The sequence below is a fragment of the Kogia breviceps genome, chromosome 6 (genome assembly GCF_026419965.1).
Source record: "Kogia breviceps isolate mKogBre1 chromosome 6, mKogBre1 haplotype 1, whole genome shotgun sequence".
NCBI lineage: Eukaryota > Metazoa > Chordata > Mammalia > Artiodactyla > Physeteridae > Kogia > Kogia breviceps.
The window spans coordinates 105,221,019-105,339,489 of record NC_081315.1 but is presented as its reverse complement, the minus strand read 5'-3'; the positions used below and the strand labels follow the sequence as shown (position 1 = coordinate 105,339,489).

The following is a 118,471-nucleotide window of genomic DNA, read 5'->3' as shown; positions in this document are numbered from 1 at the left end:
TGGACGTTGTTAATTTGGGTGTGGTTTCAGGTTTCATAGTCTGGAAGTTTCATTCCCTGACTCTCCTGGAGATTCTATGAGTGCTTTCTGCTTACACTGGCTGGAGTGGATTCTGTTGTTTGCAACTGGTAAGCTCCTGACTCTAACTGAAGCCCTTCCCAGCCCAAGGTGAAGGTTAGAGATGACTTGATCAGCCATGTCTCCACATTTTGGGAGCTTATGAGGTTTTTCACTGATGAAGAGGAGCATCCCTATGTGAAATGGCAGTGTTTGCCAGTGTGGACAGAGCTGGATGGACTGGCTTGTCTGGGCTTGCCAATTTCCTGTGGTTTCTGGTGCCCTTGTGGTATACTTTCTTTCCAATCTTCAGTGGTGGACAGAAGTGCTGAGTGTCCATCACTTTACACTTCAGCTTCTGAGGTTTGAGCCACCATCTCTTCTTGTATGAATCTCAACAACACCCCTGCTGCACCGCCCCCCACCCCCAAAAAAAGGATACTGTCTTAGTCCACTTGGACTGCTGCTATAACAAAATACTACAGACTGAGTAGCCTAAAAACAGTAGAAATATATTTGTCACAGTTCTGAAGGCTGAGAAGTCCAAGATCAAGTTACCAGCGAGGTCATGTTCTGGTGAGGACCCTCCTCCTGATACATAAACCAGAGCATTCTTGCTGTGTCCTTACATGGAAGAATGAACTAGGCATCTCTCTGGAGCCTCTTTTTAAAGTCACTCATCTCATTCATGAGGGCTCCACCTTCAATGCTTAAGCACCTCCCCAAACCATCACTTCAGGCATTAGGATTTCAACATTTTGGGGATGAGTTTTGGGAGGAACACAAACATTTAGACCATAACAAGCACCGATGCCCAAGCCAACTCAGAACTCTTCACAGCTTATCCATCTTGCACTCCACCCCTTCACCTTAGAGGGTTCAACCAAACTCTATCCACAAAGCCATCTGGCTCTCCCTATGTACTCAGAATGCTCTAACCTTCTGTTCCAACCCCTACATCTCTGCCAGTTCTCTCCTGCTCATCATTTGGATCTCAGCTCAAGGGTCTCTTCCTCCATGAAGCTTTCCCTGACCACCATTCCCACTCTGGGTCAGATTCAAAGTTCTTTTCCTTATTTCAGTTTGTAATTGTACATCTGTTAATATGAATATTGATTAACATCTGTACCTGCCCACTAACAACAAGGCCAGGGACCAGAGGTAACATTAAAAATAATTAACCATCACTGTGGCACAGGCCTGACCAATCAGAGCAGACACTAAATGTCCTAATCGGGAAGGCCACTAGCTTTAACAACTGGCCAGCCATGGTGAGGGTACCAGTAGCAGCCACAGCAGGGATGGGATTAACTTTCCTCATTGTATCTTCAGCCCCTGGCCCAATGCATGGCACATAAAAAAATGCTCAATACATATCCCTGTGAATAAATGATTGTTCTCTGTTGGTGATCCTAGATTTGCTCCAAAGCAATTCTCGGACCTAATGTGTTGGACCTTTTGTGACTTCCTAGCCTGCCCTTACTCAGGACGTGGACACCAGTGAGCCCTGCTCCCTGAAGCTACTGGTCATGCTTTCCAGCTTCCATATAGAGCAGACACTCAGGTACCTGGTAGAAGAGTGGATTCCTCCCTCCAAGCCAGGACACTCTGGGGACCACAGTGTGGTAGGACACTGGCTACACAGGGAGTGGATGGGGCTGGGAACCAGGTCAAGCTCAGAATGGGCTAAGTAAACAGAGTATGGGAAGAAAGATGGTAGAGGAACGAAATCCAAGAAGAACTGGCATGATGTAGAATGTTCATTGGTGTGGCTACTGCTATGAACTGTGAGTGGTGTCAGCATCTTAGAGAGGCTGTACCCAGCTGGGCACTATCAAACCAAGTAGCTTGCCATAACCCAGATGTGTCCTGCTTTCTCACTCCTTGGGGTCTTGAATGTGCTGGTCTCTCTGCACTGATTTCCCTTTCTGTTGTTCCATCCATTTGTCAGATTTTAAGGCCCATCTTAAGCATCACCTTGTAGGGGAGCAAAATTTTCCACCCCAAAATATCTCTTTGGCATGTGGATTATCTTGAGCTGAAAATAACCAAGGCCCAAAAGACTCAGGAAGAAACTTTGAAATTCCCCCTAACTGCCTAAAAGAATTAAGAAAGAGGACCAGTTCCGTAGAATAGAGCTACCACCAGAGATACCTGCAAAGATATGGGCTCAGTGTGGAGGGGGAAACTCAGCAGGGCTTACAGATCAGACAGTGGGTCCACTCTGTGACCCATTGTCTCTGCATGACCCAGCAAACATTTATTTACCAGACATTTGCTTTACTATCTTCATGTGAATTGCATTTCTACCCTTTGAAGTCCCCAACCACTACCCTCAACATCCTCTTTCATCTTTAGTATTTAAGGTGAAGGCTTCAGTCATTTTGGTGAGTTACTCAGTTTATCTGGGTCTCTCCCATGTATACGTTATTAAACTCCTTTTTGATTTCTCCTGCTAATCCATCTCATGTCAATTCAATTCTTAGACAGGCCAGAAGCACCTAGAAGGGTAGAGGAAAATTTCTTCCTCCCCGACAGCCTCCTGAGTCCTCTGGTAGCTCTACCACCAGAGCCTTGGTTGTTCTTTGCTCCTTTGCTGCCTCAGCCCCTGTGCATTCCCCTAAGTTGGCCCCATCTTCACTGTCTTGTCATCGTTGGGACTGTGGTTTTTTGAAGACTTACTCATCATTTCCTCCCTGGCCTGACCTTGCCTGGATAAAGTTCCACATGTGGCTTTAATGAGAGAATGGATATGTGAATGAACTGGGTTTCAGAGAAGAAAACACAGGGTGGGTGATTCTTTAATTTTCTTTTATTGTAAGTTTTGTTGAAGGAGGTCAGGGATGGTACAAGGGAAGATTAAAAGCATCACATGTCATACTTTTCTGTATTTATGCTATACTTCAATAAAACATGTAAAATATGTGATATATTCTAGTGTGGGTGAGGGGAGTAGAGGGAGGATGACAAGTGACATAAGAACTTGGGGTTCCTAGAAAGGACGAGAAAGGCCCCTACTGACTTCCAATTCAGCTTGTCTCAGGGTCAGCTGGCTCCTTAGGCTAATGCCATGGAAGCCCCAGCCAAGGGCATCTCTCAGGCCAGGCTTGTAGAACACAGTGTCCACTGCCTTTGGGTTGCCTGGGTTACCGGTGGATTTACACAGTCACTCACAGCACACCGGCCTGTGACTTAATTAGATGCTGTCATTTGGAGCTCCGTGGAAAAGAAAGTGTTCTATTTTATTTATTTATTTATTTATTTGCAGTACGCGGGCCTCTCACTGTTGTGGCCTCTCCCATTGCGGAGCACAGGCTCCGGACGTGCAGGCTCAGCAGCCCTGGCCCACGGGCCCAGCCTCTCCGCGGCATGTGGGACCCTCCCGGACCGGGGCACGAAGCCGCGTCCCCTGCATTGGCAGGCGGACTCTCAACCACTGCGCCACTAGGGAAGCCCGAATGGGTTAATATTTGTAAAGCCTGGCATGATGTTTGTCTCCTCGATGTTTTCACTTGGGCATGTGATGGGCATCTCAAATTTAACACTCTCCAAATGAATTCTTCTTTCATTGTCTTCTGCAGCTCAGTGAATGACATCTCCAGCTTTCCTGCTGCTCAAGCCAAGAATCCTTGGAGTTGTCTTTGACCTCTCTCTTTTTCCCTCTCTCTCTCTTTTTCTTTTCCTGCTGAGCTGCACGGCATGTGGGATCTTAGTTCCCTGACCAGGGATCAAACCTGTGACCCCTGCAGTGGAAGTGCAGAGTCTTAACCACTGGACTGCCAAGAAAGTCCCTCTCTTCGTCTCTTTACTCCATAAACAACTCTCAGTTCTGCCTTCAAAATATATCCACAATTCAGACAACATCCGCTGAAGTCAACGTGGCTCAAGGCAGCATCATCTCCTGTCTGGATTACGGCACCAAAGCCTCCCTCTGCTGGGACCCTGTTTCCCCCCATATCATGTGGCTACTCCACCTTTGTCAGATCCTTACTCAAATGTCATCTTCTCAGTGAGACTCTCCTTAGTCCTCATTCCAGTGTTGCAATCCTCCTTCCCACCTCCCTTGTCCTTATCTCATTCCCTGATTATTTTGTTTCCTAGCTCTCATCGTTACCTCACGTGCCCTATGGTTTACTTACATATTTTGTCCATTATATTTCTGCCCCCTCCCATTAGAATATAAGTTCCATAAGGATTGAATTTTTTAAACTGCTGTATACCCAGTACCTCAAACAGTTCGTGGAAATGCCTTCAACGTATACAGTGATGTATGTCAATTATTTCTCAATAAAACTGGTGAAAAGAGGTTAAAGAAAATAAAACAGTTCATGGAACATAGTAGGTGCTTGGTGAATATTTAATGCATGAATGGATGACTATATGAATGAACGAAGAAAGATTTGCATTGAAGTGTGATATTCATGAACACGCAGTTTTGTAGTGTCTACTAGGTGTCAGAGTCTTGCTAGTCATTGGGATCATACCTGAGAAAAAGACTGCTTCCAATTAAAGTCTAGTGTAGGGCAGAGGAATGAGGAAAGTGACCAAAAACAAACAAATGAACAGAAAGAACAACCAGGAAGTATAGGGTGCATATGGAAACTCATGACAGGAATGAGAGAGCTTGTAAAAGATTCTAGACATGGGGTGTGTAAGCTGTCATCTGAAAGTTCAGGAAAGAGCAAGGACCTAGATGAAGGAGGTGGAGTGTGGGGAGAGCTGAGAAGTTGCCGAATCTGTTAGGCTAAGGTTAGCCTTACTAACCTTAGTAAGGTTAGTGACTGAGGACGTTACTAACTGAGGAAGTGGCTGTGTTTATTTATCATAACAAGCAAGCCAGGGCACTACGAGAAGAGCAGGCAGCTCAAGTGAATTAACAGCAATCCAAGGCATTCTGCCAAGTCCTTTTCAATGGGTTTCACTGAAAATGCAGAATAAAGAGTGAATGACGTGGCCTTGTTATGTTTCAAGGTATGGGAGGAGAAATCCTGCCGCTTTCCTTTTCACAAGACTACCAGAAGAAAAAAACCCAGATGACAAGCTGTGCTGTGTTTGACATCAATGAGTGGGCGTTTCTGTTGTTTTTGATATTCAGCATCTATTCACCCTTCCTCTGATTTGAAAACACGTTAGGGAGACAAACGCTTTCCTAGGAAAACAAGTCCACCCTGAGCTTCCCGGTGATGCTCAGAGCCTCCTGGCTGCCATGGCTGCATGCCCAAGAACATGTTTCCAGAAGTTCTCACGCTGGACCACAAATCCTCTGTGAGAACAAGTTGAGTCTGTCAACTCGGCCAGCACAGAGTGGGAACCCATTAACTATCTGCTGCCTGAGGACGTAGAGGTAGGGTTGGTAGGACAGGCTTGAAATGAGATTGTCTCAGTTCAAAACCCTTCTTTGGCCAAACTGCTTACCTTTCTAAGCCTCCGATTCCTCATCTGCAATATGGGAATAAGAAAATATTTACATGATGACAATATTGTAGGCTATTGTACACAAAGTATTCGACACTAATTGATGTTAGTAATTAATTATTACTGAAGGAGGAAAAAGAAGAATGATGTAATTAATCATAGCCTCTCCCCTCCCCTCCCTTCAACACTGCACTTTACTTCTCAGATGAACAACAGATGCCCACTGATGGGTGGGTTTTAGCTGGTGAATCTGATGGAGAGGGAGTTGTTCATTCTGCAGGCATTGCTTGAGTGCCAACTGCATACTAGGCATCGTCCTGGTGCTAGAACAAAACATGAGCTCTTGTGGAGCTGGGCTTCTGGTGAGAGTCATGGGGAGAGGAGGAAGCCCCTTTTCTAGAGGCTGTACTGCACGGAAGTTGGCTGTTCTTTGCTTTATGCGTACACTCGCAGGTTCTTACAGCCAGCCTGAACACTGCGAGAGTACTGGATAAGATGCTCAGCTCAAAGAGCTACCTAGGGATGGAGAGTTGGGATTTGAGCCTGGGCTTAGTGTTTTGGGGAAGGATATATGGCCTGGCAGGGACCACATTTGCACAGTGAGGAGGAAAGAGCAGAAATTTAAATATATATATATATATATATATATATATATATATAATATTATATATTATAACTACTTTTAAAGCTGTCAGAGATTAGAAAAAAAAGGCTGGAAGGAGAAATACCAAAATGCTAATGGTAGTTGGGTTAGGGTTTTGGAATGGGAGTAGAGGCAATGTTCTTCTTTTCTCTATTTCCAATTTTTTAAATGTGATTGTATTACTTGCATGATTTAAAAATGACCAATGAAGCTGACCAAGGAAAAAAAGAGCTTGAAACCCACATTCTAGGACCAGCACTTCCACTAACCAGGTGTGTGGCCTGGGGGTGGTCACTCCTCTGGTGCCCCAGACATCCCAATGTCTGCCCCCAGTTCGCCCTACAGTTCTGTTTCCATGTCTCTCTCCTTTTTGCAAACCTTCCTTGCCCTTCCACAGCCTCATCTAGCGTCATTGTCTCTCCAAAGCCTTCTGAAAATCTACTCTGATTCACCGCCATCCTTCCTGTTCTCACGCAGCTCCCCCATTATTAGTGCTTCTTTGTTGAATACTTGCTAAGGGGTCACTCAGCTATTCTCTCTCTATGTTACCTGATTCAATGTTCAAAATAATTCAGTGATGCCCGCAGATATTTTTAAGCCAACTCTACAGAAGAGGAACTTGTCCTTCAGAGAAGATTTGTTACTTGTCCATGTGGCAGGGATCACTCAGGTCTACCGGATCAGAGAGACTGTGTTCTTTTTTTCTTTTTTTTAAATTAACTTTTTCATCATTATTTCTATTGTTATAACATTATGGTTGAAGAATATGAGCAATTAAATTTCCACTTCGGGAAATATGTTGAGGCTTTTTTTTTTTTAATTGAAATACAGTTGATTTACAATTTTGTGTTAGTTTCAGGTATATAGCAAAGTGATTCGGTTATATATATGTATTTTTTTCAGATTATTTTACATTCTAGGTTATTACAAGGTATTGAATATTGTTCCCTGTGTTAATGGTTAATCCTCATTGCTTATCTATTTTATATATATGTAAGTATGTATCTGTTAATCTGTAACAGCATGTATCTCTTAATTCCATACTCCTAATTTAGCTCTCCCCCCTCCCTTTCCCCTTTGGTAACCATAAGTTTTGTTTTCTATGTCTTAATTCCTGCAGATCTAGTCTCAAGCAAATCCTTGTCTAGTTGGAGAGGACACCTTGAAGAAATTCTCTGGTCTGGGTGATCCACACCAGAGCTTTGGGGTTCTGTATTGTCCCAGGAGATTCACTGGCATCTGTGTTCTTCTGCTAGGAAAGTGTACAACTTGGAGACCTAACTCAGTTTGGGAGCTCAGTGGGGTCAGGAAAGGCTTTCTGAGGAAGTCACATTGAAGGAGATCAGCAGGGGTTGGGTAGGGGTGGGGAGGAGTTGAGGAGGTAATGGCATCTGTGAAGGCCCAGCATCAGGGAAGAGCTTGGGTTGGCTGGAGACAGAGAGAAGGACCCCAGGACTTGAGTGCCATAGGGGCTGTGGGGCGAGGTACCCCTGGAGGCTGGAGGCTTCCATGCCTGCTTTCTGTGTCTAGAGCAAGTGGGGAATTGGGGTGGGTAAAGTAACCAGAGTTAGGTTTCAAAAGCTACATCTCCCACAATTTATTCTCAATGCAGAAGCCAGATTGAGCCTTTAAAATGTCATGCCTGATCAAGTCACTCAGTGACCTTGAATAGGTTAAAAATAAAATTCACAGTCCAAAAAGTCCTATCTTGTCTTACAGGGCTATGGATGACCTGGCCTCCTCCTACCCTCTGAACTTCTCTCCTGCTCTGCCTCCCTCACTCTTGCATCCCAGCTCCAATGGCATCCTTGCTGCTCCTGGAACAGGCCAAGGGCTTTTCTTCCTCAGGGTATTTGCACCTGCTCTCCCCTCTGTCTGGAAATTGTTTGCCCCAGTAAGTCTCTTGGCTTGATCTTCCACTTGCCTTAGGTGTCTGCTGAAATGTCCCAGATGCTCCTACTTCTAGGAAACCTTGGGAGAGGCGATGCAGGGGGCATCTGGGAAAAGCTACTGGATTATTTATTGAACCACTACTTTGAGTACTTACTGCCTGCCAGACACTTGCAAACAACACCTCATGGATTACAAAACTGCATCCCCTCCACAGTCTCAGGGAGCAGGTAGGAATAGCTAACACTTAGTGAGTGCTTACCATGTGCCAGGCTAAACACTTCGTAAATATGAGCTCATTTAATCCTCATAACAGCCCCATGAAGTGAGTACTGCTATGGTGTCCACTTTACATCTGAAGCACAGAGAGGTCAAGTAACTTACCCCACATCACCCAGCCAGAGCTCAGTTTGAACCCATAGCTTAATCTGATGCCGATGGACAGAAAGCATTGCATGTACACAGGTACCGAGGCAGACAGTCGCCTTGACACTGTCCAGGAAGCAGGTGTGGGTAAAGTGTAAAGTGCGGCTTGACGCATAGCACAGGGAGATCACCTCTGTGCTTTGTGACCACCTAGACGGGTGGGATAGGGAGGGTGGGAGAGAGGGTGATGCAAGAGGGAAGAGATATGGGAACATATGTATATGTATAACTGATTCACTTTGTTGTAAAGGAAAAACTAACACACTATTGTAAAACAGTTATACTCCAATAAAGATGTTTAAAAAAAAAATAAAGTGCGGCTTGATAAAGGGAGACAACTGAGGAGTTTAAGGCTGTACTCTCTCTGTTCTTTGAGTGCCTGCCAAGTAAGGTCAAAGTGGTGGCTCTCTGCTCAGGATTCGGGAAGTGAACGGCTGTAGTATGTGCTGAAGGCTTTTTAAGAACTTGAAATCCTTTTTGGTTGAGCGACCCCGATGGAAGAATTTTGAAGGAGGGGATGGGAGTGGGAAAGGAAGCTGAGAAAAGGCAAGTGAGACTTGAGGATATGGGGAGGGGGAAGGGTAAGCTGTGACGATGTGAGAGAGTGGCAGGGACATATACACACTACCAAAGGTAAATGAGATAGCTAGTGGGAAGCTGCAGCATAGCACAGGGAGTTCACCTCTGTGCTTTGTGACCACCTAGAGGGGTGGGATAGGGAGGGTTGGAGGGAGGGTGACACAAGAGGGAAGAGTTATGGGAACATATGTATATGTATAACTGATTCACTTTGTTGTAAAGGAGAAACTATCACACTATTGTAAAACAGTTATACTCAAATAAAGATGTTAAAAAAAAAAAAAAAAAAAAAAAGCAAGTGAGAGATAAAGGGGAAGTGCAGTTTCAGAACCGGGCTGACTAGCTCTCTCCTCCCTGCCTGCCCATCCTCCAGCAGCCTCTTCTCCAACTTCGCTCGGGCGACCCGCGTTGGACCCCATGGCCGACCCCAGACCCAAGAAAGCCAAGATCAGTCTCTGCATGTTTCTATGTCTTCTGGTGGGGGGGGTCATCGCGGCGGTGGTCGGAATCTGGAGGTGGCGCCACTCTTCCGAGCACATGAAGTGGAAAGGGGCGGGCAGCACTGCCCATTTTCAAGAAATCGTCCTGGAGCGATGCTACAACTACACGCAGCTGGTGCAGCCGGAGCTCAGGTGAGTTGGCGGCTTTGGCGCATGGCGGGGCACCGCGCGCGGTGGTGGCGAGGCACAGCTGGGCACAGCCGGACAGTGCGCTCCGGTAGCCGTCTGGATTGCCTGACAAAGCATCGACTGTTCCGAGTCAGCTCAGAGCCCGCGGGGCAGTGCTGAGTAGGGAGTCCGGGCTCGCGAGTCCGCGCGCCAGTCCCCAGAGGTGCAGGCGGGCGGTGGCGAGCGCGCCGCTTCTTGGCCCTTCCGCTCAACTGGCGGATTCTTGTCAGAGACGCCCGGAGCCCGGCCCCATCTGGGACCGCAGCCCCACTCGGCCAGGAAGCCGGGGAGTTGCTGGCGTTTCCTACCTTTCATGGGCTTTGCGTTCGCCATCTCTGACCCACAAGTGCCCGGGACAGTTACAGACACCTGGTGAAGTGGCTTGCGGGGCCTGAGGTGGGAGGATGGTGTCTGAAGGGCCCGATCCCTGAAGTTAGTTTCATTCGTTACTGTAAAACAGCATCTCGATTCTTGTGCGCCCTGAAATGAATGTGACCACAGTATCCGATAACAAAGCGGTAACAGCTTAAACAATTTTTAAAGATAAAACACACGGTAAAGCGCATCTGCTTAATGAATCCGTTCAGACCCTAGAAACACCACCCACATCAGTCTACGGAACCTTTTCAGAAGGTTCCTCGAGCCCTCTGCCAGCTAGCTTCTAATCTCTCCCCACAGTGAACCGCTTCTTGACTTCCATTCTCAGGGCTTGGTTTCACCCGGAAAACTCATTTTTCGAAGTTGTACATAAAGCAGAATAAGCTGGGAAGTAAAAAGTGGCTTTTCAGGCTGCCAAAGGCGGGCAGGGGAGCCGCGATTTTCATCTGTGTGCCTGAGATCGGTTCCGCCTCCAAACACCCGCGATCCCAGGGGACGAGTCCCGAGACGCACCAGGAAATTCCTAAATTTTATGTTTGTATCTCTTTTCTCTGACACCAAAAAGCTTGGTTCCTAATAACATTAATATAATTATGTATTCGCTTTCATACATACAAATAATTGTATGTATGCATTTATTATTATTACTAACAAAATATCTAAATGTCTTTATGGTTCTTTTTGTCCTTAGGATATAGGATACATCCACTAGTGATGAATGAATGGTGATGTATAGAGCATGTACCACTGTCTGACACCTTATTAAAGGGATCCTTCTGGCTGCTGGGTTGAAAATAGATGGTAGTGGGGCAAGGACAGAAGCATGGAGGCCATTTAGAGTTCTTGTAGCAGTTCAGGTGAGAGGTGATTGCGATTTGGATAGTGATGGATGGTGATGAGAAGGGGAAATATTCTGGATACATTTTGAAAGTAGATTCCATGTGATTTGCTACGGACTTGTGTATGGGATGTTAGAGAAAAAGAAGAAGCAACAAAAACTCCAAGATTTGTGGGCTGAGTTACCAGAAAATGAATTTCCATTTATTGGAAAAGGAAAGACTGGGTTGAAACAAGTTGGGAAAGAAACCACCTGTTTGGCCTTGTACATATTAGTTTTGCAATGTCCACTGTCATTCAAGTGCAGATATTGAATAGGAATCTGGCTTCTATGAGTCTAGGGTACTAGGGAGAGGTCTGGGCTGGAGATATAAATGTGGAAGTCAACTGTGCATAGAAATTCAAGCAGATGTTTCATAAGGAGGAAGTGTTAATTGTCTTACTCAAGTGATTCCGACTGGTTAAGTGAGATGAAAACTGAAAATTGACCAATGGATTGATGATGTTGACAAGATCAGTTTTATAAGAGTGGTCATGGTGAAAGTCTGTCTGGAATGGATTCAAGAAAAAGATGGGAAGAGAGGAATTGGAGACTGTACATAGACAGCTCTCGCCAGGGGTCTTGCTGGAAAGGAGAGCAGAAATAGTGTGCTGGTTGGATGGATAAGGAGGGATTCAAGATGGAAGAAATTGGGGCTTGAGAGCCAGCTTCTTTTTTTTTTTTTTTTTTTTGCAGTACGCGGGCCTCTCACTGTTGTGGCCTCTCCTGTTGCGGAGCACAGGCTCCGGACGCGCAGGCTCAGCGGCCATGGGTAACGGGCCCAGCTGCTCCGTGGCATGTGGGATCTTCCCGGACCAGGGCATGACCCCCCGTCCCCTGCATCGGCAGGCGGACTCTCAACCACTGCACCACCAGGGAAGCCCGAGAGCCAGCTTCTTTAAAGTCAACTGACAAGTTGTGTAAGTAAAGAACACTTCCTGGGCTTCCCTGGTGGTGCAGTGGTTAGGAATCTGCCTGCCAGGGCAGCGGACATGGGTTTGATCCCTGGTCCTGGAAGATCCCACATGCTGTGGAGCAACTAAGCCCGTGCGCCACAACTACTGAGTCTGCGCTCTAGAGCCCGTGAGCCACAACTATTAAGCCTGCGAGCCACAACTACTGAAGCCCGCGCCTAGAGCCCTTGCTCCTCAAAAAGGGAAGCCACCGTGACGAGAAGCTCGCGCACCACAACGAAGAGTAACCCCCACTCGCAGCAACTAGAGAAAGCCCAACTAGAGAAAGCCTGAATGTGACAATGAAGACACAACGCAGCCAAAAATAAAATAAATAAATTTATATATATATAAAAAAGAATGCTTCTAGATTTCTACAGTTTCCTAAGGTCTTTGACATTGTCCTACCAATATCAAATTCAGCAACATTTTTTTTTTTTGCAGTACGTGGGCCTCTCACTGTTGTGGCCTCTCCCGTTGCGGAGCACAGGCTCTGGACGCACAGGCTCAGCGGCCGTGGCTCACGGGCCCAGCCGCTCCGCGGCATGTGGGATCCTCCCGGACTGGGGCACGAACCCGTGTCCCCTGCATCGGCAGGTGGACTCTCAACCACTGCGCCACCAGGGAAGCCCAAATTCAGCAACATTTTTAAAGTGACTCACCTGGGTCATTTTTACCAAAAAATTCAACTTAGTTTTCATAGAAAACATGTTTTTTTTTCTTTTTCCACTTAACCAATTTATTTATGAACAATTTAATGAAAGCATATAATTAAAGCAAAAACAATAAGCATAACCATATTCAAGAATAGGTAAATAAACAACCAAGTGAGTGAAAATGAAAGTTCTGGGGGATACTAGAGAGTAGCCTATTAATCGTGTAGAAAATAGGCAACTTGTACAGAGAGAACGGAAAGTGGTTCAGTTAAATACTGGTCAGTTAAGAAATTTTTTGCAATAAATGAATTTAGAAGTGGTCATGCTTTTTTTTCTTGCTGTTAAAGATCTATTTCTTGCCTTAGACCTAGATCAGGTTAGAAAACAACCAGGACAAAATTTTCTTTAAATAGCTGTGGTGGAAAGGACAGATGCAAGATGGTGAGAACAAAACAGGAAACTGAATGAGAAATGAATCAAGAATTGTTTTCCTGTGTGTTTGTGTGTGTGTTTCAAAGACTAAGGGCTTGGAAGGGAAGGATTGATTATATTCACGAGTTTTCATAGTTGATATGAGTGGGTAATGGGGGCTCATCTTTTTAAAAAAAATATCACCAGTAAATACCTACTCTGGAAGTGGGGGGATGATGAGAATCTTGTTTTTAAAGACAAAAAAGAAAGTGAAAACTGAGGTCAGAAACTTGAAGAATAAATAGAGCATGAGAATGACATTCTTTTTTCTTCCAATGACATTTTTTTCTAATTATAAATGTAAAACATGCCCATTTTAGAATACTTGGGAAAATATTTTTAAAATATAGCAGAGAATACAAAATCACTTACCCCCCCAAGTGGAATTCTAAATAGTGGGGCATACCACAATTTAAAAAAAAAAAGTAAGGAGCTTCACAAAAGGCAGCTATATACCTGCTTAAATGAATGGCTTCAGCTTAGTAGTTTTACAGACATAATTCAAATTTCTTCTATAATGAGGCATTTCAAGAATTGCTAAATTTAGTTCTCCACTTCTTACCTGCTGTATCAACCATGACATATCCACATAGCAGAAAGCTACCTACATCTTTAGTCTTTGGATGTTTTGAAGCAATTAGTAAAGCTTGATTTGAAGAGGTATTAACAATTCCTCCAGCGCAGTTACTTGGCCAAGGTCCATATTTGTCTTGATATAGTTCAAAGGTTTGTTTTCTCTTATTATGACTAACAAGCAAATGTTATAAAGTCATTTCTGGTTTTGGTACCTCATGGTGTAAATATTGTGAAATTCATAATAAAATTGCTTCCTGCATTATCTTGGTTTCTAGGAGTAAACGTCTGTTTATGAATTAAGCTGTCTAGAGCAGTTATGAAATCTCCTTGGGGATTCTTTAAGAGTAAAGAAAGACGGAAGACATACAGTTGAAACTAGGAGAGATTTAAAACTACAAAGGAATATGTGAGACTTAGATGAAAGACAATTAATCACATTTTTGGGATCTGATTTCATGTTTTAATACTTTTTGGTAAAAATTTTAAAAGGTGCTTTGGAAACCAAGGTTATGAACATATCCCTTTACAGCTAAAAATTGTACTTTTTGTATTTGACAGGTCTGGTTTTCTTCATTCTTCCCATTCAAGGGACCACTTTCTCCTTCTTCAATATTCCTTATTCCCCAGTTCATATCTCCTCTCCATTCTTTTCTTTAAAAAAATTAAACATGTTAAATTATGAAAATGTTAAATGCACTGAAATATTCATGAACAATGTTACAACTAGCCATTTACACATCGTGAAGAATTAACAGACAATAAAACTTTTGTCATATTTCTGTCAGATCTTTTATTCCCTAGTTTTTAAAGAAATAACGTGCTATAGATAAAAATAAAAATACCTCTCCCCTCAATTATCTTTTCTTCTTTCTCAGAGGCAAATACTACTTGTTTCACTTGTATCTTTCTAGAAATGTTCTCTGACTGTATAAGCGTATATTCATATATTCTTTTTTTCTATACACATCCTCTCTTCTCTGTCTCACTTTTTTTTCAGTTAACAGTTTATCTTGATTATCAGTGTAGTTCTGTCTCATTCTAATAATATTCCCCTGTATAGATTTACCATATTCTAGACTTGTACTGAAGGACATTTAGGTTGTTTTAAAACTTTTGCAATATATTGCAAACCATGCTGCAATAAAATACTTGGAGATGTTAAGATAGAATCCTAGAAGCAGAATCACTAAGTCAAAAAATATACCATTTTACATTTTGAAAACATAGCCAGATTTCTCTTTATGAGGCATTTCTTTTCATGAGGTAATGAGAGTTTATTTCCTCATATGTTCACTACACAGGATGTTTACAAACTTTCTGATTTTTGCCAATCTGGTAAGGGAAGATGTTACTGAATTTTAATTTTAATTTGTATTTATTTTGTGTTTTTGCCCTGTAGAATAAACTTTGTTTTTTTCCACTTACCAATATGTTTTGGTGATTTCTATTACATTATTTTAGAGATTTATTCATGTTGCTATATGAGCACTAGATCATTAATTTTAACTGCTGTATAGTACCCTGCTGAAAGACCGTATCCTACACTTATTAATAGAGTCCCTTATTCTCAGTATTTGCTGATATAAACAATGCAAAACGTACATGTCTACTTGTGCTTATGATTTTTTTCTAAGATGTTTACCTAGAGGCAGAATTCCTAATTCATAGAGTATGTCATTTTCACCTTTACTGGGTGTATTAATTTGCTAGAGCTTCCATAACAAAGTACCACAAACTGGGTGGCTTAAACAGTGGGAATTTATTGTCTCACAGTTCTGGAGGCCAGAAGTCTGAAATCAAGGTGTCAGAAGTGTTGGCTCTTTCTAAGGGTTGTGAGGAAGACTCTGTTACCCGACTCTCTCATTTCTAGAAGCCTCGGGCATTCCTTGCCTAGCAGATGATGTTCTCTCTGTGTCTTCACATGTTCTTCCTTCTGTGTGTGTCTGTCTCTGGGTCCAAGTTTCCTCCTTTTCTGAGGACACTGGTCATATTGGATTAAGGGTCACCCTTCATCTCATCTTAATTTGGTCTTCTGCAAAGAGCTTATTTCCAAATAAGGTCACATTCTGAGGGACTGGGAGTTAGGACTTCAACATCTCTTAGGGGACACAATTTAGCCCATAACAATTGGTGTACCAATTAAGATGCTTTGGGCTGCAAGTAAAAGAATACTCAACTATCAGAAGTTTAAAGCAAGAGATTTTTTATATATACACATAACAATATATCAGAAGTAGGGTGGTTCTTGGTAGATTCAGCAGCTCACTGATGGCCCAGGACCTTTCACTCCTCCATCTCCCTAGGGTGGCTTTCATCCTTGAGCTTCTTGTCACAAGATGGCATCTGCAGTTCCAGGCATTATGTCCTTAGAGAGTGATACCCAGGAACAGAGAGCAGGAGGTTGGGCAAGAGTGCCCTCCTTGCAAGTCTCCTTATCAGGGAATAGCATCTTTCCCAGAAGCCCTTCCTCACTGTCTCTGTGCTTCCCCTTGAATCTCATTAGCCAAAATTGGCTCACATGGCTGCCCAAACTGTAGAGGAGGCTTGCAAAGTGAGTATTTGATATTTGGAATCACTATGATAGGAGACACACTTTGCCAGTAGGGAAGAAGGGTGAGGAATATCTATTTGGGTTGGGAAGCAACAGTGTCTGCCACATTACATATGGCCAAACAGGTCTCCAACTTTGTGGTATCAATTTCCTTTCTCAAAAGCAGTGTGAATTTACTTGTTACTGTACATCCTCACCAGCACTTGGAATTGTCAAACAATTTTGCTCATCTCTTTGTGCTTCTAATTTTTGTTTCCCTGATTACTAACATAATTGATCATTTTTAAATGTGTTTATTGGTATTCTGGTTTCTTCTGTGAAATGCTTATTTTTCCCTTTTGCTTGTTTTTGTATTGAATTGTTTTTCTTCTTTATACGTTCAAGATTCTAATTTTTTGTCAGTTATGTGGATTGCAAATACGTTCTCCCAATCTGTGGTTTGACTCTTGACTTTATTTATTGGGTCCTTTGTCTTACTGAAGATTTTAAAGTAATCATATTTATCTTTTATAGTTATGCCTTTTGTGTGTTAAGAACTTATTTTCTACCAGAGGTAACAAAAGTGTCACATACAATCTAAAAATTTTTAATGTTTGATTTTCATTAAGCGTTTTATCCATATGGAATATATTGTTGTGTGTGGTATAAAGTAGGAAGCTAATTTCATTTTTTTCCCTACAGATGGATAGTCAGTTGTGCGAGTACTAATTATCAAATAATCCATCCTTTATCAAGGGCTTTATAATGCCATTTCTGTTGCATATCAGGTTTATCAGTTCACTTCTGGGCTCTAATCTGTTTTATGATCTATTTTTCTCTATACCACTCCACATTGTTTAAATTACTAATGCCTTGACATTGAGTAGGGTGCCTCTACCTTCTGTTAGTAGACATTAGTTTACATTTTTTTGGAAGTTTATATAAACAGAATCACATACTACATACTCTTTTGTCTCTGGCTTCTTTCATGGTTTTGGCATAATATTTTTTAATTCACCCATCTTGTTGTATGTATTAATAGTTCCTTCCCTTTTATTGCTGAATAGTAGTCCATTGTGTGTATATACCACAAGTTGTTTATCCGTTCATCTGTTGATGGGCATTTGGCTTGTATTCACTGTTTGGATATAGTATTATGAATAAAGGTCCTATGAATATTAGTATACAAGTTACTGTGTGGACAAGTGGTTTCATTGTTCCTGGGTAAATGTCCAAAAATGAAATAGCTGAACAATGTAGTTTAGCTATTTAAGAAACTACTAAACTGTTTCACAAGGTAATTATATAGTTTTATGTGTTCATTATCAGGGTATGAATATTCTAGTTGTTACACTTCCTTGCTAGAAGTGTTCTGATGTGTTTGCAGTGATATGTTAATGGTGGTTTTAATTTGCATTTTCCTCATGGCTAATGATGTTGAACATTATCTCATGGGCTTATTGAAGTATGTGTTCAAGTCTTTTCCCAAACTTAAAAAAATTAGGTTTTAGTTCAGATCATTGAGTTGTAGGTGGTTTATGTATTCTGAATACAAGTCCTTTATCAGATGTATCCTGAAAATATTTACTTCCATTTTATGACTTGCCTTTTCATCTTCTTAAATGGAGTCTTTTAAAAAGCAAAGTTTGTTTTTTAAATCTTTATACCGTCCAACTTGTTCATTTTTTTTTAATATAACTGTGCTTTAGGTCTTTGATCCATTTCTAGTTAATTTTGTGTATGGTGTGAAATAAAGGTCAATTTCATTTTTTTCACATATGAAAAACCTATTTTCTGTAGTATCATTTATTGAAAAAGCTTTCTCTTCCCCACGGAATCTCTTTGACTCCTTTCTTGAAAGTCAGTTGACCATGTCTGAGTGAATTCCAGGTGCCATAACAGAACACACAGACTGGGTAGCTTATGAACAACATAAATTTATTTCTCACAGTTCTGGAGGCTGAAAGTCCAAGATCAAGATGCCAGCAGATTCAGTGTCTGCTGAGAACCTACTTCCTAGTTCAAAGATGGCCACCTTCTCTCTGGGTCTTCACATGGAGGAAGGGAGGAGGGAACTCTCTGGGTCTCTTTTATAAGGATGCTAATCCCATTCACGAGGGCTCCACCCTCATAACCTAATTACCCCAAATGCCTCATCTCCAAATGCTACCACCTTGGGAAATAGATTTCAACTTACAAGTTTGGAGGGACACAAAATTCACTCTACAGTACCATGTATGTATGGGTTTCTTTCTGAACTCTGTTCTATTTCCCTGATCTATAGCTATCCTTTCACAACTCTTATATTGTCTAGATCACTGAAGCTCTTTAACAAGTCTTGAAGCCAAATAATATAAGTCCTCCAGCTTTTTTCCTTTGACTGCTTTGGCTAGCTTGTATTTTCACATAAATTTTAGAATCAACTTGCCAATAGTTTTAACAAAGCATGCTGAAATTTTGATTTGTGATTTGGTAACATCTTAATATTGAGCCTTCCAACCCATGAATATGGGATATCTCTCTATTTCCTCAGTCATTTAAAAATTTCTCTCAGCAATGTTTTGTTTTCAGAGTACAAGTCTTGCATATATTTTGTTAAATTTATGGCTCAATATTTCCCATTTTTGCATTCCTATAATTATATATATGTATATATCCTACTTTGATATAATATGTAGAATATAATTTTAATATATAGTATATAATATGTAGTATTTCATATATAGCATATGTTATAATAGATACTACATAGTATATTATGTATCCTGATCAATACCTCGACCCAAAGCCTTCTCGATCTCAGTTCATGGCAACCTCATCCTTCCAGTGTCTCAGGCCCCAAGCCCTGGAATGATCATTGACTCCTTATTTCTCTAACACCATGCATCCTATCTGTTAGGAAATTTACCATGAATCAAGAATCTATCACGTCTCACCATCACCACTGCTACCACCCTGGTCCAAATCACCATGAGCACTTGCCTGGATTACTGGTCTACCGTTCTCTGCCTGTTCCCTCTTTCAGACTATATTCAACAGAGCAGTCAGAGAAATCTTTTGAAACTTAAGTAATATCATGTACCTCCTGTGCTCAGTATCCTCTATGGCTCCTCAGTTCACTGTGAGTAGAAGCTTATGAAACTGCTCAGTGGGGCAACATCACCTTTCTGACCTCATTTCTATCTACTGTCCACCTTGCTCACCCTGCTCCAGCCACACTGGCTTCTCTGCTGTTTCTTGAACACACCAGGCACTCGGGCTGTTGGGAAGGTTGTTCCTTCTGCTCAGAATGCTGTTCACTTGGATGTCTGTATGACTAAGTTCTTTGCCTCCTCAATTCTTTGCTGAAAAGTCATCTACTGTCCTCCTTGTTTAATGCCAAAAACAGACACCTCCTCCCCCATAACCTCTGACACCATTATCCTATTCTATTTTTCCTTTTTTTCATAGAAGTTATAAATTTCTAGGATACTCTACAACATTCATTACCTTTATTGTCAGTCTTGCTGAAAATTGGTTTATTGTCAGTCTTGCTCTGGTAGAATGGAATTCTCACAGGACAGAGACTCTTGTGTATTTTGTTCACTGGTGTATCCTACTTACTCATAAATGCGCCTGGAATGTAGTATATGCTCAATAAATATTTGCCAGATTGATGAATTAATGATTCGTGAGCTTTCCTTCAGCCAGAAGAGTCTGATTTTAAGACCCTACATAGGGAAGTCCTAATTGCCTCAGTGAACCCTGACAATTACTCTCTTCTTCCACTAGGTGACAGTCTTCACCATCAATGCAGACTTCCAGTAGCCTCAAATTTGAGACTTCATAGCTGAGTTAACCTGCACTTTTTCTTTGGTCCAAGACAAGCTGGTCTGCAGGACATTAACAGCAGGAAAATTCACAGACTGAGTGTAATTACCCCTTGAGATTCAAGCGCTTTTAGGGAAGAGGATTTGGGACGTGAGCACTTTCCCCGGGGAGCAACACATTATGAAGGTGATGTTGCTTCATTGATGGGGACTTTGAAATATAATTGTCATTTATGGGAAGGATGTAGGTTTACAGAAAGGTGACATCACAGAGTTATGAAGCCTCAAGTAGGCTAACAACATACAAAATGGATTTAACGACCAAATATATCTTTTTTTGGTTTGTTTTTTTGTTTTCTTCACTTTAGCATAAGACTTTAACACTTTCTGCCCCATCCCCTCTTACTCCACTTACTTTCTGTCCCTATTCTGGTCTTCAAATTCTCATGTGGCCTACAGGGAAACGACAACCCCTCTGGGGTCTTGGGTCCTCCTTTCTGTTAGGACACACTTCGTTCTGGGGATAGGTAGGGACATGATTTAACATTTCCTGTGGGTCACAGCATTGTTTAGCAGCAAGAGCAGAGTTTGGACATAAGGCAACTGTGCCACTTGCTGACTGGCTTTGGGCAAGTTACTAAGCTCTGAACCTCAGTAGGAGGGGATTGTACCCCTGGCCCCCCTGGGTGCCAGGCTGCCAGGCCAGCTCCCACATGTCAAGGGCTGAGTTTCTCTTTTTCATCACCACCGTCTCCACACACATACAACCTGGTGCACTCTGGGACATAGGGAGGAAGGAGCTAAAGTAGCTGGCTTTACTTATTTAGGAAGAGGGATATGCCCCTGAGGGAATTAAAGGAAGGCAAGTGAGCTGCTGGGATCTCCTTGACAGCTGGCCCTCTGGGCAGATACACTAGTGATACTAGCTAGAATGAAGGGACTTATCTCTCTCTCTTTTTTTTCTAACATCTTTATTGGAGTATAACTCTTTTACAATGGTGTGTTAGTTTCTGCTTTATAACAAAGTGAATCAGTTATACAAATACATATGTTCCCATATCTCTTCCCTCTTGCATCTCCCTCCCTCCCACCCTCCCTATCCCACCCCTCTAGGTGGTCACAAAGCACCAAACTGATCTCCCTGTGCTATGCACTGCTTCCCACTAGCTGTCTATTTTACGTTTGGTAGTGTATATATGTCCATGCCACTCTCTCACTTCATCCCAGCTTACCCTTCCCCCTCCCTGTATCCTCAAGTCCATGCTCTAGTAGGTCTGTGTTTTATTCCCATCCTACCCCTAGTCTCTTCATGACATTTTTTTTCTTAGATTCCATATATATGTGTTAGCATACGGTATTTGTTTTTCTCCTTCTGACTTACTTCACTCTGTATGACAGACTCCAGGTCTATCCACCTCATTACAAATAACTCAGTTTCATTTCTTTTTATGGCTGAGTAATATTCCATTGTATATATGTGCCACATCTTCTTTATCCATTCATCTGTTGATGGACACTTAGGTTGCTTCCATGTCCTGGCTATTGTAAATAGAGCTGCAATGAATGCATATCAAAACTACAATGAGATATCTCACACTGGTCAGAATGGCCATCATCAAAAAATCTAGAAACAATAAATGCTGGAGAGGGTGTGGAGAAAAGGGAACACTCTTGCACTGCTGGTGGGAATGTAAATTGAGACTTATCTCTTGAATGCCCTCAGCAGGATGTCCTTGGTTAAAGGATCACTGTTAGAAAATAAATGCAGTACCTGTGAGGTTTGAGTCCCTGAAAAATCATGGAAGCTGTAGAGTTCTCCAGAGAATAAAATGGAGATGCCTCATCACTTCAGTCCTTCTGGCTGTGTGAGCAACCTTGCAAAACCTCATTTGGTAACTTCATCTATCATTCTGGGCCAGGAAGGAGGACAGGATGGATGCTTGGGGCTATACAGGATGCCCCGACCTGTCCTTGCTTTGTCTGAACGTCTCAATGACACTTCTCCTTGACATTATTCACAAAGTTTGATTCTGGGTACAATCTGGGGTAAGTGAGAGTGTGATCTGACAATCGATTTTGCTTAAGGATGAAAGGAAGTCTTTAAAGTGGAAAGAAAGATGCCCTGGAAGAGGTGCATGGCCCTAGCCCTCACCTCACCCCATATTTCATGTCATTAGGTCTTGAGAAATGGGTCTGGGTCACCAACACTAAGTCTCAACTGGTGTTGAACTGAACTAGATGAGGAATGAGAAATGTCACCTTTTGGCCCAGAGATGTGGGAGATGGCACAGAAATGGTAGGTGGCGACCACGGGGGTTTGGACCTGAGCTGTTCCCATGTTCTAAGACCTTCCAAGAGTCTCAAATGCTTGGTCTAACAGCTCAAGCAACTTGAAAAGAAAATGAAAGTTTTGCCATGCCCCCCATTGTAATATATGCTTATTATAAAAACATTCAAAATATAGGGAAGAAAAGGTCACAAAGCAACACTTATACTCCTAGCAACAAGATATTACTATTTTTTTATTTTTTTATTTTTTTGCGGTACGTGGACCTCTCACTGCTGTGGCCTCTCCCATTGCAGAGCACAGGCTCTGGACGCGCAGGCTCAGCGGCCATGGCTCACGGGCCCAGCGGTTCTGCGGCATGTGGGATCTTCCAAGACCGGGGCACGAACCCGTGTTCCCTGCATCCGCAGGCAGACTGCGCCACCAGGGAAGCCCAGATATTACTATTTTTAAGACATGGTTTGATTACTGTGGGGTATTTTTCCACTTTTAAAAATTTGATTGTAATCATAACAGATCTTCAGTGAAAAAAATTTAACCTCTTCTTTTCTAGGTTACTGGCATAATACAAGAATCTATTTCTGTTGTAAGCCAACAGAAAAGTATAGGATGAAAGCGGAAATTCCGCTTTATTTCTCTTCCCAGAGACAACTCCAGTCATCAGTTTGATGCCATTCTTTTTCTATTTCTCTAAGTTTAGGCCTCCTTTTCCCACTTAATGTAAAATAAACATCACCCAAACTATTCCAAGCTCTGTATAAAAGCTTTGTTCAAAGACTGCTTTATATTCCACTGAGCACAGACGCCCTATAAAGCATCTCCTTTTTGTTGGCTACAAATCACTAATCACTCTGGAACCCACCAGAGAAAGCCAAGCCAGCAGGTGGTCAAAGAGAAACACACCGAGGTTATAAACATATATCAATTTTGCATGTATCACAACAATTGGGGGAGAAAACAAAGAAAAATCATTCTCAAAATGAGGATACTGATTCACATTTAATCAAGTTTTTGTTTTTCTTTTTAAAATCTGTTTCTATCCTCGGTAGTAGAAAATGAGAAAATGTTCTACTCTTTATTGTGTTTGCAAAATTTTAGTGCCTTGGGCAAGCCACCAGTGCTTTAGTTGTAAAGAGTTTTGTTCTTTGTCTGCTCTAGACCTTGATGTGAGTGGCTTGAAGATAGAAATGGTGTGTATTTATCTTTTTAGCCCTGTGTCTGTTGTGAAGCTAGCAGTAGGCCCTCGGTAAGTATTTGTGGAATGAAAGGATGGGTGGAGGAAGTAACCCAAGTGCCCATGATGGGTGAAGAGATAAACAAACTCTGGTGAATACCTATGATGAAATATTATTCAGCCTGAAAAAAGAAGGACATTCTGACACGTTACAACATGAACAGACCGTGAGGTAATTATGCTCAGTGAAATAAGCCAGTCACAAAAAGAAAAATACTGTCTGAGTCCACTTATAGGAATTAACTACAGTCTTCAAATTCATTGGGACAGGAAGTAGGAGGGCTGTTGCCAGGGGCCTGGGAGGAGGTGGGAATGGGAAGCTTTTGGAAAATTACAGGTTCTTCTCTCTTCCCCTTCCCTCATCCTGCCTTGGTTGGTCCAGAGCCAGGCACTGTGTGTTTCCCAAAGCTCTCCAGGGGATCCTCACGTGCAGCCAGAGCTCACAGGACCGGGTGATGCCTGACAACCCTCTGGGCGAGGTGACCATGAGTAGGGGCCACAGGCATGGCCTGAGCTCTCAGGAGCAGCCGCTGGGCTCAGGAACCCCCTCACAGTGAAGGGCAGGCAGCCCTAGAAGTATCACAATTAAAGCCTCTAATTTTGGAACAGAAGAGCTATTGAAGAGAAGAAAGATACTGAATGCTCAGAAATGGTTCTTACTTCTCCCACGCTGCCTCTTTAGCTAGAGACACCTGCTTTGCATCCCCGCAGGATGCAGGGATCCTGAGGCCCTGTTTCCTTGAAACCAGCCTGCTTACTCGAAACAGCTTTTGCTTGGCTGCCATTTGATTTGATGGAAAGGTGCTCTACCCAGGGGGACAAAAATGAGGACTGTGGGCTTTGTAAATAAAAATAACTCAATTAAGGGCTCACATTTTTCCAGCCACACTTGTGAACTTGAGGCCCATGTCTTCAATGACATGTATGGATGAGTACTGCTGACATCTCTGTACCCTCTGTCCTAATTTCTTTTTATTTTTATCTATCTATATTTCTTTTTTTCTTTTTTTCTTTTTTTTTGGCTGTGCAGTGTTATATGCAGGATCTTAGTTCCCTGACCAGGGATCAAACCCACACACCCTGCAGTGGAAGCGTGGAGTCCTAACCACTGGACCGCCAGGGAATTCCCTCTATCTTTCTTTCCATCCATCTATCTTTCTATCTATCTACCAATTAAAATGCTTATTGCTTATCCATGGTGAAATGTTTACTTTTGATTTTTAAAAAATTTTTGTTGAAGTATAGTTGATTTTCAATGTCATGTTAGTATCAAGTATACAGCAAAGCAATTGTTTATATATGTATATATGTATAGATATATATTCTTTTTTAGATTCTTTTCCATTATAGGTTATTACAAGATATTGAGTATAGTCCCCTGTGCTATACAGTAGGTCCCTGTTGGTTATCTATTTTATTTCTAGTAGTGTGTATATATTAATCCCAAACTCCAAATTTATCCCTGCCCCAGATTTTAAGGATGAAAAGTGGCTTCATATAGCCTGCCCCCAACCTTCTCATCACCTCTCCCCATTTCCTCTTACTTTTGTGGTACGCGGGCCTCTCACTGCTGTGGCCTCTCCCGTTGTGGAGCGCAGGCTCCGGACGCACAGGCTCAGCGGCCATGGCTCACGGGCCCAGCCGCTCTGTGGCATGTGGGAATCTTCCCGGACCGGGGCACAAACCCGTGTCCCCTGCATCGGCAGGCGGACTCTCAACCACTGCGCCACCAGGGAAGCCCTTGAATTCTTAAGGTAATGTGTCTTGAAGGGGTCTATATACCTAAAAAGCATAAAAATCTTCTTGGAGGTCTGTGAGTTCTCCCATTTTTGGTGATGAAAGCATGTGGTATATGGTAGGTGCCCAGTGCGTGGTGATTTCGCTGAACTGCCAGCTTTTTAGTGGTGGAAAATTCTCTTGTCCTTCCACGTCAGGGAGATGTCTCTCCTCTTCCACTCTTTGTGGCTGAGGAGGGAGGCAGAAGAGTTTACAAGGGAGTTGAGATCAGAGCAGGAAATTCCTGAGAGGGCCACTGCATTACATTAATTGAAGTAAAATATGGTCCTCTGAAGTAAAACAGCCGCCAAACTTCTTTGCTCTAAACTTTCTGTGATGGTGCCCCGTAAACTTTGACTGATGTCGAAATACATAATGTAAGAACGTTTTTTTCTAAATATATAATGTATGGGCAGAGCAGGTGGATAATGGTTTCCCGGCAGAGCTTTCGAAGGCCAGCAGTGATGCAGGTGAACGGTCCCATGCGTGGTGGGGAAGGGGAGGGGCGTCCATGAAAGAGCCCGGCCTGGGGGACAAGCCAAGTGTTATCTCATTTAATCCTCCAAAACTTCCCAGGCATGAAGTATTCTTATCTCCCTCTTACAGATGAAGATACCAGGCTGGAGCAGTTTAATAGCCTGCCCTGTAAGGCTGTAACCATGTGGAAGGCTCCCACAGATTTGGGGTCCAGTCCCGCTTTACCACTTACTGATCATGTTACCTCGGGCACATTGGTTAATTTTACAGCCTTAAAGTTTCCTCTCTATCAGTAAAACGGGACAATGGTAGTACCTTCCTGGGACAGAGCGGGCAGGCCGGCCCCTTCTCTAGAATTAAAACTGTGCTTTCATGATGTTTTTTATTTTAAAATTTGGGGGGTTTTTTATTTCAATTTTTTAATACAATTTTTAAAGGTTACATTCCATGTACAGTTATTATAAAATATTGGCTATATCCCCATGTTGTACAATACATCCTTGAGTCTCCCTTACATCCAATAGGTTGTACCTCCCACTCCCCCACCCCCATATTGCCTGTCCCTCCACCCTACTGGTAACTATTAGTTTATTCTCTGTATCTGTGGGTCTGCTTATTTTGTTGTATTCACTCGTTTGTTGCATTTTTAAGATTCCACTTATAAGTGAGATCATACAGTATTTGTCTTTCTCTGTCTGACTTATTTCACTTAGCATAATGCCTTCCAAGTCCATTCATATGGCTCCAAATGGCAAAATTTCATTCTTTTTCATGGCTGAGTAATATTCCATTGTATATGTATACACCACATCTTCTCTATCCATTCATCTGTTGATGGACACTTAGGGCCTTCCATATCTTAGAACTTGTAAATAATGCTGCTATGAACAGTGGGGTGCATGTATCTTTTCAAATTAGTGTTTTTGACTTTTTTCAGATATATCCCCAGAAGTGGAATTGCTGGATCATATTGTAGTCCTAGTTTTAGTTTTTTGAGAAAAAAAGTAGAGAAACCTCCATACTGTTTTCTGCAGTGGCTGTACCAATTTACATTCCCACCAACAGCGGAGGATGGTTCCCTTTTCTCCACATCCTCACCAACATTTGTTGTTTGTGTTCTTTTTGATGATAGCCATTCTGACAGGTGTGAGGTGACATCTCATTGTGGTAAAACTGTACTTTTTGATGTGGAATCACCATCAACATTAAAGGCTGCATTTCTCATCTTTCCTTGTAGCAAAGTGTGCCCATGACTACATTTTAGCAAATATGATAAGAGCAAATAGCAAGAACATCTTCTAACACCTGTCCTTAAAAGGCAGCTGGCACATGCCCATTGCTGCTGTTATTTTTCCCTTCTCTTCCTTCTCCTCCTTTCTTGTCCCCTTTCTCTTTTTTTTGCATTACGCGGGGCTCTCACTGTTGTGGCCTCTCCCGTTGCGGAGCACAGGCTCCGGACGCGCAGGCTCAGCAACCATGGCTCACGGGACCAGCCTCTCCATGGCGTGTGGGACCCTTCTGGACCGGGGCATGAACCTGTGTCCCCTGCATCAGCAGGCAGACTCTCAACCACTGCGCCACCAGGGAAGCCCTTTGTCCCCTTTCTTTTCCCTAACCTTTCCTGCTGGTTGGAATGTAGTCATGATGGCTGGAACTGGAGCAGCTATTTTGGACTGAGAAAATTAGTCTCCAACATACACAGGGTGGCTTTGGTGTAAGGGCCTGTGTCTCACAGGTATCCTCTGATTCCTTGGCTTATCATGAGGAATAATCCACTCGACTTGGCCAGCCTGAGTTGGCAAGGCAAAAGACCCTCTCAAATGGCTGCTTTGTTAGTGCCCTGCAGGGCCAGAGCAGGCTCAGTGGGAATAGAAAATGAGGGGCTCATCTTTACTCCCCCAGCTTTAGCTGCCTGACCTGGTACTGTACTTGGGATGCCAGGTCCAAAGGCTGGAGTTTGTCCTGATAACCGTGTCTGAGCACTCCCAGTGGAAACCCACTTCCTTTCCCCCAGGAAATGATGGGCTCAGGTGCACTAGTTAACAAAGACACAGAAGGGAAGGTCCAGCTGAAATCTTCTCCAGCATCCCTCCCTCCCCTCCAGCTCTGCTGCTTCACCAGCCTGCCTTTTCACTGCCAGGGGCTGTTTGGAGAAGACATGGGGTTGGAATTCCTATTTGAGACTTTGCTCCATCTTTGGGGCTGGCACAGAATTTTTCAGAGTGACTTTTTCAAAAACAAAAATCAGATGAGGCCACTTCCATGCTTAAACTTATCCACTGCCTTCCCCTGGTAATTAGGTAAAAATTGAAATCATTTCATTGTCTGAAAGACTGATAATTTTTGTTGATTTCTCACCACCACTCCCTTTGTTCTTTTCTCACTTCCTCAAAATCAGCAAGTTCTTTTCTGCCTCAGGGCCTTTGCACTTGAGGCACCCTCTGTCTGGTATGCACTCCTTCTCAACATTTAGTCTCAAGGAGCCCTCTCCAGACCAGCCTCCCTAAAGTGGTCATTGCTTCAATATTCCCCACTGATTTCCTGCATACTTATCATAATCCATACTAACTTCATTAGCTTATCTGCTTGTTTGTATACTGTCTGTCTCTCTAACCAGAGAGTAAGCCCCACGAGTGCAGGGACCTTGTAGGGCAGGGAGGGTGATGCTCATCTCATAAAACTGTTGTACACATGAGACGTGATGATGTCTATGAACCACCTGGCACACAGATTTTTTTGGGGGTAATTATGCTCTAAACATATGTTTGAAATCTAATTATTCATCTTTTATTTTATTTCCCATGTTTTATCTCACAGAGATAGAGACTGCCAAAAGATCAGGGAGGCATTCAGGAATGCATTTATCTCTAAGGACCCCTGCAGTGCGACAGAAGAAGACTACCACCCACTGATGAAGCTGGTGACTCAAACTGTGCCTTGTGACAAGGTAACTGTGTCAAGTTATGGGTTTAAAAACTGAAGACAAAAGTCAAAGGGAAGAGGTCATGGGACCACATTTTGACCAGGATGAGGGAAGAGGAAAATCTGTATATTAGGATGTAGGCATGGTTGGCAGGGAGGGAGCTTGGAGTCCATTGGGAGACCAGGATGTCATTGGGATTTGGAACATCTGGGGACTGGAGGTAAGAGAGAGAACTGGGGACAGAGAAAGAGGAAAGGAGAGTCAGCCAAAAATCAGGCAAAACAAACCTAACACAAACCCCAACCCAATCTAAACAAAAATAATCCATCTTATAGAACTGCAAAGCTCTCCCCGACCTCCGAGGATGATGATGATGATGATGGTAACAACAGTGCCATTTTGCATTTGCTGAGTGCCCTTTTTTGCTTACAAAGGACTTTCTGAACGCGTATCCTGTTAGGTTTTCACAGTCAACTTGTGGAATAGGCAGGTCAGACATCAGCAATCCCATTTCACTAGAGAGAAAACTGAGGCTTGGCAAGTTTAGGTGATCAGTGATTACTCAAGTTTGATGGTCTTGAAAGTGACCAGTTGAAATGTAAATGGCCCATGATTTAGAGCCATAGAGGCCTGGGTTTTAAGACATTAATTATACTTGAAAAGGTCTGTAATGGAGTGCATCTTTTCTAAAGTCAGTGTTGAAGGCGAAAATTCAATGTGCCCAGAATCATCTTCACGAAGCCCTTAAGACAACCACAAATTACAGTCTTCTCGCATTGTTAGAGCTGGAGCAACTATGGAGCTCCTGTGGGTCACCAAGCCCAAAGCCCAACACAGAGTAGCTGCTGGTAAATCTTCACCAGGGGACACTGGCTGAATAAGTGGCCACAGACATGGGACAAACACCTTATTTGCATTGTCTCATTTCATCTCAGCATCTCAGGAGTTCCTTAGAATTATTATCGATACCTTTTACAGATGGGGAGTGTGAGGCTTAGCAATTCTTTGGTTGTCCAAGGTCAGACAGCCAGTGAGCAGTGATGCTGGATTTCATAAGGCAGCATGACTCCAGGGCCCCGGCTTCAAACCTCCACTGCCTCCTACTAAGAATGAATAGCTCCAGAAGACTGTTGTGATATTTGACTTTCTGCACCTTTACAAGGGACCCTGCAAAAACTCACTGTATTTGTTCTTTTCCTTTTTTTGTAAGGGGATAAGGGAGATTTTGGGGAAAAAAGCAGGGGTTATGGAGCTGTTTAAGAATCAAAGGGCACTTCTCCCAGAAAATACCACTTAGAAAAAGTTGTTTTGCCGAGAACTTTAGGAATTTGGAACTACCTAATGCCTCCCCGAGATGTGTTTGGAGCTTAGCTTTATTATAAGATTTTGATCAGTGGCTTTCAGACGTTTTTCCCTGCAATCCAGAATAATAACTTCATTTTACATCGTGACCTAGAGAACACACACACACACACACACACACCCTCCACACATGTACTCTCTCTCATTCTCACACACAGAGATCGTGAAACCCACAACACCTACTCTTACTATAGGTGATTTATTCTGATATTTCTTATGTTTTCTTTCATTTAAAAAGATGCAAATTTGGTGGAGTTCTTTTTTTTTTTTTTTTTTTTTGCGGTATGCGGGCCTCTCACTGTTGTGGCGTCTCCCGTTGCGGAGCACAGGCTCCGGACGCACAGGCTCAGCGGCCATGGCTCACGGGCTTAGTTGCTCCGCGGCATGTGGGATCTTCCCGGACCAGGGCACGAACCCGTGTCTCCTGCATCGGCAGGCGGATTCTCAACCACTGCGCCACCAGGGAAGCCCAGGGTGGAGTTCTTTTGACTTAGTAAATTGATCTCAATAATAGATTGTGTGTATTCTCTCTTAGGCAGTCTTTTGGAGCAAAACAAAGGAATTGGCGCATCAGTACACGAAGGTCCAGAGAGATATGTTCACCGTGGAAGACACACTGCTGGGTTACATTGCGGATGACCTTAACTGGTGCAGTGATGCAGGCTCTTATGGTGAGGATGTGGTCCATTTGGGGTCGCGTGGGGACGTGCAGGGTGCAGGAGCCCTGAGCTCTGCTAGGGATCCCAGAAGATCAGTGTGGAGGAAGGAGCCACAGGTGCCCACCCTGATGGCACCCTTAATGACAACTCAGGCTCATGTAAAACAGCATTATGTAGACCAACTCATGTTTTCTAGAAAAATTGACTTCAGAGTTTAGGGCTCTTCAAGCTTCCTGATTCCCTCCTTTTTGAGTGCAAGAGTAACCTGCTTCTGAATTGTTGGTGTTTTACTTTCTATAAGGGCATCATTCAGGACCACAGAATTCTAGAACAGAATGAGGCCTCTGAGGGAACCAGGCCGAAGTCCTTGTTCCACAGAACAGCCGTAGGGACCACATGCTGGGCTTCTCTGTGTCTAGGGCCAGTGTGTGACTTTACCATTGATCAGAGGTCACCTTCCTTGCCCAGAAAGACCCAGAACACTTCACTGTGGGAAGATGTTTTCTACTGAGAAAGCCCGATTGCGCTCATTTCACTTCTTTTTTCCTTTCTCTTTTTATTTATAATGTGGATATTTTCACTTTATATAGTTTTATTCTTATTTTTATTGCTTTTGACTATTTAAAAAAACTTATTGTAGTAGCTTCTTCAACCCAGATTTGCATTATTTCCAATTACAAAAAAGATGTAATCTTAATTGAAAAATACTTGCATATACAGAAATGCATCAAAGTAAAACGTAAAAATTCCATTTCCCCCACTCCTCAATTTTCATGCTCCTTCCCAAAGGGGGACAGTTGTCAACAATTTGGTACATACCCTGCATTTCCCTGCGCTCATATAAATACATACAGATCTTCCTTATGTCCCCATAAACCCATCATAAGTTGAAAATATCATAAGTCAAGAATGCGTTTAATCCATCTAGCCTGCTGAACTTCGTAGCTTAGCCTAGCCTACCTTAAATGTACTCAGAACACTTCCGTTAGCCTATAGTTGGGCAAAAATCACCTAACGCAAAGCCTATTTTATAAGGTGTTGAATAGCTTATGTTCTTTGTTGAATACTGTACTGAAAGTGAAAAGCAGAATGGTTGTCTGGGTGTAGAGCGGTTGAATGTGTCTTGGTTATTTACCCGCCGGCTGCCGTGGCTGATTGGGAGCTGTGGCTCACTGCCACTGCCCAGCATCACGAGAGAGGATCAGACCCCATTTCACCACTCTGAGAAAAGATCAAAATTCAAAATTCAAATTATGGTTTCTACTGAATGCATATCGCCTTCACACCGTCAAAAAGTTGAAAAATCTTAAACCCAAGCATCGCAAGTCAGGGATAGTCTGTATATTTGAAATGTACACATACTGTTTTGCAACTTGCTTTTTTTTTTTCTGCGGTAGGCGGGCCTCTCACTGTTGTGGCCTCTCCCGTTGCGGAGCACAGGCTCCGGACGTGCAGGCTCAGCGGCCGTGGCTCACGGGCCCAGCCGCTCCGCTGCATGTGGGATCCTCCTGGACCGGGGCACGAACCCACGTCTCCTGCATCGGCAGGTGGACTCCCAACCACTGCGCCACCAGGGAAGCCCCCGCAACTTGCTTTATTCATTTAACATTCGTAGGTATAAATACAGCCATATTTTTTAAAAGGCCTCATCTTATGTGCTCTATGGACATATCATAATTTATTTGAACAACCTCCGATTGATGGACATTTAGGTTTTCAGATGTTTTTGCTGTTACACCCACCATTGCAAGGAGCACTTTTGTACACGCACATGCATGCACACACACACAAGCATGCTTGTGGAAGTATTTCTGAAAGATAAATGTCTACAGGTGGAATTTCAGTGTGGAATAAATTGTGGTGGAGACTGACAAAATTGTTATTCAAAAGGTGGTAACAATTTACACTCTCAAAATACATGAGATAATCTGTTTACCCAGACCCTCACCAACACTGGACATTAATACTTTAAAATGTCTTGCCATTTTGATAAAGAAATAATACCTTGGCTTATTTTTGCATTTCTTTTACTGTGAAGCTGAGTATATTTGTATATTTAATGGTGGCTATTTCTATTTCTATTGTAAGCTGGCAGTTCGTATATATTAATCCTTTTTATTGGGATGTCTATTATTTTCTTATTTATAGAAGTTCAATATAAATTAACAATAGTAGCTACTACTTGTGGGCTGTTGTTCTATGCGCTGTATGAATATTCACTCATTTAATCCTTCACATCCCCTGTGATGATCTCATTGTACGGAGGAGGAGTCTGAGGCACAGGGCTGTTAAGTAAGTTGCTGGCTAGTGAGTAGCAGAGCTGGGAGAGACTCACGATTATGGCTGGAGAACTCGTGTTCTTAACCACGTGTCATCCTGCCTGTTTTCTGGCACAAAGGTGGCAAATCTATTTTTCTCAGTTTCTGTTTTTCTTCTAATACTGTTTATATTGTCTTTTGCCACACAGAAATGCAATAAATCTGTCTATCCTTTCCTATTTGGCTGTTGGGTTTCATATTTTGCTTAGATTTTTCTTACTCAAGATTGGAGAGTTTTCTATATTTTCATCTAGTGTTTTTATTTTGTAACTTTTCAATTAATCTTTAATCCAGACTCTTTCCACCTAGAAATATGGCATATAAATACATCTCTCCATTTACTCTTTTTCTTTTTGGTTAACTTTTATAGTTTTTGCCATATTTCTTGCTTTCCTTTTTAAATTTCCCTTATTGCAAGTTAGCTTTTCAAGGTCATTCATTTAACCCTTTTAGCTTATAAATGTATTTCCTATAAACTTTGCTTTTAGTTTTATTTTTCAATATACCATGCCAGTTCTTTCTTAGAAAAGATTGGAGAAATTTAAAAATCTATTTCTCATTGGTTTACCTTTTAGAGGTCTTTATTTTTGCTTTCTTTTCAACTGAATCCTGTATAGGTTGTTTTATTCAGTCTACTTCCTTCTCCTTTGGCCTCAGTTTTTATTGATTTTATATTTTAATTGTTCTATTGTCTGGCTTAAACACTTTTTCCTTATTTTTTTCTACCTTAGTTTTGCCTTGTTTATTTGTTTTATTATGAAAGTCATAGTTTCTGTTATAACCTTCTAATCTCTCTCTTTTTTTAACTTCTTATTCTGCTTTTTTATATACTTCATTTCTCTTACTTTATTGTAAAATTTGTCTCCTTTTCTTTTTCTCTGTGACTTTCAAATTTTATTTAATGGGCAGGTGGCAAGGGGGAGCATCCATGTGGGGAGAGGGGAGGTGAAACTCAGAGACTTCTCTCCAGATATGGTTGTGAAGATAAAAGAGCTTTATGTTCATGAAAACCTATGAATAGGGGCACCCTTGTAGCACCTTACAAAATTATGTTCATTTCATCATCGTCAACATTTTTGCCGCTATTGGAGATGATTCAAATTTATCTTTTGACTCTGCAGTAATTATTATTATTTTTAATTAATTAATTTATTTATATTTATTTTTGGCTGTGTTGGGTCTTTATTCCTGTGTGAGAGCTTTCTCTACTTGCGGCAAGCAGGGGCCACTCTTCATCGCGGTGCGCGGGCCTCTCACTATCGCGGCCTCTCTTGTTGCGGAGCACGGGCTCCAGACGCGCAGGCTCAGTAGTTGTGGCTCACGGGCCTAGTTGCTCCGCGGCATGTGGGATCTTCCCAGACCAGGGCTCGAACCTGTGTCCCCTGAAGTGGCAGGCAGATTCTCAACCACTGCGCCACCACGGAAGCCCTCTGCAGTAATTATTTACATCTGTACGTGGAATTTTTTTTTCTAATTTGTGCTGTTTTGTTTTTAATGAATTTAATTATTATAAAAACTCCCAGGATTACTTCCTCATCCCCAGAAGTGTTTCTGATCTAGAACTTTCTTTCTGGTCATTGGCAGTCAAGCCCACGTCTGTGGTTATATTAGCTTCCTGCGTCTGCCGTAACGAAGTACCACATACTGGGTGTCATTCAAACAATAGAAATTTATTTTCTCACAGTTCTGGAGGCTAGAAGTCCTAGATCAAGGTGTTGCCTGGGCCATGATCTCTCTGAAAGCTCCAGGGGAGAGTCCTTTGCCTCTTCTAGCTTCTGGTGTTTGCTGGCGACCCTTGGTGTTCGTTGGTTCACGCCAGTTCCTGCCTCCATCTTCACATGGCTGTCTTCTCCCTGTGCATCTTCACAGAGCCTTCCCTTTGTGCTTGTCTGTCTCTGTGACCAAACTTCCGTTTCTTATAAGGACATCAGTCTTATTGGATTAGGACCCTCCCACCCTAATGATCTCATTTTGACCTGATTACATCTGCAAACACCCTTTTCCAAAAAAAAGATCACATTCCCAGGTACTGGGGGTTAGGACTTCAACATATCTTTTGGGGGTACACGATTCAACCTATAACCAAGTGGAAGTAGAAAGATGGGTATTTGTACAGGGTCAGCTGTACACATACCCACAGAGGAAATAGGTGGCTGCCACATGCCTGACTTCTGGGACACAAGAAAGGGTTCCAGGGCTTCTCACCCCACACTTCCCCTACCTGCTTGATGATGCAAAGCTGAGGTGAGACAATCCCAGGCTCTGCCTTCATTCTCACTCATTCCTCCTCTGCCATATCCAATCTGTCACCAACCTAGTCATTTACCTAGCAGTTCATCCTTTCTTTCCTGTGCCTGTTAACAACTTCCTGAATCCAGATCACTAATGCCCCCTCCTTTCTTGCTGTACTGTTGTCGGATCCTAACTGCTCACCCCTGACCCCTTTAGGTCAGCCTCCATCTCCCCACCACAATGGAATTGTTTCTTACTTAAAACCCAAATAGCTCTGTTTGCCTCTAAGATAAAGTCGGAATTCCTTGGCATGGCCTGGCCTTTGTCTTTCATATGCCTCACCTTCCATCAATCCCCTCCTCATCCCTTCTATTCTAGCAGTACAAATCTAAACCCGGTGCCTTTGCACATGCTCTCTCGGCATGGAGCCCCTTTCTCTAGCTCGTCTGTCTGAAGACTTCTATTCATCCTTCAAAACCAAGTTCAACATCAACCTTCCCGCATGGTGCTACACACCACCCCCAACCCAAGTTGCTCTTTCTCTGATTTATTTGATTATAGTAGATTATGTGGCCTCTGAAGGCAGGGCCTTTATCTAATTCATCTCTCTATCTCCAGGGCCTAACACTCAATAAATATTTGTGTAGTCAAATGCAATGGATAAAACAAATGTGAGATATATATATATATATATATATACATATATATGTATGTACATATATGTGTATATGAATATGTATGTGTATATATATGTATGTACATATGTGTGTATATATGTATGTATATATTCCACACTAACGGAATATTATTCAACCTTTAAAAAGAAGGAAGTCCCATCATTTGTGACAACACTGTGAAACCGGAGGATGTTATGCTAAGTGAAATAAATCAGACAGAAAAAGACAGAAACTGCATGGTATCACTTATATGTGGAATCTGAAAAAAAAAGGTGGAACTCATAAAAACATAGTAGATAAGTGGTTTCCAGAGGCTGGAAGGTGGAGGAAATAGGGAGAAGTTGGTAAAAGGGTACACATTTTCATTTATAAGACATAAGATCTGAGGATCTAAGGTATAACATGGTGACTATAACTGTTAACTCTGTATTGTATAATTGAAATTTGCTAAGAGAGTAGAACTTCAAAGTTCTCATTAAAGAACAAACAAACAACCCAATCCAAAAATGGGCAGAAGACCTAAATAGACATTTCTCCAAAGAAGATATACAGATTGCCAACAAACACATGAAAGAATGCTCAACATCATTAATCATTAGAGAAATGCAAATCAAAACCACAATGAGATATCATCTCACACCAGTCAGAATGGCCATCATCAAAAAATCTAGAAACAATAAATGCTGGAGAGGGTGTGGAGAAAAGCGAACACTCTTGCACTGTTGGTGGGAATGTAAATTGATATAGCCACTGTGGAGATCAGTATGGAGCTTCGTTAAAAAACTACAAATAGAACTACCATATGACCCAGCAATCCCACTACTGGGCATATACCCTGAGAAAACCATAATTCAAAAAGAGTCATGTACCAAAATGTTCATTGCAGCTCTATTTACAATAGCCAGGAGGTGGAAGCAACCTAAGTGTCCATCATCAGATGAATGGATAAAGAAGATGTGGCACATATATAGAATGGAATATTATTCAGCCATAAAAAGAAACGAAATTGAGTTATTTGTAGTGAGGTGGATGGACCTAGAGTCTGTCATACAGAGTGAAGTAAGTCAGAAAGAGAAAAACAAATACTGTATGCTAACACATATATATGGAATTTAAGGGAAAAAAAAAAGGTCATGCAGAACCTAGGGGTAAGACGGGAATAAAGACACAGACCTACTAGAGAATGGACTTGAGGACACAGGGAGGGGGAAGGGTAAGCTGTGACAAAGTGAGAGAGTGGCATGGACATATATACACTACCAAATGTAAAACAGATAGCTAGTGGGAAGCAGCCGCATGGCACAGGGGGATCAGCTCTGTGCTTTGTGACCACCTAGAGGGGTGGGATAGGGAGGGTGGGAGGGAGGGAGACGCAAGAGGGAAGAGATATGGGAACATATGTATATGTATAACTGATTCACTTTGTTGTAAAGCAGAAACTAACACACCATTGTAAAGCAATTATACTCCAATAAAGATGTTTTTAAAAAAAGAATATGAGGTGATAGACATATTAATTAACTTGATGGAGAATCTTTTCAGAATGTGTATGCATATCAAATCATTACACTGTACCATTTAAGTATCTTACAATTTTATTTGTCAATTATACCTCGATAAAAAAATTTAAAAAATAGGGCTTCCCTGGTGGCACAGTGGTTGAGAGCCCGCCTGCCGATGAAGGGGACGCGGGTTCGTGCCCCGGTCTGGGAAGATCCCACATGCCGCGGAGCGGCTGGGCCCATGAGCCATGGCCGCTGAGCCTGCGCGTCGGGAGCCTGCGCTCTGCAACGGGAGAGGCCACAACGGTGAGAGGCACGCCTACCGCAAAAAAAAAAATAAAATAAAATAAAAAAATAAATGCTGGTGCATTAAAGCAGATATCCTTGGAAGAAGTAGTGCAGAAGTTATGTGTTCATGCCTTATGTCTGTGGTTCTTCAGTGATAGCTGAGCCTGTCTGGATGGGGCGAGTGTAGAAAGACTCTGAGGGCATCTGAGCCTAAGGGTGTGGAGACAGAAGGTGGTGGAGGAGGAAATCTCTAATTCTTCCTGGAAGTGGGAATAATATGGGGGGGGGGGCTTGTCTCTGTCAGATGAACTTTTGCTGTAATTTCCCAGAATGATGACTCAAAGCTGGTCACTGTGTTCCTGTCTGGGATTTGGAGGGTAAGGTAAGGACTTGGAAGGGATTCAGGGGGCACTTAGTTAAATTGGGTTGAGATGTGTCCATTCTCCATCCTCCATCTTGGCAGTGATGCCACTGGAAAGCAGCTCCACTGTGATCCAATAGCCCGTGAAGAACAGAGATCAATTATACCTTTTCTTTTCCACTTAAATTACTTTTCTGTAAACTATGTCTTTTAGAAATGAACTATCAATCTTGTCCACACTGGAAGAAAGACTGCAGCAACAACTTTGTTTCTGTATTCTGGGGCTTGCTGTCCAAAAGGGTAAGTACCACAAGTGAAATTCTAGAATCTTGGAGACCAAAAAGCTTAAGAGGTCATCCAGTAAGTGGTTGGTTTTAACTCACTTTGGGTCACAGATCCTTTTAGAAACAGAAGTTTAGTATTCTTTCCTGAGAAAAATGTTCACAAGCACATGCCAGAATATTTTCATGTGTAATTTGTGGGCATTCATGGAAGGTCGCTGGGATCTATTTGAAGACTTCTTGCTCTTACCCATTTTTTGGCTTTGGTTGCCTAGCATCTCTGGGTTTTTTAAATCCTCTGATCCAGGTATTGGCCAATCTTAGGTTCCTGGGACAGTCTTAATAATTTACATTTGCAGACCGTTTACTGTGTGCCAGGCACAGTCCTCAGGTCTTTACATGGATTAAAATCTTTCATCCTCACCAGAACCCTATGAAGTAGGCACCATGAGTATGACATCCATTTTATAGGTGACAAAATGGAGGTGCAGGTAAATAAGCATTTTACTAAATGTACACAGTAAGTGGCAGATCTGGGTGTTTATCCAAACTGTCTGACTCCAGATCCAGAATCCAGGCTGGGAAATACCATCCTCCTCACTATCTATTTCTGACCTCACTCAAAGCTGCCTTTGTGCATATTTATTTTTCTTGTAAGTTGCTTATTTGTAAGTGGACTAGGGGAAAAAAGGGAAAGAAAGGAAGAAAGAAAAGAAATGAATGGAAAACACGGGAGAAAATGAAACTACACTACTTAGAATTCTCCAAAATGAAACTCAGACATCGGAGGAGCTGGGTGAAGCGAGAACTCACATATGTTAAGTGCATATTCATGACAAGTCCTGGGCCAGTTGTGTCATTTCATTTAGTCATCACAACAGGTGGCACGAGAAGGTACAAATGTCCATGTTCCAGGTGAGAAATTTAAGAGGTTAAGTGACTCATTCAAAGTCAAGGGACTAGTGAGTAGCAGAGCTGAGAGCCTCACCTACCTTAAGGAGATTCAGGTAAACCCTGGTATGGTTTACCTGAATGCATTCCGTTAACAAATATTTGTAGAGTACCTACTATGTGCTGTGAAAATCAGAGGCACTGCAGAGTTTTTGGTTGTCGTCGTTTGTTTGCTTTTTCTGAGAATAGTTTCTATTTATGTTATCACTCTATGATCTGTTGGGTGGCAGTGCTATTGCTGAAAACGTTGAAAGCCAAGTCACATTTTGTATGTGTCAAGCACCTACTTGTGTTCCTCCCACTGTCCTTGGGGCCAGGAGCACAGGAAAATGAAGGAAGGCGCTCTACCATTATGAGCTCCCCTGGGACTGCACCTTTATCTTGGCCAAGTTCTCATAGATAGATGGGTGTAAATGGGCTTCTTTCATCCGACTTGATCTTTTCTTTTTCTGACACCAGAGGCAGTGCTGCTTGGTGGTTTGGATCCCCTCCAGAAAGGAAATGAGATGAAGAGGAAATGAGATGGAGGGGCCCCCTCCGCACCCCCCCCCCGGTCTCATTTCCTTGCTTCCAAGTGACATGATCTTGGGGCAAACTGACCCAAGATTTACTCTGCGGGGGCTGCTGAGACGTACATAGGGCAGGGGTAGTGCTTGGCACCCATTCTGTTGGGTTAGCACTTGTGATTGATAGTAATCGGGCCTCTGTCCTCTGCTCATCACCCCCAGGAGAAAGACCGACACCGCACAGGATTTTCACAATTCCCATTCCAATTGTTCAGTAGTGTTTTATCTCCTGCGGAGTAAAGGCCAGATTCCTTGGCAAAGCACTCATGGCCCTCTGTGAACTAACTAATCTACCCAGCTTCAGCATCCACTGAAGTTTTCCCCCAAACATCACTCCTCTCGCAAGCTCCTGGGCCTTTTGGTTTGCGTCTGCCTCGACCTCTAGCCGGCAGAATCCGATTCATCCTTCAGGACTTGGCTTCTGTTGTCCTTGCGTTCTTCCATACTCTCCATCGCAGTGTATTTGGACTTCTTGCCTCCCCTTTCCCTCCTTGCCTCTTCTCCATGTGTGGACTCTCCCTGGGTGCCCACTCTGTGCTGTGCCCTAGCTGCGAGGCTCCAGCCCTGCACTGGCAAGCGGGACAGCCAGGCTCACAGCTCCCCGAGAACTCTCAGCACCGGTCGCTAACCCCACGTTAAGCTCAACCTCACAATGCGGGATAGTTGTATAATGTGTGAAGGAGACCTGAGCTAGTCCCAGGGATCTGGATGGGCCTCCTGGAGGAAACAAGTATATTGCTCAGTTTTGTTCATCTTGTTTTCCCCAGTGCCTAGGGAAGATTCCAGCGGAATAAAACCCCTTTCTCAAAAATATCCACCACTCATTCATTCCCCATTTCTCTTTATGCCTTTGCAGGCTTCAGTGTCACCATCTCTCCAGTTTTTTCTTTTTTCTTTCTTCATTTCTTTTACTCCTTAAGTGTGTACTCTGCTCCCACTAAATGAAATGGGCAGTGTCTACAGTGCATGGCCCCAGGAAAGTGCTTTTACCTTCCTCCTTCAGTGATTATGTTGTCTTACTCATCGGGACTTCCACCTTTTTTTTTTTCTTTCTTTTTTTGGCCGCACTGCGCGGCATGTAGGATCTTAATTCCCCGACCAGGGATCGAACCCACACCCGCTGCATTGGAAGCACTGAGTCTTAACCCCTAGACTGCCAGGGGGGGTCCCTGGACTTCCACCTTCTGAACCACCAATTTAGCAGTGATGATGTTGAACTTCATTGTTCAGACACAGATGGGAGCAACTGCTTCCAGAACTCTCATGGGAAGCATAATCCTTCCAATGGCTTGGGATGAAAATTACACAGATCTGGCCTGACCAAGCTAGAGCCATACAGGCCAGTTCCTCCTTCACCAGCTGATGCTAAGAGCTGTTTGGGATGGAACTGCTGGGGCGTGGCACTTAAGTTTGCATGCTGAGCAAAGGTGTTTTTGTTTTTCAGTTTGCAGAAAATGCCTGTGGTGTGGCCCAGGTGCTGCTCAATGGATCCATCAGTAACGCCTTTAACAGAAAGAGGTGCTTATTTCTTTGCATCTTATTTGTAAGGGTTAGTACAGTCTCCTATTGGCTACTTCATCTTTAGAAGAATATGCTTTTCATGTTGAAGGTCAGTACTGAATCTGGGCTAAAAAAGGGAAAATGTTTGTATTCTATGGAGAGCTTTGTCTTTCTAAGTCAACACTTTTGTCTGGTTTCTCCATTGTTTAAAATCCTCCAAAAGTCCTAATGGTCCTTGCACCTGTCCAGCTCCTCCTCTTGGCTTTATCACGCCTGCTATAATCTTCTCAGCTCTCTCTCCTATGACACCCCATCCTGCCCATTTTCCACCTTTGTTCACACTGCTCCCCCATATGACCTGGCCCCTCCTTCCTTCTGACTGTCTAAAGTCTTACCATCCACGAAGATCTGCCCGACTCCTCTCTCCTCCCTGGATTGTATGAATCCCAAGTCAGCAGTAAGTCTACTATTGGGAACAGCAGGAGCTCTGCTGGGCGTTTGACCTTCATTACCTCTTTGCAGACAGTGTCAGCGGTTTATTATAGTGGTTAAAAACGGGGACTCCAGAGGTCATGACATCTTACCTATGTGACCTTAGCAGGGCCCCTGTAGTATGTATGTACCTGAGGAGGTGATGGTGATATGAAGATTAACTGGGATAATGTATGAAAAATGCTGAGCCCTGTGCCTGACAGAGAAAGTGCTGGATGAGTATCAGTTATTGTTCTCTCCTTTGTTTTTTATATTTTTATTAATTTTTAAAAATTACTTAATTTGGGCTTCCCTGGTGGTGCAGTGGTTGAGAGTCCGCCTGCCGATGCAGGGGACACGGGTTCGTGCCCCGGTCCGGGAAGATCCCACATGCCGCGGAGTGGCTGGGCCCGTGAGCCATGGCCGCTGAGCCTGCGTGTCCGGAGCCTGTGCTCCCAACGGGAGAGGCCACAACAGTGAGAGGCCCAGGTATCGAAAAAAAAAAAAAATTACTTAATTTATTTTTGGCTGCATTGGGTCTTCATTGCTGCGCGGGCTTTCCCTAGTTGTGGTGAGTGGGGGCTACTCTTCATTGCGGTGCACGGGCTTCTCACTGCAGTGGCTTCTCTTGTTGCGGAGCACGGGCTCTAGGCATGCAGGCTTCAGTAGTTGTGGCATGCGGGCTCAGTAGTTGTGGCGCACGGGCTTAGTTGCTCCATGGCATGTAGGATCTTCCCGGACCAGGGCTTGAACCCGTGTCCCCTGAATTGGAAGGCAGATTCTTAACCACCGTGCCACTAGGGAAATCCCATATTTTTAATGAATTTTTATTAGAGTATAGTTGCTTTACAATGTTGTGTTAGTTTCTGCTGTACAGCAAAGTGAATCAGTTATACATATAAATATACCCACTGTCTTTTGGATTTCCTTCCCATTTAGGTCACCACAGAGCACTGAGTAGAGTAGAGTAGAGTGCTATACAGTAGGTTCTCATTAGTTATCTATTTTATACATAGTATTGTATATATGTCAGTCCCAATCTCCCAGTTGGTCCCATCCCACCTTTCCCCGCTTGGTAACCATAAGTTTGTTCTCTACTTCTGTGACTCTATTTCTGCTTTGTAAATAAGTTTATCGTACCATTTTTCTAGACTCCACATCCACTCCTTTAACCACTGACACTGGTCACACTCATGCCTTCCTTCTCTAACCCCCTTCTGTACTTACATTTTTTACCACGTTGATTACCTTTCCAGTCTCTCTTCTTCAGTCTTTCCCTGGATAAGTCTGACTGAGAGGAGGAGGGCATATATTAATGTGCCCCAGGCACTGCCCCAAATTAATTTTCCTTCTCTCCTTTTTTAATGTTTAATTCCACCAAGAAGCATTTGTCCTTCTGTCTTCTCCTGGCCCCAACCTTGTAGGCTTTTGGGTACAAGTGTTAACATTCCAGAATTTTGTAATCTGGTATTAGTGATCCAAGTACTTGTAACAGGAGTGGTAGAGACTAATGGGGAGAGTTTAAGGCTGGGGTTACAGCAGGACATCGGGGTCTTTCAACGATGTGCTTCTCAAACTCAAAGAGTGAGTAGATCACCTGGCGATTGTTCAGCTGCAGGTTCTGATTCAGCAGGCGGTGGTGGGCAGAGATTCTGCAGATCTAATGAGCTCATTACGTTGGTCTAAGCCCCACTCTTGCAATAGCAAGTATTTAAAGAATCAACATCAATGTACAGATTAAGAATCTTCTTTTGAGAATCTTACTCATTTAGGGTCACACTGAATGAGTAAAGATGCCTGATTTTAATGCAAATCATGGATCACATCCAAAGGGTAAGTTCTAACCAATGGCACCCACCTGCTGGCTTTTCACAGGGACTGTGGATGCCTGAAAAATTTAGTCTGGGGTTAACAATGTTCTTTGTCTCTTCTGTCTTAGCACTTTTGGAGGTGTGGAAGTCCATAACTTGAATCCAATGAAGGTTCATACGCTACAGGCTTGGGTGATCCATGACCTTGGAAAATTTCCCAGGTATATGTTACTACCTTGTACCCATATATTCTCAGGGTTATTTCAGGAATCAGTCCATGAACGAATCCACAGTCACAGGAATGCATTGAGAAAGGACTGGCTCAGGAAATGAATGGGGCCTTACTCTACATTCACCCCATTCCAACAGTCTCTTAATTTTATTTCCATGGTAGGTATCTACCTAATTCACACCTTTGGCTCCCCTGCTGACCTGTGAGCTCTTAGAAGCTACCTCTGCTTCACCTCTTTACCCCAGGGCCTTGACCAGGGCCTGCTACCTGGAAGAAACGAAGAGACTCAGGAAATGTTTGTGAGCTCTTGTTATTTTAACACTTTCTTCTTTTTTTCCCCCAGTGACTCATGCTCGGGTTCCTCCATAAATGATCTGAGATGGATTATAAAGCAAAAGAATATCAAATTTACTTGCCAGGGTAACTACAGGTAATGGATGTCTTCTTGAAGAAGGAATGGCTGTCTTGCCATTCACAGGCATCTTCCCTTGCGCCTTGATGGTGATCTGGGTGGTGACCTATGGTGAACTCTGCTCTTCCCCCAGCTCAGCCCAGAAGGTGTTTCCAGCAAGTGGCCTTCTGCCGTCCGCCTTCCCTCCTCTTCCTCTTCCTTCCACACCTGACTCAAGCAGTTATTTTCCTGTAAAGCTGACCCAGACTTTGAGGGCATTTTTCCTGGTTTCCCACGTGAGAGGCCCGACCCAGAACTCCTAGCTTTCAGAGGAGTAGAAGCACCTTTTGCCATATGCAAAGGATTTATAAAATCCTTGTGACTTGGCATAATTTTGCAGGTGAGGTTTCTTTAGTTGGGTCTCAGTGTAGATGCCTAACACTTGGTAAGTTGCCAAATGGCAGTTTACCAAGCTTTATCATTTTCTAATGAAAAAATGTAAAAACTTAAAAAAAGTACTTACCAGTAATACATGTTTATTGGAGAAAAGTTCAAATTACAGATAGGTATATATATATATATATATATATATATATTGTGTTACGCATGCCTCTCACTGTTGTGGCCTCTCCCGCTGTGGAGCACAGGCTCTGGACGCGCAGGCTCAGCGGCCATGGCTCACAGGCCCAGCCGCTCCACGGCATGTGGGATCTTCCCAGACCGGGGCATGAACCCGTGTCCCCTGCATCGGCAGGCAGACTCTCAACCACTGCGCCACCAGGGAAGCCCCAAGTATATATTTTTAAAGTCACCTGTAACTCTGTTATCAAAACTGGGACCCCTCTCCCCTCACTATTTTTAAGAAGTTGTGGCCAATACTTAATATAGACAGGGATCTTTGCTAAAAGCATCTTTGGAAATTTTCCCATATGTGACAGCTTGGAACAAGACAGATGCAGAGAGAAAACTTTTCTTAAAGAATGTAGAAGCTGAAACGTTAGGATACTTTTCCCATCACTTCCCTATCACCTCCCTTTCCCACCAACCATGTTAGAAAAACAGAAGGCCAGATTCAAAGAACATTCACTGAGGCCTTTGTCTCTCAAATGACCTGAATTCCCCATCAGTCAGCTGGCTTCTCTCTGGAAACTGCCAGAAAATAACAGAAGCCTTCTACAGCAGTTAGATGGGAAAATAAACAGAACAAAGGAACAACTATAAAAGAAACATGGCAAACATCTGACCAGGTTAAGTTACTCAAAGATACTTTGCATTGAGAAAATGGAATGCTAAAACCTAGGACAAGATTAGGGAATGTAGACGAGTCATCCCCAACACTCTTTTATCTCTTTTCTTACATTAAGCATTCGCCATTTGTTTATGAATGGCCCAAAGTGCAGGCTCTGGGTAAGCTCATTCATTCTCCACCTGGGAAGAATAATTAAGCATACCTTCCCACCTGGACTTGTATAGTGGCCCACCTAGGAAGAAGTGATTTGTAAGCCAGCACCTGTCACTCAGAGCACCAGCTCACGTGACCCTAAACTTGGGGATAATATTTGAAATCACTGTTGTTTTTCTCCAACCATGAGGTCATGAGATACTCGGCATGCCTCCTTGAATTACCAGGAGCCCTTGTTGTGTCTAAGAGTTCTGTGGCTTTGCAAGCTGCTTGTCTCTAGGGGTGCCCAAAGTGAATGTCATGGATATAGATGTAGACTATAGTTTCAATCACTCCATCCCAAACATACTTCCCAATTTAGCCAAATTTGTCCCGCTGTTTCAGTGTGATTTTTTTAAATAAGCAAACAGAATTGTAATTACATTTACATGGATTAGACCTTCTACTGATTCTATTACCTTTTAATAAATTCCACTACTCAGAGACAAGCACGATTCACATATGGCTGTATATCCTTAAAGTCATTTTTTCCATACACAGATTTTCTTTTTTTTTCTGTTTTAAATTTTTGTCTGCATTGGGTCTTCGTTGCTGTGCGCGGGCTCCCTCCTTGCGTGGGCTTCTCACTATGGTGGCATCTCTTGTTGCAGAGCATGGGCTCTAGGCATGCGGGCTTCAGTAGTTGTGGTTCATGGGCTCTGGAACGCAGGCTCAGTAGTTGTGGCACACGGGCTTAGTTGCTCTGTGGCATGTAGGATGTTTCCGGACCAGGGATTGAACCCGTGTCCCCTACATTGGCGGGCGGATTCCCAACCATTGCGCCACCAGGGACGTCCCCAGAATTTCTTAAGATATGTTTTAACCAGTGGAGTTAAAAGAATTCTTTTTGGATTACTTTAAAAATAGCAAATAGTCAGAATGCTTTTTCTGGCTAGTGTGCCCTAGTGGCATATTTAAAAACCCTAAAGGTGCATTTCTCCTTTTATGTTATTTCAAGATACTCTGTCTCTATCCTCAGTGTGCTATCCAACACATCACAAGTGTGTCCATTTTATTGGAACATTGGATGTGGATATCTATATATTATTGGAGAGAGATTATCTTAACAGCACAATTGCTGCTCCTTTACCAAAACTGAATTCCCAATAAATGAGAAACTAATTAAGAAATGTCTTCCTATTCTCTTCATTTACTGTAAAGCCAAGGTGGCTTCAAAAATCCTAAATAGTCCTCTAAAGATTCCTTTTCTGAAGCATTATTTCCTTAAGGAAGAAGATACTTTTCCCTCCTAGAATGTATTCATGTGGGGAATCTCAGATCACTGTATTGGTGAGGATGGTTTGACTCTCTACTTAGAGCCACTATACCCAACTGGTCATGACAGTTGGCTAGAGACGAGCCTGAGAAGGCCTATCCTAGAAATCCAGGGGTACTGGTAGCTGCTTCTAAGGCTCGCTCTCTTTCTTGACTCACATGTAGCAAAATCAGATTCAGCTGCAATTTAAGGAACCACTTACCCTGCTATCCATCTCTCTCCTCCATGTGCTAACCAGTCCCATTGGACCCTGTTGCTTTGTTATTTGATTTTTATGAAAGTGAGAGTCATTCACCTGCTAATACTTATCTAGGATTCTTTCTGTGCCAAGGATTGTGGTCCTTTTGCTGATGGCCACCAGCCATCTCCCAGAGAGCCTATGACCTCTTGCTGCCTGACGCTTAGACCCAACACTTCCTCAGGAAGTTTCTGAAGAGAAAGTAAATCCTCAACAGAAAATATGGAGGTCCCTCCTCTTAGGTTGCTGCTTCCTGACTATCAGCTGACATTCATAGCACATATCTGTGACTTGTGTGAGCCAGACATTTTCATCTGCACATATTATCATCAAATATCAGTTATTTATTTCTATGGCTTTACAAGTGAAATGAAGCTAAATTGGGCTGTACTTTCAGTCATTCACTCTTGGACTTGACCTTTCTCCTTGTTGTCACTGCAGGAAAGAAACTTGTATGGATGCTAAGTGGTCCATGCGTAGTTTTGTTGTTAACAAAGGGGCTTCTTTCATTGGTGAGTTGACCATAGGTGTATTGTACTGCCGTTTGATCTCCTTTTTTCCTTTCTCGTCATAGCTCTGTCAAGTTTCTTCAGTGTGTGAAAAAGCCTGAGGATTCATCTTGCAGATGAGCCAGTCTGCGTGCTTGAGGCCCTGCAGTATACATGAAAATGCATGACTCGGGAGACACGCTGGTGGAAAGCTGAGGATTCGGGGGCATTCCCTGTCATAATATCAACACTGGAGATGGGAGCCTTTTCCTCTAAAGTCTTAAAATAACTTATGTTATTGGCATAGTTTTTATTTCAATTTCCTAATAGTCAAGAAAAATTAATTATTGTATAAAATTAGAGTGGAAATTTTATATTGTTTCATTTTAATTTTCATATGGTGCTTTATGTTATTAATATGTTGGTAACATCCTTTCCATTGAAGAATTACAACTCCAAGCCTCTCTTATTGACAGGTCAAGAAAAGTAAATGCCCAGATTTTTCAGAAAAGGTTACATTTCCAAATGAATGACCTTGTCTCAGGATATATTTTTGTACCTTCCTACAGATAAACTATAAATGCCGTGGTTATGGATCATGTTGGGAAAAATATTCTGTAAGATATAAGCTACCCACATGCTTGGTGCTTTACCTCTAATCCTTCCGATAGCCCTATGAGGTTGATATTATTATCCCCCATTTGTCAAATGAGAAAAAGGAAGTTCAAAGAGTTTATATACTTTTCCCAAAATCATACATTTAGTTCAAGGTAGAGAATGAATTTGAACTCAGCTTTATTCAACTCCAAAATTCATGTGCTCTCTCTTTCTAGACTGGTAAAACCAGACGGACAGCTCTTATGTTCTCTTCCAATAAATGCATGTTGGATAAATTAAATATAATAGAATCTGAAATGTGATTTTCTGGATGGCTTCAAAACAGATACTTTTTTTGTCCTCTTCCTCTTCCTTCTCCTCCTCATTCTCAGTGTCTTATTTATGTAGGAGGCAGTTAAAATATATATATTTGTTCCTGATGTGACAATTTATTTCTCACTTGAACTTTACTTGATTAGTCTTGCTTGGGGATTATCACTTTTACTACTCTTTCAAAGAACCAACCTTTAACTTTGTTGATTTTCTCTTTCTACTTATTTGGGTTTTGCTTTTCTCTTTATTATTAGAGACATAGATATTCTTTCTAATCTCTTTGGGTTTCTTTATTCAGCTTCTTAAGATGGAAGTTTAGATCATTGATTTTTCAGTCCATTTTCTTTTCCTATATGTACGTTTTAGCACTATAAATTTTTCTCTGAGAGCTGCTTTAGCTACAGCTCTTAAAATTTTTGGATATGTCTCTTTTCATTATCATTTACTTAAAAATATTTTCTGATTTAATTGTTATTTTAAAATGTGTTGTTTAATTTTTAAACATCTGGAGATTTTCTAGTTTTTTTGGTTAAAACATAGATGCATTGAGTGAAGAGTTAATAAGCTAACTTGAGAATCCTTCAGGGAACCCACTAGGTTTGTTGAAAACAGCATAAATTTTGGAGTCAGACATTTCTGGGTTCATATTTTGGCATCATTCTGTGATCTAGAATGAAGTACCTAACCTCTCTGAACTTCAGCTTCTTTGTCATTTAAATAAGGATTATAAACTTACCCTCATCAAAATATGGTAAGAACTAAAAAAGATGACAAAAATTGACAGTCTAGCATAGTGTCTCATATGTAAGAAATCACTCAACCAAGGTTGGCTCCTTTCTGCCTGCCCCTGGTTGACAATCCTGTTTCCTTCAGCAGCCCTTACAGCTACAGCCTGTTCTCCACTTAGGCACATCCTTGTGGGATGTAGTCTTGGCTGGACATGAGAATGGATGCTAGGGACCAATTCTGATTAAGGTTCAGGCTTGCCTCCTGCCTACCTGCAGAATGTCTTCAGAAATAGCTCCCTGCTAATCCACTGGGTAACCTGATTGTTTTCTTCTCAAGACTCTGCCTTATTGTTGGAGTTGCTTGCTGAGTTCTGGATCCTTTAACGTACCTTCCTGTTCACCAGGATACCCCATGAAGTGGCTCCCTGTGTTAGGAAGATTTTGTTCTTTATGTCCCCTTTCAAAGGTGAAATGGATTTAGTAAAAATCAATTTGTGAGAATCTTCCCCCAGGAAGACTCATTTAAGTGTTTAAGGACAAAGCTGGTGGAAACCAAAGAGGAGGCTGGTCCCAAGGCTTCACACGATGCCGCAGAGAGCCCTGAGGAGCCCCGGAGGTGGCTGGGGGCTGAGGTGCTATTTTCTTCTTGCAACACCTTTGTATCTTCATTACCATGATGTTTCATCCCTGCCTCCGGTCTCTCTGTAGTTCCAATTTTGCACCTTTGCCATTGACCATGTACCACCTCTAGCCCTAAGGACTTTCTGGCCTACATATCTAAATAGATCCTCCATATCCCTCTTCTTATAAGTGACATCTCTACTGAATTATTGATTGCTTATGAGCCTCATATTTTACTCATAAACCTGCTATGCCCTGTCTCCCCACTTTATTCTTGTTTGCTCTAGGAAATTCTCTTACCATGCCAACTTGTACCCACCATCATACTCACTCAAAGGCTGAGTATGGGAATGACCCAGAGCCTAATTTCCCTTTTCCAACTCCTAAAGGCTCTCTACTTTCCTTCTGTAATGGTTTATGACCTTATAATATTTGAGGCACACTTTCAAATACAGTTCTGATACTTGAAAGGATACATATACATACATATATATGTATAAGTGTGTGTATGCGTACACACACTTTCGTGTTACAAAAAGCAGTGTCTCTCAATCCACAGTGATGCTGCATTCAGTGAGTCTTTCTTTAGCCCCATGTCACTGATTATGTTGACCTGTTTCATGCCACATCTGTGTCTCTTATATACCTGGCAGACAAAGCCAAGTATATATCAAATATTTTGGCAAAACACATTCTTTCTTTGGCTTGACAGCTTTCTGTGCATTTTATCTCTTGTTGGAAACAAGTTCAACCCAGAAGTGCACACTCCCATTGGAAGGGATGCAGCAGGAGCCACGTTGACTTATTTCCTGGCATCCCATTCCTCCTGAGAACAACTCCTAAGACTGTGACTTGAGCATCTCAGGTAGAATTTGTACTGCACAGAATGACTCTGTTTTTGTGGGTTTTTAAGCAAGTATTGGGCTTCCCTGGTGACGCAGTGGTTGAGAGTCCGCCTGCCGATGCAGGGGACGCGGGTTCGTGCCCCGGTCTGGGAAGATCCCACATGCCGCGGAGCGGCTGGGCCCGTGAGCCATGGCCGCTGAGCCTGCGCATCCGGAGCCTGTGCTCTGCAACGGAAGAGGCCACAGCAGTGAGAGGCCCGCATACCGCAAAAAAAGAAAAGAAAAAAAAAAAAAAGGCAAGTACTTATGTATATAGATAAATGTTCTGTATGGCAAATTAAAATTGTATGAAGTAAAATGTTAAAGTAAACCTAGAGTATAACTTTAAGAGGCATTTTATAAATGCAATGTTAACCTAACATTTTTCTCACAGTTTTTTAAAAATAATGAAGCAATTTATTTTTACTACATGAGTCATCATTTTAATATGTGATTTTTATAAATCCATCAGGGAGTCAGTTGCTACCCCGAGAGGCAGTGGTTGGCTGGCCCTCAGATCACACACGCAAAGCACAGAAGGGTTGGAATTGGTCCCTGACAGCATTTATCCTTGAACTTGATTCACATGGGTTCACATTGCCTTTTTCATCCTTTAATCAAAGTGCAAACAGCACAAGGTAGTGGGATTAAGAGACAAGTGACCCAGTGAGCAAGTTCATTAACATCTGTGAATCTCCAGTTTGGAATATATTTATAACAGATATAAATGAGTTATATTGTAAAAATAATAAATGAGTAATAAAGGACTTTGTGGAATCATTCTTTTAACAACAATTGTGTCTGCAAATACTGCTTGACCTCACTTATATGCGGAATCTAAGAAAGTCAAATTTATATCAATAGTAACAGCAAGTAGAATGGTGGTTACCAGGGCCTGGCGGGTGGGGGAAACTGGGAGATGCTGGTCAAAGGGTGTTGTGAAATTTTGGTTATAAGAAGAATAAGTTCTGGAGACCTAGTGTACAACATGGTGACGAAGGTTAACAATACTGTGTTGTGTATTTGAAATTTTCTAAGAGAGTAGATCTCAAGTTTCTTCACCACACACACACACACATGCACACACACATAACTATGTGAGATGATGAATATGTTAATTAGCTTAATTGTGATAATCATTTCATAATGTATACATATACCAAAACATCACATTGTATACCTCAAATATATATTTATTTGTCAATCATACCTCAATGAAGCTGGGAAAAAACCTGCAACAGTTATCTATGGGTTTGGAGGAAGAATTAAACAAAATGGAGATGGACTTCCAAAGGCAACACATCCTCTCACCTACCCCGCCCCAAGGTCAAGTGAGTTGGGCAACTGGAAGAGAGGATGGATCATCATCCTGGGTATGCCTTGTGATTGGGGGAGGAAGGAATAGGTGCCCAGAGGAGTCCAAACTCACAGTCTGTTGAAGACCTGAAAACCCTCACCCATTCCTCTTTGTCCTCGGAGACATCAAAGAAGGAATAGTGCTGTTTGCTTTCCAGCAAGAATCTCAGATTGGAGAATCACATGATGACACACCTTTTTTCTGTTAAGAAAACTCATTTGAGACTTTCCAAGAGTCTATGTGATGACATAGTGAAATTTGTGATTCTTAATAAGGGATGTAAGTGTGAAACAACATTTAAAATCTTGATACACCATGTAGACTTGCAGAGAAGAGAAAACTAACACAGGTTGTACACATGTATCAACCAGTGACTTCCGCTGCAACAGCTGAATACAGCTCTGGCTGGAAATACATTTTCTAGGGAATCTCAGAGGCCGACAGGTTCTCTGGGAGGGCAGGAGAACAGTTTGGAAGCCACTTAGTCAAGAGCAGCACCCCAAATGACTCCACAGACCGGTCAGGTAGAGGACTCGTTCTTGCCCTAAAGGCACTCAGTTGTTGCTTTGTCACTGTCAGATGTGGCCATTGTTGTTTCTGGGAGTAGAAATAACTGAAGTGAATGGTGCATGGTAGAAGCACACAGAGCATGGCACCTGCCTCCCAGGTCTGCTAGCCTCACGTTGACAGTCATACAGATCCGTCTGATCTCTAGGGCCTGACACATGCAAAATGCTTAGAATAGAGCTCAGTTTTTCTACCTGTAAAATGGGGGTGATAATTGTGCCCATCTCTTTGGGTTGTTTAAGCTTTAAGTGAGATAATAGATGTACAGTTCTCAGAATAGTGCACATAGAGCACCATCAAGGTTAGTTTTTTAAATTCAAAAAAAAGTTAGAACCTGTTTTTATTCTGGAGGAAATTGCCTGACGAGCCTAGTTGGTTTGGAAACTGAGACCCCGTGACCCTGTGGGCAATGGAGAACAGGGTAGGGAATGGCCCTCTTGCCAATCAGCAGGGTCAGCCTCACTCTCTCTCATCCTAGGTGAGTTTTGAATCATCCTAGATGGTTAATACTTGCCCACTTGAGAGGACTGGGCCAGGGATCTTCCTAAGACCTTTTACTAAGAGCTGGCTAGCATCACAAGCTGGATATTGACAAAAGGTATCAACATGGCCACTGCCCCCCAAACATGAATGTAAGAACTATAATTTTCATTCTTCAAGTCCACCCAGAGTTCAACAACCCCCGCTGTCATTGCCAATCCAAGCCCCTGCTCTCCCGACCACCCACTACTCTGGTGGCTTGTAAAGGTGGGCAGCTCTCCTTGCTAGAATAAAAACAGAAGACAAAAGTGCTGGAAGAAAAAAAATGTGCTAGAAGGACAAGCTCCCTCCCAGTGAATATTGTACTGAAAGGGCATTGGAAAAGGGTAAGACTGCGAAGAAATAAGGTAGCTAACTGGAGCCTTTGGTGCAAGAACAAATCTCCCTTTGTGAAATCTCCCAGTTCAGTTCCACAGAGCTGCCTTTCAGGGAATTTCCTGGAATGGGTAGAATAATCAGATCCAAGTTGACTGCTGGTGGGAGAAAAGCCCCTTAGGAACCACTAGGTCTCAGGTCACCCTTAGCTGCTGGGAGTCTTTGACTTTGGCCCTGGGCCACAGGAGTCACGAGCTTCGGCACACACAGCTTGGTTCTTGTTGCGAAGCACGGGCTCTAGATGCGCAGGCTTCAGTAGTTGCAGCACGTGGGCTCAGCATATGTGGCTCATGGGCTTTAGAGCGCAGGCTCAGTAGTTGTGGCTCACGGGCTTAGCTGCTTCGCGGCATGTGGGATCTTCCTGGACCAGGGGTCGAACCTGTGTCGCCTGCATTGACAGGTGGATTCTTAACCACTGAGCTACCAGGGAAGTCCCTCCGTTATTTTCTTCTTTTTCTTTTTCAATGAATAGTATCCCCCAACCCCACCCCACCCCCATTTTAAAATAGGAACATGGTTTTCCAGCCACAGAATGAAGACAAGTGAAGAAAGTGATGAGTGTGACTGAAATAAGCTTAGTGCTTTGTGACCACCTAGAGGGGTGGGATAGGGAGGCAGGGAGGGAGACACAAGAGGGAGGAGATATGGGGATATATGTATACGTATAGCTGATTCCCTTTGTTATAGAGCAGAAACTAACACAACATTGTAAAGCAACTATACTCTAATAAAGATGTTAAAAATAATAATATTTAATATATATTAAAATGTAATAGCCATTAAAAAAAAAAGAAAAGAGTGGGAAAGTTCTGGGACAGCAGGGGAGGAACTGGGACAACTGCTCTGACAAGTGAAATATATGGCATTCATGGAATTAATTTAGTCCTAGTGCTGAAGGCAGGGCCCTAGAATGGTTGCTTTTTATTCTAAAGGCATAGATTGGGACCAATTCTGGCTCTCTCTGGGATACAGAGATCAATTAGGTGAGTCCTCATCTTGAAGAACTCATAGTCTAGAGGGGACAAATAAAAGGAAAAATTGGTTCATTGATTCAATCATTCATTGATTTGTTCAGTAAGCTTTATTCAGCCCCCATTATCTACCAGTCAAACCACTAGGACCCCTCAGCTCTCCATCCATACCTCCAAGACACAGTTTATAGTAATGGTCTGTGTACATATGTGTTTCCTCTACCACCTCTAAGCTTTTAGAAGACAGACACTCTGTCTTTTTCATTACTTTAATCCCAGTAACATAGTACTTATTGGTTGAAACAAGTATAACATATTAAAAACCAAAATTAAATCATAAAAAAGATTCTAAAATCAATACAAACAGCAGCAAATTGACCCAACTGTACATCTTATTGATAACTCAACCACCCAAGGATAAGGGATTAATTCAAGTTTTGTTTGAACATAACATCCTGACTGTGCACTATTATTGGGGTATATTCTAAGGATGTAAATAACCACAAATAAATCTTGAACTTAAAAAATGTATTTTAAAATATTGATTAATTTTTTGACCACGCTGTGCAGCACGTGAGATCTTAGTTCCCCGACCAGGGATGGAACTCGTGCTCCCTGCATTGAAAGCAGGGAGTCTTAACCACTGGACCACCAAGGGAAGTCCCTAAATTGTGAACTTTAATCAATAAGTTTGTATTGACATATATCATGCTTTGTAGGTTAGACGAAATATCACAAAGAATGAATATATAAAGTGGTAAAGATAAAGAAAAAGATAAAGAAAACACTCTGGTGTTGGATTTGAATTGATGGGATCACTGTGAACTCATACATATTTGCAGATGCAAAACTGTTTAGCTACTTTGCTATTTTGCCATATTTATTTTAATTTCTCTGAGGTCCTAATTCAACAACATATGTTGAACGCTTACTATATTCCAGACCCTATACTGAGAAGTTTACATGAAATATTTCATTTAATTGTCACCACTGCACTTTGTGGTTTGTACAACTATTATGAAAAAGGTGAGAAGTTTGCCCATGATAATGGCAGAGTTAGGTGTGGTCTGACCCCAAATTGTGCTTATAATCACAGAGATGAGTAAGACAGGTCATAATTTAGCTCTGTCTTAAAGCACTGCATTCATTTGTAACAATAAACTTGATCTGACTACTGAAATAAATAAATTTCACAGGGGAACGCCTTTGGAATCACCTAATTCATCAATAAAAGCATTTGTGCTCATTTGGCATAGAGCATATTCTAAGGGGCCCAGGAAGAAAAACCTGGGGTTTTAGACCCAACTCTGCCAATCCCAGCTCCCTGACCCTGTGCAAGTACACCAGACCTCTCTGGGTCACTCTTTCCTCTTTTCTAAATTGAAGGAGCTAGAGGATGCAAGGAGTCACAGACTCAAATGTGTGCAGGGGTCAACAGGTAACACAAATGAGTAAAATGCCCCCATAACTTGTGGTGACCTCTATGGTGGTGGTGGTGACCTCTCACCTCCAGCCCAATGTTGCCGGGCAGGAGCTCAGGCCTGAGGTCACCTGATCTTCCAATTCCTCAACAGAAGCCAGGAATCCAGACTTATGTGACATTTTCCAAATCTTAAATTAATAATTTAAAAAAACTTGTATCAGAAAAACAAACCAACAAAGCAACCCGTATGTGGCCCTCAGGCCAACACCTTAGAAATTTTGGGGTCAGATAAACTCCGAAGTCCCTTCAAGGGTATTCTTTATAGAAAACGAAATGGTCCCTTCAGGCACAGAGCAGATGTTCATGCTTTAAGTTGTGATACTCAATGCTGAATGATTGCCTGGTTGATCTCAGAACTTTTCAAGGTTACATTGGGATAGTGGACAAGTCCTGGTACCTTTTTGCACCACCATCTTCTTACCGTAGAATGAAGAGGCTGAAAGTCTTTAGGGAAGGGCGAATAAAGCTAATATCCACTGAGCACCTGTTCTATGTCAGGGATGTCCAAGAATCACAACATTTGTATTAGTTGGGATTCTCCAGAGAAACAGACTATCAAAATATACATGGAGAGAGAGAGAGAGAGAGATTGAGATTTATTTTAAGGAATTGGCTTATGTAATTGTAAAGGTTAGCAAGTCCAAAATCTGCAGGGTGGGCCAGCAGACTGGAGACCCAGGAGAGCTAATGGTACAGTTCAAGTTTGAAGGTCACCTTCTGGCAGAATTCCCTCTTGTTCAGGGAAGGTCAGGCTTTGTTCTACTCAGGCCTTCAACTTCTTGGATGAGGCTCACCTGCATTATAAAGGGTAATCTGCTTTAGTTAAACTCCACTGATTTAAATGTTAATCTCATTTTTTAAAAAAACAGCCTCGCAGAAACATCAAGAATAATATTTGACCAAAAATCTGGATAAGGTGACCCAGCTAGGTTGACATATAAAGTTAGCTATCATATCATTTAGTTTTCACCATGATCCAGTGAAGTCAATTACTAACTCCATTTTACAGATGAGGAAGCTCTGAGAAGTTAAATGACTTATACAAAAAACAATTAGGGGCGGAGCTGGCATACAAACCTGTCCGTCTGACTTCAAAATTCATCTCTTCCCACAGTTCTATCATGATTCTAGATATTAATGCTACTATTTGATAAAGGTAAGATCCAAGGTTGATAGATTTCAGGATCAAGGGAGCTGACTATGGAACCCAGAGCTCCTATTTGGACACCCAGGGAGCACTCCACAAGGGAATATTATCATTCGAGTTACCTTTACAGGGACTACACCATCAATCCTCCTTCCTTGGGCCGGGCAAGTCAGTGCCTAATGAACCAGGGAATCATTTTTGTGACTTGGGTCTTTTTCAAGTTTTTCTTACATTCTATCCTACAAATATTTCCTGGGCATTTTCTGCATGCCAGGCACAATTCTTGGGAGATGTGAATACAGAGTTGCGTGAGACATATATTTGGCATCAAGCTGCTGTGGGTGTGCTAGGGAATAAAGCAAATGCAGTGTTGTGAATGGAGCACGGTGGGGAGCCAGAGAAGAGGGACCTGTCTGTCAGTCCCTCCAACTCTGGGGTCCTGAACTTTCCCTGGATTTCATATCCTTGGAGCCTAGCACACTGCCTACATATAGTAGGGGTCCAATAAATGCCTACTGAATGTGTGCATGAATGAAGGAGTAAGCAGAAATGATATATTTACATGTCTGTACCTCTGTACCTGTCATGTCTGTACACAGCTGTCTCCTGAAGGACAGGAGCAGTAGCTAAAAATGTGGGCTCACGACTTAGACCATCTGACTTTAAAGTCCAGCCATGCCTCTTACTGACCCAGGCTCAGTGTCTTTGACTGTGAACTAGTGCTAAAAATAGCTCTTACCATGGTGTCTCTGTGAGGTCAAAGGAAGTAATGAAATGACAGTGCTCAGTGGAACCCCCAAACACAGAGTACATGATTTGTAAACAGTGACTATTTTATTGCCATAGTCAGTATTAATTTCTGTCTTCCTGGCACACAGCAGGACTCAGTAAGTAATTGTTGGTGATAAATGTGTGAATGAATTATCTTATCTTGGGCCATTGGGAGCAGGGTGGCAGGCAGATCCTCCCTTTCTTCTCCTCTCTGGGTTGTTTCATCTCAGCTCACAGTTATGTCCCCTTTAAGTGCCTTGCCAGTCCTTGAAGCTTTGGAGACCAGGGCAGTACAATATGGTGGTTTGTGAGGATACGGGCCGAGTAAACTTTCAGTGATCCTTTTCCTCATTACTTTTCATCTAATCCCTAAATTATTGGCATCTCCAATGAGTTGAGAGGGGATGAGGAATTAGCATTCTTCAAAGCTATGATTCTCACCCTCCCTAGTAATGGCAGCCTAGTTTAAGCAATTCTCTAACGAACACTCTTATGACTTCCTTGAAATCCATGAATATCACTAATTCCCCATAGTCCTTGCTATACTCTCGTTTGTTCCAAGACCAGAGAAAATTGGAAACACTGTTTAAAGGGATCAACTCTCCAGGCTTCCCACTTCCGTCTCCTTCGTTACACCATGTTCAAGTAGATCAGACAGTGCCACTCTGGACGTGACTTGGCATGCAGTCACCGTACTGGCCAGACTCATAATTTGAAAAGTGTCAGTTTATCTTTACATCTCACCCTTTATTTTAGCTTGGCAGAAACTCATAAACAACTGGAAAAGTTTACATAAAAATATGTCCCCATTTCAATTAATCTTTAGGTAAGCTTATTTGAATTCAGTCAAAATTTTGTGCCTGAGAGGTGTAATAAAATATACTTATTTGAGCCAAAAAGCTCCAAAACAAATGGATTTGGAGATAATTAATAATATATTCTATATTATCAATAATAGACTATATTTTATATTAATAATAACATAGAATATTATTAATAAAATATATGCTATATTGGTGAGGCTATATAATATAGCAATACACTATTAATATGATTATTAATAATATATATCTAAAATGTTTTGCCTACATTTTGTTCTTTTAGTCTTAAGAGTGACAATATACTGAATTTTCTCTCTGAATCGAAGACCAAACAGAGTCAGCTAAAAATGTATTCTAAATAAATATGTGGCAAAGAAAAACTCATGGATATAATTTTTGGATGACAAATTATAGATTGGACTGATAAAGAATATCAGGGCACTTAGGGTGTGGTCCCAAACTCTCAAGTCCAGGCTTTGTTCTTCTTGATGTCTGAGGTGTCTTTATCAAGACTCAGTGCTGGGAAAACTTTATGTTCCTTTTGTCATGTACGCAGGAATGTCACGTCATGTAATGAGGTTATCAGGAAGTACCTAAAAGTCCCCTTTTCTAGATTCAAAATGCAAATGATTCAGAAAACACTTGGGCTATTTCAGTACTAGAGAATTAATGACAACTCAGCATATCCTAAATTTTGAAATTTAGACCTTGCTCTTCAACTTCTGTTGGATGGACACATTTTATTTTTGTAGGTCTTGGGTTTTTCAGAGAATAGAGAGAAGATTTTGAGGTTACATGTACTATAAAAATTATAGCAAATGTTTATTGAAATACTTCATAAAATGAATATTTATGTAAGGTTGATACATAATTTTTATAACTTTGTATCTAATTACAAAACAAAATTTGGGAAATATGCTAAAAAGAGGAAGAAGAAAATAAAAATCACTTCTAATTCCATCACTCAGAGATAATCACCATTTTCATATTTTTGGTGTAATGCCAAGCTTAATCCCTGGTAAAAAGTAGGTCCTCATAAAGTATTAGTTCATCGCCTATGTCCTCAAGTCTTTATTATTACGAATGCATGTATTTACATATATTTAAAATTGCAATCAAAGCATGTGAACTGTTTTGTAATCTGTTAACAAATACCTCAAAATTACAAGCCAGAATAAGTTTTCTGTTTCAAAACAGTGCCCTTGGAAGTACTTTCATGACTTAAAACAAGTTGGTGGATGATCTTTGAACCAGTCTAAGGCATATGTGTATTGTAGGTCAGGTTATCCCTGGGAAATAGACTCAGAAGGAGAAGGAGATTTGAGAGTAGAAAGTTTATTGGGGTGCTATTGGGATCAACTCTCCAGGGAGGGAAGCAAAAGAAGCAGGCTTGGGCAAAAGGAAAAATGAAGCTTCAATGCAGCCCCAGCAAAGGCCTCAGCTGATCCCAAAGGGAGCCGGGCTGGTCCTTCAGGTGGTCTGTTCTGGAGGCAAGGGCTGGAACATTGAACAGCCATCAGAGGTAGGTTGTCTTGACTTTGGGTCTCCTCATCAGAAGCAATTCTGGAGGGGGCTCAGCTGAGAACCAATAGCTGCCAGCACGGTTAGCAGCTGGGGAGGTGAGTAATGAGTGTCTGGGGCCTGCAGGGCATCTGAACGCACGCTGGGCTGTGCCACATATGCCAAGGATGTTGTGGGTCCATCTTAGCTATTATTTCTTTGGATGTTCTATTTATTAATACCTTTTGCATTCTGTCAATATATGCTAGCAAGTGGGGTCTGAATGCGTTAGTACTTTTTGTTCCCCTTCAAATTGTTGTCTTCTATTTGTGGCTATAGCCCAAATGCTACTGGCTCATTCTTTTTTTTTTTTTGCGGTATGCGGGCCTCTCACTGTTGTGGCCTCTCCCGTTGCGGAGCACAGGCTCCGGACGCGCAGGCCTAGCGGCCATGGCTCACGGGCTTAGCTGCTCCGCGGCATGTGGGATCTTCCCGGACCAGGGCACGAACCCGTGTCTCCTGCATCGGCAGGCGGATTCTCAACCACTGCGCCACCAGGGAAGCCCTGGCTCATTCCTTTGAATACCCTTTGTGAACATGATTTTTGTAAGTCTTTTCACTCCCTGTTTGCTGAAGAAAAGTGATCACGTTGGGCTCAAACAAACAGAAAAAAATGAGACATGACTTTAAAGGAATACAGTGGCTGACTCTAAAGGCCAAAAATCTGGATCCCCATGAAATTCTGAGAGACAGTTTCTAGCAATAATTCTAGAATTACAAAGTGCCATTGGCAAAAGTGTGCATTGTTCCAGGGTCCTGAAGTCAGTCTATCTGCTTTAAATGGATGGTCATAATTTAAGCAGATAGAGGTGAGAACCTGTGTGCATTTTACTGACTGTGGCTGACATGAGAACACTTTTGGGCCCACCCATCCAGAGGCTGCTAGGTTCTAAAAATAACCCAGTATTTGTTTTCCACTGTTCTTTTCAGATATGAATGCTGTCTTGGCGAATATTAAATAAGAGTATGTTCAGGGAAAACTATTAAGTTTAAAGGGAACTCAGTTGAGTGAGAAGTGACAGAGAAGGCTTTATGTTCTGGCAAAACTATAGCAATGATCACACAGGACGAGAAGGCAAAGACCTGCTCTAGGTTGAGAGGCCTCTCCTGTGGCTCCATCCAAGCTGAGTTATAAGATCAAAGTCCTCATCTTCTACCAGTGAGATGCACACACCCACCTGTCAGGCAATTCCAGATTCATAGCAAGACATGATTTCCAGAAACCTGGAGGAAATTCTAGTTACCCCTTGGCGTGTACTCTGGAAACCACTCAGGCTTCCTTTGTACACGTTTACATTTTTATTCCATAATTTTATTTTCAGTCTAGGGCATTAATGATCATTTATGAAACTTACTAATCAGTCATGTTAGCGAGAGTTTCCATTTCCCATTTCAGATTGCCCCAGTGCTCAATGTTGTGAATTGTCACTTAGCAACAGAAATATAACCACCCTTTGATAACACCTCTGGGAATACTCAACATTTCCTTAGGTTTCCCTGGATATTTAGGAGTATGAAAGATCCCAAAGGCTGTGTCATATCTCGGCAGCTGATTCTAAGTGAAAGTTTGGATGGTCCTCATAGCACTAAGTGGAGTGTCCCTTTTAGTAGATTTCCAGTTAATTTGGTTAATTAGCTAGCCAACACAAAAATCTGACTTATTTATTTATTTGCAGTACGCGGACCTCTCACTGCTGTGGCCTGTCCCGTTGCAGAGCACAGGCTCTGGACGCGCAGGCTCAGCGGCCATGGCTCACGGGCCCAGCCGCTCCGCGGCATGTGGGATCTTCCCAGACCGGGGCACGAACCCCTGTCCCCTGCATCGGCAGGCAGACTCTCAACCACTGCGCCACCAGGGAAGCCCCACAAATCTGATTTTTAAGCAAGTCATCTGACCTAGTGTTTACCAAGTATAAGGGTGATAATTTATTCCTCATCTGCCTTAATTCTTTGTCTATTTCTCAACCAGGGTATTATTTCTTGGGTCCTTAAAGACCCCAAACATGCTTATTAGAGAAAATCTGGAAACACTAAGGAGAGATAACAACCATAGTTTCACTATTCAAGGACTATAGCTTAGTATATTTCTTTCTGATCGTTTTTCTTTTTAGAATAAAGAAAAAAAAGTAAACTTTTCTGTTCTTTAGAAAATAGCTACTCACCTCTAACAATTTTGAAAAACCCAGAAATAGATAACAATGAATATAAAACTCATTTATAAACTTACCCCTATTTATCTCTAGTATTTTTCTATGAAAACTTTTTATTGGTTTTAAATAATTAAAACCACGTTATAGGTATAATTTCCTGGCTTGATTTTTCCCTTCAGTTTTTATTTTTATCAGATTTTGTAGATGCACATAGAGTCAAAATGTTTTAAAAGACTTGTAAACAACCAGTCTCTTGACTTCACCACCCCCCCTTTCTCTACTCCAGAAGCAAACTTGTTCAACTCTTTTGCTGTATCTTACAATGGATGGTGTCTTAGATTTGATAAATTGAGGTATATATCAAAAGACTTTATTAAAGAGTTAATTAATATTCCTGACCCAGATGTTTACTATCATGTTATTTCTATTAAAAACTTGAAAGTATAACCACAGATCAACTAGATAAATAGAGCATGATACCGTCCTACTAAAAGATTCAGTGATGTAGCCATAAAAATTATCTTTAGGAAGATTTTTCAATAATTTGGAAAATTATTGTGTTGCCATATTAAGAGCTATAAAGTGGGCTAGAGACATCTGTTGAAAGATGATGGATGGAACACAAGCATTCACTTTTGCTGACTACCAAAACCACACCAAATGAGAATAAGTGAGACATATAAAGACAAACCTTTCAGGATAAAGACTTTGGGAGAAGATGTAATGGCAACTGCATTTTGGAAAGTGTGAAGCAGTTGGCTAAGTGGATGTGGCAAATCAAATAAGCTAAATCTAAGCTAGCACAGGGGGAGGCCAAAATAATCCAATTTTGCACTGCTTATTATGGTTTGAATAGTATCTTCCTTCACCTCCAAATTCATACGTTGAAGTTCTAACCCCGGGTACCTCAGAATGTGACTGTATTTGGAGATAGGGGTTTTCAAAAGGTAACTAAGTTAAGATGAGGTCATTAGGGTAGGCCTTAATCCATTATGGTTGTAATGGATTGATACGATGAATCCATTATGGCCCATCCAAAATGGGCCTTAATCCAATAGGGACCGGTATCTTCATAACAAGAAGAGATTAGGACACAGATGCACACAGAAAGAAGACCATGTGAGGACACAGAGAGGAGAAGGCCATCTACAAGCTAGGAAACAGACCTCAGGAGAAACCAACCCTACTGACACCTTGATCTTGGACTTCTAGCCTCAACAATTGTGAGAAAATTAATTTCTGTTGTCTAAGCCACCTGGGCTGTGGCACTTTGTTATGGCACTGCCAATCCCTCAAAAGGAGTTGGAGAAAACTAATACCTCTGGAAGTAAAGTGAAAGTGGTGTGTAAGACCAAAGAATTCCTTAAGTATCTGTAGAAGAAGTAGTTGAAACCTCTGTATTCAATCCTTGTATTTACCCCTCTCCACCCTGGAAAATGATTGGAGGTTTCTTTTTTCTTCTTTTTCTTTTTCTTTTTTAAAAAATTGAAGTATATCTGACTTACAATATTATATTAGTTTCAGATGTACGGTATAGTGATTCAGTATTTTTTCAGATTATATTCCATTAAAAGTTATTACAAGATAATAGCTATAATTCCCTGTGCTGCATAATATATCCTGTTGCTTACCTATTTTATATATAGTAGTTTGTATCTCCTATCCCATAGCCCTAATTTGCTTCTCCTCCTTTCCTTCTCTCCTTTGGTAGCCACTTGTATGTTTTCTATATCTGTTAGTCTGTCTCTGTTTTGCACTTACATTCATTTGTGGCTTTTTTTAGATTCCACATATGTGATGTCTCACAGTATTTGTCTTTCTCTGTCTGATTTATTTCATTAAGCATAATATTCTCTAGGTCCATCCACATTGCTACAAGTGGCAGAATTTCATTATTTTTATGGCTGAATAATATTCCATTGTGTGTGTATATCTATCTATCTGTCTCTCTCTCTCTCTCTCTCTCTATATATATATATATATATATATCACATCTTTATCCATTCATCTGTTGATGGGCACTTGGGTTGCTTCCTTATCTTGGCTATTGTCAGTAGTGCTACTAGGAATATTGGGGTGCATTTATCTTTTCAAATTAGCCCCTTTGTTTCTTCTGGATATATTCCCAGGAGTGGAGTTCCTGGATCATAAGGTAGTTCTATTTTTAGTTTTTTGAGGAATGGAGATTTACTTTCTGAAAAGGATAAAATAGAGAGGATTTCTAGACTAGTGGCAATGGTCAGACAAAAAAAGAGGTGGTACAATACAAAAAACAAAATGAAGGATTAAGTAACATTTACATTCTAGATGCTGAGACATTGCTCCTACCCTTCTTTTCCCACTCAATCACCATAAAATTGAAGTGTGGCTTTGCCATTGAAGAGGTTTGAAGTATCTCCTCTAATAAATTTGACCAGCCAAAGATATCATGGGTTTGCTCAATGAAACAGCCAAGCCAGACCATCCTATAGTGAAGCCCACTTTCGATAAGCACCCCTGCCCCTGTCCCTTGTGCTCAGAAGTTCCAGTGGGTGTTTCAAACCTAATTCATTATCTTCCCTGGGCACATATGGCATCCCTCCTCCTGAATTCCCAGTTCAGCACTCAAAGGAAATCCTTTTGATTTTTTTTTAAAATTTATTTATTTATTTATTTTGGCTGCATTGGGTCTTCATTTCTGTGCACGGGCTTTCTCTATTTGCGGCGAGCAGGGGCTACTCTTCATTGCAGTGCACAGGCTTCTCTTTGTGGTGGTTTCTCTTGCTGTGCAGCATGGGCTGTATATGCACAGGCTTCAGTAGTTGTGGTGCATGGGCTCAGTAGTTGTGGCTTGTGGGCTCTAGAACGCAGGATCAGTAGTTATAGCACACAGGCTTAGTTGCTCCGCTGTGTGTGGGATCTTCGTGGACCAGGGATTGAACCTGTGTCCCCTGCATTGGCTGGTGGATTCTTAACCACTGCGCCACCAGGGAAGTCCCTTGATTTCTAATATCATAGCATTGTGGTTGGAAAAGATGCTTGATATGATTTCAATTTTCTTATATTTACCGAGGATTGATTAGTGACCCAAGATGTGATATATCCCGGGGAATGTTCCATGTGCATTTGAGAAGAAAGTGTAATCTGCTGTTTTCAGATGGAATTTCCTATGAATATCAGTTAAATCTATCTGGTATTGTGTCATTTAAAGGTTGTGTTTCCTTATTAATTTTCTGTCTGGATGATCTGTCCATTTGTGTAAGTGAGGTGTTAAAGTCCCCCACTATTATAGTGTTACTGTCAATTTCCTCTTTTACAGCTGTTAGCATTTGCCTTAGTATTGAAGTGCTCCTATATTGGGTGCATATATATTTAAAATTGTTATATCTTCTTCTTGGATTGATCCCTTGATCATTATGTAGTGTCCTTCCTTGTCTCTTGTAACATTCTTTATTTTAAAGTCTATTTTGTCTAATATGAGAATTGTTACTCCTGCTTTCTTTTGTGTTCCATTTGCATGGAATATCTTTTTCTATCCCCCCACTTTCAGTCTGTATGTGTCCCTTGGTCTGAAGTGGGTCTCTTGTACACAGTATATATATGGGTCTTATTTTTGTATCCATTCAGCAAACCTGTGTCTTTTGGTTGCAGCATTTAATCCATTTACGTTTAAGGTAATTATTGATATGTATGTTCCTATGACCATTTTCTTAATTGTGTTGGGCTTGTTTTTGTCGGTCCTTTTCTTTCTTGTGATTCCCATGTAGAGAAGTTCCTTTAGCATTTGCTGTAGAGCTGGTTTGGTGGTGCTGAATTCTCTTAGCTTTTGCTTGTCTGTAAAGCTTTTGATTTCTCTGTCGAATCTGAATGAGATCCTTGCCAAGTAGAGTAATCTTGGTTGTAGGTTCTTCCCTTTCATCACTTTAAATATATCATGCCACTCCCTTCTGTCTTGCAGAGTTTCTGCTGAGAAATCAGCTTTTAACCTATGGGAGTTCCCTTGTATGTTATTTGTAGTTTTTCCCTTGTTGCTTTTAATAATTTTTCTTTGTCTTTAATTTTTGTCAGTTTGATTACTAACATGTCTCGGCACATTTCTCCTTGGGTTTATCCTGCCTGGGACTCTCTGTGCTTCCTGGACTTGGGTGGCTATTCCCTTTCCCATGTTAGGTAAGTTTTCGACTATAATCTCTTCAAATATTTTCTCAGGTCCTTTCTCTCTCTCTTCTCCTTCTGGGACCCCTATAATGTGAATGTTGGTGCATTTAAAGTTGCCCCAGAAGTCTCTTAGGCTGTCTTCATTTCTTTTCATTCTTTTTTCTTTATTCTATTCTGCAGCAGTGTATTCCACCATTCTGTCTTCTAGGTCAATTATCCATTCTTCTGCCTCAGTTATTCTGCTATTGATTCCTTCTAGTGTATTTTTCACTTCAGTTATTGTATTGCTCATGTCTGTTTGTTCTTTAATTCCTCTAGATGTTTGTTAAACATTTCTTATCTTCTCGATCTTTGCCTCCATTCTTTTTCCAGGGTCCTGAATCATCTTCACTTTCATTATTTGGAATTGTTTTTCTGGAAGGTTGCCTATATCCACTTCATTTAGCTGTTTTTCTGGGGTTTTATCTTGTTCATCTTCATCTGTTACATAGTCCTCTGCCTTTTCATTTTGTGTATCTTTCTGTGAATGTGGTTTTCATTCCACAGGCTGCAGAATTGTAGTTCTTTTTGCTTCTACTGTCTGTCCTCTGGTGGATGAGGTTATCTAAGAGGCTTGTGCAAGTTTCCTAATATGAGGGACTGGTGGTAGGAAGAGCAGGGTGTTGCTCTGGTGGGTAGAGCTTAGTAAAACTTTAATCTGCTTGTCTGCTGTTGGGTGGGGCTGAGTTCCCTCCCTGTTGGTTATTTGGTCTGAGGTGACCCAGCACTACCACCTACAGGCTCTTTAGTGGGGTTAATGGTGGACTCTGGGAGGGCTCATGCCAAGGAGTACTTCCTAGAGCTTCTGCTGCCAGTGTCCTTGTCCCCATGGTGAGCCACAGCCCCCTTCCCACACGTCTCTGCAGGATACCCTCCAGCACTAGCTGGTACGTCTTGTTCAGTCTCCTATAAGGTCATTGCTCCTTCCCCCTGGGTCCTCATGTACACACTACTTTGTGTGTGCACTCTAAGAGTGGAGTCTCTGTTTCACCCAGTCCTTCAAAGTCTTGCAGTCAAATCCCACTAGCCTTCAAAGTCTGATTCTCTGGGATTCCTCCTCCCATTATCGGACCCCCAGGTTGGGAAGCCTGACGTGGGGCTCAGAACCTTCACTCCAGTGGGTGGACTTCTGCGGTATAATTGTTCTCCAGTTTGTGAGTCACCCACCCAGTGGTTATGGGATTTGATTTTATTGTGATTGTGCACCTCCTACTGTCTCACTGCAGCTTCTCCTTTGTCTTTGGATGTGGGGTATCTTTTTTGGTGAGTTCCAGTGTCTTCCTTTTGATGATTGTTCAGCAGTTAGTTGTGATTCTGGTTCTCTCACAAGAGGGAGTGAGTGTACGTCCTTCTACTCCACCATCTTGAACCCTCAGAAATCTGTTTTCTTACAGTTCTGGAGGCTGGAAGTCCAAAAGCAAGGTAACAGCAGGGCCATGTTCCCTCTGAGACTCTGGGTATCTGCCTGGCTACTCTCTGCCTCTTCCTAGCAGATGGAGGGTGGCTGTTGATCCTTGGCGGTCCTTGGCTTGCTGCTTCAGCACTCCACACTCTGTCTCTGTCATCCAATGGTGTTTTCTGCTTCTTATGAGGCCATCAGTCATAATGAATTAGGGCTCATACTAATGACCTCATTTTAATTCGATTCCATCTGCAAAGACCATTTCCAAATAAGGTCACATTCATAGGTATCAGGGGTTAAGACTTCAACATTTTGGGGGAAATACAACTTAACCCATAACATCATGTAATCATTACCATTTTTTCCTAACACTTAGTTTGAGCCAAGGACTCTCCTATGTACTGCACAATCTCATATTTTCAAGTTGTGCCAAAATTTTAAGAAAACCTCACTTAAAAATTTCAGCTTCCAGAACAGAAAATGACCCTACAAGTGATTCATCATCTTATAAATGATTCAACCTCTATTAATAAACTCACTGCTGATTTTCTTTAAATGGAATCTTCTGTTTCATTGAACTATGATTTGATTTACACAGGTTTTGTTTACATAAAACTTTAAAAATATCTGGTCTGTTCTGAATAGTAAGGCTCAGTTATAATAAATCTAATGGTTATACTTCAACATAATGTCAGGAAGTAAATTCCATTTTGCTGACTTCTGAGAAATTAAATTGAAATATGTTTGATCAAGTAATTAGAGAGCAAAGTAGCTCAGTAGATAATTGAGACCTGAGTTGTGTGGTACCAGCAGAACATGCTTCTCCTTTGAAGCCTATCATTCTATAATTAAAATCTTGAAATTCAAGTTCTTTATGCAGCTAGAATGGAGTGTGAGGAGGCAGAATGAGAATTTCATCATCAATTTGGGAGAGCTTGGTTTTATTTTGTAATCTCAGCTCTGCTATTCCCTATTTTTGTGACTTTGGGTAAGGTAATTAAGTCATCTGAGCCTTGGTTTTCTCAAAATTTAGTGGGTTTGAACAATAACCATTTTATTGTCACAATTCTGAGCAGTGTCCAGGGGGAACAGCACGTATCTGCCTCCATGTGATCTCATCGTGGCTCCCCTGGGACTGCAGAATTCAAGATGGCCTCACTCACATGTCTGGTGCCTTGGCTGGAATGGCTTGAATGGCCTGGGACCAGCTAGGATGACTGGGCTTCACTCTTCTTGTGGTGTGGGCTGAAATCACTCATATGTCTGGAACCTGTAGCGTAGACTTCTTTCTATGGTTGGTTGGATTTCCCTCTGAGTAAAAGAAGAATCTATGTGGCTACTTAGAGTCTAGGCCCAGAAGCCCCAGAACATCACATTGGCTGCATTCTATTGGTCAAACCAAGTCATGAGGCCAGCTCTGATTTCAGGGCTGGGGATACTGACTCCTCTCCCAATGGAAGGAGGGGCAGAGTGATCCTCTTTGCAGAAGATTTACCACAAAAAAACAACAAGGAAAGTCAGCCTTTGCCACACTGCTCTACTAAATTGTTTTCTCACAGTGTCAGTAGAAGTTAAAACTTGTAGAGCTCTCAAGTCTATTTAGGAGGAGGACAGGTTCTTGAAGGGAGGGAAAGGGGATAGTGAAAGAAAAAGGAATGAAATGGAACTGAGAAACCATTCTGACACACTTGTACACATTTAACCTGGGGTTGCAAACACAGAATCACAGCTACCTCTCACCAATCCTGTATGTACTGCAGACAGCATTAATCAACCACAAAACTTTCTAATGAGGTCCTTTTGCGTCCTTATCATTCTTCTCAAGACAAGGCTCTAGACAACTATTACCGATCTAAGCGTTTGAAAAAGAGAAGAAACCTATATCCCACAGTAGCTCATCTTCTGAGGGGTAGGAGAAATGTGAATATTTGGAATATACTCCCCAGGTTGATCGTGATATACCCTGCTCTCTCCTGGTTGAGGCCACTGCTTTAGCCCCTTTGCTTGGCATAATTGAATACCCTCAGTAAAGTGGTTTTCTAACAGGATTGTATTTGGTGCTCACAACTCAGGTGAAAGATGAGGCAATTGAAGCTCAAAGAAGTTGAACAATCTGCTCAAATGCCACAGTGGGATAGTGGTGGCCCCAGTGACTCTCTTCCTACTACTCATTCAACTCTCAGAATCATAGACCCTGGAAGCTGAAGTGATGCCATCAGGTTTAAGCCCTTTGTTTTACAGATTAGGACACAGAGACCCAGAAAGTTAAAGGTGTTTCCAATGGCCATGTCCAATAGCAGAAGTTAACCTTAGGGCTAGAGCCCACGGTTCCCGATTCCTAGAGAATTGCCCTTTACCTCAATTTCAGCAGCGGTAAACATTGCAACTTGGCTGACTTCAAACTTTTGGCTCATCCAGTTTCTGTGCTTTGACATTAAGTAGGGAAGGAGGTGATATCTCACAGATTCTGACCCACAGCCCGAAGCAGCTCCTGTACCTTAATTTTGTTATAAAAGCTGTGGCATATTTAAATAAATCTTTAGGTTTAAAATTTGCCTGTCTGGGGCTTCCCTGGTAGCGCAGTGGTTTGGAGTCCGCCTGCCGATGCAGGGGACGCGGGTTCGTGCCCCGGTCCGGGAGGATCCCACATGCCACGGAGCGGCTGGGCCCGTGAGCCACGGCCGCTGGACCTGCGCGTCTGGAGCCTGTGCTCCGCAGTGGGAGAGGCCACGGTAGTGAGAGGCCCAAGTACTGCAAAAAAAAAAAAAAAAAAAAAAAAAAAATTGCCTGTCTGAACAGGATTCTAAAGATATGAAATGTACTGCTCTGTCAGGTTTTGTTATTGTCTTTGATTTAATATTTTCATAGGAGGTATTTCACGCAGTGTCCTGGGACATTTTATTGAGTGAAATGTTTTTAAAAATCTGATGAGTTATTTATGGATAAACCTAACCTCACTAGCTTCTTGAATTTATCTAATCGATGTGCAACCTCTCAGTAGAGAGATTTCCAGAGCTGGAAATTGTGTCTTAAGGACAATGAGACAGGGGTTGTCGTTTTTTGAGTACTGCTGGGAACCAGAGGCTCACATATATTCACTCATTCAGCCTCTACAGAATCTATGTGAGATGAGCATTATAAACCCTAGGTATGGATAAGGAAGGTGAGATCCAAAGAGGTTTTCCATCTACAGGCATCTGTACCCACAAGCTCTACCATCTCAAATACCCCCACAGGTGATATCGGAAGCCAATCACTTTGTGACCTGCTCGTACTCCTCTAACCTAGTGAAGCACTTTTTCCTAGACATTCCCCTCTGTTCTCTATAACCTCACTTTTTTTTTGCTTTTTGTTACATTATTCTCATCAGGACACAAGCATACAGTTAGTTTTCCCATTTAACAAAGAACAGATGTACAAACAGAAAAATACTTTTTCTCTGCCTGCATTGGTGATTTCACTTCTCAACTCCCCTTTGCAGCAAAATTCCATGGAAGAATTGATTATTCTTACTGATTCCTATTCTTTCTTCTCATTCTCATCTGCTTTTTTGGTGCATCACTCGAGTTATTACCACATTCAAAATGACCTCCATGTTGCTAAATCCACTGGTCCTTCATCAGTGTTCACCTTCCTTGGCATTTAACATAGTTGATCACAGCATCCTCAGTAATACACCTTCTTCACTTGTCTTCCAGAACACCATGCTCTCTTGGTTTAGGTCCTGCCTTATTGCCCACTCCTTCTTTGTCTCTTTAGCTACTTCCTATTTTTCACCCAGATCTCTTCATGTCAGAAGCCTGGGTCTCAGTCCCTGGATTCCATCCACTACCTTGCTTGCCTCTAATCTCATGGCTATGCCATCCACAGACTGATGATTATCACAATTATATCTCCTTTCCAGACCTCTTTGCTGAACTCCAGACTCAAATATTCAACTATCTCTTGAAATTTCCACTTGGTTATTTAAGAGCTATCTCAAATTTAAGACATTCCCAATGGACTAATCTCCATCCATGCTCTCCACTCCAGCTCACAAAACCCCTGCTTAATTCTCAGGCTTCACCCATCTCAGTTGTTTGTACTTTCTCCTTTCAGCTGGGCAGCCCCAAATCCTTGCAGTTGTCCTTGGTCTTCTCTTTATATTCCACACCCACATCAGGGAGTCCAGTCATTGTACTTTCAAAATATAGCTACAATTTGCACATAAATTGGCATTTCTTGTCTTGTCCCCGTGATCTAAGATATTCTCACTCCTTATCTGGATTCTGACAACAGTCTCCTACCCAGTCCCTGCTTTTGCTACTTGTAGTATATTTTCCACAAAGCAGCCAAAGTTGTCCTCTTAAAACACGAATCAGAGCAGGACACTCTTCTGCTCAAAATTCTCCATTAACTCCTCATGTCTCTCAAGTAAAGGTTGACATCCTTAATGTGGATCTCAAGGCCCAGATGATCTCTCAGACCTCGTCTCCTACTTCTCCTACACCTTGGTCCCTCCTCCAGCCTCACTGGCCTCCTTTTATTCATTAGCACACCAGGCTCAGCCCTACTTTTCTTCAGGGACCTTGGCATGAGCTCTTCCCTCTTCCTGAAATCCTCTTCCCCAGTTAAGTCCCTCTCTTTCTTCAAGTTTTTTTATCAAATGACACCTTCCCAATGAGAACAATCAGAACAACATAATTTGCTTGTTTTTAATGACTCATTTATTGTCAGCCCCTCTCCACACTGTAATGCAAGCTCTTCAAGGGTGGTGACTTTTGTCTGTTTACTAATGTACACCAACTTCTAGAATAGGGCAGAACACATGGTAGGTACTCAGTAAGCCTTGGTTGAGTGGATAAATGAAGTCAACTGTTATTGCATGCCCAGTAATAAATACTGGTATCCAGATCTGAATACTAGTCTACTCACCTCCAGTGTACGTGTACTTTTCACTTTACCACAGTACTCATAGTTCAACTTGCTAAGGCCCAGGAAGTATTGAAGTGATTTCTATATACTATCTCACTCAATCCTAAAAATAAATCTATGCGGTAGATACAAATGCTCTTCTCCTTTCACATAAGGCATAGTAGAAAGTTCATAATTTGCACAAGATACATAGCTAGTAAGTGGTAGAATCATGATGTGTCCTCAGGCGATGTGACTCATGAATATTTGCCTCTAGTATTATAAGATACTGTTCCCACCAATAATGACAAGGACAAAAGAGTTGGGAGATTATCAAAATGCAAATTAGTGGTGCACAATGCTTCCGAGTTGCCTCTGAACCGTTTCTTATTTAGAGAAGGACTACAGTCAAAATGGCAGTATAACATCTTTCCTTTTCTCTCCCTTTCTTGATACCAGGTCTGATTTGACCATATGTGGGAAGTGAAGTAACAATGATGATATGCACAGTTGTCTATAAAGTGCATAAGTAACCCATGTTCAGAGGTTCAGAAAACAGCTGATGGATTTAAGCCAACTGCTTGGTTGGGACGGCTGCTGTTTGAGATTCCTCTATAATTTCTGCCTTTTTATCATTTGTTCTCGTGCTAGGAGAGCAAAGAGAAGTTCGGGGAAAAGAAATGAAAAGCAAGACATCCCTCAGGAAGGCACTGCATCCAGAAGCTGTTTCTTCTCACCCCAGTGAACCTAGACCAGATTCATCTTCCCTCACCACCAGAGAGACTAGAGAATTAGGTGGCATGTGAAGGTCATCAGAGAAGGAAGAGGTTATTGTAATGAGGACTGAGGAAGAGACCTCCTACCTGGCAGCGTAATGCAACACTTGGACAGCACAACTTCTGAGCAGGAAAGGTATGTGGTAAACTGAATAATGGACCCCAAAGGTATCCAGATCCTAATCCCAGTAATTTATGAATGATACTATATATGGCAAAGGAGACTTTGCACATGTGATTAATTAAGGATTTTGAGATGGGGAGATTATTCTGAATTATCCAGGAGAACCCTAAATGTAATCATGAATATCCTTATATGAGAGAGGCAAAGGGAGATTTGACACAGAAGAGGAGGGCAGTGTGACAACTAGAGCCAGATGCTACACTTTGAAAATGAAAGGAAGAGCCACAGGCAGTCCCCTATTGCTAGGCATTTGGGTGGTTTTCAATCTTTGTGTTTTCAAACACTTCCATGGTGAATTACCTTGCACACATGGCATTTCTTACTTACAGTGGTGTACATAGGATGGATTCCTAGGAGCACAATCACTGGATCAAAGGTAAAGGCATCTGTGCTCCTGCCAATTACCAACAAATTCTCTTCCACAAGGATCATCCCATTTTGCCTTATTAGCAGTAATAAATGAGAGACCCTTTCTTTCAAAACAGATTTATGTTTTAAAAAAGGTGAATCGGACTTTCCTGGTGGTGCAGTGATTAAGAATCTGCCTGCCAATGCAGGGGACACGGGTTCAAGCCCTGGTCCAGGAAGATCCCACATGCCACGGAGCAACTAAGCCTGTGCACCACAACTACTGAGCCTGCACTCTAGAGCCCGTGAGCCACAACTACTGCAACCCACGCCACAACTACTGAAGCCCGCGCGCCTAGAGCCCGCGCTCCGCAACAATAGAAGCCACCACAATGAGAAGTCCAAGCACCACAATGAGGATTAGCCCCCGCTTGCTGCAACTACAGAAAGCCCGCGTGCAGCAACGAAGACCCAACACAGCCAAAAATAAATAAATAAATATTTTTTTAAAAGGTGAATTATTTTAGGAAGCATTTTTAAGTGGATAATAGTTGAGGAAGGACTTAGACTGTGAGGAGGCTATGCAGAGAATGAGAAGGAGTTAACTGCAAACAGCAAAATGCAAACAGGTCAGTGATGTAATTGGATCATCTGTCTAGTATGCTTAGTTGTTTTTATGCGGTTAATGATCTGTTAGTTGAAAGTGACTTGCTCACTGACACTGAGGTTTGGTTTCTTCTAAATTAATCCCTCAGTTCTCAAGTCTTTGTCTGTGTTGGGTCTTGTTAGCAGCCTGGCATTGTCCTTGACCCTGTCTGCCAAGTCACCTGTTAAGTAGATAGTAATGATATCATTGTATGTGGAATTTAAAAGACACTCTCTAATGTGGGGAACTCTCACTAATAACAGCAAAACAGCCCTTTGTACAGTGTTTTCAAGCACACGCTGATACAGACCACTACTTATAATGATAGCAAATGCTTCTCTAGGGCATACTTTGTGCCAAGCACTGTTATCACAGCTTTATTGGTATAAACTCGTTTGAGCCTCAAAAGAACTCAATGAAGAATATACAGTTATTATGTCTCATTTCATTTGAGAAAACTGAGGCAATGTGGGTTTAAATAATTTGCTCCTGATCTCAGGAGTAATAAATAATAAACTTGGAATTTGAATACAGTCCATCCTCTGAACCCCTGCAATCCTGTACTGTGGATAACAGCATGTATCATAATTGTCCCCATTTTACAGATGAGTAAATGAAGTCTCAGAGAGGTCAAAAGACTTGTCCAGCAACCCACAGCTTTAATAGCTGGAAGAGTTGGTATTAAAATCTTTCTTGTAACCTTACATCATGTCCTCCTATTTGTACTGTTTTACACGTCAGACTCTTTTAATGTGGTATAAAATTACCATATTATCCACTCATTATAACCAACAACATTTCAATTATGAAAAAAATTACATTCCCATTTTCTAGGATGTAGATTTTTTAAAATTAATTAATTGAGTTATTTATTTTTGGCTGCATTGGGTCTTGCTTTTTTTTTTTTTTGCCTTATCTCTACTTTCCTTCATGAAACACTAGACTGGAGGCTTTGGAGGAATGGGTCTACGAGTCTAACACTTCCTCCTTACTTCTGGCTGTATTGCTCACACAAGATAGTCTGGGAGATCACTCTTGAATTCCTGGGGTTTGACATAAGCCCGATCCATCTCAGTTGGTCTGTATTTCCTTTTACTCCACCAGGTACATTCAGAAAGTCGGGAGCCAGAGGAGAAAGCCTGTTAGAATATAGAGCAACCCCAATGGTGGAAGCCATATTGAAATGGTTTAAATTGTTATTGTTTATGGAATACATATACTGTAACAGCACCAAGCTAGGTATTTTACATATATGTTCTCATTCCATCTATGCAACAACTATATGAGATAGGAAATAGGTTCTGCGTAGCTAAACTTACCAAGGTTACATAGTTAGGGAAGAGAGGAGTCATGATTTAAACCTGAGTCTAACACCTACAAAATCTATACTCTAAACCACATGCTGCCTGTTCTGTCCTGAGACCAAGGTTTCGTGTTCTGTTCTAGCAGAAGGCAAATGTTTTTCAGTAATAATGGGTTACCTTCCCTTGGACTCCTGATACCCTTATATTGAACCTATGGGGGACAAAACCAAGGACTGAGGAGTGCAAACATCTCATTGAGCATGCTGACCAGATATACAAACATACTACAAACAAATCGTGCATGGAACCCACTCCAGGTGACATGAGTTAAAGATTGGGCACTCCCTCCTCACACTTGGAACTTTCTTATAAATCATTTTCTGCATTAAAAAAGATCTACATCCTTGGGCTTGTAGATCTTGCTTGCAGAGATCTGCAAGTTGGAAGAAGACTTCAGAGGATTATCTGGTCTAGTCCCTTGCCTTTAGGTAAGCAGGATATTTATTACATCCTTTTTACAGATGAGGCATCTGTGGTCCAATTGCACCCAATGACCTGGCCTCACAGTGCTGGGGGCTGTGCAAAGGAGGTAAAACCCAGGTTTCAGTGAGTCCCCACTGTCACAGCGTCAGATGCCTACAGGGGTGGGTGATGTGAGCGGGTGAAGCAGCAGTGGGGACTGTGGCAAAGGGGAGCAGCCATACTCTGCTGCAGTCGGTTGTTGCCCCATGTCCTGTGGTATTGCCAGATCTTCAAGGCTTCTTTGAAAAGCAAGGAGGGAAGGGCATTTAGATTTTTTTAAAATTTATTTTATTTATTTATCTTTGGCTGCGTTGGGTCTTCATTGCTGCGCACGGGCTTTCTCTAGTTGCGGCGAGCTGGGGCTACCCTTTGTTGCAGTGCGCGGGCTTACTGCGGTGGCTTCTCTTGTTGCAGAGCACAGGCTCTAGGCACGCAGGCTTCAGTAGTTGTGGCATGTGGGCTCTAGAGCACAGGCTCAGTAGCTGTGGTGCACGTGCTTAGTTGCTCTGCATCACGTGGGACCTTCCGGGACCAGGGCTCGAACCTGTGTCCCCTGCATTGGCAGATGGATTCTTCACCACTGCGCTACCAGGGAAGCCTGGGCACTTAGATTTTCGTGCAAACTTTTTAGAATGTTGCTGACTCTTTACAAATGTTAAGAATTGTGTACAGAACTCCAAAACCACATGTCATCTCGTCTCCTTTTCTTACCTTTGCACTAAGCTCAACTCCCTGCAGAAAAGGCTCTTCTCTTCTCTCCCTAGACTCAAGTCCCAGTGCAATATGTTGGTAGCTTTACTATTCTTCTCTTTTTCCTGTTTTGTGTGTGTGTGTGTGTGTGTGTGTGTGTGTGTGTGTGTGTGTGTGTTTGGTTCTTTTTGGGAGAGGAGTGACTTTTTATTACAGTATAACATACATACAGAAAAATACATAAATCATAAATATACACTTTGATGAGTTTTTCACAAGATGAACACACTCATGTAATAAGCCTTCAGGTCAAGAAACAACCCTTCTCACCACCCTAGAAGCTTCCTTCACACAGTTTCCAGTAAATACCCCCTAAGGGTAACCACAAACTGTCTTCCTACACCACAGAGTCTTTTTGCTTCTTTTTGGACTTTATATAAATGGAATCATAGAACAGACATGCTTTTGTGTTTGGCTTCATCAGCTCAGCATTGTGTTTGTGAAGGTCATCCCTGCTGTGGCATCATGTAAATTTTCTCCCTTTAATTAATGTATGGCATTTTATTGTGTGAATAGAACATAATTCTACTCTTGATGAGCATTTGGGTAATTTCCAGTTTGGGGTTAGGAATAATGCTGCTACATTCTCCCACGTGCCTCCTGGTGGACCTGTGTACATACTTCTGTTGGGTACATATTTAAGGAGTGGATGTCTGAGTCATAGGTTACGCATGTGCTCAGCATTAGTAGTTGCTACCAACAAAGTTTTCCAAAGTGATTGTTACAACACACACCTCTCCAGTGTGTGAGAGCTCTGGTAGTTCCACGTCCTTGCCAACACTTGGCATTGTTTATTGTTTCCATTTTAGCCAGTCTGGTGGGTGTGAAGAGGTGTTGCACTGTAGTTTTAGATCAGTCTGCTTTTCCTTTAAATTTGTGTGAGATGGCTCTTACTGTCAGTGGTACTACTACTTAATCTATATGTTACTTAAGGAACCCCTTTAATATAAATTCCTCAAGGGGTTCTCCCCTGCTTTCAGGGTAGGGCTAAAACTTCACAAACTTTTCTCCCACCATAACTCCTAAGTGCCTTCACTCAAGTCACATTAAGCATCTGTTTATGTTGTTTTCCCATGTTTTTCCTCTTTCATGCTCTTTCCCAGCTCTCTGTGAGTTGTTCTCTCTGCTGGAAGCCCATTCTCTGACATCACCGCCTGAGTGACATGTGTTCAGCCCTCAGGACTCAGCCCAAACTTTGCCTCTTCCAGGAAGCCTCTCCTGACTTTCACAACTTAGCTGCTCATACTGTGCCAAAATGATCAGTTTGCTTATTAACATGCATCAGTTCTTCAAGGGTAAAGGCAATTTATGTGGTTTTCATAGTGTACGAGCAGCAAATGTTTGTTGAATGAATGAATGAATGAATGGACAAATGAGTGCACGAATAAGGGAGATTTGGAAAGGGGAGAAACTTAGAGATTTGATTGTGGTATTTATCCAAGAGGAATTTCTAATTGATGATAATAACGATAACAATAATAATAATAACAACATCCAGTGTCTCCTTTTGCTCAACTGGCTTAAGCAAAGGGTTGGTTCTGGAAAGCACAACAACACATTTAATTCTGTTCCAGTATTGGAAGGATATTGAGAGATGCTTTAGGATTATGTAAAAATGAGTTCCTTTAATCACAGTTTATTCAGGAAGCCACAGGGCAAGTGATTAAAGCAGATGATTCACTACTGGGTTTAGTGAGAAGTTGTTTCAAACCTGCCCTGAAGGCCTGGTGGGTGGAGAGGTTTGTTGTCCTTTCAGCAGTCTTCAGGCTCAAACATGGTCAATACAAGTTTGATCACTTAGTATATTTCTCCAGATTTCCTAAATAGGGAACCATTTATAATCCAAGAATCACCTAGGGAACAACGGGCCACCAATGAGTCATCTGATGCATCTTTCAATGTCATACCACTGTGATTCTTATTGAACAATAACACATTGATTGTGTCCAGACTTAAGAGTATTGATGGACAAAAGTATTGATGGATGAACTGGAATTAAGACATGCTGCTCTGAAGCAGTGACCAGCGCATGCCAGTGAGATCAGACTAAAATAGTAAGAGGAAACCTTGAATCCATAACCCAGATGGGGCTGCCAACATGATTTCTGCAATTTCAAATAACCAGGTTTGGGTGAGAGAAAATCAACCGCTTATGAAAATCATTCATTGTTTTAAGAACATAATATTATTTTAAAGTTATTTTAAAATTACTGTCTTACCCTCAAAAGTAACAGGATGGAGAAATCAATGTATAACCCTATGAAAATGCTTTTGTCCTATGGGAAACAACTCACCCCCACCATGTCCCTCCCACTAGTATGAGCTCCACGAAGGGAGGGACTGTGTCTTCTTCATCTCTGCATTCCCAAGGTGTGGGCCAGTGCTTGGGTCTAATAGATGCTCAATAATCATTTGATTTAAATGTCATTTATAACCCATAAATTGACTGTCTCTGACTGCAGATTTTGTTTTTGCCATGCGGCAACTTTGAAGCACAACTCAGCACTTTTTTATGTCATAAAGAATTCATTGCCTTAGCATCCAATGTAGACTTTACTGAAGGGGTTTTAGGAAAAATAGAGAGAAATAATTACTTACAGAGCATGTAACATTTCTTCCCCCAGGTCTCCATCAAACACGTACTTCCAGTCTCTCTCTCTCTTCTTTTTAGTTATAGACACTAGACTCCATCTCTTCAAAAGTAGAGTTTCTCCCTTAGGAGTCCATGTCTCCCAAGGAGCAAGATACAAATCCACGAGAGACACTTTTTGGTTGTATGTGTAATGATTTTAGATCATTCCTAGAAAAAACATAATATCTAATCTTGTGGTTAAAAAAAACTATTCCCTTTAAATTTTTTTCTCAATCCAATTACACCAAAGAGAATGCTTTCAGTTTGCTGCTATTATATCTCTCTTTTTTTTTCAATGCCCATCTTTTTTCTTTTCTTTTTCTTCCCTTTTAACAAAGAGAAAACAGGACTCAGTCCCAGAGCCTTGATGAGGCAGCGGTCTCTAGCTAGACTTTAATAACTTGAATTTCTTCACATTATATTTATTTTCATAATTACTTTCTGTATATATATAAAGTTATACTAGATTTTATTTTAATGTATTGAAATAAGCCTTCCTTTTAAAATAAATTTAAATTTAAAATTGAGTCAATTTAAAGATAATGGTAATTGATAGTTTATAACTTTAGAAAAGTAGAAAATAGTAAGATTTGGGGTTTGGGAAAATGTCACAAGACCAAGCTGAATTTATTGTTATGACTGTTGTTTAAAACAGAAATTCTGGTATTGTGTTATGGCTAACTTTTTTGCGTCAACTTGGTTAGGCCATGGTACCCAGATAGCTGGTCAAATATTATTTTCGGTGCCGCTGTGAAGATATTTTAAACATATGATTAACATTAAATCAGTAGACTTTAAGTAAAGCAGATTACCCTCCATAGTGTGGGTGGGCCTCATCGAATCAGTTGATGGTTCTGATAGAAAAAGACTGACATCCCCTAAGAAGGAATTCTGTCAGCAGCCGGCATTTGGACTCAAACTGCAACTCCTCCTTGGGTCTCCAACCTGCTTGCCTACACTGAAGATTTTGGACCTGCCAAGCCTCCACAATCATGTGAGCCCGTTCCTTAAAGTCTCTCTCTCTCCCTCTCTCTATTGTTAGTTCTGGTTCTCTATATTATGCTGATTAAAATGTAGTGTTACCTGCATTTTAATATGAGGTTCAGGGACTTCCCTGGTGGTGCAGTGGTTAAGAATCCACCTGCCAATGCAGGGGACACAGGTTCAAGCACTGGTCCGGGAAGATCCTGTATGCCGTGGAGCAGCTAAGCCTGTGAGCTACAACTACTGAAGCCCACGTGCCTGAAGTCCGTGCTCCACAACAAGAGAGGCCACCGCAATGAGAAGCCCGCGCACCGCAAAGAAGAGCAGCCCCCGCTCATGGCAGCTAGAGAAAGCAGGTGCGCAGCAACGAAGACCCAAAGCAGCCAAAAGTAAAAATAAATAAATTTTAAAAATAAATATGAGGTTCAAAAGGGAAGTGACAGCTCCCAAACCACAGTATTTACTAAGTGGTAGGGCAAGGACTCAACAACCATGACTCACAATACCACAATACCATGTGACCTGTGCAATTACAGAAACTGTTATAGAAGAAAAAAGAAGACACAAATTTTCAAACTTCAGTGGTGTAGCCAAAACTCAGCCTCTGTTCACCAGGTGCCAAACAGAAATGTGGAGACAGAGTTTTGGGTGAAGTAGAAAAGAGTAGCTTTCTATTGCTTTGTCAGGCAAAGGGCGCCACAGTGGGATAATGCCCTCAAGACTGTCTGACCCACCCTGGAGGGGGTAGTGAGGAGTTTTAGTGTTAAGGAATCAGGAAGTGATCAGCTCGTGAGCAATTCTCAGATTAGACGGCATCAAGGTGAAGTTCCAAGCATCATCAACCTTCTGGTTTCAACCAGTCGATATGTTCTTGCAGACAGCAGTTTTCATCTGGTGGTGGTCTGCTTCCTAAAAGCAACTTAGGAACATCAGGCCTTTATCTAAATCTTTCAGGGAACTAGGAGTTCGGTGATTCTGCGATGTGGCAGATTTATAGTCTAATTTTACCAGTTCTCCAGCCCAACAGCTATTCTTTGTTTCTACATCTTCACATTTCCCAATCATTAACTCTTGAGTCAGCCTTTTACTTCAAGAGACATGGACACAGGGATTTGTACACGGTTTCAGTTGTGGCCCAGGAAAAGAGATCCATAAGGTCGTCTGGTCAGAGATTCATAAGGTCGGCTGATTGATGATGTTTGAAAAGCAGGTAAAAAGTAGGTGAAACCTATGTGGCCAAGGAAAGATTCCCCTTGGGTGTCAGTATTCAGAAAGCCCCTGACAGCATGCAATGTACATAGACACACACATACCAAACACATACTCACATACTCACAGAGCCCAGGTCTAGGATTAGTTATTTGTATTTATTCTCAAGTGCTTATTCTCTGAAAATACCACTGAAACAACTGGCTGTTCAGTCTATCCAAGGCTACTGCCACCCTGACTGGATCTTAAAAGAGTGGGGAGAACGAAGTTGGGATTTTTAGATATTTATGGGGTTTCTGGGTCTGGTTTAAGGTGGGTCTTTCAATGCAGGGGCTTGATTAGGACTGGTAAACATCGTGACATAATCATTTAGGATTAATGAACACAGCAAGGCAGGGGTTCCCAGGCAAAGTTTTAGATGAGTCTTGGGGTATAAATGTTATTTGATACTGTCTCCTGAAATATCAAGCAGGCTGATGTTCATTTACATCAGTTTGACCTCAGGGAGTTCCTGACCCAAATAATAAAGTCATTTGCAACTTCTTATCTTACTGGGCAAACAGATGTTTCCTGGGATAGTAGTGATGTTGTTAAAGATAATGATGACACAATTTGTTTTTGCCACTCAGCAACTTTGAAGCATGACTCAGCAGTTTTTTACATCCATAGCCTTGCTGTAAAATGATGATTTTACTAAAAGTTTTTTTTTAAGGGACAAGAGAGAAAAGGTTTACCTTGCAGAGTAAAGTCATGCTGATGGAGACAGTAGAATATGAAAGTCAGGTCAAGGTAGACAGCGCATGGGCATAGATAGGTTTGGTTCCCATAATCAAGACTCTTGATTACAAATGACAGAAAAAACAACTCAAGCTGGGTTTCACAACAAAAGAGATTCTGTTGACTCCAGATACTGCAGAGAATCTAAGTTCAAACATGGCTAGAAGCAGGGGCTCACACTATTACATCATATATTATGGATCTATGATTAGAGAAAGATTTTCACTATTGTATTTCTCTCCATTTCTCAACTCTGCCGTCCTCTGTGTTGGCCTCATTCTCAAGCCAATTCTCCCTTCTCAGGGGGAACACGGAAAATGGTGGAGGGGTGTTATTTTAGAAAGAAGGATCAAGAATGAGGTGAGTTAAATCAGCCATGTAAATATCTAGGGCAGGTCTTCTTGGCAGAGGGAAAAGCAAAGTGCAAAGACTCAAGTGAGGAATAAGTTTGAGAAGTGTGAAACTGGCAAATGAGCCAGTATGGATTGGAACAGAGGAAGCAAAGCAGAGAGAAGAGTTAGAGCTGTTAGAAATTAGACATGAGACCAGAAGGAGAAGCAGGGGTCAGATTATATAGGAATTTACAAGCTATGGAGAAGAGGATGGATTTTATTCTACATGTGACAGGAAGACTTTGGTGAGTATTGGGCTGGAGAGGGTCTGTTTTATGTTTTAAACGATGCTTTACGGGTGCTAAGGGGAGAATTACTCTTAGGGGAAAGGAAGCAGTTAGGAGACAAGGTGCGAGATAATGGTGGTTTAATGGTAGAGCCAGCAGGACCTGTTAATGGATCTGATGTAAGGCTAAAGGGAAAAAAGGATCAAAGATGGGTCCTAGGTTTACGACCTGAATAAATGGATAATTGTGAGTCATTTACAGATGTGGAGGCACCTGGGAAAGGAGCCAGTCAGGAGTCAAGAGTTCTTGACATGCTTACTTTGAAATGCCTACATATGACATCCATGTCATATGTCAAGTAGACACTTGGACATATAAGTCTAAACCCAGAGGACAGAGTGGTCTTGGGATACTTTAGGAGGCAGGAATGTAGATGACAAGACCAGGGGTTACAGGACTAATCCTTGGGACCCTCCAATATAGAGGGGTTATGAGAGGAGATGAAGATGGCAAAGGTGACTGAGAAGAAGCGACCTATAGGGTGAGGTAAACCCTGAGTGTGATGCCCTGCAGCCACTCAAAGAGAGTATTTCCAGAAAGACTGATCCACGTGTCAGAAGTTCTTGAGAGTTTGAGTAGGATGAGCTCTGAGAGTTGACAAATGGAAATGAGTACATTACAGTTTAGATCTGCAAAACACATAATTTTCTGAGAATCACTGGCATTGTGCTCGGAAGCCCCCATTCATGGTAATGATGGAAGGAGCAGGGGTTAGCGAGGCAGTTAAAGGTTGCTTTCTCTTTGGGAATTTTAATTATCCTCTTTGGCGCTAACTCAATCTCTTTGGGGTAAGAAGTAACTTCAAAAATAAAACTGCTGGGACTTCCCTGGTGGTCTAGTAGTTAAGACTCTGTGCTTTCAGTACAGGGGGCCCAGGTTCTATCCCTGGTCAGGGAACTAGATCCTGCATGCCGCAACTAAAGATCCTACATGTCGCAACTAAGACCCAGGGCAGCCAAATAAATAAATATTTTTTAAAAAAACAAAACTGCTCATCAAGGTTATTTTCTCCCTCTCTCAAGGGGTTTCTTCACCACTTTAATCTCAAAAGGCATCTGGGGGCAGAAGGGAACGTTTGGAGCAGGAGTGAGTCCTTGGTGCTTTGTCCTTGCTCTTTGCTGGTGTGTGCAGCTCCAGCTGGCTGTTTCCTGGTCCTGGCTCTGTTCCTGAGCTCTCGGCCCTGGGATCTCCCTCCTTGTCTGCATCCCAGTCCTCTTCTTATCCACCAGCTCTCTCAGCACCTTTGTGGTCCCCCTTCTCAGGATGGGGAGCACAGGAACGTGGGTGGCTTTCACTGCCCTCATGAAGTCCCTCAGCCATGGCCACCTAATGTGGGTGCCATGCTCAACGAAGGCATTCTTTCAGGGTCTTGTGATTTGCCTGAGCGATGGTAGGAGGAGCAAGAAGAGAGCCCCCTTTAGATTAGCTCCAAACCCATGCAGAGGCTTCTACTCTCCTTCACTCCCCTCCACCCTCAGGACTTTAATCCTGGCGTTCCAGGGCAGCCAAAACACTTGGTTATGACCCTTCTGTCCTATTCTTCTTGGACTTCCTCTTCCTGCACTGAGGGCACATCACTCACATCACATCTGGGGTCTTCCCTCTGGCCGGTGGTGACTCTGGAGGCCAGGCTTGATAAGCAAAAGGGAATATATCCAATATATATAGACAAGCCCCTCTGACCTGTAAGAAAAGCCTGGTATTTACCACTTAACACTACTGTCTACCTAGGGACACTAGAAAGTCAACTTTGAGGGTCAGGCTAAGAAATGATTTCTAATAAACCCTAATCCCAAAGCAGAGAAACCCATCGTGGTGTGGAGCCACAGGCAATAGGCTCTAAAAGGAATGACAAATACAACGATTTAATCAGGTGCTCTATTTTGATAACATTATCCCCTTTTTGTCTGCCCCTTTACAATACGCCTTGGTGTAATCTCATGAATTGCATTGCTTTTACTTCTCATGTGATTTTCATCCACATCTGAGCAGGTGGCTCTCACTCCAAACTTCTGTGGTCACCCATTCTTGTTCTGCTACTCAAAGAATCCTTGTGCAACTAGGGGAGACCTCAACGCTCTCATCCTGCTGCTGTCATTGCCAGGCAGACAATGTCAGACAGTCCTGAATTCAAAGTTTGCTTCACCTGCCCCACTGTGTGTGACCATGTGTAAGTTACCTAGGATTTCTGAGCCTTGGTTTATCTTAATGGTAAAATGGGCATAAAAATACTGATCTCAAAGAATCATTGTGAATATTGATAATAAGAGAATTAATGCATGTAAAGGAGCTGGATATGGAGTGGGCATCCCCAAAACTACAAATGATAAAAGAGTAATTACTTAGAATAGAATTCAGTTTCACACTATAGCCTGTAAGTTTCCTTACGGTCTGGTCCCTGGACACTCTCTGCCTCTAATGTTTTTTTTTTTTTCCTCTAACTAACAAACTCTTAAACATCCAATGGGGTGTCCTACAATTCAATTAGACTCTAACACTAACCATGCAGCATTAGCCTCAGACTCCATGAATTTAAGGGCTCAGCCCACAAGATTGCACTCACTCCAGATGCCACTTGAAAGTATCACATCCCCAGGTTTCCCACACTTTTGTCCAATTTGGCTACAAAGTCAAGCCTTCCCGCAACCCCCTCCCCTGGGTTCCATAATTTGCTTCTATGACTCACAGAACTCAGGAAGATGCTCTGCTTACCATTACAATTTATCATAAAAGATACAAATGAATAACCACATGAAGAGGTACATAGGGCGAGGTGGAAAGGGTCCTGAGTACAGAAACTTCTGTCTCTTGGAGTTGGGGTGCACCACCCTCCCAGCACATGGATGTGTTTGCCAACTTGTAAGCCCCCCAAAGCCCATTGTTTGCGGGGTTTTATAGAGGTTTCACCATGTAAGCATGATTGATTAGATCATTGGCCATTAGTGATTGAATTCAATCTCCAGATTCTTACCCCTCTCCAGAAGTGAAGGGATCAGACTAAAATCACACACCTGGTTCCTCTGACAACCAGCCCTCATCCTGAAGCCATCTAGGGACCCTCCAAGAGTCACCTCATTAGCATAAACTCAGGTATGGTCAGTTGTAAGGGGCTTGTTATAAATAGCAAAAACATTCCTATCACCTCTATCACTCAGGAACTTCAAAGGATTTATGAGCTCTGTACCAGGAGCCATGGATGGAGACCAAATTATTATTATTATTATTATTACTATTATTCCACAGCCTCTTTTCTTACCAACTTTCATTCCAGCCACAGTGTCCCTTTGCTTGAACACACCAAGAACATTCTCCACCAGGAACTCTATTCATGCTCTTTCCTCTACCCCAGACCAATTTTCCTCACTTTAATCTCTGCTCAAAGGAAGGTCTGCTCAGGTGGTCATTCCAATCGCCCAGGCTCTCTACCCCTCACTCTCTGTTGGTCTTTGTAGCACTTATCACTGCCTGACATTATTATCTTTAGTTTTTTGTTTGTTTATTTCCCATCCCCATCCTCAAAAAGAATATAAACTCCATAAGGGTAGGAATTTTGCTTTCTCCACTGTGAACCCACAGCAACTAACTGCACTGTCTCCAGACATAGGCAGGAGTTCATCAAACATTAGTTGAATGGAGGAATGAGTGATTTTGCCTGCCTCTGACAGATGGATGGTCTTTGGGTCAAATGTCCTGCTTAATGAGTACTGAGATTAAGGTGAAGCACAACTTTCCAGTCCTGCATCTCACAGTTGTGGGAATGAGGGTAGCAAGGTCTTTCCCATTCCTTTCTTTCCCCTTTTGCCCAGGGAGGCAGAGCTGCAAAGGTCTCTTCTGGCATGACTTGCCCTCACCCAGAAATGGGTCTTCTCCACTCCAGGCTTTCCAACTGCCCAGAGCTCAGTAGCAAATTTCAATCTGAGTGTTCCTTACCCCGAAGGGAGTTCTCTTCCTGGGATCTCCTGTGTCTTAAATCAGGACCTAGAAATAGGAGACACTTACTGCCTGTTTGATAGATATAAACATAAGTAAGTGAATGAACACGTGAGTGGAAGACACCAAAACCCAATACACAAGGGTCAATCCATCTACAGTATTTGCCAGAACAGGTGATTCAAGATCTATTCTTCTGTCTTGAAGCTCTCCATCAATTCATATTTCTCCTCACCTCAAGTTCTATTATGAACATCTTCAAATATAACAAAATTGAAATAATGTACAATGAACTCATTGTATGAACAAACCCTTCACCCAGATTGAACAGGAGTTAACATTTTGTCATGTTTACATTATTACTTTCTCTTTCCTTACTCTGGTTTTCTCTCTCCCTTCCCTTACACATACTTCTTCCCTTCCTTCTGTTCTTTTATTTAGAAACTATTGAATATTTGAAATTAAGCTGCAGACACCATGCTACTTTACCCCTAAATATTCCAGCAAGAATTTTTCAGGAATATTCTACTAACCATAATTCCATGATCACATCTAAGAATATTAATAACTCTATAATCTAACCTAATATATGGACTATAATAGTCAATAATAAATAATAATAAACAAAAATATTAAAACTCCATTTATGTCAAGAATGTCTTTTATAGTTTTTTCCTTGTCTTATTTTGAGTCCAGATCTAATCAAGTATCACAAATTGCTTTTGGTGATGTCTGTTTTGTCTATTTTAAGCCAAAGCAGCCCCTCTAGGATTTCTTGTCCTTAATATCGTTTTTTAAAATAATCTAGGCCAGTTGTCTTCAAGAATATGCTACATTCTTACTTTGGTGTTTCCTCCTGGTGTCATTTAACTGTTCCTTTAGCCCCTGTATTTTTTGCAATCTAGATGAAGTATAGACATTTGATTAGATGCACATTGAACACTTCTGCCCAGAATAATAATAATAAACTAATAAATAAATAATAAACTAATAAATAATTATAAAATAATAAATTCTTAGTTTCCTATTGCTGCTGTAACAAATCATTACAAACTTAGGGACTTCAAACAACACAAATTTATTATCTTATAATTCTGGAGATCAGAAGTACTACCAGGGTGTCACTAGGCTAAAATCAAGATGTTGATAGGGCTGTATTCCTTTCTGGAAGCTCTTTTTCACCTTCAAGAGGCCGCCCACATTCCTTGGCTGTGACCCCTTCTCACATCTTCAAAGCCAGCAGCGTTCCATCTCTCTGACCGTTCTTCTGTAGTCACATCTCCCTCTGAAGGCTCTCCTCTTAAGGGATCATGTGATTAGATTAGGCCCACCTGGATATTCACGGGGCACCCATCTCAAATTCTTTTAGCTTAATCTGCAGAACTCTTTTTGCCATGTAGGATAACATGCAGATTCCAGGAACCAGAACATGAACATCTTTGGGGAGGCAGTATTCTGCCAACCACAACTTCATAGGTATATGTCATCCTCTCAACAGTCCCATTAGGAAACCAGCCCTCTACTAGTGAAGCTAAGTTTCAGGGGGTATAAATTCAAACTGGAGAGGGAAGCAGTTGGCAAAGCTGTGTGCCTCAGAACTACCCGGGTGTTTGTGGTGGGGAGCAGATAAAAAAATGTAGCTGCCAGAGCCCTGCCCTAGCGATTCTGATTCATCAGATCAGAGCTGGTGGCTTCCCTATTAGATCCCCTTTCCTCATGCAGAAGGGCGGTGAATCACACTTGCCCAAGCTTGCAACCCCACCCTTGAAGAAACAGGTGAGAGATCACAGGTGGATGCTCGTTCTCTTGATCCTTTGCTGAGGTCTGGCCTCTCAAGAACACCTGGGTTGGCAGAGTCATTTCCCAATCTGTCAACAGTCACCAGCAAGAATGAACATGCAGGCCACAGTCAAAATGGATGAGCTTTCTTAGGGGAATGTTACTAGCAGATTTCCTTCCTTAAGGGGACAGTGGACTTATTCATCCAGGTCATCTGCAAAAAATGGAGGGACAACAAGGCCTCCTTGCAAACCATTTATTGACAATATTTAGTATTTCAATTATAGGAATATATTTCATTAAATTTTTAGCTACAAAGGTAATAAAAATTGAAAAAATACAAATGTGTATAAAGTAAAAAGACAAGCCTCCCTCCCTGGTTCTCCTCCTCAGAAACAGTTGCTATCAATTCTTCGTGTATCCTTCCAGAAATATATTATATATATACAAACATATTTATGTAGACACGTTCAGATTTCTCTTATCCAAATGTAATAATCTTGTACACACACTGTTCCCTATTTTGCCTTTTTCCCTTGGCCCTGATTTCATATCAGCACGTGAAATCTACTGCATAAGATCTATTCCTTTTCACAATTGTACTGCAGGGATGACTATGGTTTATCTTGACCGTTCCCTATTATGCCTTTTTAGATTGTTTCCAGATTTTGCTACTACAAACACTGCTGTAATAACTAATCTTGCATACATGTCATTTCCTGCCTATCTGAGTCATTTTAGGGCAAACATCTGGAAATGGATAGTCTGGGTTAAAGGGTTTGTTCATTTACAAGTTTGATTGATACAGGCAAACTGCTATAAAAAGAGGTTGTGGTGATTTTACTACCATCAGCAGAGTGTGAGAGTGTCTGTTTCAAAATGCCCTCTCTTGTACCTGTTCTTAAGCAATTAGAGTTTCATTTTGGAGTCTGTTTTAAAAACACATCACTTGCCCCGGGCTCAGCTTTATAAACGTGGGGGAAAGGGCACCAGTCTAAAAATCAGAGCAACTAGGTCCTAGTCCTGTTCTCTAATTCCCTAAAAGATCTCAGACCAGTCTTATCCTCTCTGGGATCCAAGTTTCTCATCTGATGACAGGGTCTTCGAACTAGAGAAGTGCTGACTCCATGATTCCAAATCTGTGATTCCCATCTGACATGGCCATTCACCAAGTCGGTGGTCATTCACCACAATGTCCAAAACCAGCTCAATCAATAAGCTCTGATCAAGTCTCATTAAGAGCCAAGCTTGTGCGGTAGGTATCCTGTCAGATGCAAGAGATAAGCCGGGAGCATTGACATTTTGAGAACAATAGCTAGCAAACCTCAAAGAAGTTGTGAACCACAAATAACAGCATATAATCAAGTGTCTCACTGGGTGGCATAGACTATAAGGGTTCAGAGATTGACACCAGGCACTTAGTGTCAACAAAGGATTCTTTGAAAGGTGCCATTTACCTAAGATTTTAAAGATAAGTAGAAATCTACTAGGCAGCAGTGGTAGAAAGGAAGCTGGGGGCATATGGTGGTGTGAAAGCCCCACTGACATAATGAAACAGTGTGCTGGAGAACACAGAAAGCCCCCCCCCCCCCCACCAAATGTGATTGTGCCTTATTAGTTGTTTACACAGTTGCTAAGAAACAAAAGTGATCTCCTAGTCCCCACCACCATTTCTTCACAGCGTTTCCTGTCCCAGGTGGAGCAACTCTATTCTTTCAGTTTGGTCAAACCTTTAAATTGCCTTTGACTCCTCTCTTTCATGACTCACGTCTAGCCCATCACCAAATCCTATTGACTCTATCTCCAAAGTAGATCCAAAATCGAGTCCTTCTCTTCACCTGCACTGCTCCCACCTTGGTTCTGGGCCACCATCATCTCTCAACTGCATTGCCGTGAATGCCCTTTACCTGGTATTCTGTCTCCACCCCAGCTTCCCTGCATGCTACTCTGTGGTATAGTGATCCTGTTCAAATGAAAATCGAATCATGTCATTCCTTGTATGTCCTTCAATGGCACCCAGAGTGAAAGTCAGACTTTATAATGACCTACAAGATCTTACCGGACATGACATCTCCCCGCACCTCCTTAAGACCGCAGATCCTACCATCCTCTCCTTGTTGCTCACTCCCCTTCCCTTCTTTCCAGCCCTACTAGCTTCCTAGTTGCTCCAGTTACACTCCAGCCTCAGAACCATTGCACAGGCCACACCCTCTGCCCAGAAAACACTTTCCTAAGACAGCAGCAAGCTCATACCCTTACTATCTTCTCAATGAATCCTACCTTGAAAACCCTATTCATAATTGCAACTTACTCCTACTTCTCCTATACTCTCAATCCCCCTTATCACGTTCTACTTTTTCTCATAGCACTTATTTTACCATACAATTCAATTATTATTTTCTTATATTTATTGTTTTTGCCTGTCTCTCCTCACCCCCCACTAGAATATCAGCTCCATGGGGGCAAGGATTTATGTCTGATTGTTGCATTGCCTTAGTATGGTGCCTGGCTCATAGAAGAACTGACTCAACGCATGTTTGTTAAATGAATGAAGAAATCAATCATGGGATTTTCTGATGGGCTGCTCTGAAGATAAAATGTGCTGGGCAGTCACCATCAAAATGGTATTTTCTTTTGCCCTGGTTTTTGTCCTGTGAAGGAAAAACTGTTGCCTGCCGAATCAGTAAACAAAGGATGCTGCAGGCCTCAGACCTCCGCATTACAGCCTCCCTGACAGTGAGCCCTAAGGGAACTCAGGATGGAAACAGAATGCCCATCTTTAAGCAGTCAGCGGCTGCAGCCACCCCTGATGATGCACCCTGAAGAGACTCAGGATGGGAAAGCACAGGATACTGGCCCCAGAGACCTGAGGTGCAGAGCAAAGGAATGATTTCAGTGAGCCCAGGCTCTTGCGTCTTCCCATATAGAAAAGCACTAAATTCCTTGTGATGTCTGGTTTTCTTTAATTAACAGTCATCTCTTGATGTTCTGACTACCTGGTCTTCATTGCAAAAACTCCTCTATATTGGGGCTCCTCTTTTACCTCTTCAAAGAGGTCCCTCAGAGAGACCTGAGGGTCCCATCTCCCAGGCATAAGTCCTCAGAAATTCCACGGAATAAAACATAACACTCAACTTTTAGGTTGTGCATTTTTTTTCAGTTGACTGTCCTCTGCCCAGGAAGCTAGCGTGTTCTATGATGGCTCCCTGTTGGATGTCAGCCAATCCATTACAGAGTAAGAGAGATGGAAGAGTAGAGTGTTTACCCCAAGTGCTTTGCTTTCTGGCTCTGTCACTAGTTGTTTAAACCACCCTTCCTAGACCTCAATTTCCTCATCTGCAAACTGAGGACGATGATACAAATCTCCCAGGCAAGAAGGTAAAATGAGATAACAATGTAAAAAGCATTTTAGCAGCATACCTGCCATTTTGTAACAGCAGACGCCGGGTTTTCCCCTGGAATCATCTTAGAGGATCTCAAAGTCAGTCGAAGCTCCCGCCTCTGGGGAAACGCATGGTGGAATTAGGTTGGGGGTGGCCTGGCAGTTGCACCCTGAGGCCTTTGTGCATCACGCCCTCCTCCCATTGTTTCCACATTCAGCTGATTTTCCCCAGGTTTCCATTTCCTCCACCCTGCAGTTCCTCTCCGTGACAATCTTTGCCAGCGAAACGGGAAAAGCCAGTCTGGGTCTTAGAGAAAAAAAATTAAAAGCTCGCTCAAGGCCAACCTTGTAAGAAATGCCCTGCTGAGCGTGGTTCTTTCCTCTCCCTTCCCATGCCGCCCCCCTTAGGAATTAAGGTTCCTGACTTTTAAGGGGAGGGGGATGTCAAAAGCAATGGGAAGGGAGAGACGATAGCAAGGGTGGGAGCCAAGGCCCGGAGAAGGCTGGGGGGGGGGCGGGAAGAGCGGGCTCCTGCATCCCACTGGTTTGCTAGAGCATGTGTGAGCCCGGCACCTGGGGAGGGCGGCGACCACACTGATTGGCCCCGCGCTCGGCACCTGGCGAGGGCGGCGACCACACTGATTGGCCCCGCGCTCGTGGGGCGACATCAGGCGGTGGGGAGGGAGCTGACTCGGGCGGGACAGGGCGGGCCGCTCAGCCCAGGGTGTGTCCAGCCCCTGCCCAGGTTCCCTTCCCCAGGTGTGCGTAGGCAAGTGTGTGAACCACGGAGGCCCTGCTGCTGCCAGGTGGGTGACTAAGTCTGCCCTGGATGGGAGAAAGAATGTGAATTTAGAAAGAATGATAAAGGTTTCCTGACAGAGAAATAGCCACCTCCAAAGGGACACCATGCCCCACACCCTTGCCCCATGAAAAAAGGCGATTTATTGCACATTGTGTTGAGTACTTTCCGTGCTCAGGCTCTCTGGATTCTCACAACAACCCTAAGAAGTAGGGGCTGTTTTAATGCCCATTTTGTAGATGGGGAAACTGAGGACCGAAGATGTTCAGAACTGCACACCCACTGCAGTCATTAAGTGGCAAAGTCAGATTTACAATCCACAGCCCTTTGCCTTCAAGGGGCTAACCATGATCCTATCCTTCTTTATTTTTAAAAGTATATTTATTTTTAAAAGAATGGTAAGTTTCTATTAATAAAACATCTCTTTTTAAGTGAAATATAATTGACATAGAACATTCTATGTGTTTCAGGTGTACAACATAATGATTCGATATATGTGTATATTGCAAAATGAGCACCGCAGCAAGTCTGGTTAGCATCCCTCACCACACATACTTCCAATTTCTTTTCTTGTGATGAGAACTTTTAAGAGCTACTCTCTTAAGCATCATCTTATTTATCCCAGATTGGCTTGGGGACTTGAAACTAATTTCCTGCATTGTAGGTGGTGACAAGGACCCCAGCCCCACCTCAACCTCCACCTGCTGAAAACCACACTTCTCATCCTTCTACCCAAGCCTGCTTTCTCTAGGGTTCCTTATGTCACTGAATCAGCAAGTCAGTAATTTAGGAAGGGTCTTCACTGCTCACCTGCTCTAGACTGTTGGGGGGTGGAGCAGAGAGAGTAGACTCTCTAAAGTGCCCTGTCAGCTGGCTCACCCTTCTTTATGCCTTGGGAGGGCTTTCCTTGGCTTACTAGGACACCTCCAAAGTCCTCTGCCCACTCATCACCACCCTCCCCCGGCTGACCCTCCCCAGCCCAGACTCCAGCCCTGCCAGGCCTGTCGAGTCCTTGTCATGTCCCTCTGGGTGGGATGTGACCCTGCTCTCTTGACTGCCAGGCTCAGTGGTCAAACAATCCGGCCTCAGGACTTCTTCACACGCTTAAAGATGATTGAGACCCCCAAACTTTTGTTTCTGTGAGTTATAGCTATTAAAATTGACTGAACTAGAAATTAAAAATAAGAAAATTTTAAACCATTATTTTAAACGGTAATAAATCTACGGTGTGTTAACAGAAACATTTTTGTGAAAAATAGCTATATTTTCCAAAATAAAAAATAATTAGAAGGATGACATTGTTTTACACTTTTGCAAAGCTCTTTCCTGTCCGGTTTAGCGGAAGCCAGAGGCCTCCTCCTTTCTGTGGCTGCATTCACTCTGTCGTGATATTGCTGTACCCTCTGGAAACCTGCACTGTCCACTCCTGAGGGGCATGTGAAAAAGAACATGGCATCTTAGTGTATCAGGACAATAGCTTTGACTTTGCAAACCCTGAAAGCGCCTCAGGGACCTCCTAGAAATCCCCAGACCACTGTAAAAACAGCTGGCCAAACTCCCTAACTATCCCTCCTTCCCACCCTTCCCCCCTGGTAACTGTTTGGGACTGACATGTACACACTGCTATATTTAAAACAGAAAACCAACAAGGACCTACTGTATAGCACAGGGAACTCTGCTCAGTATTGTATAACAACCTAATTGGGAAAATAATTTGAAAAAGAATAGATACATGTATATGTATAACTGAATCACTTTGCTGTACACCTGAAACTGACACAACATTGTTAATCAACTGTACTCGAATAAAAAATAAAAAGTTAAAAAATATATTTTTTTTTGTTTTTTTTTATGAAGGGAGCAATTTTATACATATGGATATGGAACAATCTTCAAGATGAGGTATGCATAATACTACTAAAAGTAGTAGTAATAGTAGCAGTAATTTTTCATAAAATAGTATAGAATATGCAACAATTTACATTTCTATTTTAGACAAGATCTGGCATTATATAGATTATTGTATTAGTATGAAAAGGAAACCAGCAGTTTTGGGAGTCAAGAATTTTCCATAGATTTTCTTTTTACTGTTTACATTTCTTACCATATGTATGTTATCTTGTCAAAAGAAAAGAAAATTAAAAATTCCAATGGATTCTCACCATCTATATGATTAAGGTCCTAACACTTTGATCTGACTTTTACAGACTTCCATAAGCTGGTACTAAAAGACCTTTTGCAGCTCATTTCCAAATACTGTATTCCCTTTTGTGTACCCTATACTTCAGGCAAGTTAGGCTTAGTCACCGTTCTTATTATATACCTATCAAATTCTAGCTTCTACACCTCTGTGAATGTGTGACAGTCCATCAGGTATCTAAAAATACAGAGCATGTTTCCTTTAGTATTCTTTTATTTATTTATTATATTTTAGGCTGATTTTTTTAAACATCTTTATTGGAGTATAATTGCTTTACAATGGTGTGTTAGTTTCTGCTTTATAACAAAGTGAATCAACTATACATATACATATATCCCCATATCTCTGCCCTCTTGCATCTCCCTCCTTCCCACCCTCCCTAACCCACCCCTCTAGGTGGTCACAAAGCACTGAGCTGATCTCCCTGTGCTATGAGGCTGCTTCCTACTAGCTATAGATTTTACATTTGGTAGTGTATATATGTCCATGCCACTCTCTCATTTTGACCCAGCTTACCCTTCCCCCTCCCCATGTCCTCAAGTCCATTCTCTAGTAGGTGTGCATCTTTATTCCTGTCCTGCCCCTAGGTTCTTCATAACCATTTTTTTTTAGATTCCATATATATGTGTTAGCATACAGTATTTGTTTTTCCCTTTCTAACTTACTTCACTCTGTATGACAGTCTCTAGGTCCATCCACCTCACTACAGATAACTCAATTTTGTTTCTTTTTATGGCTGAGTAATATTCCATTGTATATATGTGCCACATCTTCTTTATCCATTCATCTGTCGATGGACACCTAGGTTGCTTCCATGTCCTGGCTATTGTAAATAGAGCTGCAATGAATATTGTGGTACATGACTTTTTTTGAATTATGGTTTTTTCAGGGTATATGCCCAGTAGTGGGATTGCTGGGTCATATGTTTGTTCTATTTTTAGTTCTTTAAGGATCCTCCATGCTGTTCTCCATAGTGGCTGTATCAATTTACATTCCTACCAACAGTGCAAGAAGGTTCCCTTTTCTCCACACCCTCTCCAGCATTTACTGTTTGTAGATTTCTTGATGATGGCCATTCTGACTGGTGTGAGGTGACACCTCTTTGTAGTTTTGATTTGCATTTCTCTAATGATTAATGATGTTGAGCATTCTTTCATGTGTTTGTTGGCAATCTGTATATCTTCTTTGTAGAAATGTCTATCTAGGTCTTCTGCCCATTGTTGGATTAGGTTGTTTTTTTGATATTGAGCTGCATGAGCTGCCTGTGTATTTTGTAGATTAATCCTTTGTCAGTTGCTTCATTTTCAAATATTTTCTCCCATTCTGAGGCTTGTCTTTTCGTCTTGTTTATGGTTTCCTTTGCTGTGCAAAAGCTTTTAAGTTTCATTAGGTCCCATTTGTTTATTTTTGTTTTTATTTCCATTTCTCTAGGAGGTGGGTCAAAAAGGATCTTGCTATGATTTATGTCCTAGAGGGTTCTGCCTATGCTTTCCTCTAAGAATTTTATAGTGTCTGGCCTTACATTTAGGCCTTTAATCCATATTGTGTTTATTTTTGTGTATGGTGTTAGGGAGTGTTCTAATTTCATTCTTTTACATGTAGCTGTCCAGTTTTCCCAGCACCACTTATTGAAGAGGCTGTCTTTTCTCCATTGTATATTCTTTTTTTTTTTTTAACATCTTTATTTGAGTATAACTGTTTTACAATAGTGTGTTAGTTTCTCCTTTACAACAAAGTGAATCAGTTATACATATACATATGTTCCCATAACTCTTCCCTCTTTTGTCACCCTCCCTCCCACCCTCCCTATCCGACCCCTCTAGGCGGTCACAAAGCACAGAGGTGAACTCCCTGTGCAATGCTGCAGCTTCCCACTAGCTATCTAATTTACATTTGGTAGTGTGTATAAGTCCCTGCCACTCTCTCACATCATCACAGCTTACCCTTCCCCCTCCCCATATCCTCAAGTCCATGCTCTAGTAGGTCTGTGTTTTATTCCCATCCTACCACTAATCTCTTCATGACTTTTTTTTTTTTTTTTTTTTTAGATTCCATATATATGTGTTAGCATACAGTATTTGTTTTTATCCTTCTGACTTACTTCACTCTGTATGACAGATTCCAGGTCTATCCACCTCATTACAAATAACTCAGTTTCATTTCTTTTTATGGCTGAGTAATATTCCATTGTATATATGTGCCACATCTTCCTTATCCATTCATCTGTTGATGGACACTTAGGTTGCTTCCATGTCCTGGCTATCGTAAATAGAGCTGCAATAAACATTTTGGTACATGACTCTTTTTGAATTATGGTTTTCTCAGGGTATATGCCCAGTAGTGGGATTGCTGGGTCATATGGTAGTTCTATTTGTAGTTTTTTAAGGAACCTCCATACTGTTCTCCATAGTGGCTGTATCAATTTACATTCCCACCAACAGTGCAAGAGTGTTCCCTTTTCTCCACACCCTCTCCAGCATTTATTGTTTCTAGAGTTTTTGATGATGGCCTGCATTGTATATTCTTGCCTCCTTTATCCAAAATAAGGTTACCTTATGTGCGTGGGTTTGTTTCTGGGTTTTCTATCCTGTTCTATTGATCTATATTTCTGTTTTTGTGCCAATTACATACTGTCTTGATTACTGTAGCTTTGTAGTATAGTCTGAAGTCTGGGAGCCTGATTCCTTGAGCTCTGCTTCTCTTTCTCAAGATTGTGTTGGCTATTTGGGGTCTTTTGTGTTTCCATACAAATTGTGAAATTCTTTGTTCTAGTTCTGTGAAAAATGCCATTGGTAGCTTGATAGGGATTGCATTGAACCTGTAGATTGCTTTGGGTAGTATAGTCATTTTCACAATGTTGAATTTTCCAATCCAAGAACATGGTATATCTCTCCATCTGTTTGTATCATCTTCAATTTCTTTCATCAGTGTCCTATAGTTTTCTGCATACAGGTCTTTTGTCTCCTTAGGTAGGTTTATTCCTAGGTATTTTATTCTTTTGGATGCAATGGTGAATGGGAGTGTTTCCTTAATTTCTCTTTCAGATTTTTCATTATTAGTGTATAGGCGTGCAAGAGATTTCTGTGCGTTAATTTTGTATCCTGCTCCTTTGCCAAATTCATTGATTAGCTCTAGCAGTTTTCTGGTAGCATCTTTAGAATTCTCTATGTATTGTAGTATCATGTCATCTGCAAACAGTGATAGCTTTACTTCTTCTTTTCCGAATTGGATTCCTTTTATTTCTTTTTCTTCTCTGATTTCTGTGGCTAAAACTTCAAAAATTATGTTGAATAATAGTGGTGACAGTGGACAACCTTGTCTTGTTCCTGATCTTAGAGGAAATGGTTTCAGGTTTTCACCACTGAGAACGATGTTGGCTGTGGGTTTGACATATATGGCCTTTATTATGTTGAGGTAAGTTCCCTCTATGCCTACTTTCTGGGTGTTGAATTTTATCGAAAGCTTTTTCTGCATCTATTAAGATGATCATATTGTTTTTCTCCTGCAATTTGTTAATATAGTTTATAACATTGATTGATTTGTATATACTGAAGAATCTTTGCATTCGGGGATAAACCCCACTTGATCATGGTGTATGATTCTTTTAATGTGCTGTTGCATTCTGTTGGCTAGTAGTTTGTTGAGGATTTTTGCATCTATGTTCATCAGTGATATTGGCCTATAGTTTTCTTTCTTTGTGACATCTTTGTCTGGTTTTGGTATCAGGGTGATGGTGGCCTCAGAATGAGCTAGGGAGTGTTCCTCCCTCTGCTATATTTTGGAAGAGTTTGAGAAAGATAGTTGTTAGCTCTTCTTAAATCTTTGATAGAATTCGCCTGTGAAGCCACCTGATCCTGGGCTTTTGTTTGTTGGAAGATTTTAAATCACAGTTTCAATTTCAGTGCTTGTGATTGATCTGTTTATATTTTCTGTTTCTTCCTGGTTCAGTCTTGGAAGGTTGTGCTTTTCTAAGAATTTGTCCAATTCTTCCAGGTTGTCCATTTTATTGGCATATAGTTGTTTGTAGTAATCTCTCATGATCCTTTGTATTTCTGCAGTGTCAGTTGTTACTTCTCCTTTTTCATTTCTAATTCTATTGATTTGAGTCTTCTCCCCTTTTTTTCTTGAAGAGTCTGGCTAATGGTTTATCAATTTTGTTTATCTTCTCAAAGAACCAGCTTTTAGTTTTATTGATCTTTGTTATCGTTCCTTCATTTCTTTTTCATTTATTTCTGATCTGATCTTTTTGTTTTCTTTCCTTGTGCTACCTTTGGGTTTTTTTGTTCTTGTTTCTCTAATTGCTTTTGGTGTAAGGTTAGGTTGTTTATTTGAGATGTTTCCTGTTTTTTGCAGCAGGATTGTATTGCTATAAACTTCCCTCTTAGAACTGCTCTTGCTGCATCCCATAGGTTTTGGGTCGTCATGTTTTCATTGTCATTTGTTTCTGGTATTTTTTGATTTCCTCTTTGATTTTTTCAGTGATGTCTTGGTTATTTAGTATTGTATTGTTTAGCCTCCATGTGTCTGTATTTTTTACAGATTTTTTTCCCTGTAATTGATATCTAGTCTCATAGCATTGTGGTCAGACAAGATACTTGATACGATTTCAATTTTCTTAAATTTACCAAGGCTTGATTGATAACCCAAGATATGGTCTATCCTGGAGAATGTTCCATGGGCACTTGAGAAGAAAGTGTATTCTGTTGTTTTTGAATGGAATGTCCTACAAATATCAATTAAGTACATCTTGTTTAATGTATCATTTAAAGCTTGTGCTCCCTTATTTATTTTCATTTTGGATGATCTGTCCATTGGTGAAAGAGGGGTGTTAAAGTCTCCCACTATTATTGTGTTACTGTCAATTTCCTCTTTTACAGCAGTTAGCATTTGCCTTATGTATTGAAGTACTCCTATGTTGGGTGCATAAATATTTGCAATTGTTATATCTTCTTCTTGGATTGATCCCTTGATCATTATGTAGTGTCCTTCTTTGTCTCCTGTAATAATCTTTATTTTAAAGTCTGTGTTGTCTGATATGAGACTGTTACTCCAGCTTTCTTTTGATTTCCCATTTGCATGGAATATCTTTTTCCATCCCCTCACTTTCAGTCTGTATGTGTCCTTAGGTCTGAAGTGGGTCTCTTGTAGACGGCATATATATGGGTCTTGTTTTTGTATCCATTCAGCCAGTCTATGTCCTTTGGTGGGAGCATTTAATCCCTTTACATTTAAGGTAATTATCAATATGTATGTTCTTTTTTTTTTTTTAAGAAGAGTTTATTAATTTATTTATTTATTTTTGCTGTGTTGGGTCTTCATTTCTGTGTGAGAGCTTTCTCTAGTTGTGGCAAGCGGGAGCCACTCTTCATTGCGGTGCACAGCCCTCTCACTATTGTGGCCTCTCTTGTTGCGGAGCACAGGCTCCAGATGTGCAGGCTCAGTAGTTGTGGCTCATGGGCCTAGTTGCTCTGCGGCATGTGGGATCTTCCCAGACCAGGGCTTGAACCTATGCCCCCTGCTGATGCAGGGGGATTCTCAACCACTGCGCCACCACGGATGTCCAATATGTATGTTCTTATTACCATTTTCTTAATTGTTTTGGGTTTGTTACTGTAGGTCTTTTCCTTCTCTTGTTTTTCCCTGCCTAGAGAAGTTCCTTTAGCATTTGTTGTAAAGCTGTTGTGCTGGTGCTGAATTCTCTTAGCTTTTGCTTGTTGGTAAAGGTTTTAATTTCTCCTTCAAATCTGAATGAGATCCTTGCTGGGTAGAGTAATCTTCGTTGTAATTTTTTCCCTTTCATCACTTTGAATATGTCTTGCCACTCCCTTCTGGCTTGCAGAGTTTCTGCTGAAAGTTCAGCTGTTAAACTTATGGGGTTTCCCCTGTATGTTATTTGTTGTTTTTCCCTTGCTGCTTTTAATATTTTGTCTTTGTATTTAATTTTTGGTAATTTCATTAATATCTGTCTTGGCATGTTTCTCCTTGGATTTGTCCTGTATGGAACTCTGCGGTTCCTGGAGTTGATTGACTATTTGCTTTCCCATATTAGGGAAGTTTTCAACTATAATATCTTTGAATATTTTCTCAGCCCCTTTCTTTTCCTATTCTTCTTGGACCCCTATAATTCACATGTTGGTGCGTTTAATGTTGTCACAGAGGTCTCTGAGACTGTCCTCGATTCTTTTCAGTCTTTTTTCTTTATTCTGCTCTGCATTAGTTATTTCCACTATTTTATCTCCCAGGTTCACTTATCCGTTCTTCTCCCTCAGTTATTCTGCTATTGGTTCCTTCTAGAGTATTTTAAATTTCATTTATTTTATTGTTCATCATTGTTTGTTTGCTTTTTCGTTCTTTTAGGTCCTTCTTAAACATTTCTTGTATTTTCTTCATTCTATTTGCAAGATTTTGGCTCATCTTTACTATCATTACTCTGAATTATTTTTCAGGTAGACTGCCTATTTCCTTTTCATTTGTTTGATCTGGTGGGTTTTTACCTTGCTCCTTCATCTGCTGTGTTTTTCTTTGTCTTCTCATTTTGCTTAACTTACTGTGTTTGGGGTCTCTTTTTCTCAGGCTGCCGGTTCGTAGTTCCCATAGTTTTTGGTGTCTGCTCCCAGTGGCTAAGGTTAGTTCAGTGGGTTGTATAGGGTCCCTGGTGGAGGGGACTGGTGCCTGTGTTCTAGTGGATGAGGCTGGATCTTGTGTTTCTGGTGCATGACCACATCCAGTGGTGTGTTTTCGGGTGTCTGTGACCTTATGATTTTACGTAGCCTCTCTGTTAATGGGTGGGGTTGTGTTCCTCTCTTTCTAGTTGTTTGGCATAGGTGTCCAGCACTGTAGCTTGCTGGTCATTGAGTGGAGCTGGGTCTTAGCGTTGAGATGGAGATCTCTGGGAAATTTTCACCATTTGATATTACATGGAGCTGGGAGTTCTCTGGAGGACCAATGTCCTGAACTCAGCTCTCCCACCTCAGAGGCACAGGCCTAAAACCCGGCCGGAGCACCAAGACCCTTTAAGTATTTTTTAAATGTTGATTATGTGTTGATGTGATTATGCTGTGGATATGTTGGATTAAATAAAACATTTATTAAAATTTTTTTTAAAAGCTGGCCATTTTTAGAAGTTTTTACCTTGCTTTGCTTTGTCTTGTGCTAGTTGCTTTTCATTTCAAATTCATTTTCTGCCAGTTATTTCTGCTCTGCCCTATTGCTGTAGATAAAGGCTGCAAGTGACCTAGATATTCAACAATAGAAGAACATAGGTAATGCCCTAAACCAAACGAAATAGAGCCATTTAAAATTACATTTTCTTATTCTAATTCAGTATCTTCCCAATTACAATCAAATCAGATAATAGTGATTATCCATAATCTCATGTGCCCAAAGATAATCATCGTTAATACCTGTGTACCTACAAAGTTGACGTTAGACCCAATAGGGGTCCCTGTCACTGGCAAGCAGAATAATACCCCCCTCATACCTCAGTATATCCTCATCCTCATGCCTGGAACTTGTAAGTATGTCACCTTACATGGCAGAAGGGACTTTGAGGAAGTGATAAAGGTCAAGAATCTTGAAATAGGGAGCTTATCCTGGATTATCCAGTTGGACCCAATCTAATCCCATGAACCCCTAAAAGGGGAGAGCCTTTCCCAGCTGTGGCCAGAGGGAACCGTGACTATGGAAGGATAGTCTGAGATGCAGTGAGGCTGGCTTTGAAGATGGAGGAAGGGACCATGAACCAAGGAATGTGGGCAGCCTCTAGAAGATGAAACAGGGAAGATGAGTTCTCCCTTAGAGTTTAAGAAAGGAGAGTAGCCTGGCTGACACCTTGATTTTATCCAGTGAGATCTGTTTTGGACCTCTGACCTCCAGAACTGTAAGATAATAAATTTGTGTTGTTTTCAGCCATTAAATTGGTGATCATTTGTTACAGCAGCAGTAGGAAGCTAGCCCACTGCCCTAAACCCCATGAGGCCAGGCATCTGTCTATCAGGGAAGGAGTTTGTGGGGTCACAGGGCTGTACCCACTAAGAGCTAGTGCCCACTCTCCTCTACACCTCCCGTCGACACCCAAGACCCAGAATTCATTTCCCAAATGTCCCAGGCCCACTTTTTCACCGTCATGGACCGGTTTCCTGGGTCCAGCCTCACAAGGATGGGCCACACTGCTGCTTGGGCACCCTTAGTCCCACAGCGGACCTAATGGTGGCTATTAAGAGGGGGTAGGGACAGAACTGGGATGTACAGGCTGGGAGGCTCACACATGCATGCAACGCTGCTCATGCCATGGGATGGAGCTGTGGGTGATGAAAGAAGGGGACAGACTCGGGGCTGAGGGCTGAGGGCTGGAGGCTGAGCTGAGCAAGAGCTGGGGGTTGAGGGGGAGGGGCAACTACTCACTGCTTCATGTTTCTACTCTCCAGCTTGGAGCTCTGAGGAGTCTAAATGTAGGAGTCTACATTTCACCTTAGCCTTCAAAGTCATTGGAAAAGTATATTGATTAAAGGAAGAATAGAACCTATTTCATTTAATGGTGTGTTAGCTTGATCGATAATTTCTGAATATTTAGATATATGGGATGTCAGACCCCCGCCGTACTCTTGCCTGAAGCCTGGAATTATCGGGGTGGGGCAGACCAGCTGTGTAATTCAGATTATTTTGCATGCATCCACGCATGTATTATAAATATATCATTTTCTATAACATTTGATCATACAGTAAATACTGTACTATAACCCACCACAGTTCACTGATGCCAGCTACCAACTGTGGAACATTTAGGTTGTTTTCCAGTTAATTCCTTGTTGTACTTTTAGGTTGTTTCAACTAATTCTTATTGTTAGGCTTTTAGACTTTTCTACCATTTTGCTCTTGCAGTCCAAACAGTCATAATAGGCTGAAATTGAATTAGGAATAAATAAGAAAACATTAGAATCCTTTTTCTTCAAACCTGAGAAATTCTGAAATATGCTAAAATGATTAAAGGTATATTTCAAAAGTTCCAGAATGACCCAGTGCATCCAAATGACCGGTATGTACTGAAAACTCAGACCCTGGCGTCGTTTGGTTTTGACATACCTGTATTTCAGCCAGGTGGCCTTATCGGCTGACTCAGTTTTCAACTGAATCCTTTTTGCCCAAACCCTGGAACCAGTACATCAGCATCTGCTCCAGTCTTCTCTGAAATTTCCTCTGCTAGAATCTGGGGTACTGCCAGCTGACAGAAAGGTCTGGGGGGCTCAGGGAGGAAGGAAGTTAAATCGTGGAGTCCCTCTAATGGAGGCATTGAGGCTCTCGTCTATTGTCCTTAAGCAAAGTTGTATCCAGGTCTGTGCATCCCCAGAAGATGCTCTATACCTGGAAAGAGGAAAATTCCCATGCACGCTTTCCAAGCTCTTACTTGAAAAGTTTAGAGAATGCTGGCTTGCTTTCTTCCAAGGTTTTAGTATCGAACTGCACAAAAATTTCCCCTCAATGTCTTGAATGAGATAAGAGAGTAATGACTGCATGTCACCCTGGGTGGATATTTTCTGCCCGGGGAATAACAGGGAGAGCTCTTTATGCTCCTCGACCTGTGTTATAGGCACCTTAATTTAAGAAGGCTGTGAGATTTTATGGGAATAATGTACCTAGTCTTCGGATTCTGACAAGCTTCACTACAGAACAAAGACGCATGGAAACACTTACTAATTCTCTGTTTTAGAACCTGTCAAATAATTGTCAATGACTCACCTCTCAGCCCTAGGACTTAACTTGGATTTTTTTAATCCAGTGAGACAGAAGTTTCAGGACACCCAGAGACTGACACTAGTCACTGAGCCTTTGTGTCCATCCAAGACAAAGCTAAGCAACATTCAAATATTGCCAGCGTGACTTCCAGCCCTCTACCCAAGGTGGGTGTCTGAAAATGTAAGTTTCATTATTATTCAGGAATGGTGAGGTGTACAGACCAGGGGGTGAGTGCCATTGAAAAAATAGTTTGCCACCCATAGTTCCCAAGAAGTGGGGGCCCATCACACCATGCAGGGCCACAGGGAGAAGCAGCAGGGCTAGTCAGGACGCACAGAGAGTGGGAAGAAAACGTGGCAAGAGCCTGTATTGGGGTTTCTGTGAGAAGCTATGGGCAAGGCAGGCTTAGCACTGGCTAGTCCAACTCATTTCATCAGGTTCTGCAGCGCAAGGGCTGTCCTGAGTTGTCTGGTACCTGGCCCTCCCTGGGGTGATCAGGGCAGGGGAATATTGGCCTGGAGCGTGAGTCCTGTGTGAGCCCAATAAGAGATGTTTGGGGTGTGGGCTTTTTTTTTTTTTTTTGCGTCACGCGGGTCTCTCACTGCTATGGCCTCTCCGGTTGCGAAGCACAGGCTCCGGATGCGCAGGCTCAGCGGCCATGGCTCACGGGCCCAGCCGCTCCGCGGCACGTGGGATCTTCCCGGACCGGGGCACGAACCCGTGTTCCCTACATCAGCAGGCAGACTCTCAACCACTGCGCCACCGGGGAAGCCCTGGGGTGTGGGCTTTGGATTGGTTGGTTTGCATGTGAAAGGAGCACTTGAAGGTGGATTTTTTCTATTTCTAGAAATTGGCTAGTCCTAGGAGCAGCAGTCTCTCCTGCAGCAGGAAGGCTCCAAGATACCAGAGCATCAGAAAATATGGAAAATAACAAAATGATTATACAGTGAGCAGTGGCCTAGGCTTGAGGGTGGGCTCAGGGCAGTTGGTCTGCAATGGACAGCCAAGCTCTGTGGCCTCAAGCAGGGAGCAGGTGACCACCTAGAAGGTGCAAGGTGTCCTGAGCCCTGTTATGCCCTCCTTGGACCAGAGTCCCAACTTTCCTACATCATCTGTAGGGTGGGATGTTCACTTCTGTCTCTAAAAGGAACGCAGCACTCAGCCAGCACCGTCTCCCCAAGAAGGATTTGTGAAAGAACTTCTGCAAGCAGTGCGTTATCTCCTTCCTCGTAACCATCCTGGTTTTGGTTTGTTTGTTTGTTTGTTTTCCAGGAAAAGGACACACAGAGGCTGGTGGACGTGCTTCAAGCTTTGTTAATTCTATTTGCTTCCCAAGAGGAGGAAGGGCTTTGTCACAGGCCCTTCTCTAGGGCCTGGGAAAAATTTAGATGCCTGACTGAGGTGAGGACAGAAGCCCTGCTCAGGGCATTAGAGATGTGGGCCTTCTCCATCCCCAGGATGTGCTGGGGACGAGGCAGAGTCCAGCCAGCAGTTGTGCATCGGGGACAATTAGTAGGAAATGACCCCAGCATCATTTGGTGAATGGACACTATTCATTGGTATGATATGTCACTCACTCAGCATTATTTTATTTATTGATATATTTTAAAACATGAACAATATTTGCTAGTTGCTTTAGCATTCTAGAAAGAACATTTATACATATTCCTCACCTGGTTTTATTTGGAACGCTAATTCTACCTACATAGTGGTGGTATTGGGAGCTGAATTTCGCTTTCCGTGGGGGAGAAGGGTCAGTAGGAGACCCAGCAGGGACCTCCGTTCACTCCCCCAGGTGTCTGGAATCCTAGCACTGGTGTGTAGAAGCAGAGAGAGTTACAAATGCCCTGGCCATCAAGTTCAGCGGAGACACCCATGGAGCCAGGCAAACGTGTCTCAGTTCTAAATGACAGGGCAGAGTCAAAAGGAAGAGGGAAGGGACCTCTGCCAAGGAGTGAGATGAGTCCTGGCACAGAGTGACTGGCCTGCTTTGTCTTCTCAGAGTTCTCTGAGAAAAGGTTAAGTAACAGATTAGCTGAAGCCACAATCCTCTGCTCTGTGAAGTGTCGGGAAAGGCAATGGACCGAGATGGATAAAGTTGATGGTTATTTTCACCACCTGCTTCCCCTTGTACAGAGGGTGAGTTCTAAAGAGGGTTGATCCTCTGCTAGGATTGTGATGTGTGCCAGGCTGCAGACTCTAAGAAGCTGAGAGGGAGCACTAAATCGCTTTGCAAAAAGAAAAGGAAGAGCCTTAGCAGTATTGGGGTGTGTGTGTCAGTGGCCTGGGACAAGGAAGTGACGCAGGCTGCGGTCAGAGCACAGGTGGGGGGAAGAAGGGCGTCATTGAATGGGGCTTGGTTACCTTGGTAACCGTACATTCTGCTGTGCAGTGTGTGATGGAGGACTCTTCTCAGACTCCCCACGACATCTTCAGTAAAATGTGGACCCCCTCATTAAAGGGACATTTCAGCTTTACTTTTCCCAGGATACAACTAACTGTTGCGTCTTACTCTGAGGTGACAGGGCTGAGAACAGAGGCAGTCAAGTGACCTGCTCATCTCTACTTCTTTGGCCAAAGCAAGTCCAGTGGCCACATCCAAGGGCAAGGTTCGTTAATTCTATTTGTTTCCTAAAAGGAGGAGTTGTTCACATCTGTCTCACACGCCAGGACTGGAAGTGCCTCCACAGTCATTCTTACCCATCTCTGTGCCTCCAGAGCCTTGCACAGTGCTTGGCACAGAGTAGATACTCAGTTATTGTTTATTGCATTAAAATATCTCTGTAGAATTGCCTTATCTTTCCCTCACACCACCCCAATTCCAGGATGCACCTGGATTATTCCAGTATCTTTTCCACAGTTGCCATCTTTTCAGGTCCTTCCACAGCAAAGGTACCCTGCATTCCATCTCCGTTGTCATTGGTCCCCGACACAGCTTTGATTGTTGCCTCCATTGACTTATGGAACTAACCTTCCGTCCTGGGAAATCTTAAAGGTTCCCCATTACCTAGAATCACATCTACATTCTTCATTCTGATGTTTAGAGTCACACGGGGAGTTCTGAAAATGGAGAGAACTCAGGTATCTAAAAAGCTCTTATAGAACAGAGTGATACACTTATGAGTTATTTGTGGGAGTCATTAATCCTTGCAGTTTTCTCCCACCCAGCTCACAGTAAGATGGCATTTTCCGGCCCCCTTAAACTTGGGTGTAGCCACTGGACTTGCACTTGCATTGCCCAAAGAAGTGGAGATGAGTGTGTCGCTGGGTGGAGGCTTAATAGCCAAGATTGACTTGTCACGTTCCTTTTCTCCCACAAGGAAAGTGACCATGGCACTTCCTCAACCCATGCCCTAGGTGAGAACCCCATAGAAGAATCCCCTGGGCTGATCTGAGACAAGCATACGGCAGGAAAGACTACTGCCATTTATAAAACAGGAGCCATTACTACCTTGTTTGACAGAGGAGGGGAGGAAGATAAAAGGTTAAGTCACTGGCCCAGGCCACTCGACTATTGAAGGGTAGAACCGAGATCTCCCCAGTTCTAGTGGGAGAGCTCACCACTAATACAGCCCCACTTGGTCTCTCCAGGAAGACACATAGCACAAAAAGCTCTATCCACTGAACTACTGCCAAGGAGGTCTTTATGAAAACTCATATCTGACCATATTGCCTCCCTACCTAAAACTCTTCAGTGGTACCCGTCCCTGATGGAATAAAATATCAACTCCTGAACCTGGAAGTTCTAGGTGGTCTCCATCTGTCTTTCTAGATCCACTTGCCTCCTTTCTCTGCCCTTCTCTGCCCTGGAAGACTGACCTCCCTGGACTGGCTTAGCTGGGCTCATTTGCCTTTTGGCTTCTGGTTGGGTTTGACCATCAAGAGGCACCAGATGGATGTCACAGGGCAGGAAGAGAAAGAAGTGAGATATTGATTCTCCTGCCTCATTCTGGGCTGGCAGTGGGTTCTTTTACCAAAGGCTCCAGCTCCAGTGGTAGTGGGGCAGGGTCTCAGGGTTAAAGCCACAGCCACCATGCCCTCCTGGGTTCCCGTAATGGTCTCTCCCTTTACCCCTTCTTGCCCAGGGGAAGTGGCAGCCCTTGGCTTGGAGTTGCTAGTCCAGGTGTCCCACCATCCCGTGGTGGTTTCCCTTAAACTGCCCACATCCTTATAAGAGTCCCTTCATTAAACTGTCTTCAGTCAACCTGCATCTTATAACTGTCTCCTGCCAGCACTTTCACTCCTGTGCTGATAAACGAGGCTTTCCCCAGCCCGGTCACTGCGTTATCTTCTCCATCCATCCTCAGGCATTGTATCCCAAGCAATATCCTGCTGCTGGGGTTCCCTGTGGCAGCCATGCTTTTCCTCACCTCCAAGCCTTTGCCCATGATATCCCTCTGTCAGGTCCTTTGAGACATTCCCTCATCCTGGAAGGTTTCTGTCTGTCCCAAGCTAGGTTTGGCGTTCTGTATGCTTTTACTGCATTCTTATTAAATTCCTCATTTATCTTAACATGTAGGAGCACAGAATTTAGTGACAGATGCCTTGGGTTCAAACCCTGATCCCACCTCAATTTTTTCCTCTGAAAAGCAAAAGTCCCTACCTCATAGGATTGCAGTGTTGGTTAAGTGAAATAGTGAATGCTGAATGCACAATGCAGCACTGGACCTGTAGAAACATTTGGTAACTGTGAGCTTTTAGTTTCTGTCTGCCTCTTGCTCTTGACAATGAGCTCCAAGAAGAAAAGACCTTATCTTCCTCAACTTTCATCCTCCAAAAGTAACTGGTATAGAGTAAGTGCTCGATGAAAAGGTGATTTTAAAAAAAGGAGTAAAAAGATGGAAAGCAGAAGGGAAGGAGGAAATAAGGAGAGAGGGAGAGAGGAGGAAGGGATGCCAGACTTGAGGGAAGAACAGGACCACAGAAGTCAAGAAAAGGTATCCCTGCTCCACTGGGGATGGGAAGGGAGAGGAGGGCGAGGGAAGGAGCACTGGAAAAGGAGTCTCAGAGCCAGCCACCTGCTGGGGGTCGGGGAAGGGCAGTCCAGGCAGGGAGCATACACAGGGGCAGGGGCAGGAGGCTTGGGAGGGCACAGGGCACTCTGGAAAGGGACGTGGCTGGGCAATGGCATTTAGCAGGAGCTGGCAAGGCAGGTGGAGCCCAGAGCACCTCCTGTATCATGTCCTGAATTCAGGTTGTATTCTGCAGGAGATAGATGGGGAGCCACTGTAGTGTAGCAGAGGAATGATCTGACCAGCTGTGCTGCTGGCCACCCTTCCCAGCCCTGAGCAGCCCACGCCCCACAAAGAGTACCTGCCCAGCATCAGCCTTGCCTTCACCAGCTGTCGTCTTCAGCACTTGTCACACCCAGGGTGACCAATGGGAGAATGAGCTTTGGAGTAAGACAGACCTAGGTTCTAGGTTATTTGACCTCCTGAGGCTTCAGTTTTCTTGCCTGCAAAACGGGCACAAAGTACCACACCTTCCTGCCAGGGATGTTAGGAGACAATGCAAGTAAGGCGCTTAGGATTCTGCCAACATCTCCTGCTTCTCCTGCTGGTATTGTTACCCGGTCCTGCACTTTGCTCTCTGGGCTGCAGCACTCACACTCCACCATCTGCCCCAAGGGAGTTGCTTCTCGTGAATCAGAACAAGTCCAGTCATCCATGGGAGGCCCTCCAAGGCCCTGGCAGTTTCTGGAATGTGAAGAGCCTGGGGGTGGTTTTCATCAGAAGCTATCAAGATTGCTTAAGTTTCTTTTTATCTCTCAAAGTGAAGAAAAGTGTACTTAAGCTCTGGGAACAGAAAGCTACACATCTTCCAACAGTGGCAGAGGAAGCATCAGCTTCCTAGTCTGGGTTTGTTTTGCGCCTCTGGTGGCCTCCAGAGCCGATGGAAACGCGCACACAGCCCCAAACTGCCTGTCAACTCTCCTTCATTTTGAGCAAGTCGATATCATCTTGATATCATGAAGGCATCCTTGTGTAACTAATTCCCCTGAAAGCACCAAGTTCATGGGATGTCACCTGGCTTTTCTAACTTAATTCTGAGAAGATATGGGGTCATCCTGACACTGGGTGGGGTGACATATCACCACCTTATCATCACCTCCAAATTCACATTCCAATGTCATAGCTCTTCCTGAAGATATTTTAAAAATTAGTTACTTTTTTCATTGTTAAAAGAACGTTAGGGCTTCCCTGGTGGCGCAGTGGTTGAGAGTCCGCCTGCCGATGCAGGGGATGCGGGTTCGTGCCCCGGTCTGGGAGGATCCCGCGTGCCGCGGAGCGGCTGGGCCCGTGGGCCATGGCCGCTGAGCCTGCGCGTCCGGAGCCTGTGCACCGCAACGGGAGAGGCCATGACAGTGAGAGGCCCGCGTACCACAAAAAAAAAAAAAAAAAAAAAAAAAAAAAAAAAAAAAAAAAAAAAAATGTTAGCCTGAGCGACGTGAAAGTGCTGTTCTGTGGGTCAAAAATGACACCATGTTGGCAATTTCATATGATTCTGCCTAATACAAAGCACAGGGAACAAATTTTGAAAGTATAAAGGGTACAAAGATCTCTCTCCTGTTCTAATCCCTTTTTCCACTCTCCAAAGGCAACAGCTGCTGCCAGTGATTTGAGAAACAACTGTACACAGTTTGAGAAATATTTTAAACACATATTAACTTATAAACACATGGAAGCATGATATGCACACTTTTTAAACCTTTATTTCTGTAGCTGCGTCTCTTAGAAATCATTCCAACTAACTCATTCATGTTTTTTATCTGGTACCTATGGCTATGTCAATTCTTTTCAGTGTTTTGCTATTATAAACAATGTCGTAATGAACATCCTCGCACACACACATATCTTTGCTATGTGCAAGTATATGAGGTCTACATCTCTGGAAGGGAAATTATTAGGCTAAAGGGCTTGTGATTTTAAATTTTGAGAAATATTGACAAATTTCCCTCCAAATGGGTAGCACTAATTTACGTTCTCTCCAACGACACGTGTCTTCTCACTCTGTGGTCTACACTTTACATTTGTCAACCTCATGCCTTCTCTGATGACTTGCAGATATTTTTTGACCCATATATACCTCATGTTCATTAAGAAAGTTAAAGTAGAGTGGCAATGCTCAGAGTTCTGGTTATTGGCCTGTTGGCTCTCAGATGCTTTCCCCATCCTCTCCCAGCTGCTTTGTATTGGTTATGACTGGGGGGAGGGACTGGAGGTGGCTCCTGAGGCAAATTCATAGCCCAGACTCTCTTGTCCACTGGCTTCATGTTAGGATTGGCCAGTGGAGCAGAAGGAGGTGAGAAGCTAGGACATCGCTCCCTCTCTCTTGTTTCTGGTGGCATCTCTAGCAGCCACTGACTCCATTCCTCCTTGGGGGGATTCCTCCTTCCAGGGTTCTGGCTCTAGCTGGGTGCCCTGGCCCTTGGGCTCTGGTTACTTCACCTGTTCCCTTTATCGCTCTAGCCCCAGGGGTGCTAGTGGGAAGCTTCTGACTCTTGGGCTGCCTCACTCTGCTTTTTTGTCCCTTCAACTTTTCCAATATCTTTGTAACTGGCTCCCTATTTAAAATCACCTTTATTGAACTCTCTGCTTTAGCTTTGCATGTTTGATATTTTTCCATAAGTCATGGGACACTGAATGGATACACTCAGGGTTGACAAAAGTGAGAAGAAATTGCCACATTCTTATACTGATTGTGGGAATGGAAATTGCTGCCAAATTTTCTTTTGGCAGGGCAGTTTGGCAATATGTTCCAGGAGCTTTAAAAATGAGCTTGCTCTTGCCTCATCTTTTGGAGATACATGTTGAAATATTTATGAATGAAATAATGTATGCCTGGGATTTGCTACCAAACAATCCAAGGGAGAAGGTAATTGGGACCTCGTGTAGATGAAACGAGATTGGCCGTTAGTTGATAGTTGTTTAATCGGGGTGAAGGGTACTTAGACATTCATTGCACTACTCTCTTTACTTAGGAATATTTGAATTTTTCAATAGTAAAAAGTGTCTATCTAAAGAAAAATCTTGGCCCTTGTAGTCTAATTTCTAAGAATTTATCCTAAAGAAAAAAATTCTAAATGTTAAAAAAAAAAGATTTATCTTTAAGGATGGTTTCTAACAGCATTGTTTATAGTAACAAACAATTGGCAACAATCAGATTTTCTGACAGTGGGATGGTCCCCATCATAATTTATAATATTACTATATCACACACTAGAAATGATTTAAGCTTAGAAAGATGTTGTGTTTCAGAAACAAGTGTATTGTTAAAGATGTTCATGATTTTCTTTTGTTCAAGATAATTTAAGTAAAAAAACAAGTTATAAACATGTGATATTATAATCCAATTAAAAATATTTTTATATGGATCTAAAGGAGGGTGTGAGGGATATACACCCAAGTATGAACAGAGTAGTCTCTCAGTAGATAGGATTGTGTTCTTGTTTCCTTTACTTGTTTGCATTTTCTGTTTGCTTTATTGTAGTTCTTTTTCTTAAAATATTTATTTATTTGGCTGCATTGTTGCGGCATGCGTGGTCCTTGTTGTGGTACATGGGCTTCTCTCTAGTTGTGGCGCATGGCCTCCAGAGAGCCCAGTAGTTGAGGCGCATGGGCTTTCAAGCATGAGAGCTTAGTTGTCCCACAGCATGTGAGATATTAATTCCCCGACCAGGGATAGATCCGAGTCCCCTGCATTGGGAGGCGGATTTTTTTTTTTTACAGTTTTTTTTTTTTTAATGCAGCAGGTTCTTATTAGTCATCCATTTTATACACATCAGTGTATACATGTCAATCCCAATCTCCAATTCATCACACCACCACCACCACCTCCCTGCTTTCCCCCCTTGGTGTCCATACATTTGTTCTCTACATCTGTATCTCAACTTCTGCCCTGCAAACCGGTTCATCTGTACCATTTTTCTAGGTTCCACATATATGCGTTAAGATATGATATTTGTTTTTCTCTATCTGACTTACTTCACTCTGTATGACAGTCTCTAGATCCATCCATGTCTCTACAAATGACCCAATTTCCTTCCTTTTTATGGCTGAGTAATATTCCATTGTATATATGTACCACATCTTCTTTATCCATTCGCCTGTCGATGGGCATTAGGTTGCTTCCATGACCTGGTTATTGTAAACAGTGCTGCATGAACATTGAGGTGCATGTGTCTTTTTGAATTATAGTTTTCTCTGGGTATAAAACCAGTAGTGGGATTGCTGAATCATATGGTAATTCTATTTTTAGTTTGTTAAGGAACCTCCATACTATTCTCCATGGTGGCTGTATCAGTTTACATTCCCACCAACAGTGCAAGAGGGTTCCCTTTTCTACACCCTCTCCAGCATTTGTTGTTTGTAGATTTTCTGAGGATGCCCATTCTAACTGGTGTGAGGTGATACCTCATTGTAGTTTTGATCTACATGTCTCTAATCATTAGTGGTGTTAAGCAGATTTTCACGTACTTCTTGGCCATCTGTATGTCTTCTTTGGAGAAATGTCTATTTAGGTCTTCTGCCCATTTTTGAATTGGGTTGTTTGCTTTCTTAATATTGAGCTGCATGAGCTGTTTATATATTTTGGAGATTAACCTTTTGTTCATTGATTCATTTGCAAATATTTTCTCCCATTCTGAGGGTTGTCTTTTCATCTTGTTTATGGTTTCCTTTGCTGTGCAAAAGCTTTGAAGTTTCATTAGGTCCCATTTGTTTATTTTTGTTTTTATTTCCATTACTCTAGGAGGTGGATCAAAAAAGATCTTGCTGTGATTTCTGTCAAAGAGTGTTCTTCCTATGTTTTCCTCTAAGAGTTTTATAGTGTCCGGTCTTAAATTTAGGTCTCTAATCCACTTTGAGTTTATTTTTGTGTATGGTGTTAGGGAGTGTTCTAATTTTATTCTTTTACATATAGCAGTCCAGTTTTCCCAGCACCACTAATTGAAGAGACTGTCTTTTCTCCATTGTATATCCTTGCCTCCTTTGTCATAGATTAGTTGACCAAAGGTGCGTGGGTTTATCTCTAGGCTTTCTATCTTGTTCCATTGATCTATATCTCTGTTTTTGTGCTAGTACCATATTTCTTGATTACTGTAGCTTTGTAGTATAGTCTGAAGTCAGGGAGTCTGATTCCTCCAGCTCCATTTTTTTCTGTCCAGACTGCTTTGGCTATTCAGGGTCTTCTGTGTCTCCATACAAATTTTAAGATTTTTTTGTTCTAGTTCTGTAAAAAATGCCATTAGCAATTTGATAGGGATTGCATCGAATCTGTAGATTGCTTTGGGTAGTATAGTCATTTTTCACAATATTGATTCTTCTAATCCAAGAACATGGTATATCTCTCCATCCATTGGTATTATCTTTTATTTCTTTCATCAGTGTCTTATAGTTTTCTGCATATAGGTCTTTTGTGTCCTTAGGTAGGTTTATTCCCAGGTATTTTATTCCTTTTGTTGCAATGTTAAATGGGAGTGTTTCATTAATTTCTCTTTCAGATTTTTCATCATTAGTGTATAGTAATGCAAGAGATTTCTGTGCATTAATTTTGTATCCTGCAACTTTACCAAATTCATTGATTAGCTCTAGTAGTTTTCTGGTGACATCTTTAGGACTGTCTTTGTAGTATCATGTCATCTGCGAACAGAAGGCAGATTCTTAACCACTGGACTGCAAGGGAAGTTGCTGTTGTACTTCTTATTATCATGTACATGTATTACTTTTGAATTATCAGAAATGAATGGCACATCCTTTTTTTTCTCCCTCCCTCCCTTCCCTCTTTTGACGTCCCTTTTAAAACGGACACTACCCTTGTTGAAGGAATGCATGCATCAGGTAATTGGGGAATTACCCCTTAACTTCTTTTTAGCTAATGCCAATTAACTGTTAACTTTGGCCAGACAGGGATTAGGAGGATATGAGCACAGATTGGGGAGAAAGGGAGGAAAGAGAAAACGGGGTGCCAGGGGATATGGGAGGGGCCATAAACCTTCTACACTGTGCTGATGCCTTGTGTGGCGTCAGGAGTGTTGGGGGGAGGGGACATGGGTGACAGACGGAGGCACTGCTTAGCACGTCCCCTTCACACGCCCCTGGCTGCTCTGTCATTGCCCCCTCTTACCTGGTCCCCCTCCTGGAATCGGCCTCAGCTTTGCCTTCAAATTCCATTCCTGCTGCCTGTCCTGCAGTACATCAATGTTTTGAGCAATGCTCCTGTTTCAAGGGATGCCCCCTTCTCCACATCCACCGTCTCAGCTGCTGACCCATTTTTGACCACATGGTCTAATAATAAGGATAAACAACCAAGCACTGAACTCTGTGCCAAAATGCTATAAGGAGCTTCATAAACATGATCTCACTGAATCCCCCAACATTCTGTAAAGATGATAAAACCCCCCCACCCCCCGATTCTGCAGACAAGAGGCTGAGAGAATCAAAGGAATGAAATGACTTGCCCAGGGTTCTCCCAGGCAGTGGGGGGCAGAAGCAGGCTTCAAACCCAGGTCCCTGCTCTTTCTGCTGCACGGTGGGTGCCTTCGTATCTGTACTTATGCCTGGGAGCGTGGACTCTGGAGGTGGGCTCGGTCTTGTACTAATTCTGATCCAGGCAAATGCTGAACCTCCCTGTACCCCAGTTCCTTATCTGTAGGACAATCTTGACAATAAGATGGTGGTGAGGATGAAATCATACAAGGAAAGCACTTTGCACAATCCCCAGAGGAGTGCAACCTTGCTGCACATCCCCATCACTCTTGGAGCTGGAAAAATCCCTGAGCCATCCACCCTGCGATTCTGATGTCATTTGTCTGGGAACAGCCTGGACACTGGCGTTTTCTAAAGCCCCCCAGGTGATTCTAACCTGCAGCCAAGTTTAGGTCTCACTGCCTAACATTAGTGAAAGCACCTTATGAATAGCCATTTTGTCCTGTCTGGCCCTCACACCCGCTTCCGCATATGGTCCTGCCAGGTTCCCGGAGTCCAAGGACTATAGCCTCAAGCTTCCCTGATGGCAGTGGTGTCTATTCCACGGTGGTCCATCTGGGTTCCTGGACTCCAGCTCTTGCCAAATCCAGCCTGCCCTAGGGCTGCAGGTGCTTGGCTTAGGGCAAACCCCATGCTCAGTTCCCAGAAAGACAGTTCCAGACACTCGTGTTAGTGGGAGTGGGTGCAGAAGGAGACTAGCACCTTGAGGCTTGAGGGGCCCTAGATGCTCTGGGGACCCTACTGTAAGAGGATAGCTCCCACCTTGGCTGGTCTCAATGGGGGCTGCCACTTGTCTTTAGAAGCCAGTTTTGACAACATTTGGTACAAGAGTGCCACTGCAAGTCGCATGGCAACAGGCAGTCAGGTTCTAGAGTCAGTGCCTGGGTTTGTAAAAACTGACTTCAGTCAAAATTGCCTTTATGGCCTTTCTTTGGTTGACTACCAGAAACAAAGTCACTGGTTTGCCTTTAGAGCAAAATAAAATGGGTAACTTTAAACACTAGGAGACCAGAGACAGCTGAGCAGCAGCAAACTGACATTTTCCGTGTCATGCTCAGCCCTGTGCACCACGGCAGATGGGGATGTCTGCAGAATTCATGCCTTTACACTTGTCCCTCTCCACCCCTTGCACCTCCAGCAGAATGCATGCTGTTCCACAAACCTAAGCGGATTAACAATGTGCTATTACTTCCCCCCCAGTTCAATTGGTCTGTACTGGGGTGATTTTATCTCCAGGAGACCTGTGGCAACTTCTGGGGATACTTTTGGTTGTCACAACTGGGAGAAGGTTGAAGAAGGTTGCTAC

The 118,471-nt window shown here is 42.3% G+C and overlaps 1 protein-coding gene and 1 long non-coding RNA gene across 3 annotated transcripts; one reads left to right on the top strand and one right to left on the bottom strand.

The window, feature by feature from the left end:
* Positions 1-8,833: 8,833 nt before the first annotated feature.
* Positions 8,834-51,617, top strand: CD38 (CD38 molecule). 2 transcript variants are annotated; one of them, XM_067036368.1, is made up of 9 exons: positions 8,834-8,977; positions 9,387-9,642; positions 28,520-28,649; positions 30,523-30,658; positions 38,239-38,324; positions 41,267-41,340; positions 43,733-43,825; positions 44,180-44,266; positions 47,757-51,617. In XM_067036368.1, the coding sequence occupies exons 2-9, from the start codon at positions 9,428-9,430 to the stop codon at positions 47,809-47,811; spliced, it is 876 nt and encodes a 291-aa protein (XP_066892469.1). In that variant the 5' UTR covers positions 8,834-8,977; positions 9,387-9,427; the 3' UTR covers positions 47,812-51,617. The 2 variants fall into 2 exon arrangements, with proteins under 2 accessions (XP_066892469.1, XP_058923231.1); XM_059067248.2 differs by having other exon boundaries at positions 9,384-9,642.
* On the bottom strand, positions 47,814-81,087 carry LOC136794391 (uncharacterized). The gene is made up of 3 exons (XR_010841114.1): positions 81,021-81,087; positions 80,175-80,376; positions 47,814-47,833 (listed from the first exon to the last, which is right to left on the bottom strand). It is a non-coding gene; the product is annotated as an uncharacterized lncRNA (long non-coding RNA).
* Positions 81,088-118,471: the final 37,384 nt, after the last annotated feature.

Excerpts from the sequence above, each read along its gene's own strand:
- CD38 (XM_067036368.1), top strand. The coding sequence starts at position 9,428 with ATGGCCGACCCCAGACCCAAGAAAGCCAAGATCAGTCTCTGCATGTTT. Across the intron at positions 28,650-30,522 it reads AAACTGTGCCTTGTGACAAG|GCAGTCTTTTGGAGCAAAAC; the intron begins GTAACTGTGTCA and ends ATTCTCTCTTAG. Across the intron at positions 43,826-44,179 it reads GACCTTGGAAAATTTCCCAG|TGACTCATGCTCGGGTTCCT; the intron begins GTATATGTTACT and ends TTTTTCCCCCAG.